Below are 144179 nucleotides of genomic sequence, written 5' to 3'. Positions count from 1 at the left end.
ATTGCATTTCCTAGTGTTGGATCCATTAACATTTTTAAAACAGATCAGATATTAATCCAGCTTTTGTGATGTATTATGTATTTTTACAAAGCAAAATTGTAAGCTGGTGAAAAATTTGAGGGCGAGTTTACAGAAATTGCCTATACAATTAACCAAGATCATGTAATAACCAAATGAAAATGTGTCTAATTTGCAGCACGTCCTCCCTCATTTAAACATTAGACCCACAAACAGCAGAAATGATAAAAATTTTGTCTGAATTTGTAGGCAGAAAATCCATTGTGTAGCAGTAACAAATATCCACATGTAAATTGACATGTGGTGTGGGTTTTATGTCTGCAGCATGTCAATTGCATAGACGTCATACCCACTACCGTATTATTCATCTGTGCGATCTCCATTCATTGCTATGGGACCATGTACACCAGATGTATTTTTTGCGGATCTGTGTAACCTGAAAATTATAGAAAATGCCCTTTTCTTGTCCATATTGCAGGCATGAATAGCCCCTTCTATTGATGAGACTGAGAAAAATACAGAATATACACGGAAGGTATCTGTAAATTGTGGATCCGGTGTGTGAGGACCAAAATGCAGACACTGCCGTGTGCAGGAAGCCTAAGGGCTCATGCACATGAACGTATTTTATTTCCATGTCCGTTCTGTTTTTTTTTGCGGACTGTATGCAGAACCATACATTTCACTGGGTCCCCAAAAAACGGAAGTTACTCCATGTTTATTCCGTTTCCGTATGTCCGTATGTCTGTTCCGCAAAAAAATAAAACATGTCCTATTATTGTCTGCATTATGGACAAAGATAGTACTGTTCTATCAGGGGCCAGCTATTCCATTCCGCAAAATACGGAATGCACACGAATGCCATCTGTATTTTTTGCGGACCCTTTTTTTGTGGACTGCAAGCTACATACAGTTGTGTGCATGAGCCCTAATGCAGATTTTTTTAAGAACAGATTTCACCCTATGCAATGCAAAGGCAAAAATTCGTGGCAAATCCACAACAGGATCTACCTTTAAAACATGCAGATTTTGTCACAGTCTCACTAGATCATTTGTGGTGAAATTTGCAATGGATTTTTTCAGTCCTATGTGGACATACCCAAAAGGAGTAAAAATAAAATATAGGCATTATATAAAGAGTTCGATAACGGTCTAATATACTTTAGGTTTCCATGCCTCCCCATTTGAAAGATATGCTATATGGACAAAAGTATTGAGACACACCTCTTAATCATTAAATTCAGGTGTTTCATTCGGTCCCATTTCCACAGGTGTAAAAAAATCCAGCCCCTGACCATGCAGTCTGCCAAACAAACAAACAGAAAAAAGCATGAGGACGTTGTACATGGGGTAAGAAACTACACGAACATACAGTATCTGTAAAAAACCATAGTAATCCAGGAAACCCCCTGGTAATTTCAGACATTTTGGACAATTGTATGCTTCCAACTTTGTGGAAACAGTTTGGGGAACGTTCTTATTCATTCCACCTTGACTGTGCTCCAATGAAAGGTCCATACATGCATGAATTGTATTTATTATTCATACTTGCCCTTATTTGGAGTACTTTTCTATAAACTGGACCACAAATCAGTAGGATTTTTGTTAATTTGTATTAAAGGAGCATTTCTTGGCAAATTTTGGAAGTTTCTGATGAAACAGGGCTGGGGCTCCACATTTGGGGTTTTACATTTTGGTATGGTTTGCACTAGGCAGGGCTGCAGTATGTGTCCTTTGACATTCAGCTTTGGGAACTCCGTTTACTCTTGCTGAAACTGAAGCAGAACACTTGACACATGTTCTTGGATACTGGCAACTCCCCCCAAAATAGAACTGAGATGCATGTTTGGGAGGGTGAATGTCCCGCAAAACTTATCAACTTTATCAAATGATGATCCCTTCTGATATTACAGCGATGTTGTATGTTTCAAGGTTTGAAATTTGTGATGTTGTTACAAATGAAGTCATTATTTTCATTTCTAATCACAAACATAGGCAATTATGTCCACTTTGGATTACTCATTATTATACCTGGCGAGCCTCATAGTTAAGGAAAACTGCACAAATCAGATAAAATATTATTGTCTTCATAAGTATTGTCCCAAATTTAATTTGGACTTAAATGAGATCCTGCCCTAACCTCAGGCCACTTGTAGTTTATTGGATGCCGGGCAGAATATATTTTATATTTAAATGTTATGAAGTGCTGTCAGGGGTGGATTAAGTGTATCATAGGTTTGGGGCTGCTTACCCATCTTTGGTCCCCATCTTCCATTTGCAGCAACCATTTCCCTTTTCCCATTCAGCCCTATTTCATTTTTTTGTACATATTAACCACTTCAGCCCCGCTAGGTGAAACCCCCTTCATGACCAGAGCACTTTTTACACTTCGGCACTACACTACTTTCACCGTTTATCGCTCGGTCATGCAACTTACCATACAAATGAATTTTACCTCCTTTTCTTCTCACTAATAGAGCTTTTATTTGGTGGTATTTCATTGCTGCTGGCATTTTTACTTTTTTTGTTATTAATCAAAATGTAACGATTTTTTTGCAAAAAAATGACATTTTTCACTTTCAGCTGTAAAATTTTGCAAAAAAAACGACATCCATATATAAATTTTTCGCCAGATTTATTGTTCTACATGTCTTTGATAAAAAAAAAATGTTTGGGCAAAAAAAAAAAATGGTTTGGGTAAAAGTTATAGCATTTACAAACTATGGTACAAAAATGTGAATTTCCGCTTTTTGAAACAGCTCTGACTTTCTGAGCACCTGTCATGATTCCTGAGGTTCTACAATGCACAAACAGTAGAAAACCCCCACAAATGACCCCATTTCGGAAAGTAGACACCCTAAGGTATTCGCTGATGGGCATAGTCAGTTCATAGAACTTTTTATTTTTTGTCACAAGTTAGCGGAAAATGATGATGATTTTATTTTTTTTATTTTTTCTTACAAAGTCTCATATTCCACTAACTTGCGACAAAAAATAAAAAATTCTAGGAACTCGCCATGCCCCTCACGGAATACCTTGGGGTGTCTTCTTTCCAAAATGGGGTCACTTGTGGGGTAGTTATACTGCCCTGGCAATTTAGGGGCCCAAATGTGTGAGAAGAACTTTGCAATCAAAATGTGTAAAAAATGACCGGTGAAATCCAAAAGGTGCACTTTGGAATATGTGCCCCTTTGCCCACCTTGGCAGCAAAAAAGTGTGACACATCTGGTATCGCCGTACTCAGGAGAAGTTGGGGAATGTGTTTTGGGGTGTCATTTTACATATACCCATGCTGGGTGAGAAAAATATCTTGGTCAAATGCCAACTTTGTATAAAAAAATGGGAAAAGTTGTCTTTTGCCAAGATATTTCTCTCATCCAGCATGGGTATATGTAAAATGACACCCCAAAACACATTCCCCAACTTCTCCTGAGTACGGCGATACCAGATGTGTCACACTTTTTTGCTGCCAAGGTGGGCAAAGGGGCACATATTCCAAAGTGCACCTTTTGGCTTTTGCAGGCCATTTTTTACACATTTTGATTGCAAGGTACTTCTCACACATTTGGGCCCCTAAATTGCCAGGGCAGTATAACTACGCCACAAGTGACCCCATTTTGGAAAGAAGACACCCCAAGGTATTCCGTGAGGGGCATGGCGAGTTCCTAGAATTTTTTATTTTTTGTCACAAGTTAGCGGAAAATGATGATTTTTTTTTTCTTTTTTCCTTACAAAGTCTCATATTCCACTAACTTGCGACAAAAAATAAAAAATTCTAGGAACTCGCCATGCCCCTCACGGAATACCTTGGGGTGTCTTCTTTCCAAAATGGGGTCACTTGTGGCGTAGTTATACTGCCCTGGCAATTTAGGGGCCCATATGTGTGAGAAGTACCTTGCAATCAAAATGTGTAAAAAATGACCGGTGAAATCCGAAAGGTGCACTTTGGAATATGTGCCCCTTTGCCCACCTTGGCATCAAAAAAGTGTGACACATCTGGTATCGCCGTACTCAGGAGAAGTTGGGGAATGTGTTTTGGGGTGTCATTTTACATATACCCATGCTGGGTGAGAGAAATATCTTGGCAAAAGACAACTTTTCCAATTTTTTTATACAAAGTTGGCATTTGACCAAGATATTTTTCTCACCCAGCATGGGTATATGTAAAATGACACCCCGAAACACATTCCCCAACTTCTCCTGAGTACGGCGATACCAGATGTGTGACACTTTTTTGCAGCCTAGATGCGCAAAGGGGCCCAAATTCCTTTTAGGAGGGCATTTTTAGACATTTGGATCCCAGACTTCTTCTCACGCTTTAGGGCCCCTAAAAAGCCAGGGCAGTATAAATACCCCACATGTGACCCCACTTTGGAAAGAAGACACCCCAAGGTATCCAATGAGGGGCCTGGCAAGTTCATAGAATTTTTTTTTTTTTTGCATAAGTTAGCGGAAATTGTTTTTTTTTTTTGTTTCTCACAAAGTCTCACTTTCCGCTAACTTAGGACAAAAATTTAAATCTTTCATGGACTCAATATGCCCCTCAGCGAATACCTTGGGGTGTCTTCTTTCCAAAATGGGGTCAGTTGTGGGGTGTTTGTACTGCCCTGGCGTTTGAGGGTCTCCGCAATCATTACATGTATGGCCAGCATTAGGAGTTTCTGCTATTCTCCTTATATTGAGCATACAGGTAATGAGATTTTTTTTTCCGTTCAGCCTCTGGGCTGAAAGAAAAAAATGAACGGCACAGATTTCTTCATTCGCATCGATCAATGTGGATGAAAAAATCTCTGACAAAAAAAAAAAATGGAGGGGAAAGGCATCTTCCAGGACATAGGAGCTCCGCCCTACATCCATACCCACTTAGCTCGTATGCCCTGGCAAACCAGATTTCTCCATTCACATCAATCGATGTGGATGAATAAATCATTGCCGGGATTTTTTTTTTTTATATATATATATATATATATTACACAAAGTGCTTGCCAAAGCATAGGAACGCCGCCTCCTCCTCAGCTCGTATGCCTCGGCAAACGTATCTGTCACTGCAGAGGAGAAAATCCCATCTTGCAGCGCCGCATACACCGACTTGCGTGTAATCTGACAGCAGCGCAATGCTTCTGTCAGAATGCACATCGGTGCTGCAGCTAGTCAATCGGTTGGTCCACCTGGAAGGTAAAAAAAAGAAAAGAAAAAAAAAAAAAAGAAAAAACCAGGCCGCAACGCAATAATTTGATTAACGTTGCAACAGAACATATAAACTTTAACTTTTTTAACTGAACATTAACGTGTTTGCTTACTGGTGTGTGTTTTTTTTTTTTTGTTTTGTTTTTTTTACCTTTATAGAACAAACCTCTCCTTCCCCATGGGTCAATGTGCAAAGCGCAAATCGCCCAAAGATGTGGCGAAGTGCGTTATGCACTTTGTCCCATGTGAAAGGAGACGTTTGCAGCAGCAGTGAGTGAATGGGCCCTAATAGCCCTGTGTGCCTGTCCTGGTGAGATGATCCCTATGCTAATAGTGTACCTGTGAGTGGTACTTCCGGAAACACTCTCCAAAGCATAGGGCAGGGTGGTCCGGACAGTCAGGACAGAAATAGCGGGTGTCACGCCTTATTCCACTCCTGCTACAGACACGACATCTTTTTCGGGGTGACTGTTGGGTTGAGGTACCAGGAACGACATTGGGGAAATGTCGCTCGTGTAGACGGCTAACTACACTGGTGGTTGGGGCCACGGAACCTCCTGGATACAGGAGGTTCTCGATGATCTCTTCCTGAAATTTGAGGAAGGATCCAGTTCTCCCAGCCTTATTGTAGAGAACAAAACTATTGTACAGAGCCAATTGAATTAAATATACAGACACCTTCTTATACCAGCGTCTAGTGCGTCGGGAAACTAAATACGGAGACAACATCTGGTCATTGAAGTCGACCCCTCCCATGTGGAGGTTATAGTCGTGGACTGAGAGGGGCTTTTCAATGACACGGGTTGCTCGCTCAATTTGTATTGTCGTGTCTGCGTGAATGGAGGAGAGCATGTAAACGTCACGCTTGTCTCTCCATTTCACCGCGAGCAGTTCTTCATTACACAGTGCGGCCCTCTGCCCCCTTGCAAGACGGGTGGTAACGAGCAGTTGGGGGAAGCCCGCGCGACTAGTTCGTGCGGTACCACAGGCGCCAATCCGTTCTAGAAACAAATGCCTAAAGAGGGCCACACTTGTGTAAAAATTGTCCACATAAAGATGGTACCCCTTGCCGAATAAGGGTGACACCAAGTCCCAAACTGTCTTCCCACTGCTCCCCAGGTAGTCAGGGCAACCGACCGGCTCCAGGGTCTGATCTTTTCCCTCATAGACCCGAAATTTGTGGGTATAGCCTGTGGCCCTTTCACAGAGCTTATACAATTTGACCCCATACCGGGCGCGCTTGCTTGGGATGTATTGTTTGAAGCCAAGGCGCCCGGTAAAATGTATCAGGGACTCGTCTATGCAGATGTTTTGCTCTGGGGTAAAAATATCTGCAAATTTCTGGTTGAAATGGTCTATGAGGGGCCGAATTTTGTGGAGCCGGTCAAAAGCAGGATGGCCCCTGGGACGGGAGGCGGTGTTGTCACTAAAGTGCAGGAACCGCAGGATGGCCTCAAAACGTGCCCTGGACATGGCAGCAGAGAACATGGGCATGTGATGAATCGGGTTCGTGGACCAATATGACCGCAATTCATGCTTTTTTGTCAGGCCCATGTTGAGGAGGAGGCCCAGAAAAGTTTTAAGTTCGGAAACTTGGACTGGGTTCCACCGGAAAGGCTGGGCATAAAAGCTTCCCGGGTTAGCGGTGATAAATTGTGTGGCATACCTGTTTGTTTCGGCCACAACTATGTCTAAAAGCTCCGCAGTCAAGAACAGCTCAAAAAATCCCAGGGCCGAACCGATCTGAGCCGTCTCAACCCGAACTCCAGACTGGGCAGTGAAAGGGAAAACTACAGGTGCGGCTGAAGTTGGGGACTGCCAATCAGGGTTTGCCAGCACCTCTGGGATTCTAGGGGCTCTACGGGCACGTCTTTGCGGTGGCTGCGACGGGGTCACTACTGCACGTGCCACCGTACCAGCTTCAACTGCCCTTCTGGTGCTCGCTACTTCACCAGGTTGTACGGCAGTGCTGGTACTAGGTCCAGGGAGGGCTGGGCTGCTGGTGTATGCCTCACCACGTAATCCGACAGCACCAGCCCCACTCTGCTGCTCTTGAAGCGGATCCTGCGCAACCTGCGGTCTAGCGACACGGGGCCGGGTACGCCTGGTGGTATCAGGGACCTCAGCCTCCTCGTCCGAACTTTGGGTCAGAGAGCCACTGCTTTCTACAGGTTCGTATTCTGACCCGCTGGATTCATCAGATGAGGGTTCCCACTCCTCATCCGACTGGGTCAGAAGCCTGTAGGCCTCTTCAGAGGAATACCCCCTGTTAGACATGTGGGCAACTAAATTTAGGGGTATTCCCTGAGACTACCCAAGAAAAAAAAAGCAAGCCTGTCTTACAAAGGGGAGGCTAGCGAAGTACCGGAGGCCGCTGCGGTTGATAAAAAATCTCAAAACTGATTTTTTTATCGCCGCAGTGCGTGTAAAGTGAATGTGCAGTGATCAAAAAAAAGTTTTTTTTTTGTCACTGCGGTGGGGCGGGTGTGGGCGAACGCACGTGTTGGGTGGAGGGCGAACTAAAGTGACACTAATACAATTATAGATCTGACCGTGATCAGTTTTGATCACTTCCAGATACTATAAAAGTACAAATGCTGATTAGCGATACGCTAATCAGCGAATAACGGACTGCGGTGCGGTGGGCTGGGCGCTAACTGATCGCTAACTACCTAACCAAGGGACCTAAACTATACCTAAAACCTAACGGTCAATAACAGTGAAAAAAAAAAGTGACAGTTTGCACTGATCACTTTTTTCTTTTCACTTGTGATTGACAGGGGTGATCAAAGGGGTGATCAAAGGGTTAATTGGGGTTCAGGGGGGTGATCAGGGGCTATAGTGTAGTGTTTGGTGTACTCACTGTGAAGCCTGCTCCTCTGCTGGATCCAACCGACGAAAAGAACCAGCAGAGGAGCAGGCAGCCATATATCAGATCATATTTACAAATATGATCTGCTATCTGGCACTTTGATTGGCTTTTTTAAAAATCAGCAACCTGCCAGCCACGATCATTGGCTGGCAGGTTGCTGACGAAATACTTCTCGAAGAAATGCCGGCGCGAACTGCGCACGCGCGGGCGCATACTCGCGTCGTCTCGCGAGATGACGCGTATATGCGTGACTGTGCGCCAGCCTGCCACCTCCGGAACGCACATGTGCGTTAGGCGGTCCGGAGGTGGTTAAAACAACTATAGCACATATATAGTATGACAGTCCCAGCCCCTCACAGTATATAGTGTACAACACTACACAGTATGCAGTATACATTATAACACCTCACGGTATACAGTATATAATATAACACTTCCCAGTATATAGTATAACACCCCATAATATATAGTATAATGCCCCACAGTATACGTATATAATATATAGAGTAAAACAACCCATAGTATTCAGTACCCTGCAGTATGCAGTATACAGTATAACACCCCACAGTATGCAGTATATGATATAACACCCCACAGTGTACAGCATAAAACTCCACAGTATACAGTATACCACCCCACAGTATACAATGTATAGAATAACACTGTATATAGTATACAGTATATAGTTTAACACCTCCATAGTATATGTTATAATACCCAACAGCATACAGTACAGCATAACACCTCACAGTATACAGCACCCCAAAGTATCCAGTATACAGTACAACACTCCACAGTATGCAGGACCCCACAATATGCAGTATATAGTATAATGCGCTCCGTCACCTTTTCCTGACGCAATCTCCACATAAAACTATGGCAAATTTCTCCTGCAGCAACACTCCTCCTGGAGGAGAAAGGACCTGTGATGAGATCATCACCATGTGACCAATAACATATAGATGACAAGGTTCAGATTCATTGCAACGCAGCCTTTACTGAAATATACCTGAATAAATGGGGGTGCACACAGTCTTTTACAATCAGAGGCACAAGTCTTAAACATTTTGTAAGGAAGTACATTTTATAAGTAAGTACTTAGGTAATCATCCAGAACCACCAACTGAAAACTCGAAAACTGCAACCAGTCTTCCTTAAACACTGTTAGTAGAAAGCTAAGGCTACCCTTAGGTTCTTCACTAGAGCCTGCCCAAGGCTAGATGGACTTGGGGCTGCTAGGGACCCAGTTTACATCTGTTGAGTAAAATAGCAAAAAAAACTGCAGCACCTGAATGACCAGTGAGTCAGAAAAGAGTAGTCAGTAGCAGGGTCAAAAACCAGGAGAGACAGAAATAGGCAATTCAGTAAAAAAGGTAGACAAGGGGTTAATCCAGAGACACACAGATTCAGTATTCCAGGAGAATAAATAAAAGCTTAATCAGCAGGGTAATGGTTAAAGGGGTTCTGCAGTTTGTTTAAACTGATGATCTATCCTCTGGATAGATAATAAGCATCTGATCAGCGGGAGTACGACACCCGGGACCCTCGCTTATCAGCTGTTTGAGAAGGCAGCGGCTCTCCAGCAGCGCCTTGGCCTTCTCACTGTTAACCGCAGGCCCAGTGACGTCACGACTAGTATCACTGGCCTGGGCGCGGCTAAGCTCTGTTCACTTGAATGGAGCTTAGCCCCGCTCAGGCCAGTTAATACTAGTTGTGACGTCACTGGGCCTGCGGTAAACAGTGAGAAGGCGGCTGCGCTGCTGGAGCGCCGCGGCCTTCCAAACAGCTGATAGGCGGGGGTCCCGGGTGTGGGACCCCCGCCGATCAGATGCTGATAATCTATTGAGAGGATAGATCATCAGTTTAAACAAACTGCCGAACCCCTTTAATGCAGAAACAGGCCAAAGTCAGTTCATCAGGAGTACAAAGCAGAAGTAGCGAGTAGCACAAGATAGAGGATCCACGCCACAAATGTAATCAGAGGCAATCACAAGCAGAAGGTATAAGAATTAAATAACCCACAAAGTTCTGGGATTAGATGCCAAGCCATGGACCTGATTGGTCCAAAGTCCATATTCACTGATAGGTTGACCAGCTTGGGCTGAATGTGACTAGATACATTTCTGACACATTTCCAAAGCACATTGCTTTTTCAAGTGGTGAAATGAACTTTTATTAAATCACATGAAATGACCAACAATGCAAGATACAGGCCTTCTATCTTAACAGAATGAAACCCAGACAACATGAGACAATGTTTTGGTAATAAGCCTTTTTCAAGTTGTACCTGGTTAAAGTGAATATAAATTTGCACCAAGCCCCCTAGGAGCAGGTGCAGAGGATGGAAGTGGCAGTGGCCCTGATGAGATGTTGCATCACGGTGTACCACCTCAGACCATTGCTCCCTGGGGGATCAGTGGAGAACTTCAGTACAAAGGTGGTTTGCAGAATTAGGCACAGATAGTGCAAAGTATAGCGTGTCACATCCAGCAGTGTTAAATACAAAGTGCAGTTTCTGGCACTAGATGAGGAGGTATGGTGGCTCGATGGATGGCACTTGCATGCACTTGTGGATATAGATGTGCACTGTGATACAGGCTTGATGTCAGTTGGGCCTGGTTGTTGTTCTAGGTGATTGTGTCTGAATTGTAGTCCCACACCTGCAGCAGTGTCTGTAAAGCTGTAATTTCGCTGATCACTCTGCTGTATTGTCACATTAATGCTTTCTGGAAGCAATGTTCTGGTTTCTGAATATTTCTTTGGAGTGATGGTCTCATAGTTGAATTGGCTACAGTTTCTAGGAATAGGGGCTCTGACCGGTGTATCCTCTCATCATTCCACAACTTGAAAAAGGAGTGCACTGGAATTTTCTTGTGGCCTATTAGGTGGCTGAAGAACCCTTATGGACAGCACCTCCAAATTGTATCTGGTGTGTGGCTCCACCTATCCTTGTGACATTTCTTGCACCACCTAGAGGTGGTGATGGTTGCTCTACTTTAAGATTAACTGACTGTAAATATTCCCTAATGCAGGGCTATACTCTTGCCTCTTCAGAAGCCAGCACTGAAATTTAGCTCAGGGTCTCACACAGAACCTTCCAATACTGGACGTGGATAGGTTCCTATCCCCAGCCACTTCTCTGACTGCATGGATATTCTCTCTTCAACCTGCTGCCACAATCGCATGCAGAATCTACTCTACTACTCCACCCGCCTACTGTAAATCCTCGCTTCTGCTCCAGTAATTTTCTCCTTCATGACCCTGTAATGGGTGAGAGAAGCAACCCATGAAAACAAACATTAGTGCCACCTTCTGACCATATGGGACTGGTGGCACCATGTTCAGCTGCTTAAAGAAAGCAGCAATACTATTCTGTGTATCTGCCAGGACATCATCACAGGTGAGATCACCCAGTGTCAGAGCAGAAGAAGAAAATTCCAGTGCAACAGCTCTCTCTCATTATCCTCCCATATGCAGGGGTGGACCGCCAATGAGGCAAGGTGAGGCGATTGCCTTAGGCAGCACCAGCTAGGGGCAAGAGGGGGTCAACAGAAGGGGGAGTATCTGTTTTTGCAGTATAGTATTGAGAAACACAGTGGGCACAATATGTGGCGCTGTATTACCCTGTATGTTTTGTAGCTCTTTATATAATGTTTTCCAAATATGTCGTTAACAGTAGGGCTGGAGGGAAGGGGTTAGGTTACGAAATTTGCATTGGGGTTTTGGGGCACAGTTTCATTTTTTGCCTCAGGTAGCAGAAAGACTGTGTGCACCCCTGCTCATAAGGCTGAGCATGCATATGTAGTGTAGTGAGAGGAGAGAAAACTGCTTCCAGGCACCTCTGGTAGTGCCGTATTTCCTGAAACCAAAATTATCCGACAGTTTATATCCAACATGTCCCATCCTTATCTTCCCTGACATCATCGGTCAAGGGAGAGTCAGAAAACCTCAAACACATTAGATGGATAACCTAACCCACTGAAATCAGTGGGTTTGGCCAACATAAATCAAATGTCATATACTGTGTGTGTGTACTTGGTACTAGGGTTGCCACCTGGCTGGTATTCCACCAGCATAGCCAGTATTAGTATTTTGATCCAGTATTTTATTTTTTACCAGACAATTGACTTACAATTTTCTCTGCACTGTTTGGAAGTCTCTGCTCTGTGTTCATATTAGGAATCAGTGCTATGACCGTGAAGACTTTCGTTCTGGCTCAATTAGTTTAATTGTCTCTGCCAGGACTGGAGCTAACAACCTTTTGCATTGAAGGGAAGGACACTGACCACTGAACTATAGGGCTCACTGCTAGTAAATGGAAATGTTTCTATGGCTAAAAACCTTAGTAGTATTTTCCCCATGTATTATGTATTCAGGTGTATGATGTACTGGAATCTAGAGATATATCTCAATATATGTCAGGATATTGTATGGAAGGTTTTTCTTATATATCGCAGGTCAATTTATATTTTTTTAGCAATTGCAAATAAATAAATAAAATAGTACTAAATAAATGGACAATTTTGTGATTTTTGCAATTTATTGTACATTCCAGTACATTGTACATCTGAATACACAATACATGGGAAAATTACTAGTGAGGTCTTTAGCTATAGAAACTAGAGATGAGCGAATTTTTCAAAAATTCGATTCGCCGGTGCACAGATTTTTTTGGGGAAAATTTAGTTCAATCTGAATAATATATTCTGAACACATTTAGTTAAAAAACGGCTATTTCCTGGCTGCAGAGAGCACTTATAGTGGTGTAGAACACTGTGCCTTGTAGTAACACGCATAGGAAGTCTACTCTGGTAGTGAAATAATACTGTGAGTCCGTATGACATACAGATGACAGGCGTTGCTCTTAGAATCACTGCACACTACACTTATTTGGGCAGTCATGGGGCCAAAACTGATGAAATAATTCAAGTATGAACTCAGCCTTACAGGTCGATGTTAGCACCAAGAAGCGCACTTCTTTTACACCGTCATCAGCTGATTCCACATAGATGTCTACAGAATCTGTTCGATTAAACACTTATACAAGTAGATCCCCCCCGACAGAGTGGAGAGGGTGTCAGCAGTAAGTTTGTGTTGATGTCACTGATTATTTTGCCCTTCATCTAAACCGTCAGAACAATAACCCCCAAAAAACAAATCTTGTCTGTTGAGCATCCGCCTTCACTCGGTCAGCATTTAGTCAGCAATCCATCAGTATTGCTAATGCAAAAAAATACAGGAGTGGATCCAAAACAGAGATGACATGTGAAAGGAATATTTGCTCAAAGAGGGTGTGCTTTGGGGTGTACGAGTGGCTGAAGTGCATGCAGAGTTTCCTGGCCATTTTTATAATGTCATGCAGATGGATGGAAGACGTAAATAACCGCTTGACAACAAGATTGAACACATGTGCCATGCCAGGCACATGGCTCAGCCCTCCTGGACGCAGCGCCGACACCATGTTCTTACCATTGCCGGTCACCATGGTTCCGATTTTGAGTTGTCGCGGAGAAAGCCAGGATTCGATTTCTTGCTTAAGGACACGGAGCAGTTCCTTCCTTGTGTAACTCTTTTCGCCCAGGCAAACCAGGTGCAGATTAATGTGAGAGTGATAAGAGGGGTCACACATGGCTCGCGTACACTACATACCTCCAACTTAATTCTTGGATCTCTACATGAAAATAATGTATTTGGTGTAAATCGCGCGAGGGGCACAGTTGGAGACATTGACTTTTCAAGATATACAGAGCAGCGGATTTTGCTTTGAAATAAAAAAAATTCACCACTGCGTAATTCGGCCGATACAGCAAAAGGAGGTGTACAATCACCCATACATTTTCCGAAAAAAAAGACAGTGTCACATAAAAAATGTCACCACTAAGTAATTCGGTCCATACCGCAGCAGGAGGTGTACAGACAGCCATACATTTTCCCCAAAAAAAGCCTATGTCACATAAAAAATGTCACCGCAAAAAGGGCTTTACCACATATAACTGCACCACTGAACAGCAAATAGGCCCTTATTTTTTTCAACTTTTACACTATACAAGGCTTTTCCACACATAAGTGCAACACTGGATGAGGAATATATTTTTCTTTTGCCTACGGAGTCCTTTTGTTATGGCTTTGCACAGGGAGTAGAATGTCACACACAATTCTGATGGAACTCCTGATCTTAAGAATTGATCTTAAGGACTTGAATTCCAAAGCAGAGGCTCTCCTGTCATGTCTTGTGTGCTGTGGAGATTGAATGCAGACGGAGCAGATAAAAACACATGAATGTTTTCAACTTACTGAAGCTGCTTAATTTAATTGTGAATAGATGGTAAAGGCAAAGTCTGCTGGTGTGTTGTCATCAGCGTCTTCATTATGTTTACTGCAGGACTCACGACGACTTAATTATGTCCATACAGCAAAAGGAGGTCTACAATCACCCCTCAATTTTCCCTAAAAAAGCCTATTTCACCACTACGTAATTCGGTCCATACCGCAAAAAGGGTTTTACCACATATAACTGCACAGCTGAACGGCAAATAGGACCTTATTTTTTTCCACTTTTATACTGCACAAGCCTTTTCAACATATAAGTGCAAAGCTGAATGACGAATATATTTTTGTTTTGCCACTAATACACGGAAGACAGGGCTTTAGAATATATAACTGCACCGCTGAACGGCAATTAGGCCCCTTTTTTTTTTCTACTTTTACACAACACAAAAGGCTTTTTAACAGATAAGTGCAACGAAGAATGGCCATATTTATTTCGCCACTAATACACGGCAAACAGGGCTTTATAGTATATCACTGCACCGCACTAGTGATGAGCGACATAGGCAATATTTATTTTCGTGATATTAATAATAAAATAAAATTAATACATTTGCAAATTCTAGAATTCGTGATCTCATCAATATTTTCGCAAATCGGCACTAATGATGCGCCTATTTTTTGCGCAATACATGCAACTTCACATTTTATCAGGTCTGAGTAGATATTACTGATTGGTGCAAGTATTGTTGTGACATCACAGCACTATGTCTGTAGCATGTATGTATGGACAGCAGAACCTATTACACTGCCTAAGGCCCTGCACTGGAACCTATAAGCTACACTATATCACTGTCTAACCTACACTGACTATCTCCCACTAACTATCTTCATTATATATATGAGCTAACTATCTAATGTAATTGGATAAGGAATAGATGAAAGCACAGAGCACAGCAATGACACTGCTCTCTCTCTCTCTCAGAACTGAAAAAAAAAAAAACTGCAGAAAATGGCTGCTGGGGAGTTTCTTATATAGTAAAGGGGTAGGCAACTTTCCTATTGGTTGCTAGGGATGTTTCTAAGCTCTGAAGATATTGCAGCCTTCTCATTGGCCCACAAACAAGAAGGGAGGTTACAGATGAAAAAAAAATCTCGAAATTACGAATATATAGCACATTCTACATCATTCTACATCTACATCATATTCTACATCTTTGCGAATTCTCGAAGTGCAGATATTCGTGATAAAAATTTGCGATTAGAATATTTTCGATCAACACTACACTGCACAAGTGCAAATATATATATATTTTTCCACCACTAATACACGGCAAAAAGGGCTTCACAACATATAACTGCACCGCACAAGGACAAATAAGACGTACTCTAAAAATATTTCCTTGTAATTAACCCTGTTAATGCCTGTATCAAACAGCACTTGCACCCCAATAACAAGAACGGTTTGCTGTAATTACAGAGCTGTATAATGGCAATTTGGATCCGCAGTCAGTGCAGCAAGGATTGTTCCTATTACCCAGGCTGTAAACTCCCCGACTGAACCCTGTTCTACACAAATGCTGTGAAACGATTCCTCCCTATCCTTTCCTGCACTAATTAAATTGTTTTTTCATCACAATCAAGTCTTTCCTATCACTGTCCCTAGCACCTGCAGACGTCTGTCTACTAAGTACGCTGGTAAATGGCAGAATCTAAGATGGCTGCCGCTATTTATAGGGCTGTGACATCACAGGGCCGGCCTGATTGGCTCCATGGCATTATGGGTGATCCCGCCTTCCCAGAGTTCCTTTCTCCATGTCCTCACACGTGCAGCAGCTATTTTAGGAAAAAATGTGATTCGTTACCATGAAGCTCGAGGAAATTCAGCTTCGGTGCAAATCCAATTTTTTCCTGAAATTCGGATCGAGTTCCATTTTGTCAGCTTCGATTTGCACTTTTTTAGATTCTAGTACTTTACATATGTGAATTACATATTTTTGTTTTTAGCCACAGAAAATCTTTAACTTGCTAGTGTTGAGCTCTTTGGCTCAGTTGTTAGAACATTTGCCTTCAATGCAGAAGGTTGTGGGTTCAGAGACAACTTTAAAATACACAGAGGTGCCACCAACAGGTAAAAAATATTTTTTTTAGATTCCAGTACATTGTATTGTAATGTTGTTAAAATCTCTAAAGCCACATGACATTAGTTCTCTTGACATGTGTAAGGATTTCTCCCAAGATATGCGCATTTTCTTTATTTATTTCTGATAATTTTGTAGATGTAGATATCCCCAACTTACCCTTTTCCACAACTTCGCCTTCGGCAAGCTGGTCATAATTATTTTCTTTGATGCTGTCTCCCTGGGCATTCTTAGAGGTAAGCCTTGTTTTGGTCACTGGGGTTTATTAAATATTTGTAAATCTTGGATGGGCCTCCTTCTGGTCTACCCCCTGAGCAACATTTGGGAGAGGATAGTTCACCAGATATTCTACTACTTTTAGGGGCCATACTCTAGCAACCAGCTTATATATGTATAAAGAAAACAAAAGTTAATGTCCAAGATTTCCCAGATAAATCTGTATTGTATTGTAATGTTACAGCAGTGGCCAGTGGCCCTGGGTTTCTGCATCCCGGTGGCACAGACAGGCTCTTCCTTTCCTGGCAGGCCAAGCTGCTGGGGTTGCTCTGTCCCTCCACTCATGCTAAGGGCTGCTTGCTGACAAGGCCTCACCTCCTCTGCCTGTAGGGCTCATGTGCATGCTCCCTCTTAAAGGTCCAGCACACCTACTTTAATCTGCTGAAGCTTAGGGCTGGCTAACTCAGGTGCTTAAAGAACATTCTGATGTAGAGGTATGTGTTAGCAATAGGTTTATAGCTTGCTAAGTTCCTGCAAAGGCCTGCTGTAGTCTGCCCATTTCCTGGATTAAGACCTTACTCTGTCTGACCTTACCTGTTCCTCACCTCTGTTTTGACCCATCACTGCCTGTCCTGACCTGGACCATTTAGCACATCCTCTGCCTGCCCTGACTTTGACCTGTCTATGGCTAAGATTTGGCCTGACCCCTCAATGCTCTGTACCGGTGTCTCTGACCCATTGGAGACAGAGACTACTCCAGGTGGTAGCAGCCTGGTGGTTCCCTAAAGCAAAGTCCAAGATGCCTGTGCAGGGCTTAAAGGGAGAAAAGCAGTGGACAGTAACCCAAAGTCAAATCTGTTGATCAACACAGTGGTTCCACATCCATTGCCCTAACAACCGTTCTTGTCCTTGGGTTCTGCCTGATACTGCTACTTCAAGTAAATGTGGCTAAGCTGCTATTCCAGACACATGTAGTGCTGTTTCAGGAAAATAATTCGCTCATCCCTAAACACTACTAAACAGACATCAGAAAAGACCTCCCAGATCCATAGTGTATGCAGTAATACTGTGGACTCATTAATGCATTACCTTTTTGGCTGGTAATGGTGGAATTTATAACCAATATGGTTAAATTGGCAGGAATAGGATGTAAAAATGATTTTTATTCCAAAGGAAGCTGTCGTCTATACATGCAGCACCACAACTAATAAAGTTCCTACATGTGTGAAAGATCCGGTTCTTTACTTAGAAATATGTTAAAAAAAGAAAACTCTCTCTTACATTTCAGAGAAGGATTACACTGAACCATCAGAAATGTGTACGAATGTCAACTAAATGACAGTACACTGAGAGGATTGCTGGGAATAATATTGACTAATTCAATAACTTATGACTTTGACATTCTGCCAGGGAAATATTAAAATTAAGCTTTTACGCCACATGAGAGCAGCGGGATAACTCCTCTTTACTGTTTGTTACTGTGTAGCGTTTTTAATATCTTTCAGGCTTCAGATTATTGTGTTGTCACAACCGGACTTTAAAATGTAGTAAACTGAATGTGAACATTAACAACATATTAGTGTAGCTATGCAGATGTTTTTCATAAATTGCTAGAACAGGTAATTACATGTGGAAGTCTGAAAAAGATGATATTGGGAAAAGAATAATCTTCCCAACTTGGCTTAGTCTGCATACAAGTTTATGAAAGTGCTTACAAAATTCCTCAGTCATCCCCCAAAAATGCACCTATTGTAGAAGGGGGTATGCAGCTGCAGCTTCTAGCTAACAGTTTAAGTGGGAAGGCAGCAGGAAGAAGATTCTGTCTGTCTGTCTATCATGCAGCAGGTGTGGACCCACTGTGTCACTGAATTACTCTTCCTTACGGCTACTTCTAAGTGGTCCCTTCGTTTTCATCCTTTCACCCCTTTCTATCTAAACAATCAAATATAGCAGCACTACGGTACAGGGGGGAATAAAAAGGTGCAAATTCTCCAAAGGCTACTGACCGGATGCCTGTGAGTAAGGGTCCATTTACACGACTGTATTTCTGGAACGGGTGCGGACCCATTTATTTCAATAGGGCCCCATAAGATGTGAACTGTCTGCATCCATAGTTCTGTTCCGTGGCCCCGCAAAAAAGATAGAGCATGTCCTATTCTTGTTCGCAGTCACAGACAAGAATAGGCATTTCTATCATAGGGCTGGCCATGTGTGTTCCGCAAAATGCGGAATGCACACGGCCTGTACCCATGTATTGTGGATTCACAATTTGCAGACCACAAAGCACTTACGTTCATGTGAATGGACCCTAATGAATACCATAAAAAAGAACATTGTGGTCACTTTAAGTTCAATAAGTTTTTATTGTCAGAATAAAAGTGTCAATTGCACAAGGTACATTGTGGTCACTTTAATAATTTGTGTGCACATGGGTGAATAAAGTAACCACCGTATTTTTCAGAAGATGGAGTGCTGACTTATTTTTGGAATTCTTTTATCTATCACTATATCTGTGTAATGCAGATATTAATATGCGTACAAACAAATGACAGCACGCAAACAAAAGCCTTAAGCAGAAACTTCAAAACCTTTAAAAATATAAATGTGAAAGGTTCCTATCTGTAAACTGCAGAAATGGTCAGGGCTGTAACAGTACAGTACGCTATGTTCTTTTGTTAATTGTGTAAACACTATTGTGATGCTCATTAGGATAATGAATGTCTTTTATATCTTCGTTGTTTGTACATAGAGTGTTTTACTAAATTAACCATTTCAGTATCCTGTATGCATTTTTAACTAACACATTCCAACATCTCACCATACACGCCTGCCTTTATATTACAGTTTGTCGAATACAAACTCTGATTAGGTGTGAAATCAAGAGGTTATGGTAAAGCATTGAGGCTTCCCGAATGTATAAATAGGTCTGACTCTAGAACCTAGTGAGATTTCACACCCTTTACAGCGGAATTGTATATGGAGGACTGAGCACACTGAAGACACTGAACATCTGTGCTGGGCAGGGCTCTCATATGTCATGGTTTTCCCCGGATAGTCTTGAAATTGCCACTGAAACATATTTCCTGCAGAATTCTTATTATTTTGCAGTCCGGGCTCTTGATGTGCTCAGATTATGAGGATTAGTCTGTGCAAAATGCTTTATTGTAAACTGCATTTGCCACATTAAAAGATAAATTTATAGGCTGGGAAATGTCTCGGAATTGTCGTAGGCCCTGTGTTTGTGGTAGGTTAGAAGTGACGACTACAAGCTGAATTTTCAAAAGTTGAGGCTTATGCCCTAAATATTAAAAACTTAATGGGGTACATCTATTAAAGGGGTTATCATGACAGTAATTTTAAAAATGAAAATCAGATATCATATAGTAAACAGTAGTCTCTTTCTAACAAACTTAGAACCAGCCTAGTGCCTCACATGGATCCAGAGATCTTCCCACTGTTATATTGGCTCTCCAATGTACAAGAGAATCCTCCAGTGGGTCCCAAAGGTCCAGGAGAAAGAAAAATGGAGCTGCCTTTGTAGCCAATAACTTTCCACTACAGTCTATTTCTTTGAATCGAAATCTGTTGGTCCCAAGTAACCCCAGTCCAACACTGGCTCTGTCCATTCATTACTGCAATTTCTCTGCTAGATTTCTTTGCTAGACAGTGTAAACTAAGAAGGTAATGTAATATACGTACACTTCTGATCTTGGCTTGAAAAAAACTGATGGACAACACTGATTAAATAATAAAGTGTGAATGAGGCCGGTCATAATAGTTATCTAACACCACCCACATTGAACTCTGTAGAGCCTTATTACTTATGTCCTGATAATTATAAAGTATATATATTTTTTTTGCAGAACTCTACATAGGTTGTCACCCTATACATCAGTCCATGACCCAGTTGGGCTCTCAATCTAATCTCGTAGAACACCAAAGGGCCAAATATTATTATTATTATTTATTATTAAAGTGCCCTTTATTCCATGGCACTGTACATATGATAAGGGGTGCACATACATAATACAGACAATTGCGCTAGACATGAACAAGACGAGTTACACACTGGTACAGAAGGAGAGAAGACCCTGCCCGTGAGGGATTATAATTTCTCCAATGCATGTTGATATAGGTAGTTGAGCACTTCAATATCTATGTATGAAAATAAATAAGGAAATGCAATTGCAATTTAGTGGAAACTGAAGAAGAAAAAAAAATTGATGACACTGTGTGTTAGCACATGGTAGACCTTTGCACTAGGATTCAAAACCAGGACAAGGAACACCAAGATGTACCAGCATAAAATCCAGTGAGAAATAATATGTCTGGACTTTGCTAAAAATCACACTGAAACTTTCTCTTAAAGTGGATGCCTCAGAAAACATTCAGTACTTACTTTTAGGATTTGCCATCAATGCTATGAATGTTTATTACTAGTAATGAGCAAATTTCTTGAAATGTATTTCTTATTCAATTCGACCAGAATCAAAAGTGCTCCGATTGCTCTGAAAAGTTGTGGATGAAGATCTCCAAGAACTGTATGCAACTAATTTCAAGCTCTTTAACGCCAAGCCAGCTTTAGTAACCTTAAAGTGACAATGACATACATGGCTATGGGTAAGCGCATGGCTGCTGGGGGTAACAAACATAATACATACACACTGTCTAGGGTCATGTGACACTCCATCTTCATCTTTCTTGTCTTCTGATCTGAAAATTGTTGTCCATTTTAAGAAGTTTGACCAGGTCAAATTGCCAAGCATTCCGATTTAGATTTGACCCAAATTTTGGGAGAATTTGGGTTGACTTTAATTAATTTAGAATCTATTCACTCAATTCTGTTTGTGACCTCTGCTAACTAGTACAAGAAAGGGGCAGCGATTCTAAGAAAGTCATATGGCTACTCATTGCTGACAATATAACTCCTGTATGGCCTGAGCTTCTATGCAACTTTCCATTCAAGGAATTTTACTCACTGATTGTATCTTTAAAGTCGCGCCATTCCTACTAAAACATGTATTTATTTTCTTCTGATGCTGTTACGCATTCATCTAGATTTCACAATTAAGAATAAACAAAGGAAGATTGTTCTGTGCACTGTTATTTTTTGTCTTTTCAGGGAAGCAAAGAACAAAAACATCTAATAATGGTAAAAGCCAAAAGTATTTTATTCTTGATTCACCCTTGGTAATGAGTCAGATCTGAATTGGCGGGGAAAGGAACTGCTTTGCCCAAAATCTGAGCGAAAAGTGAGTCATCTCTCTCCAAGCAACAATATATCTTCCAATTTAACTGGCAAAACATTACAATTTATTTTAAAAAAATCTTATATTTATTTCCTGAATAGTTATGAACTTCATAATTTCCCCTGTTTTACTGCACAAAGTTTCTAATATATTCAGTTAATGATGCTATGGGAAAACAAGCAATCCTCAATACTGCCCTGATAATCTTTTTTTTTCTGTGAAAACCTGGCATTCATGACCTGTAGATTTTTGTCTTCATGAGTATATTAAATGTTGCATTTGTACTTCTTTGCAAATTCACATAGAGGCCCTGGTGGGGCATTAATGTGTAGTGCCAAAGCGTGTAAATGCCTTGATGCCCTGAAATGTTCAGTTATGTGGAAATGTTAAATTAAATGTCCCAATATCTGCCCAAACAAATCTATTTCAACGGTCTCTCCTGCTGCAGGAATACATATTATATACTGAAAAATGTTTCATTGTAGCTTCAGCACCATCCTTCTTCCATTCCGCACATGAAGACCGGTGGATATGCTTCATCATTTGTCCATAGCCATTCATACATATTAACCAGTCAGGTTTTTATTTTTAAGAGAGCTACAACCTGATTGGTTGCTATATTCAAAGGCTCCCATTTTTTATATTTTGCTAGAATTGATAATTCTCCCTCATTGTCTGTACTATGGAAACAGTGACGACGATCTAGTAAAGGCAGTTTAAGGAAATTTGATTTCCCTCTGGAAGCTATTTTCTAAATCAATCTCACTTGTATAGGGCAGGTGGCATTTATGCATATGTATTAGGTGAATGTAACTCCTGCTATGGAAGATTATGGCTATGTCTCTTATGCCTCCGGTTTGGATGATGTCCCTAGTCACATTTCAAGGTTTCTTAATGGGTTGGCCATTGACATGGTAGCTATGTGGCACTAGAAAGACAGTGTTCCAAGGGAAAGGTAATTTGCATACTTTTTCCCAGGAAGCATTGTCTATAAAACTCCATAGATCAGCTATATCTCCCCAAGGAAGACCAGTACACCCTAAGAGCTCCCTTATGTGTTTAAACCAATGCATGGCCCTGATATATTATTTTACTGATCAGAAATTATGAAGAAAATTATTTAAGTCTGGCACTAGAGATGACTGAATTTAAAAAAAAAATAGTTTGCCAATTTTTTGGGAAAAATTTGGTTTGATCCGCGTGGCAAATTATGTTAAAAAACTGCTATTTCATGGCTGCAGAGAGCCTTATAGTGCTGTAGAACACTGTGCCTTGCAGTAACACACATAGGGAGTCTGCTTTGGTAGTGAAATAATACTGTGAGTCTGTATGACATGCAGATGACAGGCGTCACACTTAGAATAACTGCAATGTTAGCGCCAAGAAGAAGCGCACTCCTTTTACACATGCTTCAGCTAATACCACATAAATGTCTACAGACCCTGTTCTAATAAATGCTCATACAAATACAGCCCCCCGACAGAGAGAAGAGGGTGTTAGCAGTAAGTTGGTGTGGACGTACCTGATTATTTTGCCCTTCCTCTTATCCGTCAGAACAATAACCTACAGAAAACGGATCCTGTCTGTGGACCATCTACCTTCAATAGGTCAGCAGTTGGTCAGTAATCCATCAGTATTGCTAATGCCCCCAAAAAAGGAGTGGATCCAAAACAGAGATGACATGTGAACAGATTATTTGCAAGTCTTCTGTGTTTTGTACCCACTACTGCTTTTGGCTACAAAATCACAAGCCAATTCTGATAGGACTATACAGGCCTTACACAGACAGGATCCGTTGTGTATCTCATTTTACCTTCCTTCTGACAGATCAAACGAGGGGTCAAATAAATGATGATGTCATCAAAGTCAAAAAGGCTAAATAGTGTCTCAGTCATGAAAGAGGGAGGGTGGGAACAGCATGAGAAGTACACAGAGTGGCCCTATGACAGTGGTGAGGTGAAAACAGCATGAGGAGACCACAGAGTGGCCCAATCACAGAGTCTGTAGGTGGTGGCAACATCAGGAGGCCACAGAGTGGCACAATGACAGAGTGTGTAAGTGGCAGCAGCATCAGGAGGCAACTGTGTGGCAAGGTGACATAGTGTGGAGGTGGCGGCAGCATCAGGAAGCCACAGAGTGGCAATGTGACTTATTGTGGAGGTGGCAACAGCATGAGGAGGCCACAGAGTGGCCCAATCACAGAGTCTGTAGGTGGGGGCAGCATCAGGAGGCAACTATGTGGCAAGGTGACATAATGTGGAGGTGGTGGCAGCATCAGGAGGCCACAGAGTGGCAAGGTGACATAATATGGAGGTATCTACCTCACTGAATGAGTACTACACATCCCGTAAATTTAAAAATATATAATCTTTATTCAACAAATCACAATATAAACATTATTCCACATCTATTACATATAATAATAATGACTAGGCCTTATAGTGGATGTATCCAATGAATACTACACCTATTCTACATAAGATAAACCTCATACAAGGTGAAAATTGTCAATGGTGAATGCCATAATAGGAAATGGGGGCTCAATAATACATTTTAACATTGGGGCGCAATGAGTGACTCTCATAGTGCGGTAACCTAGTATGAAGTTGGAAGCTATCCCCATTCCTAATAGGCAGTCTAAATAACACAATGAAGTAAGGTATGTTCCCAGACAACAGACCAAAGACAAATCAATTTCGTACTAGCAAGGGTCAGGATCGGTGTGTGACAGCAGTATCAGGAGGCCACAGAGTGGCAAGGTGACATAGTGTGGAGGTGGCGGCAGCATCAGGAGGCCACAGAGTAGCACAATGACAGAGTGTGGAGGTGGCGGCAGCATCGGGAGGCCCCAGAGTGGAACAATGACAGAGCGTGGAGGTGGCAGCAGCATCAGGAGGCCAGAGTGGCAAGGTGACAGTGTGGAGGAGGCGGCAGCATCAGGAGGCAACAAAGTTGAAATGTGACATAGTGTGGAGGTGGCATCAGCATCAGGAGGCCACAGAGTGGCAAGGTGACATAGCATGGAGGTGGCGGTAGCATCAGGAGGCCACAGAGTGGCAAGGTGACATAATGTGAAGGTATCAGCAGCATGAGGAGACCACAGAGTGGCAAGGTGACATAGTAGTGAGGTGGAAACAGCATGAGGAGACCACAGAGTGGCACAATGATAGAGTGTGGAGGTAGTGGAAGCATCAGGAGGCCAAAGAGTGGCAAGGCGACATAGTGTGGAGGTGGCGGCAGCATCAGGAGACCACAGAGTGGCAAGGTGACATAGTGTGGAGGTAGTTGGCAATACCAGTACCCACTGAAGATGGTGGGTGAAAGAAAGAGCACTTGACATCAGATGTGTGGCATCAGGCGGGTGGCAGTTTTAGAATAGTAGCTAAGGAAGGTAGCCAGAAGAAACCAGTATCTTTTGTCAAAGTGTTGGTGTGGCACCATGGATGATCTAGTCTGATGCATCAGGAATTGGTGGGTGGAAATCCTGGCTGATCCACGCCTGATTAATCTTGACAAATGTCAGTCTCCCCACATTTTCGGTGGACAGGCGAGTTCTTCTTGGGGTAACTATGGCCCCCGCCGCACTAAACACCTGCTCTGATGCCACACTACTGGCCGGATAGAACAGCTTTTCCAAGGCTAACTCGCCAGTTGTGGCTACAAATCCAGTTTGGCTGCCCAGTAGTCCAGCGGATCTTCAATATCGGCTGGCAGGATGCACTCCAAGTATGCCACCATCTGCTGGTAAGTAGTTTCTTCACTATGTGGGTGAAGAAAGCTGCTCATCAGCGACTGTAGACTCAGGCTACTGCTGATGGAGCTTGTACTGCTCCTGCCACCCCACCCCTCCACAGCAGCCATGGCAGTGGAACGTGAGCGCAGAGGGCCCCCAGGTCAGACCTGCGAGAGGATGGACGATGGTGCAGATAGGCAGTAGTGTTGAGCGTGAATATTTGTATTGCAAATTTTTTAACGAGAATATTGGCACTTCGAGAATTTGCGAATATCTAGAATATAGTGCTATATGTTCGTAATTGCGAATATTCTAGATTTTTTTTCATCAGTACCCATGATCCCTCGCTGTTTCTTGCTTGTGGGCCAATGAGAAGGCTGCAATATCTTTGACTTTAGCAGTAGTGTTGATCGCAAATTTTCGTATCGCAAATTATTTTCACTAATTTTCCGATTGCCGATTTTCGCAAATCAAGAAAATAATGACTAGAAATCACGAATTCTCAAATATGTGACAAAGTTTCGCCCACATATTTGCTAAATATAGTGAATTTGAAAAATTGCCCCTGCCGCTCATTACTGATAGACAGCGGCAAACTGACCTCATAGGATGTAACATATATAGTAACATAATATATAAATCCGAAAAAAAAAATTTGTCCATACAGTTCGGCCTGTTATCCTGCAAGTTGATACAGAGGAAGGCCAAAAAAAAAAAACTGTGAGTTAGAAGGCAATTTTTTCCACTTAAGGGGAAAAAAATTCCTTCCCGAATCAAATCAGGCAATCAGAATCATTCCCTGGATCAACGACCCATCTCTAGTAGCTATTGCCTATAATATTATTACACTCTAGAAATACATCTAGGCCCCTCTTGAACTCTTTTAGTAAAATCACCATCACCACCTCCTCAGGCAGAGAATTCCATAGTCTCACTGCTCTTGCCGTAAATAATCCTCTTCTATGTTTGTGTACAATCCTTCTTTCCTCCAGACGCAGAGGATGGCCCCTTGTCAAAGTCACAGTCCTGGGGATAAATAGATGATGGGAGAGATCTCTGTACTTAGCCCTGATATATTTATACATAGTAATTAGATCTCCCCTCAGTCAACTTTTTTCTAAAGTCAATAACCCTAATATTGATAATCTTTCAGGGTACTATAGTCCCCCTATTCCATTTATTACTTTAATTGCCCTCTTCTGTACCGCCCTCTCCTGTACCCTCTCCAGCACCCTCTCCAGCTCTGCTATGTCTGCCTTGTTCACTAAAGCCCAGAACTGTACACAGTACTCTATGTGTGGTCTGACTAGTGATTTGTAAAGTGGTAGGACTATGTTTTCATCACGGGCATCTATGCCCCTTTTGATGCAACCCATTATCGTATTGGCCTTGGCTGCAGCTGCCTGACACTGGTTTTTACAGCTTAGTTTGCTGTTCACTAAAAATCCTAGGTCCTTTTCCATGTGAGTGTTACCCAGTGTTTTACCATTTAGTATGTATGGGTGACTTGCATTATTCCTTCCCATGTGCATAACCTTACATTTGTCAGTGTTAAAACTCATCTGCTACTTATCTGCCCAAGCCTCCTATCTATCCAGATCACGCTGTAGCAGTATACTATCCTCTTCCGTGATAATTACTTTACATAGTTTAGCGTCATCTGTAAAAATTAATATTTTACTGTGCAAGCCTCCTACAAGATCAATAATAAAGAAATTTAAGAGAATAGGGCCCAATACTGACCCCTGTGGTACTCCACTAGTGACAGTGACCCAATCTGAGTGTGTACCGTTAATAACCACCCTCTGTTTTCTATCACTGAGCCAGTTACTTACCCACATACAGACATTTTCTCCCAGTCCAAGCATTCTCATTTTATATACTAACCTTTTATGCGGTACTGTGTCAAATGCTTTGGAGAAGTCCAGATATACGACATCCATTGATTCGCCACTGTCAAGTCTAGAACTTACCTCCTCACTTATTAAATTAGTTTGACATGATCGAGCCCTCATGAAGCCATGCTGATTAGTGATGAGAGTAATAGGCAATATTAGAATTCGTAATATTTCACAAATTTTTGTCCGAATATTTACCATAAATTCTCAAATTTGTGATCTCATTATTTTTTTGATTGCGAATATCGGCAATGTAATATATTCACGATAAAAATTTGCGATTAGAATATTTGCGATCAACCCTAAGGGGTATTGTCACGGATGATGTTGCAGATAGCTGGAAGTTATGAATAAACATCTGACTGGCTTGATCCCAAACTAGGGAGCATGTAGGTGAGCCCTGTAAATCCCTAAGAGCTCTCCCTGACTGCTAAGGACCTACAAGGGTCTTGAAGGTCGACGACTGTATTCCCCCCGTACCTAGATGGAGTGACACCTGAAAACTCTATAATAGTGAGGGGACACGACCACCAGCTCCCTGCTCTAAATACGGAGGGAGTCAGGGTCACCTAGAATCAAGCCAGCAAGGAAACACAATACAAGAAAAAGACTTATCTGAACAAGCAGCTACTGAAGCCTCCAGCAGACCACTCCAATCCAGGAAGTAGTATAAACTGCAAAGTGATGCAGTATGGGAGGGGATTTAAAGGGATGCAATCAGTGCAACTAGATTACAGCTGAGAGAGGGAAATGAGATGGCAAAACAAAAGAACCTCAAGCAAGAGGTTCTGAAGGACGTCTGTCAGAGCTTCTCAGGACACTCAGAGCCCACCTTCTCAGGATGGGACCTATGGAAGGCCCTGATGAGACGAGTGGCCTTAATGTCCGTCACTGGGACCCACATCCTCTCCTCAGGACCATAACCCTCCCAATGAACGAGGTACTGGAGAGAACCGCGGACAATACGAGAATCCACAATCCTAGAGACCTGAAATTCAAGATTACCATCAACCACAATCGGAGGAGGAGGCAAAGAGGAGGGTACAGTGGGTTGGACATAAGGTTTTAATAGGGACTTATGAAAAACATTATGGCTCTTCCAAGTCTGAGGAAGATCAAGACGGTAGGCAACAGGATTGATGACAGACAAGATTTTGTAAGGCCCAATAAACTTAGGACCCAACTTCCAGGAGGGAACCTTAAATTTGATATTCTTTGTAGACAACCACACCAGATCACCAACATTCAGGTCCGGACCAGGCACACGTCTCTTATCCACCACGCGCTTATATCTCTCACTCATGCTCTTTAGATTATCCTGAATCTTTTGCCAAATAGATGACAAAGACAAGAGAGAATCTCTCCTCATCAGGTAAACCAGAAGCCCCCTCTCCAGAGAATGTCCCAATCTGCGGATGAAACCCATATGCACCAAAAAATGGCGACTTATCAGAGGACTCCTGACGACAGTTATTTAAAGCAAACTTCGCAAGGGAGAGAAAAGAACACCAATCCTCCTGATTCTCCGTCACAAAACAGCGCAGATATGTCTCCAGATTATGATTGACGCGCTCTGTCTGGCCATTCGACTGCGGGTGGAAAGCAGAAGAGAATGACAACCGAACCCCCAAGTGAGAACAGAAGGCCTTCCAGAATCTGGAAACAAACTGTGTGCCCCTATCAGAGACTATGTCTGAAGGAATACCATGCAGTTTGACAATGTGATCAATAAATGCCTGCGCCAGCGTTTTAGCATTGGGCAACCCAGGAAAAGGAATGAAATGCGCCATTCCACCACCAGAATCACAGTCTTCCCCGAGGAACGAGGCAGGTCCGTAATGAAATCCATGGACAGATGTGTCCAAGGACGGGATGGAATGGGTAACGGAAGGAGAGGACCTGATGGCCGTGAATGAGGGACTTTGGCACGAGCGCAGGTCTCGCAGGCTGCCACAAAACCATCAACCGACTTACGAAGAGCCGGCCACCAGAATCTCAGAGCAATGAGATCCACTGTGGCTCTACCCCCCGGGTGCCCAGCAAGGACAGTATCGTGGTGCTCCTTAAAAACCTTGTGTCGTAAAGCGAGAGGCACAAACAACCTCCCAGGAGGACAAAGATCAGGAGCCTCTGCCTGGGATGCCTGAACCTCTGCCTCCAATTCAGGATAAAGAGCAGACACAACCACACCTTCAGCCAAAATGGGACTCGGGTCTTCAAAGTTCCCCCCTCCCGGAAAACAATGTGACAGGGCATCCGCCTTCACATTCTTAACCCCAGGGCGGAACGTGACAACAAAACTAAACCTTGAAAAGAACAAAGACCATCTGGCCTTTCTCGGGTTCAGATGCTTGACTGACTCCAAGTTAGCCAGATTCTTATGGTCGGTAAACACGTAATAGGGTGTCTGGCTCCCTCTAGCCAATGGCGCCATTCCTCAAAAGCTAACTTGATGGCCAACAATTCCCTATCTCCCACATCGTAATTTCTCTCTGCGGAGGAGAGTTTCTTCGAGAAAAAGACACACGGTTGCCATTTGGCAGGAGAGGTCCTCTGAGACAAGACCGCACCCACACCCACCTCAGAAGCGTCCACCTCATCGATGATGGGCAGAGAGATATCAGGTTGTACCAAGATGGGAGTGGAAGCAAAACTCTCCTTGATACTAGAAAAGGCCTTACGTGCCTCTACCGACCAGGAGGAAAAAAAAATCTACCCCCTTTCTAGTCATATCAGTGAGTGGCTTAACAACAGAGGAATAATTAAACTTCCTGTAATAATAGGCAAAACCCAAAAAGCGCATCAGCGCCTTCTGATTCTCAGGAAGCTCCCACTCAAGCACAGCGCGGACCTTCTCGGGGTCCATGCGAAAACCAGAAGCGGAGAGAAGAAACCCCAGAAATTGAATTTCTGGAACTGCAAACACACATTTTTCCAGTTTAGCGTACAATTTATTCTCCCGCAGAATTAGCAAGACCTGACGTAGGTGGTCGTTATGAGTTTTGAAATCAGGAGAAAAAATCAAAATGTCATCTAGATACACTAGTACGAATGTCCCCATTAAATGATAAAAAATGCTGTTCACAAAATGCTGAAAGACGGCTGGAGCATTCATCAAACCAAAAGGCATAACCAAATTCTCAAAATGGCCCTCAGGGGTATTGAAGGCCGTCTTCCAATTGTCTCCTTCTCTGACCCTGATGAGGTTGTATGCCCCTCTTAGATCCAACTTGGAAAAAACTGTAGCCCCAACAATCTGGTTAAACAGGTCCGGGATCAGAGGAAGCGGATAAGGGTCACGAATTGTGATACTGTTCAGCTTCTTAACAAAAAACAGCGGCAACAGGTGACTTTGAGGGTCGTATGTGTCTCTTTTTCAGGCTCTCAGAGATATAAGCACGCATAGCGACCCTTTCAGGTTGGGAGAGATTGTATAAACGAGATTTAGGCAGCTTGGCGCCTGGGATGAGATTAATAGGGCAATCGTACTCCCTGTGAGGGAGCAGCTCCTGAACACCACTCTCAGAAAACACATCCGAAAATTCAGAGAGAAAAGATGGTACAGTCTTAGTAGAAACCTCTGAAACAGATGTCGAGAGACAATTCTCTCTGCAAAAGTCACGCCAACCATTTATTTGCCTCGCTTGCCAATCAATGGTGGGGTTATGTTTAGTGAGCCAGGGTAGCCCCAATACTAGAGGAGTAGGTAACCCGCTTAGGATGAAACACGACACATCCTCAACATGAGCTTCACTCACAATCAAACGGATTTTGTCAACTATGCCTTTTAACGATTTTTGAGAAAGTGTAGCGGAATCAATAACAAAAGCAGGTATGTCCTTTCCCAAAGTGCATACCTGGAAACCATGTGTTATAGCAAATTGATTATCAATGAGATTGACAGCTGCTCCACTATGTACAAAAATCTCACAAACAATGTTCTTGCTCTCTAGCGCCACCCTGGCAGGTAGGACAAAACGGGAACTATAAGCAAAAGGAAAACCTTCAATTTCCGCATCAACCTTGCCAATAGTAACAGATAGAACGTTTTTAGAGGAATTGTTTTCTTTTTGTTTCTTTATTACGCTCAAAAAACTGCCTGAATCTCCTAGAGGGACAAACATTTGCCCAACGATTTATACCTCCACAACAAAAACAAACCCTCCTCTGGGAGCTGAATCCTCTGTTGTCAGAGGCAAGCAAACCCAGCTGCATGGGCTTCTGCTCAGAGAGGATTGAGAGAGACTGAGGCTCCTGCACACTGAATGAGGCCACCAGGTCCCTGCTTTAAATACGGAGGGAGTCAGGGTCACCTAGAATCAAGCCAGCAAGGAAACACAATACAAGAAAAAGACTTATCTGAACAAGCAGCTACTGAAGCCTCTAGCAGACCACTCCAATCCAGGAAGTAGTATAAACCACAAAGTGATGCAGTATGCGAGGGGATTTAAAGGGATGCAATCAGTGCAACTAGATGACAGCTGAGAGAGGGAAATGAGATGACAAAACGTAAGCAAAACAAAAGAACCTCAAGCAAGAGGTTCTGAAGGATGTTTGTCAGAGCTTCTCAGATATCTGGCGGTGACAGGTAGGCAACTTTCCTATTGGTTGCTAGGGATGTTGCTAAGTGCCGATATTCACGATAAATTCGCAATAAAAGCTCAATAAATTAGCGATTAGAATGTTCGCGATCAACACTATTTGCAACTACGAATATATAGCACTATATTCTAAATACTCGTGAATTCTCGAAGTGGCGATATTTGTGATTAAATTCACAATATGAATATTTGCGCTCAGCACTAATGCTGATATGGTGATATTTGTTTATTTTCCTTGACGTACTCCAAGATAGCTCTTAGAAAACCTTCAAACTGTTTATCTATGACAGATGTTAAGCTTACCGGCCTATAGTTTCCGGGCTCTGTTTTTGGACCCTTTTTGAATATTGGCACTACATTTGCTATGCGCCAATCCTGTGGAACACTCCCTGTCAGTATAGAGTCTTTAAATGTCAGAAATAAAGGTCTGTCTATGACATTACTTAATTCTTTTAGGATACGGGGGTGTATGCCATCTGGTCCTGGCGATTTTGTCTATTTTAATCTTTTTAAGACACCCCTGTACTTCTTCCTGGGTCAGACAGGGCACTTTTAATGAGGAATTTACTTTTACATTCTGCATTTCATCTGACAGTTTATTTTCTTCAGTGAATACAGTGGAGAAAAAAAAATATTTAATAGCTTTGCTTTCTCCACATCACTCTCTGCAACTCACCCCTCATTACTCTGTACAGGGCCAACACCTTCAGATTTATACTTTTTACCATTTATATGATTGAAAAACATTTTAGGGTTAGTTTTGCTCTCTTTGGCAATTAATATCTCGGTCTCTAGTTTGGCTACTTTTATTTCTTTTTTACATATTCTATTTTTTTCCCTATGGTTTTTCAGTGCTTCCTCGCTACCGTACTGTTTTATTGATTTAAATGCTTTCTTTTTGTCATTTATTGCTTTCTTTACAATTCTATTTATCCGCATTGTTTTTTTCTTGTTCCTTAATCTTTTATTCTTATAATGTATTTAACTCTTACAATTAGATTTTAGGATGCTTTTAAAAATATCCAATTTTGTGGATGTATTTTTATTTTTGTGGACTTTGTCCCAGTTAGTTAGGCCTATGGCCTCTCTTAGTTGGCTAAATTTAGCTTTTTTGAAATTTGGTATTTTTGTTCCTCCCTGAAGAAACACTCTTTTGAATGACAATTGGAAGGTGATTACTTTATGGTCACTATTTCACAGGTGTCCCCCAACCTGCACATCTGTTGTTCTGTCAGGTCTATTGGTTAATACTAAGTCCAGTATGACCATCCCTCTAGTCGGGTCCTGAACTAGTTGGGAAAGGTAATTGTCTTTGGTTATTGCCAAGAACCTGTTTCCTTTATGAGATATACAAGTTTCAGTTTCCCAGTCTATATCTGGGTAGTTGAAGTCCCCCATAATAACCACCTCATTATGATTTGCTGCCTCGTGTATCTCGTTTACTAGCAGATTTTCTGTGGACTCTGGTATATAGGGTGGTTTATAATAAACTCCTATTAGTAAGTTATTATTGTTTTTGCCTCCATGTATTTCTACCCACAGTGACTCCACATGTTCATGTCCCTCACTTATATCTTCCCGGAGTATGGGCTTTATACAGGACTTTACATAAAGGCAGACCCCTCCCCCTCTACGGTTATGGCGATCCTTTCTAAACAGACTGCAACCCTGTACATTAACCGCCCAGTCATAGCTATCATTCAGCCATGTCTCAGTTATTTCCACTATGTCATATTCCTCCTCACACATCACTAATTCCAGTTCCCCAATTTTATTAGTAAGGCTTCTGACATTAGTACAGGGAGTGCAGAATTATTAGGCAAGTTGTATTTTTGAAGATTAATTTTATTATTGAACAACAACCATGTTCTCAATGAACCCAAAAAACTCATTAATATCAAAGCTGAATATTTTTGGAAGTAGTTTTTAGTTTGTTTTTAGTTTTAGCTATTTTAGGGGGATATCTGTGTGTGCAGGTGACTATTACTGTACATAATTATTAGGCAACTTAACAAAAAAAAAATATATACCCATTTCAATTATTTATTTTTACCAGTGAAACCAATATAACATCTCAACATTTTACAAATATACATTTCTGACATTCAAAAACAAAACAAAAACAAATCAGTGACCAATATAGCCACCTTTCTTTGCAAGGACACTCAAAAGCCTGCCATCCATGGATTCTGTCAGTGTTTTGATCTGTTCACCATCAACATTGCGTGCAGCAGCAACCACAGCCTCCCAGACACTGTTCAGAGAGGTGTACTGTTTTCCCTCTAAATGTAAATCTCACATTTGATGATGGACCACAGGTTCTCAATGGGGTTCAGATCAGGTGAACAAGGAGGCCATGTCATTAGATTTTCTTCTTTTATACCCTTTCTTGCCAGCCACGCTGTGGAGTACTTGGACGCGTGTGATGGAGCATTGTCCTGCATGAAAATCATGTTTTTCTTGAAGGATGCAGACTTCTTCCTGTACCACTGCTTAAAGAAGGTGTCTTCCAGAAACTGGCAGTAGGACTGGGAGTTGAGCTTGACTCCATCCTCAACCCGAAAAGGCCCCACAAGCTCATCTTTGATGATACCAGCCCAAACCAGTACTCCACCTCCACCTTGCTGGCATCTGAGTCGGACTGGAGCTCTCTGCCCTTTACCAATCCAGCCACGGGCCCATCCATCTGCCCCATCAAGACTCACTCTCATTTCATCAGTCCATAAAACCTTAGAAAAATCAGTCTTGAGATATTTCTTGGCCCAGTCTTGACGTTTCAGCTTGTGTGTCTTGTTCAGTGGTGGTCGTCTTTCAGCCTTTCTTACCTTGGCCATGTCTCTGAGTATTGCACACCTTGTGCTTTTGGGCACTCCAGTGATGTTGCAGCTCTGAAATATGGCCAAACTGGTGGCAAGTGGCATCTTGGCAGCTGCACGCTTGACTTTTCTCAGTTCATGGGCAGTTATTTTGCGCCTTGGTTTTTCCACACGCTTCTTGCGACCCTGTTGACTATTTTGAATGAAACGCTTGATTGTTCGATGATCACGCTTCAGAAGCTTTGCAATTTTAAGAGTGCTGCATCCCTCTGCAAGATATCTCACTATTTTTGACTTTTCTGAGCCTGTCAAGTCCTTCTTTTGACCCATTTTGCCAAAGGAAAGGAAGTTGCCTAATAATTATGCACACCTGATATAGGGTGTTGATGTCATTAGACCACACCCCTTCTCATTACAGATATGCACATCACCTAATATGCTTAATTGGTAGTAGGCTTTCGAGCCTATACAGCTTGGAGTAAGACAACATGCATAAAGAGGATGATGTGGTCAAAATACTCATTTGCCTAATAATTCTGCACTCCCTGTATACATGCATTTAAGAAGTTTATGTATATTTTGTACCCTACACTTTTCCTTCTGAGCTGTTCTATTCCCTCCTTCCATTTCTCCCCCAGTCCAATTACCTTGCCCCCGGTCTCTATCTGCACTCTCTTCCCTTCCTATAACATAATTGCCCTCCCCAGTCCCTAGTTCAAATACTCCTCCAACCTACTAGCCATCTTCTCCACCAACACAGCTGCCCCTTCCCCATTGAGGTGCAGCCCATCCCTACTATAGAGCCTGTAGCCAACAGAGAAGTTGGCCCAGTTCTCCAGGAACCCAAACCCTTCCTTCCTACAACAATTCTTGAGCCACTTGTTAACCTCACTAATCTCCCGCTGCCTTTCTTGTGTGGCTTGTGGTAACGGTAGTATTTTGGAAAATACTACCTTTGAGGTCCTTGCCCTGAACTTTTGACCTAAATGCCTAAAATCTCCACCTACCTCTAACTTTATCATTGACCTCAAAGGATGTCTCTATAGTAGTTCAGTTTGTCCTCCTTCTCAGCGTGTGTAAAAAAGGCCTCCATTTTGCACTTGTAATGAGGTTCCAACAAGGTGAAGAGCCAGAAGTCATCCCTCTGCTGAATGGTGATAATTCGGCTGTCACTACTAGAGCATGTGAGCATGCAGCGGGCCATTTGAGCAAGTTACTCCCTGCCTCCATCTCCATAGCATACTGCCATGGTGTCTGGGTCCTCTTACTCATCTTCCTCATGATCCTGTAGCTCTTTTGGCTACTCCTGCTCCTCTTGCTCCTCCTCTCCTGTCACCTGTGTATAAAAAGCACCCATTTCGCTATACATTGCTTGTGCTCCAATGTCATCCTCCTACAGTTCAGCCCCCACCTAGATCTCATGTGGCCATGAGATCTAGGCACCACATCTCCAGTCCCCTGACCAGCTATATTTACCAGCATCTGTTTCAGGACATGAAGCAGTAGAAAAACATTGTTTATCTTGTAGTCCTGGCGACTGACAAAAATTGTGGCATCCTCAAAGGGCCTGAGCAAACAGAAGGTGTCATGCATGAGCTGCCTCTGGCTGACATCAGAGTTACACAGGGGAGTACTCCTGTCCACTTGGATCATCTGGAAATTGTTGATGGCCTTTCTCTGTTCGTACAGTCGGTCTAACATATAGAGGGTGGAATTCCAATGGTTGGAAACGTTGCATATCAGCCTATGTTGGGGGATGCTGTTCTGCCGTTGCACCTCAAGGAGGGTGTGCTTTGTGGTGTAGGAGTGGCTGATGTGCATGCAAAGTTTCCTGGCCATTTTTAGGATGTCTTGTAGATGGGTGGAAGACTTAAGGAACCGCTTGACAACCAGATTGAACACAATGTTCTTCCTGTTGCCGGTCACCATGGTTCCGATTTTCAGTTGTCGCGGATAAAGCCAGGAAGAACACGAAACAGTTCCTCCCTTGTGTGACTCCGTTCGCCCAGGTAAACGAGGTGCGGAACAGCGTGACACTGCTGTGCCCTGCACATGTGGTATGCTGGAGGGGCACTGTGCATTGTCGCTGCAGTGGGGGCTGAGGACATGGTGGAGGATGAGGAGGCAGAGGTGAGCATTGTCGCTGGACCAACAGCGTGGAAACGTGTAGGCGAAAGCGGCGTCACCTGGCCAAGTTGCTGGTGTGGCTGTGCAGGAACCAAATTTACCCAGTGTGCCGTAAAGGACATGTATTGTCCCTGACAGTAGGTACAGCTCCACACGTCGGCGCTGCGGTACACTTTGGCAGACACCGAAAGGCTCAAGGACTGGCCCACCTTCTGTTCTACATGTGTGTGAGGGGCTGGTATTGCCTTTTTGGCAAATAAATGACAGCTTGGGATTCTCCACCTCGGCTTGGCAGAAGCTATCAGTTCTCTGAAAGGTGCAGAGTCCACCACTTGGAAAGGGAGGGACTGCAGCACCAGCAACTTGGACAGGAGCACATTCATCTTCTGTGCTATTGGATGAGTGCACGAAGACTGTTGTCTCTTATCAATCGCTTCGGTAATCGATTGCTCTCTGAATGAGTGATAAGTAGGAGGAGGAGAAGAAGGAGCATCAGGACCAGCAGATGATGGGAAGAACAGACAGCTCCCTTTGGCTGAGGTGGTGGAGCCTTGACTACCAGAAACCAGGTGCGCTCCATTGGGTGATGCAGCAGTTGCCGTGGCAGGCTGGACCACCATATCGGAGCCACGGTTCTCCCAGGCCACTTTATGGCAACGCTTCATACAGTCAAGTGAAAAAATTAGGACACCCTTTGAAAGCATGTGGTTTTTTGTAACATTTTTAATAAAAGGTTATTTCATCTCCGTTTCAACAATACAGAGAGATTAAAGTAATCCAACTAAACAAAGAAAACTGAAGAAAAGTCTTTTCAAGATCTTCTGTAAATGTCATTCTACAAAAATGCCTATTCTAACTGAGGAAAAAGATAGGACACCCTTGCCCCTAATAGCGAGTGTTACCTCCTTTGGCTGAAATAACTGTAGTGAGACGGTTCTTGTAGCCATCTACCAGTCTTCGACATCGGTCTGAGGAAATTTTACCCCACTCCTCAATGCAGAACTTTTTCAGCTGTGAGATGTTTGAGGGGTTTCTTGCACGTACAGCCCTTTTCAAGTCACCCCACAGCATCTCAATGGGATTCAAATCTGGACTTTGACTTGGCCATTCCAGGACTCTCCATTTCTTCTTTTTCAGCCAATCTTTGGTTGATTTACTAGTATGTTTTGGGTCATTGTCATGTTGCATGGTCCAGTTCCGCTTCAGCTTTAATTTTCTAACTGATGGTCTCACATGTTCTTCAAGCACCTTCTGATACACAGTAGAATTCATCGTGGATTCTATGATGGTGAGCTGACCAGGTCCTGCTGCAGCAAAGCAGCCCCAAACCATGACACTTCCACCTCCATGCTTCACAGTTGGTATGAGGTTCTTTTCTTGGAATGCTGTGTTTGGTTTACGCCAAACATGTCCTCTGCTGTTGTGTCCAAATAATTCAATTTTGGACTCATCTGTCCAAAGAACATTATTCCAGAAGTCCTGGTCTTTGTCAACTTTATCTCTGGCAAATGTCAGTCTGGCCTCGATGTTTCTCTTGGAAAGCAAAGGTTTCCTCCTTGCACACCTCCCATGCAAGTTAAACTTGTACAGTCTCTTTCTGATTGTAGAGGCATGTACTTCTACATCAACAGTAGCCAGAGCCTGCTGTAGTTCTCGAGATGACACTTTAGGGTTTTTGGAGACCTCTTTTAGCATCTTGCGGTCTGCTCTTGGGGTGAACTTGCTGGGGCGACCAGTCCTGGGCATGTTGGCAGTTGTTTTGAAAGCCCTCCACTTGTAGACTATCTTCCGGACAGTGGAATGGCTGATTTCAAAATCTTTTGAGATCTTTTTAAATCCCTTCCCAGACTCATAGGCTGCTACAATCTTTTTTCTGAAGTCCTCTGACAGCTCTTTTGCTCTCACCATGGTGCTCACTCTCACTTCAACAGTCAGGAGCACACCAAACTAAATGTCTGAGGTTTAAATAGGGCAAGCCTCATTCAACATGCAGAGTAACGATCTACTAATTATGTGCACCTGGTGTGATATACCTGTGTGAGATCTGAGCCAATTTAAGAGGGAATACATGTGAGGGTGTCCTATCTTTTTCCTCAGTTAGAATAGGCATTTTTGTAGAATGACATTTACAGAAGATCTTGAAAAGACTTTTCTTCAGTTTTCTTTGTTTAGTTGGATTACTTTAATCTCTCTGTATTGTTGAAACGGAGATGAAATAACCTTTTATTAAAAATGTTACAAAAAACCACATGCTTTCAAAGGGTGTCCTAATTTTTTCACATGACTGTATGTTGAAGCACGGTCGTAGTGCCAACATTGGCACCCTGGCCACTCTAGCAGAGGAAGTGGTGGATGTCTCCTCCACATCTTGGCTGGGCAGTAGCTGCTGACTTCATCTAGTAGCTCTTCTTTACTGAAAAGGGTAGCAGAGCCTACAGCATATAATACTTCTCGCGTTGAGGGAACAGAAAAGGAAAGAGGCAGGTTGAGGACAGGTGAGGGCACAGGGCCTGCTCCTGGGCCATGCCAACTAAGGGTTGTGTCTGAGGAACCCACTGACTCTTGGCTGGGGGTGTCTGATGGCACATGAGATGAAGTCAAAGATCTAGTCAACCATTCAAGAACCGCTGGGCTAGTTGTCACAACACGACCGCTAGCTGACACTGGGATCTCAGCCCTCTCGAAGTGATTCTGTTGCCATGGCCCCTTACTCTGCTGCGACCTGTGCCTGCACCAGAAACATTTAGGCCTCTGCCACTCCCCTGTGCAGGGCCTGGCACTTCTCTGCCTGACATACTGTTAGATCAAATAACCAAATCCTAGATCAAATATTTATTATTTTGCCACTAATACACAGCAAACAAGGCTTTTTATCACTGCACCGCTAAACAGCAAATAGACCCTAATTTTTCTAAACTGTTACAGAACACAACAGGCTTTTCCAAAAGATAAGTGCAACACAGAACGACGAATAGATATATTTTTTTTCACCACTAATACACAGTGTAGCGGAGCGTTTGTGCGACATAGGCTTTCTCTGCCGCTATTCCAAGGGTTACTTCAGGATCAGGTTATTAGCACAGGAATCACAGCATCAGTAGTAAATAAAACCATCCACGAATATCCCATCACTCTTCCCAATAACTGGATGACACACAGTATCAGGAACAGGACACTGTTTAATGCCACATACCCTATTTTTATGCCACTCTCCCATGCAAGGGAGACACCTACAGAAAATTATTCATTCTTCAATCACAGACTGGTTACAGCCCACACATCCCCTTCCCTCAGCCTGAGAAGTAAATCAATCAACAGTCCAGTTGAGACATATATTGTTGCCATTGTGTTTCTACCACACAACCAGACGAATGCTCAGCAGCTTACTGATTACTTTTTGTCTTACAAGTAATGACTCATAGGGAATTAAACATAACATTGCAAATTCAATCAAAAGTCCAGTTAAAACATCCATTGTAGCCAAACGCAATCCGCTACACACAGCAAACAGGGCTTTAGAGTATAGCACTGCGCCGCACAAGGGCAATTAGGCAGTCTTTTTTTTTTACACTTTTACAAAACACAATAGGCTTATCAACAGATAAGTGAAATGATGAACGGCGAATATATTCCTCTTTCGGGCAGTAATACACGGCAAACTAGGCTGAAAAATATCTCACTGCACCGCTGAACGGCAATTAGGCCCTAATTATTTTTCTATTTTTACACAAAAGGCGTTTCAACAGGTAAGTGAAACGATGAACGGCGAATACCGTATATTTGCATTTCGCCAATAATACACTGCAAAATGGGCTGTAAAATGCATGTGAAACTCGAAAAATTAGAATATCGTGCAAAGTTAATTTATTTCAGTAATCCACCTTTAAAAAGTGAAACTAACATACCAGATAGACTCATAACATGCAAAGCAGATATTTCAAGCCTTTATTTGTTATAATTTGGATGATTATGGCTTATAGCTTATGAAACCCCAAATTCACAATTTTAAGGTACCCTTTACCCTTTGAGCCTAGAATATTGAACCTTTTCACAAAATTTTAATTTTAAACTGCATTAATGCAATTCTTTTAATTTGCATTACTAAAATAAATGGACTTTTGAACGATATTCTCATTTTTCGAATTTCATCTGTATCTCACTGCACCACTGAATGGCATTTAGGCCCAAATTTTTAAATTTTTTACACAAAAGGCTTTTCAACAGATAAGTGCAACAATGAAAGGGGAATATATTTGAATTTTGCCAGTAATACACGGCAAACTGGGCTGTAAAATATCTCACTGCACCGCTGAATGACAATTAGGACCTAACTTTTTTCTATTTTTACACACAAGGCTTTTCAAAAGGTAAGTGCAACGATGAACGGCGAAAATATTAGTATTTTGCTAGTCATACACGGCAACCTGGGCTGTAAAATATCTCACTGCACCGCTGAATGGCAATTAGGCCCATTTTTTTTTCTAGTTTTAAACAAAAGGCTTTTCATCAGATAAGTGAAACAATGAAAGGGAATATATTTGTATTTTGCCAGTAATACACGGCAAACTGGGCTGTAAAGTATCTCACTGCGCCGCTGAACGGTAATAATGATCGAGCATGCTCGGCCGAACACCTGTTTGGCTCAAGCATCTTGATGCTCGGCACATGGTGGTACTCGGCCGAGTACCGTATGTGCTCGATCGCCATGCTTGAGTTTCCTCCCCGTACATTTCTTGGCTGCTACGCAGCCAATAAACGTGCAGGTAAGTACTGCCTCACTGTAATGCCAGTAGCCATGCTGGCTACTGGCATTACAGTGATTGGCTGGCCGTAAAGTGTCATCGGGTGCTATATAGCACCCGATGACGCATGTTGGGCTTATTCGTATTTAGGGAGAGCTGAGAATTGAAAGGGACAGAGAGTGTAGGGATTGTAATTGAATATTTTTTTTTGTACAAAAACGTTTTAGAGACCCAAAAGTCCTTGTAAAGACTATTGTGTGTGACAGCAGCAATATATGTTTGTAGCGCAACCTGCGCTAAATTGCTCAGTGTTAAGGAGAGCTGTGCATAGGAAGGGAAAGACAGTGTAGGGAGTGTAGGTAATAAGAAGATTTTTATACAAAAAGCTTTTCTGAGACCCAAAAGTCCTTTTAAGGACTATTGTGTGTGACACCAGCAATATACACTCACCTAAAGAATTATTACGAACACCATACGAGTACGGTGTTGGACCCCCTTTTGCCTTCAGAACTGCCTTAATTCTACGTGGCATTGATTCAACAAGGTGCTGATAGCATTCTTTAGAAATGTTGGCCCTTCTAAAGAATGCTATCAGCACCTTGTTGAATCAATGCCACGTAGAAATGTTGGCCCAAGTTTATTGTAGCAGGGGAAGGGGTGGAATAACTGCAAAGAGATATAGGATCTTGATGGAGGAAAAAAGAAAAACAATTACAATGCTTGCCGCAAAGAAATGGGAGAAAGATCTAGATTCCTTTACGGAGGAAAAATGGAGAGATGCCCTCAGAAATTATGCGACAGTTTCGGATAGGGGTTCGCATAAGATCTCACAATTCTTTATAATGCATAGACTACATCGATCTCCATGGATGCTAAAAAGAATGGGGGTGAGAGCAACAGATAAATGTCCAAAATGTTGGGAGGAGAGAGCTGATTTGATACATTGCTTTTGGAGGTGTCCCAAGCTTCACAGATATTGGACAGAAATTACGGAAATTGTGTTTTTGCTCCTGAAGGTCCGATTGCCAAATGATCCAGTAATTTGTATTTTAGGGGCAACTGAACATTTGAAATAAAAATAAAAAAATACGATTGGTTTTGAACAAAGTATTATTTCAGGCTAGACTCCTTATACTTAGGGAATGGATAAAGGTAGATCCACCGACGGTGGGACAGTGGAGGAAAGCAATAGACAATCTAATTAAAGAAGAACGTGGGATGAAGAATTATACCAAAAAGTCACCAAATCTCGACCAGGTCTGGAAAAATTGGTTACTTTCGTTTTTTGTTTTTTTTTCTCTCTCTACGCCCTCCCCCCCCTCCTTCCGGGGGTGGGAGGGAAATGGGAGGGGGGGAGATGGGAGGTGGTTGGGAAAGGGGAGAAAGAAAGAAAAAATGAAAAATGAACAGCAATTATCAATTGTCAATAATTTTTTCATGTATTGTTGGGGTAATGTTTTTTCTACGGATGTATTTATTATACAAAATTGAAATAAAGATATAAAAGATGAAAAAAGGGAAAAAAAAGAAATGTTGGCCCATATTGATAGGATAGCATCTTGCAGTTGATGGAGATTTGAGGGATGCATATCCAGGGCACGAAGCTCCCGTTCCACCACATCCCAAAGATGCCCTATTGGGTTGAGATCTGGTGACTGTGGGGAAATTTTAGTACAGTGAACTCATTGTCATATTCAAGAAACCAATTTGAAATGATTTGAGCTTTGTGACATGGTGCATTATCCTGCTGGAAGTAGCCATTAGAGGATGGGTACATGGTGGTCATGAAGGGATGGACATGGTCAGAAACAATGCTCAGGTAGCCCGTGGCATTTAAACAATGGCCAATTGGCACTAAGGGGCCTAAAGTGTGCGCAGAAAACATCCCCCACACCATTACACCACCACCACCAGCCTGCACATTGGTAACAAGGCATGATGGATACATGTTCTCATTCTGTTTACACCAAATTCGGACTCTACCATTTGAATGTCTCAACAGAAATCGAGACTCAACAGACCAGGCAACATTTTTCCAGTCTTCAACAGTCCAATTTTGGTGAGCTCGTGCAAATTGTAGCCTCTTTTTCCTATTTGTATTGGAGATGAGTGGTACCCGGTTGGGTCTTCTGCTGTTGTAGCCCACCTTTCTTTCCCATTCTGACATTCAATTTGGAGTTCAGGAGATTGTCTTGACCAGGACCACAACCCTACATGCATTGAAGCAAATGCCATGTGATTGGTTAATTAGATAATCGCATTAATGAGAAATAGAACAGGTGTTCCTAATAATTCTTTAGGTGAGTGTATATACCGCTAAATACCGTGTAATAGGCCTCTGCAGACAGTTACATTATTTGCGCCACATCTCCTGTGTAAAGTGTGCGCATCCCTAAAATATCATTGACATCGAGTGTACTTTTTTCGTAGACGGTGTCCGCTGCGGACAGTTAAATAAGCTGCGCGCTTGGTAGGCCGGCTCAGATGTGTTTTGATCAAAATATATTGGCTAAGTGTCTCAGATATAAATCAGAGTGAGGACTTTGTCCATATATAATGCTTGCATCTACTTTACTAAGTGCATTATTATCTTATTTCTGTGATTTTCTACAATAATATGGCCAGTGACATCCGCAGATTTGTATATCATACCGTGCACGATCTTTTGATCTTAGTTTTTTCTGAGATTTTTATCCAAAAAGTTTTTCTGAGACCCAAAAGTCCTTTTAAGGACTATTGTGTGTGACACCAGCAATATATATACCGCTAAATACCGTGTAATAGGCCTCTGCGGATAGTTAAATTATTTGCGCCACATCTCCTGTGCAAAGTGTGCGCATCCCTAAAATATCAGTGACATCCAGTGTACTTTTTTCGTAGACGTGTCCGATGCAGACAGTGATATTAGCTGCGCCACACCTCCTGTGTAAAGTGTGCTAATCCCTAAAATATCTGTGACATCCAGTGTACTTTTTCAATAGACGGTGTCCGCTGCGGACAGTGAGGTTAGCTGCGCCATTGGTCATGTCAAACTAATTTAATCAGTTTCTATGAGGGGGTAAGTTCTAGACTGACTTGACAGTGGTGAATCAACGGATGTCGTATATCTGGACTTCTCCAAAGCATTTGACACTGTACCGCATAAAAGGTTAGTATATAAAATGAGAATGCTCGGACTGGGAGAAAACGTCTGTAAGTGGGTAAGTAACTGGCTCAATGATAGAAAACAGAGGGTGGTTATAAATGGTACACACTCAGATTGGGTCGCTGTCACTAGCGGAGTACCTCAGGGGTCAGTATTGGGCCCTATTCTCTTCAATATATTTATTAATGATCTTGTAGAAGGCTTGAATAGTAAAGTATACATTTTTGCAGATGACACTAAACTGTGTAAAGTAATTAACACTGAAGAGGACAGTATACTGCTACAGAGGGATCTGGATAGATTGGAGGCTTGGATACAGAAGTGGCAGATGAGGTTTAACACTGACAAATGTAAGGTTATGCACATGGGAAGGAATAATGCAAATCACTGTTACTTACTAAATGGTAAAACACTTGGTAACACTGACATGGAAAGGACCTAGGAATTTTAATAAACAGCAAACTAAGCATGGAAAAACAGTGTCAGACAGCTGCTGCCAAGGCCAATAAGATAATGGGTTGCATCAAAAGGGGCATAGATGCCCATGATGAGAACATAGTTCTACCACTTTACAAATCACTACTCAGACCACACATGGAGTGCTGTGTACCTTTCTGGGCTCCTATGAACAAGGCAGACATAGCAGAGCTGGAGAGGGTTCAGAGGAGGGCAACTAAAGTAATAACTGGAATGGGACAACTACAGTACCCTAAAAGATTATCAACATTATGGTTATTCACTTTAGAAAAAAAGACGACTGAGGGGAGCTCTTATTACTATATACATACAGTATATATATATATATATATATATATATATATATAAGACAGTACAGAGATCTCTCCCATCATCTATTTATCCCCAGGACTGTGACGAGGGGACATCCTCTGCGTCTGGAGGAAAGAAGGTTTGTTTACAAACATAGAGGAGGATTCTTTACGGTAAGAGCAGTGAGACTATGGAACTCTCTGCCTGAGGAGGTGGTGATGGTGAGTACAAAGAAATAATTCAAGGGGGGCCTAGATGTATTTCTGGAGTGTAATAATATTACAGGCTATAGCTACTAGAGAGGGGTAATTGATCCAGAGAGTTATCTGATTGCCTGATTGGAGTCGGGAAGGAATTTTTCCCCCCTTAAGTTCTTTTTTTTGCCTTCCTCTGGATCAACTTGCAGGATGACAGGCCGAACTGGATGGACAAATGTCTTTTTTCGGCCTTATATACTATGTTACTATGTTACTATGCTACATCTCCAGTGTAAAGTGTGAGCATCCAAAAAATATCGGTGACATCCAGTTTACTTTTTCAGTAGATTGTGTCCGCTGCAGACAGTGAGATTAGCTGGGCCACATCTCCTCTGTAAAGTGTACGCAACCCTGAAATATCAGTGACATCCAGTGACGTCTGCTTCTGACAGTGACCTTAACTTGGCCACATCTGCAGTGTAACGTGTGCACTAGTGTTGAGTGAGCATGCTCCGCCGAACTGCTGCTTGGCTCGAGCATCACAATGCTCAGCACATGGCGGTACTCGGCCAATAAACGTGCAGGTAAGTACTGCCCTCACTGTAATGCCAGTAGCCATGTTGGCTACTGGCATTACAGTAATTTGCTGGCCGGAATGCGTCATCGGGTGCTATATAGCACCCAATGACGCATGTTCGGCTCATTTGTAGTCAGGGAGAGCTGCGTTTAGGAAGGGTCAGATGGTGTAGGGTGGAAAGCCGAGCGAGGACAGCAGTACTGAGGGGGAGGGATCTGCAGCACCGCAGCAGGCTTGAAGAGGCAGTGGGGTGGCAAAAGGGAGGAGGCAGGCTACACCAAACAAGCCTGCAACTGTTTCATGGAGCACCCCCTTCTGTAAATCTCTCTTGCCAAGGGGTAGGTGTTCCGCAGTATGGCTCTTTTTTGAGGAAAGTGCGGATGACAAAAGAATGGTAGTTTGAAACCTGTGCCACACCAAAATGAGCCGGGGTGTAAACACTAGCGACCTCACCACCAGCATGATCCGCCACATGGCATCCAAGCACCGTAATAAGTGGGACGAACACCTGGGTCCACAATGTGTGTCTATGGGTCACACCACTGCCTCCTCTTTCTCTTTGTGTTACGCGCTGGCCAATCACCTGTCGAGGGCGCAGACGAGGATGCCTCCCACCCTGCACCTGGACCTTTGAAGGCACCATCAGCAACCACATCCACTTCCCTGTCCCAGCGCAGCATCCAAATGTCATTACCCCAGGCACAAGGGTACAATCTTACACTGGTAGACACGCTGCTGGTGGCATTCCCACCTGACAGCGGGGGCACAGTAGAAGCACAAGGCGAAGGCAGAGGAGGAGGAAGAGGTCGCTAACGCAGATGGGGCACCACCAGCACCTCAGAAGGCAGGAATTGCTAGGCTGAAATGTGGAAAAGCTTTGTCAGCACGCCACAACAACCTGCACCACAAGCTGATATGGAACGTCTTAGCTGGAGGCAGCATTTTAGCAACATGGTGGAGCAGTATCTGTGCACACACCTACACGTACTGAATGATGGGTCTGCCCCTTCAACTTCTGGGTCTCCAAATTTAGCACATGGCCTGGGCTTGCCCTTTACGCCTTGGAGGTGCTGGCCTGCCCTGCAGCCAGTGTGTTGTCTGAACGTGTGTTTAGCACGGCAGGGGGCGTTATCACAGACAAGCGCAGCCGCCTGTCCACAGCCAATGTGGACAAGCTCACGTTCATAAAAATGAACCAGGCATGGATCCCACAGGACTTGTCCATATCTTATGCAGAATAGCCATTGTTATACTACAGCGCAATTGCTCATTGTTGTATTTTTGATATTTCTTTTGGGGTGTACCCTAATTGAAATTTTTTTTTTACCAAAAACTAGTGTTGGCTACATCGTCCTCCTCCACCACCGCTTTCACCTACACCGCTACGTGCACCGCCTCCTCAACCTCCTACTCCATATGGACCTCTACCTCATACATTATTTTTTGTTAATTTTTACGTATTTTATTTTATTTTAAGTCATTTCATTCATTTGTCTGATACATTGTTGGGTTACATATCCAAAATTTTTGGCTGTGATATACCACTGCTCTACCTAATGGACAGGTTAATAAATTTCACAAATTTGTCTGTTACATTGTCGGGTAAAATTTACCAATTTTGGGCTGTGATATACCCCTGCTCTATCTAGTGGACAAGGAAATACATTTTACTAATTCGTCTGTTACATTCTTGGGTGACATTTTACCAATTTTGCCGTATACAAACCCCAGCTCTGCATAGGTGACAGGGATCTAACATTTGTAAAATCGCCTGTTCAATTGGTGGGTGACATGATCCCAGTTTTGCTGTGAATAAACCCCTGCTCTGCATAGTTGACAGGGACCGAAATTTTTTAAAATCATCTGTTCCATTGGTGGGTGACATTAAACCATTTTTGGTGATGAAAAACCCCTGCTCTGCATAGGTGACAAGGAATTAAATTTAAAAAATTTGTCTTTAATTGACTTTAACAACTTATCCCACATTTCAGCTCCATCCCATTGCAGCCATTGACTTCCCTTGGATGTGGTATCTCTTTCTCACGCTCCCTCTCCGGTGTGGAACCCTGATTCACCGTTAACCATGATTAACATGGTAGGTGCAGAAAAGAACATTGAAAGTTGATAGAGAAGATATCCAAATGGATCAGGCAGAAGTTATCTATAGTCAACAAAGCGGCAGCAGGGCCTCTCCTGTCTAACGTTTCCAAATCCAGGATACCCAAGTGACAGTCCCTATAATTTTTTATTAATCATTCCAATAACAGTGCATCTTAAGAGTCCTGTATTGTTTTTTATCGTCACTACCTTCACGAGTCGGGAGTGGGTAATTGCCACACGCCCCCTCCTTAACTTGGAAGCTTCGGCTTCAATAATTTGTCCCACATTTCTGCTCGATCACATTTAATTTCATACATTAACCTCCCTTGCATGTGGTATCCCTTTCTCAGACTCCCTCTCCGGCGTGGAACCCTGATTCGCCGCTAACCGTGATCAACATGGTAGGCACAGAAAAGAACATTGAAAGTTGATAGAGCATATATCTAATTGGATCGTGGACATCACGGGGACGTGCGACATGGTGGAGCAGTATGTGTGCACACGCCTACACGTACTGACTGATGGGTCTGCCCGCTTCAACTTCTGGGTCTCCAAATTGGGCACATGGCCTGAGCTTGCCCTTTATGCCTTAGAGGTGCTGGCCTGCCCTGCAGCCAGTGTATTGTCTGGACATTTGTTTAGCATGGCTGGAGGGGGTTATCACAGGTTATATTTCCCAATGTTTTGGGGTGTACCCTAATTTAAACAATAAAAAATAAAACAAAAAAGCAGTATAGGCTAACTACTCCTACTCCACTGCCACTTTCATCTACACCGCCACATCCACCGCTTCCTCAACCTCCTACTCCATATGGACCTCGTCCTCCAAGATCAAGATTATTATTTTTTATTTTCACGTATTTTATGTTATTTTTAGTGATTTCCATATCCACATTTGTTTGCAGAGCACTTGCCATGCTCTTAACCACATTTTGCTGCCATTTGCAGTCCTCTCGCCCTTTCCATAACTTTTTTAGAGCCATTTTAGTGCTCCAAAGTTCGGGTCCCCATTGACTTCAATGGGGTTTGGGTTCGGGGGCAAGTTCGGGTCCCGAACTCAAACTTTTTTGTAAAGTTCGGCCAAACCTGTTGAACCCGAACATCCAAGTGTACGCTCAACTCTACTAGTCACCTGTTATGGAACTGCAGTGTTAAAACTGGACAAAATTGCATGTTTCTGTGTCACTACCACTGTTTGCTGTCAGTGAATGGACTTTTACAGTGAACCTAAAATGGCCACCGGAGGCCTTCTTGATTAATTTACTGTGCCATCTTTGTGTAAGCACCCTGTTAGCGGCGGGAAAACTAAATTACGTCCCCTCAAGAGCGGGAAAATCTACTATGCCATCCCTTCTGCAAATCAATTCATGTGCCTCCCACCGTTTTTGTATTGTGCCAAAGATTCCGGCGCATCCCCTATGCAAAGAGAACCCAATGGGATGGTCGCTCACCAGAGGAGCGTGACATACGTACGCACGCTGAACACGTTAGATGATGCTAAGTGTTCCAAATAGAAAGACGTGCAAGAGACCAGCAGCATGGCCGAGAAAGACACCGGAAGAGTACTGGAGGCAGCGCAAGCACCTGAGGCAAGCACAGGCCTTATGCTGGAGGCCGAGCTCAGAAAAATGGAGACAGAGACCCTCACCACTCCCGTCGTGGTTGTGGGTCCGACTTCTAACACAACATATGAGGAGCACGAGCTACAGGCCCGCATCTGGAATATGTGAGAATCGTATTGGAGAGAGAGAGGAGTAGACCCCCCATGCGAACCACCCAATTATACCACAGGTCAGTCGCCTGCAATGGCGTCCGAGGAGTATACTCCCATCATTGCTGAAAGATCCAATCTAAATCAGTCTGTACCCGAGTTTATATGGCCAAACTTGCCCCATACAAAGCTCTGGGCCAGTTTATCAGCAGAAATCAAAGCTGCATGTATTCCTAGGACCCATGAGTGTAAAAAGTATAACAAGGGGATTACAAGGAAGTTATTGGAGGCCCCTGTAGAAGAGTTCCCGGTTCCAATTAGAAAACTGGGCCAAATTCTCTCATTCTGTAAATTGAGAGGCTTTGGATTTCTCAGAGATCTGGAATATGGCCGTGATTATTATGTGAACCACCGGTCAGTCAAGAGAAAATACTTGCCCAGCCATTTGCACAGTTTGTATGTGAATGAGGCCCCTCTGCTACCTGCATCACGCAGCCCAAGCCAGAAGACGAATCCAGCTGGGAGCCTGTAGAAGACTCAGAACTAGAGGAAGATGAGGAGCTAGTTCCTGCTGCCCCCAAGCGGCCCGATGCAAAATATGTGCCACCAGTTCTTACTAGCCAGAACCAGTATGCTACTGGGTTCACGGGCACTAATATCTTATGGCAGCCCGCCACTGCAACTTGAAACCCTGAAGCTCACCCCATAGCGAGACAGTGACACTCCAAGATCCAAGATCAAAATCTGAGTCAGCATTCACAGAAACAGCCATGCGGGAGTGTACTTGAATGATGTAGCAGGTTATGTTGCCACATCCTGCTTACCCTCAGGAAACAGTGCCATTTTCATCTCAAGCTATTGAGGTCATCCCTGTCACTACCTTGAGGCCAACAGCTACAGTCGCACCAGCTGCTGCAGAAAAAGAGTCATTGCCTGTTAAAAAAAAACCTGTGGTTGGGCCAGAGCCCAGACTGCAGAAATCGGAGGAAAATCCTTCCATCTTTGACGAGGTGAGGAAGCATTTACACCTCCCCATTGTACCCACCAAACGCCTGACTGAAGGTGTTGGGGATAGGTCATTCCTTGACTCCTGGGAATCTTGAAGCCCATTGCCCAGCGATGTACCCATGTACCCAGCTCTCCAGACCCCTACTAAGTAGGCTGGTTGGCCATTATTAAAATGGAGCAAGAGACACTGTTGCTAAAGGGACTCTAATTTTTGCTGTTGTGGTGGCAGTTTCTGCAAGCCACTGTGGAGCCCTTTTCCCTTCTAAAGACTGTACCAAGGACTTAATCATTCTGCAATTTCCTAGTTGCACTTTTTTGTTGTGTGCCATTTTATCCTCTTTTTACCCCTTCTCAGGTTAGCTGAAACTATAAAAATAAACAATTTATGCAACATTCAAGAAAAAGTACCAAGAAATACATTTTTCTGTGCTTTATTCTATGCAATGCACACCCTCTTATAAATCAAAAACGTTTGCACTTTAACCCTCTGGATTACAAATTATTTATACCCCAACAACTCAGGGATGGACTTTGTCTCAGGACTATGTCATGGACTGCATTTCCCCAAATGTGAGATCACCGCACATTTTGTCCCCAAGTAAAGAAGAAGAACAACGCCCATTATTACTTTTTGCTATCTTATGCAATAATATGCAATATTTAATGTGAAATATGCAAAATGTGTATGTGATAAATTGCCTAGAACGTGTTGTTGTGCATAACTCTTTAATATAGAAGGTTATCTAAGTGTCATGATAGTACATTGCAATATTTATATCCATATGTGTATTTTGTGGCGTGTACTTGGTGAATTTCAGTTGACGGCGTAGAGATCCACAGCTTCAGTCACTGACGACTTACCTTTTAGCAGGGGGGTATGCAGCTTCCCACATATGTGTGTAAATGGGACACTTCAAACTTCTTACTATATATATATAATATATATATACAGTACAGACCAAAGGTTTGGACACACCTTCTCATTCAAAGAGTTTTCTTTATTTTCATGACTATAAAAATTGTAGATTCACACTGAAGGCATCAAAACTATAAATTAACACATGTGGAATTATATACATAACAAAAAAGTGTGAAACAACTGAAAATATGTCATATTCTAGGTTCTTCAAAGTAGCCACCTTCTGCTTTGATTACTGCTTTGCACACTCTTGGCATTCTCTTGATGAGCTTCAAGAGGTAGTCACCTGAAATGGTCTTCCAACAGTCTTGAAGGAGTTCCCAGAGATGCTTAGCACTTGTTGGCCCTTTTGCCTTCACTCTGCGGTCCAGCTCACCCCAAACCATCTCGATTGGATTCAGGTCCAGTGACTGTGGAGGCCAGGTCATCTGGTGCAGCACCCCATCACTCTCCTTCATGGTCAAATAGCCGGTGGTTGGAACCAAAGATCTCAAATTTGGACTCATCAGAGCAAAGCACAGATTTCCACTGGTCTAATGTCCATTCCTTGTGTTCTTTAGCCCAAACAAGTCTCTTCTACTTGTTGCCTGTCCTTAGCAGTGGTTTCCTAGCAGATATTCTACCATGAAGGCTTGATTCACACTTGATTCACACAGTTTCCTCTTAACAGTTGTTCTAGAGATATGTCTGCTGCTAGAACTCTGTGTGGCATTGACCTGGTCTCTAATCTGAGCTGCTGTTAACCTGTGATTTCTGAGGCTGGTGACTCGGATGAACTTATGCTCCGCAGCAGAGGTGACTCTTGGTCTTCCTTTCCTGGGGCGGTCCACATGTGAGCCAGTTTCTTTGTAGTGCTTGATGTTTTTTGTGACTGCACTTGGGGACACTTTCAAAGTTTTCCCAATTTTTCGGACTGACTGGCCTTCATTTCTTAAAGTAATGATGGACACTCATTTTTCTTTACTTAGCTGCTTTTATTGCCATAATACAAATTCTAACAGTCTATTCAGTAGGACTATCAGCTGTGTATCCACCTGACATCTCCACAACGCAAATGATGGTCCCAACCCTATTTATAAGGCAAGAAATCCCACTTATTAAACCTGACAGGGCACACCTGTGAAGTGAAAACCATTTCAGGTGACTACCTCTTGAAGCTCATCAAGAGAATGCCAAGAGTGTGCAAAGCAGTAATCAAAGCAAAAGGTGGCTACTTTGAAGAACCTAGAATATGACATATTTTCAGTTGTTTCACACTTTTTTGTTATGTATATAATTCCACATGCGTTAATTCATAGTTTTGATGCCTTCAGTGTGAATCTACAATTTTCATAGTCATGAAAATAAAGAAAACTATTTGAATGAGAAGGTGTGTCCAAACTTTTGGTCTGTACTGTATATATATATATATATATATATATATACACACATGTGTTTATTTGCATTGTATGATATTCTTTATTATCAGACTGGCAACGTCATTTTCACCCACTTGCCCCTAGGCGGAGCTGGCACCACATAATACATATAGCTTGGGTGTGTCTAGACAGGAAGTTAGTTGGTTGGAGTCAGAGTTAGTTGAAGTTGGAGTGTGAGAGGAGAAGCAAGTTAATGGAGCAGAGAAACAGGCATTGTCCAACATGTATTTATACTCCTTGGTCATGGCCAGGCTAAGGGAGTATACCTAACATTGATCTACAGCACCAAAGCACAAGACAGTAAGTCTATGTCTGGATATCGGAGAGACTAGCGAGGATAACAGCTAAACTTAGCTCATGGACACAAGTTCCTGAGAGCAACTTTCCGAGTGCCAGGACACAAATGGAAAGTTAGTGCGTAGAATTGTCCCTATCCATTACACAAGCCTTCCGGGTAATAGTGGAAAAATCTAAACCTTTTCAGAAGAATATCAGGCAAATTATGTGGTAGAGGTGTTTGCCTGCCCCGAGGGGACGCCCTTTTTGGATAACTCACAAATATCATATTCAGAACCAGAGTTCTAGAGTTGGAACTTAAAGTAAATCTTCAGTTTGCCTGTAAAGTATCAGCATTAGAAGAATCCCTCTATTGACAACTGCCACTACCTGATAATAGGATTACCAGTGAACTTATTATTATTTGTGCTATACAAAATGTTTCCCATTGATGAACTGTACAAACTGTCCAGAGACTATTGATTTGCAGTAAATGTTCAACTGGTTTATAACAAATGACTCCTCATTCTTACTACTACTCTAAACATTTGCACCTTATTGTGCTGGCGTCAAGAACCAGGGGCCCAGCCGCAAAAGCAGCTAACACCTGGCTGGTGTTCCCTGCAACCAAAAGTGCCCCGGTAGATTTCGTGCTGTCTTCCCATCCACTGTGCGCCAGCCCAGGGAGGCATCTGCTAACCGTGAGTACATGAACTATTGCATCCATCGGCCCACCGTGAGCCTCACGTGTTTTCCCCTGTGGTTTGATAGCATTACATACACAGCACTACATGTGTGGTCTGACTAGTGATTTGTAAAGTGGTAGGACTATGTTCTCATCACGGGCATCTATGCTCCTTTTGATGCAACCCATTATCTTATTAGCTTTGGGAGCAGCTGCCTGACACTGGTTTTTGCAGCTTAGTTTGCTGTTTACTAAAATTCCTAGGTCCTTTTCTATGTCAGTGTTACCCAGTGTTTTACCATTTAGTATGTACGGGTGACTTGCATTATTCCTTCCCATGTGCATAACCTTACATTTGTCAGTGATAAACGTCATCTGCCACTTATCTGCCCAAGCCTCCAATCTATCCAGATCCCTCTGGAGCAGTACACTGTCCTCTCCGTGTCAATTACTTTACATAGTTTAGTGTCAACTGAATATTTTTTTATTTTACTGTGGAAGCCTTCTACAAGATCATTAATACACATATTGAAGAGAATAGGGCCCAATACTGACCCCTGAGGTACTCCACTAGTGACAGTGACCCAATCTGAGTGTGTACCGTTAATAACCACCCTCTGTTTTCTATCTTTGAGCCAATTACTTACCCACATACAGACATTTTCTCCCAGTCCAAGCATTCTCATTTTATATACTAACCTTTTATGCGGTGCAGTGTCAAATGCTTTGGAGAAGTCCAGATATACGACATCCATTGATTCGGTGCTGATCAGGCTTCCTGACAGCTTCTGAGCCAATCAGGACAAGCTCTTCCCCTTCAAAGTGTCATGTGATCATTTATCTTAATTCTTCCTCCTGTTTCTTCTGCCAATTGTCACAGTAAAATGGCACCGGGTGCGTTTTTGCATGATTCATCCAACAATTCAAAACTTGATTGGCAGACAAATTAAAGGGATATTCCCATCTTAGACAATGGGGGCATATTGCTAGGATATGCCCCCATTGTCTGATAGGTGCTGGTCCCACTGCTGGGACCCCACCTACAACAAGAACAAAGCAGGGAGTGCTGTGACAATGAGGGCATTTCCTAGTAATATGCCCCCATTGTCTGAGATGGGAAAACCCCTTTAATGTGAAATGTATAACAAATCTGATTAATTTATAATAGATTAGCTAATGTTTAATTCAGTCCATTATGTTCCCTTTATTTAAACTCATTTCCTACATTGGCCCTCATTTACTAATACTGTGTAAAATTAAGATAAGGTAAACTTAGCAAGTATTGCATTAAAGGGGCATTCAGGTTATAGAAAGTAATCCCCTATCCACAGGATAGGGACTAGCTATCACACCAGTGAGGGTCCTACCACTGGGACCCCCACTGATCATAAGAACAGGGCACTATTCATTTCTATCAGAGCACCAGACTATAGCGGTAGGAACGCCACTGATCTTATAGTTAGCCCCTATCCTGTGTATTTGTTGTAAAAAAAAAGGGTTCAAACCAAGCAGACACTACAAAAAAGGCCAAAATGGCACTCGAAGGGAATCTGTCACCTATGTTGAGCATATAAAACTGTTAACATAGCAATGTTCAATAAAGTACCTTAATTCCAGCAAGGGTCTTCTTGCTTTTATTCAACTTTTCATTTAGATCAAAAAGCTATTTTTCTGATATGCTAATTAAGCCTCAAGGTGCCCAGAGGGGCGTTATTACTCTCCTCAAGTGCCCAGTAATGCCCCCTGCAGTGCCCAGCCCGTCTTTCTTTCAAGCCCAGCTCGTCTCCTAAGAAATAAAATTACTCCCACATCCTTGCCGAACGGCGCCTCCCCTCCACTACGTCATGTAATTTATTCATCCCAGCATCCTTGCATCCTCCTTTTTTGGCCTCCAAAATCTCGCGCAGCCGCAGTATCGCTGACTGCCTGCTCCTATAAGATACTACGGCTCCTGAGGCAACAGCGCTCTGATTACGTCACTGGGCTTGACACATGCCCAGTGACACTATTGAGGCTGTTGCCCTCTGGAGCAGGAGTATCGTACAGGTGTAGGCAGTCAGCGATACTGCGGCTGCGCAAGATTTCTGAGATTTTTTTTTTATACTTGATTTATTTTTACTTTAATTTTGGGGAAAGGGGGTGAATAGAATTTTTATTTTTTTTTACATTCTTCAAGACTTTTTTTTTTTACATTTTTTTTATTTTTGTTTTGCCCCGAAGTAAACAGCAACTTGCAATCATCAGATTTCAACTTATACAGAATAATAAAAATTGCTCCATTATTCTGTATAGAAATCACTATATCACTGTTTAGTGCTGTCATCTAGTTGCCCGAACTGAGATATACTAATAATGAGCCTGGAAGCCTAGTACAGGCTCGGGTTCATTATTGGAACAGGGCACTTTCCCCGATCTCTGTCTGGGGAAACCGAACCTGAACAGGAAGCGGGCACTTCCAATTTTTAACACTCTCGGATGCCATGGTCACATTTGACCACAGCATCACAGGGGGTTAAATTTATGCGGTCTGCATTACCACCAATTGTGAACTTTAGCTTTGGGTTCCTACTGTATGAAACAGCAGGCACCTGGCAGCTATGACGCTTGCTTGGCTCAGGAGCAAGCGCCATCATTAAAGACCTGACATGTGTCGTACATGTATGGCGGAAGTTAGGAGAGGGTCAAAGAAAATCTGTCACCCTGATTTTGGACTATTATCTACAGTAATACATATGCAGAACTGCAGAAAAGGACTCCAGATCCCTACTTTTTATTTTTCTGCTGCCTCAGGTTACCCTGCGGTCAACACAAAGCTGCAATGAAATACACAGTCTGTTCTGACATAAAGAAGAGGACTCATGTGCGCCTGCACAGCAGTCCTGGCAATGTATTTTAACATTTCAATGCAGCTCAGTGTTCTGACAGCAGAGGAACAGGGGGCAGTAGGAAAATAGAAAATATTAATCTGGACTCCGTATCGGCAGTACTACTCAAGTCAAAATCAGGGTGACCGGTTCCCTTTAACCAATCACTAGCTGAGGCAGGCGACCTGCCTGTTTCCCTTTAAAACAGAATCTCTATTTTGACTCTTTGTAAAATGTCACAAAAAATGCTGTTATGTTACCATCTAACACAAACAAGTAAATGAAATAATATCATCTCAACTAATGACTCATAAAACCACCAGAGGCTAAAAATGATGTCAAGCAGTAAGATGAACAAAATGATTTGACTCAGTTGTAGCTAAAGTATGTAAGCATTTACCGAAAGAAATCTGTCAGGAGAGGTAAAATGTCTGATAACTGAATTACAGGATCGCGCTTGAGTCCGCGCGATAGACGGGATCGCGCTGCTACTGAGGCCAACGGCGCATGCGCCGCCTGTACAAGCGCGGTCCCGGCGACTGAGCCGGGTGTCAATTAGACTGCATAGAGGCGGGGTTAGGGCAGGGGAGTTACAGCCTGGAGTGAGAGAAGGGCTACCCCCTTGACTTCTATCGTGACTTGTGGAGCTTCTATCGTGACTTGTGGAGCTGGACTTGACTTCTATCGTGACTTGTGGAGCTTCTATCGTGACTTGTGGAGCTGGAGAAGAGTACTTTATAAGGCGATTTTTTTTCATGCAAATACATGGCAGAAAAGCGGGACAAGACTGTATGATAACACAATGAGGATGATCTATAAGGTACTTTTGATAGTTTATTAAGTGAAATGCAGAGGGCTTCCGTAGACTTGTATGGAGAGAATCATACGCATGCATGCTTGACCTTCTCCACATTCATTCTCCATATTGATACTGTATGTCACTGACTTGCCACATTTTGTAACCTGTATATACTGTATTTTAGGCCACACATGAGTAAATAGACCTATATAATTAGAGTAAGATATTCTTAGACCATTTTAGGCTATGTTTTTACTTGGATAAATTAATGTGCATTGTCAGCAGGTATATACATATAAAGTAGATGAGAGTTCACATAGCAAACCACACATTATTCATATGTGCTGTGCTCGGCAAATCTTTATGTTCTGCCTGCCACAAATGCTATATTTATGTACTATTTATTAATAGCAAATATTATCTAATTTGCCATCTGCTAAGGTAAATATAAGTTCAAAATTATCCATGCTGCTGCAACGTAAAATTTAAGTCTGTTGATCTGGGTTGTAAAACAGAAGTGAATTTACAGTCAACTTCATGAATTGGATCTCTGAGGCTTGCTCACACTTCCTTAGCACGCCATTAAGTTTGACTCCCCCTTTTCTCCCACTCTCATGGCACATACTTGCTTTGTCATTTTGGTTTTCTGTGTTGCTTTTTCTATGCACATTTCTACTGTAGATACAGTACTTGTGTAACTTCAATGATATGTCTCATGATTGCTCCATTTATTTGTTATTGCATTCACATCTGCCTCTTGTCGGCTTGCCTCCACTCAGGAGAATGCGTGAAAAGATTGCCAATAGATGCTTGGAGAATATAATGTTACTCACATAATCTTCTCAGACCTCAGGCTTCCACTTTTTGTATTGCTGCATAAGGTGATTTAAAGAGCACTTACCACTGCAGTATTTTTCTAAGGAACCAGCAACATAAATAGTTTAGATCTTTTTTCTTACCTGGTAGAGATCATCGTTTTCCTCTTCGCTCCTGTTAGTTGTGGACACCACTAGGGATGTATCTGGGTCCTCTTCTGATCAATAGGATTGTAGAGTAGCTATGTAACTCTGTAGAAAGATCCTAAGGTAGCCAACAGCTGTGAAAGACAACCTCTCACCAGTTTTATTTATGGTGTCCTAACTAAGGGCAAAATAAACTAGTCACAGATCTCCTTAGCAAAATGCTGGGTCACTTTCTTTAATTGATCCAGCTGTTTAGCTAAAATTAAACAGCTCCAGCTCATGCCAATGAGTTCTGAATATTCATGAGCTCCTGATTTTCTTGCCCCCCTGCTGCTAATTTAATTGCTAAAAAAACGTGAATCAGTGGCAGAGGGCAGAGAAAGCAGAAACTCATAAATATCAGGACTCGTTGGCATGCACTGGAGCTGTTAGAACCTAGCAGCATAAAACCACTGACAGATTCTCTTTAATATGTTTACAAGTATGTGTATGAGAAAAATCAAGGATATACTGTAATAATTTATCATGCATATTTGCCAATTTAGAGAATCTTGCTAATTTCACTGTTTTTGATGAGTACTTAGGCTATTTTCACACTGCCGTTTCTGGGTCCGCCTGTGAGATCCGTTTCAAGGCTCTCACAAGCGACCCAAAACGGATCAGTTCAGCCCCAATGCATTCTGAATGGATAAGGATCTGTTCAGAATGCATCAGTTTGCCTCCGTTCAGCCTCCATTCTGCTCTGGAGGCGGACACCAAAACGCTGCTTGCAGCGTTTTGATGTCCGTCTGACGAAACTGAGCCAAACGGATCCGTCCTGACTTACAATGTAAGTCAATGGGGATGGATCAGTTTTTACTGACACAATATGGTATAATTGAAAACGGATCCGCCTCCCATTGACTAACAATGTAAGTCAAAACTGATCTGTTTGCATTATCATGAACAAAAAAAGAAAATAAAAAAAAAATTTTTTTTTTTGTTCATGGTAATGCAAACGGATCCGTTCTGAACGGATACAAGTGTTTGCATTATAGGTGCGGATCCCTCTGTGCAGATACCAGACAGATCCACACCTAAACGCAGGTGTGAAAGTAGCCTTAAAGGGGTTTTCCTGTAATTAAGATTTTTTATCAAGTATCCATAGCCTGGCCTCTGAAACACAAGTTTCATACTTGCCTGCTCCATGCCTCTCCAGTTTATTTATTTATTTATTTTTTGTCTGATTGATCTTAGGGGGTCTGATCTGAGATCTGAGGAAGAATGGGGGTATGATGGAGGTCTGATCTGAAAGCTGAGAAGGAATAGAGGTCTGATCGGCTCTGATCTAAGATATAAAAATGAATAGAGGTCCGATTGAAGTCTGATACAGAGGTCTGATGAAGCTATGGGGTCTGATGGGATTATGATCTAGGGTCTGATGGAGTTTGGGGGTCTAATGGGAGTCCGATCTGAGGTCTAAAAGGGAATGGGGTTCTAATACAGAGGTTTTATGGAGCTTGGGGGTATGATGGGGATCTGATACACAGGTCTGATGGAGCTTGGGGGTCTGATGTGGGTCTGATCTGAGGTGTGATGGAACTTGGGGAGCTGATGGGGGTCTGTTCTAAGGCCTGCTGAATTTTTTTTTCTTATTTTCTTTCTCTATATCCTAGGTATAGCTTATGGTCCGATGCTATACCTAGGATATAGAGAAAGAAAATGAGAAAAATTCAGCAGGCCTTAGAACAAACAGTGTATATATATATATATATATATATATATATATATACACAAAAAGAAATATGGGCCATGGAATACAAATTAAGTTGCCAGGATGTTAATGCTTGTTAGCTCTGGATGTTCTTACTCCACAACCTTAGGGTGTATCCTTGAACAATCATTTATTTAAAACTTTTATATGAGTTCTGGATATTTTTGGAGAATTGCCACATATTATGTAAAACTGATTTTGTTGGCAACATATGAAAATACATTCTACCACCATATTCCTTTAGCCTTGTCCTAAATCCTCGTAATATGTGATTAGAAGTGAACTGAAAAAATAACCTAGCAGTTTTACCTACATCAAATACACAATTACATTCCACGGATACCTTGAGCTAAAATCTTAAGTTGTTTCAATTATTTTTTATCTGACTAAAATACTAAAATAGCTCTGTAAATCTAAACATTACTTACAGTTGAACTTATTCCAGTCCTGTCCAATAATTTTTTTTATTTCTTCCATACATTAAAGGTCATGTAAAGGTTTTGGTGTAGGGGCTTTCATCATTTCTGTGCTTTTCCAAACATAAAAGGACAGAAATATGTCTTTGTGAAGTGCACTCTTAGGCCTCATGCACATGACCGTTGTTTCATTCTGTGTCCGTTGTTCCGTTTTTCGTGATTTTCTGCGGACCCATTGACTTTCAATGGGTCCGTTGAAAAAAATATAACCTGTCCTATTTTTTTCACGGAAAACGGTTTGCGGACCCATTCAAGTCAATGGGTCCGTGAAAAAACGCGGAGGCACGCAAGATTGTCATCCGCGTCCGTTTTTTCCTATCATTTGCATGGCAAACTTGACTTAGACTTTTTTTTACTTTCCTTCATGTCTGGTGATCATCCAAAAATAAAGGAAGACACACGGAACAACCGGAACCCCATTTTGCAGAACGGAACACAACAACGGTCGTGTGCATGAGGCCTAAAAGAGTGACTGCAAGCCCTTTGGGTCATTCTCATTAGAAAAAATCGATTCAAGGATTGCTGTATTTCCGTTGTATTGTAGTGTATTTCCAATGCTGGACATATTATTGAGTAACACTTTGAGGTCTCATCTTTAAAGAATTGCCTAAAAAATGACATCAAATTCCCTATTGGTATGTTACAAGTAGCCCTGCGTAATACAATGGGGCAAAAAAGTATTTAGCCAGCCACCAATTGTGCAAGATCTTGTGCAAGATGAGAGAGGCCTATAATTTTCATCATAGGTATACATTAACTATGGGAAACATAATAAGAAAAAAAAATCTAGAAAATCATTGTCTAATTTTTAAAGAATTTATTTGCAAATTATGGTGGAAAATAAGTATTTGGTCAATAACAAACGTTCATCGCAATTCTTTGTTATATACCCTTTGTTGGCAATGACAGAGGTCAAATGTTTTCTGTAAGTCTTCACAAGGTTTTCACACACTGTTGCTTTGCTGGTATTTTGGCCCATTCCTCCATGCAGATCTCCTCTAGAGCAGTGATGTTTTGGGGCTGTCACTGGGCAACACAGACTTTTAACTCCCTCCAAAAGTTTTCTATGGGGTTGAGATCTGGAGATTAGCTAGGCCACTTCAGGACCTTGAAATGCTTCCTATGATGTCACTCCTTTGCTACCCGGGCGGTGTGTTTGGGATCATTGTCATGCTAAAAGACCCAGCCACGTTTCATCGTCAATGCCCTTGTTGATGGAAAGAGGTTTTCACTCAAAATCTCATGATACATGGCCCCATTCATTCTTTCCTTTACACGGATCAGTCATCCTGGTCACTTTGCAGAAAAACAGCCCCAAAGCATGATGTTTCCACCCCCATGCTTCACAGTAGGTGTGGTGTTCTTTGGATGCAACTCAGCATTCTTTCTCCTCCAAACATGACGAGTTGAGTTTTTACCAAAAAGTTCTACTTTGGTTTCATCTGACCATATGACATTCTCCCAATCCTCTTCTGGATCATCCAAATGCTCGCTAGGAAACTTCAGATGGGCCCGGACATGTGCTGGCTTAGGCAGGGGGACACGTTTGGCACTGCAGGTTTGAGTCCCCGGCTGCGTAATGTGTTACTGATGGTAGCCTTTGTTACTTTGGTCCCAGCTCTCTGCAGGTCATTCATTAGGTTCTCCTGTGTGGTTCTGGGATTTTTGCTCACCGTTCTTGGAGCCCCAGATCGAGGGAGATTATCAGTGGTCTTGTATGTCTTCCGTTTTCTAATAATTCCTCCCACAGTTGATTTATTTACACAAAGCTGCTTGCCTATTGCTGATTCAGTCTTTCCAGCTGGTGCAGGTCTACAATTTTGACTTGGCCATAGTAGAGTTTGGAGTGTGACTGTTTGAGTTTGTGGACAGGTGTCTTTTATACTGATAACAAGTTTAAACAGGTGCCATTAATACAGGTAACGAGTGGAGGACAGAGGGGCCTCTTAAAGAAGAAGTTACAGGTTTGTGAGAGCCAGAAATCTTGGTAGGTGACCAAAAACTTATTTTACCAAGGAATTTACCAATTAATTCATTCAAAATCCTACAATGTGATTTCCTGTATTCTTTCCCCTATTATGTCTCTCATAGTTGAAGTGTACCTATGATGAAAATTACAGGTCTCGCTCATCTTTTTAAGAGGGAGAACTTGCACAATTGGTGGCTAACTAAATACTTTTTTGCCTCACTGTATATACCCTCAGTGTTGTGCGGTATGTTAAGATGTGAGGTTGTAGACTATTGATAAGGTTGTAGACTATTGAACTATTGTTGGAAGGGTCTCATTGGCTAAAGTATCTGCTCTTCAGTGTCCTGGACCTCCTTTCTATATATCATTGCTCTATCTCCTCCCTATAAAAAGTCTCTTTTGTTTATGTGGTATAAGAATATGTAGGATTAAATGATTGATTCCTGGATTAAAACCTACTGCCCATGGCCTCTTATAATACCACTGAATTCTCCACATGGCTACCAGAGGAAACTATGACTGATGCTCCACAATTAAATGCAGTTGTCCATATGAATCAAATGTGAGACTCTTTATTTTGCCAATGTTTTCCCTGAATATCGCTATTCAGGTGTTTTGTCTAATATTCTTTACTATGACTGTGCTGGACCTGATAACTGAATATCAGTTTTTGCCCGAGGTTTTAGGCTACTTTCATATCTGCGACACTACAATATGATCAGTTTAAAGATCACAGCGATCGAACTTCAGTTGAAATGCTTTTTATTTATGCATTAATCAATATAGACATGTGGCAATTTCGTGTGTAAACATTTTTGGCATATGGACCTTCGTCAGACACTGCAAGTGTGATAGAATAAATTGCATCAAAAATTACAGAGAATGGACATACATGATATCATTAATACATGACTGAGTCTAAATGAAAATTAAAGAGTTGCAAATTAAACAATAATAAATTAAAAAATGGCCATCACTTCTGGAGTGAGTATTAATCATCTGGTCCACAATCAATTCCAATTACATTTCCATTACAATTCATGTTCATAATTTTATGGGATGCAAGAAAATAGAACATATTACAGCACATGATTCAAAGGAATAATTTAACATATGTCTCCAAGGGAATATTAAGCATAATATGGTGTCTGTCCCATCCATTCTCAGGATGTGGTAGCCGTCTGTTTTGTACATGTATGCTAGAAACATTATTAAGGAATCCTACATCTACCCCACATCGGTTTCTGCCTGGAACTATAGGAAATAGACACTTCATATTGGGATCATTGCTATCACTAATAGGGCTGAGATAATCTACTGATCTTAATACCAGCGTCTAAGTACCAATTCAAATTCAATATTCAATGTATCTAGGTCATGATCCCCATTGTAGGACTGTCCATTGAATTTTTGGACACATTGGTCATAAAGCAACCCTCAGGCAGACTAACAACTGATCTGTACCGTAAACCAACTGACAAAAACAACTTACTGCATTTTAGTAGCTTTCACCCTCCAGCAACAAAGAAATCCCTGCCTAATTCCCAGTTCAAAAGGGTAGTGAACATAGTTGAGGACACACCAACCTGCAACAAGAGAATAGAAGAGATGAAACAGCGATTTAGGGAGAGGGGATACCCAACACACATTCTAGAGACTCCACAAAAGAGGCGGAGACAATGCGATACATCCAAACGCATTCCGTTTGTGCACACCTTTCACCCGAGTTCAGTGAAGGCACTTAACATGATTCGTAGGCACTGGCCCCTTCTGAAGAAAGCATACCCCAAAATAGAGGAGTTCAGTAACCCTATATTACCATGTAATCGAAGACCTAAGAACATACGAGACACCTTGGTAAGAGCAGATATAGGCCCAGGCATACACCCCCCACAACAAAAATTCCTACAGACCCGGAAGAGAGGCACTTTTCTATGCCTACATTGCTTTCAGTGCTCTAATATTCAAAAGGGTTCAACCATATTCCATCCCCATACAGGGAAAGCAATAGATGTGAGGGGTTTCTTTACCTGCGATACGGATTTTGTTGTCTACATCATAAAATGCCCATGTGGCTTGGCATATGTAGGGGAAACCTCCCAGAAAGTACGAGATAGGATTTGTCAACATAAATCCACTATCCGACGTCAAAATCTACTCTTACTAGTCCCGTTACACTTCTATGAGGCAAGACACACCATAGCCCAACTAAGGTTCCAAGTGATAGAACAGGTGCTGCCACCCAGGAGGGGAGGCAATAGGATCAAGACACTGAAAAATAGGGAGGCGTATTGGATCCATACATTACAAACCCTGACCCCAAAGGGCATGAATAGGGATTACGAGGTACAGAGTTTACTCTAAATACACAATGATGAATAGAGAGGACCATTTCCTCTTTTTCTTCCCCTTCTTTCCTTTTTTACCCCCACCCCGTCTGTAGAATGTTTGGCTTTACATCAAAATTAACCTGACATGTATTTTCTCTCCAAATTTCCTATAGGCCCTCTGATCTCCAGACTACGTGCCACATATCAGTATCCTTTTTTCAGCCCTTAGGTATATAGTCTTTCACTATTTCTATATAGAAAACCTTCCCCATCTTTTCTTGCTTTATTCTCCTTTCTTCCTCTTTCTTATTACATGAATTCTGCTTCCTTTCTCTTCTTTGCCTTATCTCCCACTGATTATTTTTCACACTCCTCTTATCTCATTTGGTTTACCTCTCCCTGTTTCACAAATATCTTAATTTCTTATTTCCCATAGAGGTTATTATACTGCTATATTCTTAAAAGTAGTTCTAGTAGTTCTCACACTTGACTGTAACTCCAGCTTCCAGCTGTCACTTGTGACACTCCTGCTAGGTTGCGATCCACGGGCGGCTCACTTCCGGCCGTTGGAACGCACTTCCGGTCCCAATGGAACGCATTTCCGGTTTGATGCGTTCCACCGGCCGATTCACTTCCGGCGGGTGGAACGCATCGTGTTTGGAGCATGGAGCAAGCATGCAGGCTGCCATTTAGGCAGCTATCTACATTCAATTACCACACCAGATATAAATAAGGCATGGTATGCGGACCATAGGCACACCATTTACCTCTTAGTGCTATATGCACCATCTCACCAGGTGTACACACCTCTTTCTATTCAGGCTACCGACTGCGGCATACAGGGAGTGCAGAATTATTAGGCAAATGAGTATTTTGACCACATCATCCTCTTTATGCATGTTGTCTTACTCCAAGCTGTATAGGCTCGAAAGCCTACTACCAATTAAGCATATTAGGTGATGTGCATCTCTGTAATGAGAATGGGTGTGGTCTAATGACATCAACACCCTATATCAGGTGTGCATAATTATTAGGCAACTTCCTTTCCTTTGGCAAAATGGGTCAAAAGAAGGACTTGACAGGCTCTGAAAAGTCAAAAATAGTGAGATATCTTGCAGAGGGAAGCAGCACTCTTAAAATTGCAAAGCTTCTGAAGCGTGATCATCGAACAATCAAGCGTTTCATTCAAAATAGTCAACAGGGTCGCAAGAAGCGTGTGGAAAAACCAAGGCGCAAAATAACTGCCCATGAACTGAGAAAAGTCAAGCGTGCAGCTGCCAAGATGCCACTTGCCAACAGTTTGGCCATATTTCAGAGCTGCAACATCACTGGAGTGCCCAAAAGCACAAGGTGTGCAATACTCAGAGACATGGCCAAGGTAAGAGAGGCTGAAAGATGACCACCACTGAACAAGATACACAAGCTGAAACGTCAAGACTGGGCCAAGAAATATCTCAAGACTGATTTTTCTAAGGTTTTATGGACTGATGAAATGAGAGTGAGTCTTGATGGGCCAGATGGATGGGCCCGTGGCTGGATTGGTAAAGGGCAGAGAGCTCCAGTCCGACTCAGATGCCAGCAAGGTGGAGGTGGAGTACTGGTTTGGGCTGGTATCATCAAAGATGAGCTTGTGGGGCCTTTTCGTCCTACTGCCAGTTTCTGGAAGACACCTTCTTCAAGCAGTGGTACAGGAAGAAGTCTGCATCCTTCAAGAAAAACATGATTTTCATGCAGGACAATGCTCCATCACACGCGTCCAAGTACTCCACAGCGTGGCTGGCAAGAAAGGGTATAAAAGAAGAAAATCTAATGACATGGCCTCCTTGTTCACCTGATCTGAACCCCATTGAGAACCTGTGGTCCATCATCAAATGTGAGATTTACAAGGAGGGAAAACAGTACACCTCTCTGAACAGTGTCTGGGAGGCTGTGGTTGCTGCTGCACGCAATGTTGATGGTGAACAGATCAAAACACTGACAGAATCCATGGATGGCAGGCTTTTGAGTGTCCTTGCAAAGAAAGGTGGCTATATTGGTCACTGATTTGTTTTTGTTTTGTTTTTGAATGTCAGAAATGTATATTTGTGAATGTTGAGATGTTATATTGGTTTCACTGGTAAAAATAAATAATTGAAATGGGTATATATTTGTTTTTTGTTAAGTTGCCTAATAATTATGCACAGTAATAGTCACCTGCACACACAGATATCCCCCTAAAATAGCTAAAACTAAAAACAAACTAAAAACTACTTCCAAAAATATTCAGCTTTGATATTAATGAGTTTTTTTGGGTTCAATGAAAACATGGTTGTTGTTCAATAATAAAATTAATCCTCAAAAATACAACTTGCCTAATAATTCTGCACTCCCTGTAGGTAAGTCCTACAATGGGGATCATGACCTAGATACATTGAATATTGAATTTGAATTGGTACTTAGAAGCTGGTATTAAGATCAGTAGATTATCTCAGCCCTATTAGTGACGGCAATGATCCCAATATGAAGTGTCTATTTCCTATAGTTCCAGGCAGAAACCGATGTGGGGTAGATGTAGGATTCCTTAATAATGTTTCTAGCATACATGTACAAAACGGACGGCTACCACATCCTGAGAATGGACGGGACAGACACCATATTATGCTTAATATTCCCTTGGAGACATATGTTATATTATTCCTTTGAATCATGTGCTGTAATATGTTCTATTAACTTGCATCCCATACATTATAAACATGAATTGTAATGGAAATGTAATTGGAATTGATTGTGGACCAGATGATTAATACTCACTCCAGAAGTGATGGCCATTTTTTAATTTATTATTGTTTAATTTGCAACTCTTTAATTTTCATTTAGACTCAGTCATGTATTAATGATATCATGTATGTCCGTTCTCTGTAATTTTTGATGCAATTTATTCTATCACACTTGCAGTGTCTGACGAAGGCCCATGTGCCGAAAACGTTTACACACGAAATTGCCACATGTCTATATTGATTGATGCATAAATAAAAAGCATTTCAACTGAAGTTCGATCGCTGTGATCTTTAAACTAATTGTATACTGGGGTGGGAACCCTTTACACAGCAAGAACAACACGGAGTGCAACAAAGCTCCTATAAACTACAATATGATCGCCAGTTCTGGGAGAGAATGCCAGGAATCAGCTGGACACAAACGCAAGATGCAGCAGTTTGTATTTGGTCGATTCCGATACATGCCGCAGATGTGAAAGTAGCCTTGCTTTCATACATGAGTACTATTTACTGGTAATGACTATTAATGGGTGTATAACATGATTGACTCCATGTCTACTGCATATAATGAGCCAGTCCATAAACCTAATAAACATAATCAATAGCCTCTCCTCAGTGAGGTGTTTCTAGACTGATGGTTGTTTCTCCCTGGCCAAAAATTAGTAAAAATCAGATAGGAGAACTCTCACCAAACCCATTAAAGAATGCTAACAGCCTTAGGGTGGTAGCATACTAAGGAAGGAATTTATCATTCCCCCATGCCTTTATTTGGCATTAATAAGTCACAAAACCGCATTTTTGCAAACAAAAATCAGAAAGGGGTGGGGTGTAGGCGGGACATCCATAATTTCTTATGCCAGAAACTGGCCTTAATAATGAATGGAATTTACAGCAAGTTGTCATAGATTTCAGACTGGCAGGTCTGTACCTCGTCATCATGCCTTCTCCAGCATCGCAGCTGCTATAAAAAATGCAGAACTTTTATATTGGTGTTATTTTTTTGTTAAAAAAATAAATGCCATGGCCAGATGTTACATGTTGGCCTATAGGAAATGATAAAACTGTGTTTGTAATGCCATTTTCTAGACATTTCATTTAAATTAGGCTGAGCTGCACCTAGACCATATGACTGATGTACATGTGGCCTGGGGTAAGCAACAAAAAGGCTTTCTCAAACAGCTAATTAACAGGAGTGTCCAAGTTTTGGACCCCCACTGATAATCCCTTTAAAGAGTCTCTGTCAGCATGACTAATCATATTAAATCAGACCTGGTGTGGACATACACTCACCTAAAGAATTATTAGGAACACCATACTAATATGGTGTTGGACCCCCTTTTGCCTTCAGAACTGCCTTAATTCTACGTGACATTGATTCAACAAGGTGCTGATCGCATTCTTTTGAAATGATGGCCTATATTGATAGGATAGCATCTTGCAGTTGATGGAGATTTGAGGGATGCACATCCAGGGCACGAAGCTCCCATTCCACCACATCCCAAAGATGCTCTATTGAGTTGAGATCTGGTGACTGTGGGGGCCATTTTAGTACAGTGAACTCATTGTCATGTTAAAGAAACCAATTTGAAATGATTTGAGCTTTGTGACATGGTGCATTATCCTGCTGGAAGTAGCCATCAGAGGATGGGTACATGGTGGTCATGAAGGGATGACATGGTCAGAAACAATGCTCAGGTAGCCCGTGGCATTTAAACGATGGCCAATTGGCACTAAGGGGCCTAAAGTGTGCCCAGAAAACATCCCACACCATTACACCACCACCACCAGCCTGCACTGTGGTAACAAGGCATGATGGATACATGTTCTCATTCTGTTTACGCCAAATTCGGACTCTACCATTTGAATGTCTCAACAGAAATCGAGACTCATCAGACCAGGCAACATTTTTCCAGTCTTCAACAGTCCAATTTTGGTGAGATTGTGCAAATTGTAGCCTCTTTTTTCCTACTTGTAGTAGAGATGAGTGGTACCCGGTGGGGTCTTCTGCTGTTGTATCCCACCTTTCTTTCCCATTCTGACATTCAGTTTGGAGTTCAGGAGATTGTCTTGACCAGGACCACAACCCTACATGCATTGAAGCAACAGCCATGTGATTGGTTGACTAGATAATCGCATTAATAAGAAATAGAACAGGTGTTCCTAATAATTCTTTAGGTGAGTATATATTCACTGTTATACTTATATAAATGAGGTACTTGGAGTACCATAAGGCTGGCTATAGTGCTAGCACAACATCTCTGTGCTCTCTGTACTTCGCTCTCCCTTTTAAGTGACAAGGGCTAGACATCTTGTTAGACATCTTGTACAGTCCTATGTTCTTGTGGCAGCACTGAGGTTCGGAGACTCAATGCTTTTCCATTGAATCAGACGTCTCTTTCTGAGTTTGGGAAGTACCAGAAGATCCACTGTGCAAGTGCCAAGTCGGCTCACTGACTTGGCACCTGCACAGTGGATCTGATGAGCGCTGCTTTTAGAACTCAACAGATCCATTTTGTAAGCATCGAATCAATGAGCCTCGGCACTGTCATGAGAACACAGGGCAGGATGAGAAGTCTAGCTCTGTCACCCAAAGGGTAAGAAGAAGTGCAGAGAGCATAAGGATGTTGTGCTAGCACTATGGCCAGCCCCCTGGTGCTCCAAGTACCTAATTTACATAAGTATAAAAATGAATATATGTTTGCACATTAACCCTAGAGAGGAAAAAAAATAGATCATTTTACTCTGCATTATAAACCCTAACAGGCAACATGCTTGCTTTAATAGGGTTAATCATGCTGACAGAGGCTCTTTAAAATGAACATGGGGAAACATATAAAATGTATTTATACATTTCAGCTTGCAATGCATGAAAAAAAAAGAAAAAAAAATTGAAATAAGTTTTACAGCCGCAATATGTTCTATTTAAGTGAAAACAGGCCAATGTGTGGTTTTAATTTCAAAATTAGATTCAGGAAGAATCAATTATTATTTTATTATTATAAGCAGCCTGCTGTCCAAATACAATTTTTAAAGTATGAAACTTGCTATTAATAACATTCTTAAGATCTTCTAGCCACATTAAAAAGCAACATTTTGCCCTGTTTTGTGTTTGTTTTCCTTGTAAATGCATTGTATATGTTCACTCATGTATAATTACTGTTATCATTCATTTTAGCAAACAATTACATAAATTCAAGGTTTTTAGAAATTATCTAACGTTTCAGTTTCACAGTTTCTAATTACAATATTTTACCTCGACTGTTGGGACATATGGGTCCTAAGGCTAAGTTTTTGCCTGACAATTCTCTATTAATTATATATATTTTTTACATTTTTTTTGAGAATTTCCTTTGACTAAGATCCAAAAAGTACAAAATCTCTCAAGTAAGTATGTGACCAAGCTCCATCTATTTGTGGCAGCCATTACTGCAAAATCATGTGGCCATTGACCAAATACTGTATGCATAGGTTTTTAAAGTTTTACTATTTTTGTACAATAAAAACACTTTTGCTCAGATTTACTAATGTATGTGGGCTAGAAATGTGACTAAACAAGTGGCGCAAAATGGTGCAGTTTGGTTTTTACACTTTTTCAGACATGCAAGAAAGAGGAGGGTTTATCAGAAACTGGACAAACTGGACGGAACTTCATATGTAAAGGGATGGGGCTTAAGATGTGCCATTTTGCAGTACAATTTTGGCTCAATTCTGATCTAAACATTTGAATACAAAAAATCTCAAAGTAAGATTGCGTTCAGGATGCGTTCAGTGAAACTCGCACCATTTTGCAAGCAAGTTCAGTCAGTTTTGTCCTCATGCACACGACCGTTGTGTGTTTTGCGGTCCGCAAATTGCGGTTCCACAAAACACGGATGGCGTTGGCGTCCGCGCGAGTTCCGCAAGAATAGGACAGGTTATATATTTTTTGCTGACCAAGGAGCGGAGCAACGAATGCGGACAGCACATGGAGTGCTGTCCGCATCTTTTGCGGCCCCATTGAAGTGAATGGGTCCGCATCCAAGCCGCAGAAACTGAGGCTCGGATGCAGACCAAAACAACGGTCGTGTGCTTGAGGCCTTTGTATGCGATTGCGTTAAGTTGTTCAGTTTTTTTCCGGGTGGGTGCAATGCGTTTTTCACGTGCGTGATAAAAAACTGAAGGTTTACAAAAAACATCTCTTAGCAACCATCAAACACACTGCATCCGCACTTGCTCGTGGATGCAATGTTTTTTTACTGAAGCCCCATTCACTTCTATGGGGCCTGCGTCGCGTGAAAAACTATTGAATATAGAACATGCTGCGATTTTCACGCAACGCACAAGTGATGCGTGAAAAACTTTGCTCATGTGCACTGCCCCATTGAAATGAAGGGGTCAGAATTAAGTGCAGGTGCAATGCGTTCACGTCATGCATTGCACCCGCGCGGAATATTCGCTCGTGTGATTCATTATACTGCCGCCAATTGCTGATGATTCGTTCATTGTAAAAAAAATAATTAAATGTGACATTTTTAAATATACATTTGATTATCTGCCTATTTCTCTCGATTTGCGACATTTTAACGCCAATATCACTAAAATGCGACTTTTTAAAACCGAAACGCACCATTTCAGCTATCGCTGCCAGACTGCACTTCTGACTTTTGAAACATACTTGCGACTTTTAAAGCATATTTGCGACATTTCCAGTGGTAAATTGCGGCTTTTGTCTCAGACTAGGGATGTTTTTGTTGAAAGTCACTCTACTGACAGAACCCTGCTGTTTAGCTCATTTATATTACATAAAAATAATTGCATCTTACCCATCACTTGTTCCCTTTTTGACAAAAATTTTGCATCTTTATGCCATAAATGTGACTTTTTAAACAAAAAACACCACCACAAGAAGGCCTCCTGTGCGCCCCGTGGCCGTTCAAAATGCAGGCCGTAATGCACGAACACCGACCGTGGGGCAGCTGCAGCGGATTGCAGACCCATTCACTTTAATGGGTCAGCGATCTGGCCGTTCCACAAAAAGATAAGACATTGCGGAACATAGGTATGGGACGAAACCCCACGGAAGCACTCCTTAGTGCTTCCATAGGGTTCCGTTTCGTGCTTCCGTTCCCGCACTATTCCGCATCTCTGGATTTGCGGACCCATTGAAGTGAATGTGTCCGCATCTGTGATGCGGAATGCACATGGAACGGTGCCCATGTATTGCGGATCTGCAAATGCCGCCCGCATTACGGCAAAGGGACACCTAAGGTCGTGTGCAGGAGGCCTAAGGTGGCTTAATTATCTGCAACAATTTGAGCTATTTCTGCCGATAAGAGGATGATAAATGAGGTGTAATATGCGCCAATTTGATATCCCTGCCCACTTTGACAATTATAACTAATTTCTGGCGTGATGCATTCTTTATGGTGACAATTCTGGAAAAAACACTTGATATATTTGGCACAAATCCAAACGCCATTCTTTTTGGTGCATTTTACACCATAATTCTGGCGCAACATGCTTAGTAAATGTCCCCCATTGTATGCAATAACGAGCTGTGGAGTTCCACCATTAGAAAAGTGAGAGTGTAAGTGTACCACAGGTAAAGATCATAGTATGGAATAAATTCAAGGCCTTTAATCTTGAGATCTGGATTAATATGAATTTATATAAAACACAGCAAAGTGGGTTCTGGTAAACCTTGTAAAAATTCTCTAAATTAATAATACTCTTTAAACTATAGGGTTGATTCATTAAAATGAAAAAAAGAAATGTATATTGGCATTCCACAATGTGCTAAAAACAGAGTGAATGAAGTCTATACACTATGCACCCAATTTAAATACCATATATCATAAAGTATTTATTTGTAGAGTAAGAGAAGTTCATGGTGCAGATGTGAAGTAGGCTCAATTATTTTGGAATAGGTATTACACTGTATATACTAAAATATAACAATCATCTTAAATATAAACTGAAATAGCTTGCCAGGTATACAGGAAAAATATATGACTAAACTAAAGAACAGTTCTTAGAAAAGAGTCTCTTAAGTTAACTTCAATGTAAAATAACTTTTGAGAGTTAATTTTGGGCAAGTTTCTTGACCAGGTGCATTCAGGTAAGGGTACAGTATGGTGTGGGCCTTTGGAAGTCCTGCCTTTCCTTGGTATAAATATTACCTTTTATTGGGGAGTGGTGCTACATTGTATCATTGTTCCGGGTGAACATACCTAGCTACAGGTGTGGGTATGACCTCCACCCACCCCTAAAACAGTATGCCCCTTCCATAGCTTGTCTGCACAGCATTGCTTGCGGTTACCTACCGTGCAGGGCAATACAAGAAAGCTCCATTTAAGTGAAATGGGCCGTGCTGCACTTCCCTGGTGGTCCAGGGGTACTGTCTGCAGAGAAAATTACTGAAGAAGCCACAGTGCTTAACAGCCATTAAATTCTGAGGTTCAGATTAGAAATTGATGGCATATGAACTCAGCAAGCCTGACCCACCGGTATACCGCAAAGTCTATGATAGAACAGTAATCTGTCATCTCTGTGACTGTTTATTGTTCATATGACCCTTACAATCTACATAATTCTTAAGTCAAACATATGTTTGACATCCTCTGCCCCATACATTGCAGGAATATTGATGTCATTTTCACCAGGGATAATAAAGAAGCGGTTTAGTATTGTGGCATTAAATTGCACAGCTAATTTCACTTTGGTAGAAGCTAGAAGATGCACCACTTCTAAACAACCGCAATGTCTAGCATTCACCACAGATGATACAAGATTATTTGGAAAACTAGAAAACAACCCACTATAAAATATAGTGCTATATATTAGTTTTTTTAGAATATTCATCATTATTTCCATCTAAACACATGATTCCAGCCTGCTTCTTGCTTGTGGGCCAATGAGCCATTGGCCCACAAGCAACTTAAGCAGGGAGGAATCATGACTTCAGATGGAAAAAATATAGTGCTATATGTTCGTTTTTTTAGAATATTCGTAATTTTTTTCCATCTGAAGTGAACACATGATTCCTACATGCTTCTTGCTTGTGGGCCAATGACGCTGGTGCACCCTTTGAAGTTATCGCACGTGCCTTCTCCAACTTCCAACTTAGGCTCCAGCCTGGAGCACCTGCCCAACCCCTACTATCCCTGCAGAACGGTCTGCCTCTTTCTCTGCCTGTGATTTTCTAAATTACACTCTGCTAAGTCTGTCGAGAAGAGCAGTATTTATGGAAGAAAGTATATCGTAGCCCTCAATCAGTGTTTGGTGGAAAAGGGTATATAGCAATAGCACTCCTCAATCAGTATTTTGTGGAAGAAGGTATATGGCACCCCTCAATCAGTATTTGGCAGAAACAGGTATATAGCACCCCTCAATCAGTATTTGGCGGAAACAGGTATATAGCACCCCTCAATCAGTATTTTGTGGAAGCAGGTGTATCGCAGCCCTCTATCAGTATTTGGAGGAAAAAGGTATATAGCAATAGCACCCCTCAACCAGTATTTAGTGGAAGAAAATATATGGCATGCCTCAATCAGTATTTGGCGGAAACAGGTATATGGCACCCCTCAATCAGTTTTTTGTGGAAGCAGGTGTATTGCAGCCCTCAATCAGTATTTGGTGGAAGAAGGTATATAGCAATAGCCCCCCTCAATCAGTATTTTCTGGAAGAAGGTATATGGCACCCTTCAATCAGTATTTGGTGGAAACAGGTATATAGCATCCCTCAAATCAGTATTTGGCGGAAACAGGTATATGGCACCCCTCAATCAGTTTTTTGTGGAAGCAGGTGTATTGCAGCCCTCAATCAGTATTTGGTGGAAGAAGGTATATAGCAATAGCACCCCTCAACCAGTATTTAGTGAAAGAAAATATATGGCATGCCTCAATCAGTATTTGGCGGAAACAGGTATATGGCACCCCTCAATCACTATTTTGTGGAAGCAGGTGTATCGCAGCCCTCAATCAGTATTTGGTGGAAGAAGGTATATAGCAATTGCACCCCTCAATTTTGTGGAAGTAGGTATATGGTACCCCTCAATTAGTATTTGGTGGAAATAGGTATATAGCACCCCTCAATCAGTTTTTGGCGGAAACAGGTATATGGCACCCCTCAATCAGTATTTTGTGGAAGCAGGTGTATCTCAGCCCTCAATCAGTATTTGGTGGAAGAAGGTATATAGCACCCCTCAATAAGTATTTTGTGGAAACAGGTGTATTGCAGCCCTCAATCAGTATTTGGTGGAATAAGGTATATAGCAATAGCACCCCTCAATCAGTATTTTGTGGAAGAAGGTATATAGCATCCCTAAATCAGTATTTGGTGGAAACTAGTATATAGCACCCCTCAATCAGTATTTGGCGGAAACAGATATTTAGCACCCCTCAATCAGGATTTTGTGGAAAAAGATATATTGTAGCCCTCAAGCAGTTTTTTTGGAGGCAACAGGTATATCACACCCATTGCAATTAGTTACTCCAATAGCGTTTGTCCCTCTATCTAGTTGCCGTTTTGGCAGCAGAACCGCACACAACTGCTGCACAATACAAATACACTAAAATATGATTTCTATGTTAGAAAGCATATTATAAGTATATCACACCCTCTATGTCACACCTATCGATAGCACACCTATTCTAGTCCTTAAAAGGACTTTTGTGGCATTATTAGCTAATGTTTGGTGTCCCTAACTGTACTTGCTCCAAAATGAAACCTTTCCCTACACTGGCAAAACACATAATGTAAAATGGCTGCCATATCGGGTTCTGTTATAGGGTAAGGGGTGTGTCCATGTGCTGAAATGTCTCAATTGGCTGTCCTGTCCCACCTGATGGATGTGTCGTGGGTCAAAGTTTGGTGCTATACAAAAAAATATGGCACGTGTGAATATCACCATAGGTAATGCCTATTTCTGTTTTATTCATAGACAAAATATTTGATTATAAATAAACCAGCAATATTTATTAGCTTTTGAAACCTAAAACATTATTAGCAATATGATAAGGATATAGACTCTTATTATGGGTTTTATGTGGAGGGAAAAATATCTGAAGAAAAAAACCTGGATGTCTCTCCCAGGATTCAACCTTGAATCTCTGCATGCAACACTAAGCCCTGAACATCAAGCTATAGCATTACCACATAGAGGCATATGTTTTTTGATGGTTGCAAGCTAACACATATTACTGGTGCCTATAATCATATATTGTGCTTGTTAAAAAAGTATATATATATATATATATATATATATATATATATACACAGTAGAGACCAAAAGTTTGGACACACCTTCTCATTCAAAGAGTTTTCTTTATTTCCATGACTATGAAAATTGTAGATTCACACTGAAGGCATCAAAACCATTAATTAACACATGTGAAATTATATAAATAACAAAAAAGTGTGAAACAACTGAAAATATGTCATATTCTAGGTTCTTCAAAGTAGCCACCTTTTGCTTTGATTACTGCTTTGCACACTCTTGGCATTCTCTTAACCCCTTAAGGACCGGGCTCATTTTCACCTTAAGGACCAGGCCATTTTTTGCAAATCTGACCAGTGTCACTTTAAGTGGTGATAACTTTAAAACGCTTTGACTTATCCAGGCCATTCTGAGATTGTTTTTTCGTCACATATTGTACTTCATGATACTAGTAAAAAAAAGTCAAAAAAATTAATTTTTTTGCATAATAAAATACCTAATTTACCAAAAATTTGGAAAAATTAGCAAATTTCAAAGTTTCAGTTTCTCTACTTCTGTAATACATAGTAATACCCCAAAAAATTGTGATGACTTAACATTCCCCATATGTCTACTTCATGTTTGAATTATTTTGGGAATGATATTTTATTTTTTGGGGATGTTACAAGGCTTAGAAGTTTAGAAGCAAATCTTGAAATTTTTCAGAAATTTACAAAAACCCAATTTTTAGGGACCACTACAGCTCTGAAGTCACTTTGCGAGGCTTACATAATAGAAACCGCCCAAAAATGACCCCATTCTATAAACTACACCCCTCAAGGTATTCAAAACTGATTTTACAAACTCCGTTAACCCTTTAGGTGTTGCACAAGAGTTATTGGCAAATGGGGATGAAATTTGAGAATTTCATTTTTTTGCCTAATTTTCCATTTTAACCCATTTTTTCCACTAACAAAGCAAGGGTTAACAGCCAAACAAGACTGTATCTTTATTGCCCTGACTCTGCTGTTTACAGAAACACCCCATATGTGGCCATAAACTACTGTACGGCCACACAGCGGGGCGTAGAGTGAAAGGTGCGCCGTATGGTTTTTGGAAGCCAGATTTTGCTGGACAGTTTTTTTGACACCATGTCCCATTTGAAGCCCCCTGATGCACCCCTAGAGTAGAAACTCCATAAAAGTGACCCCATCTAAGAAACTACACCCCTCAAGGTATTCAAAACTGATTTTACAAACTCCGTTAACCCTTTAGGTGTTGCACAAGAGTTATTGGCAAATGGGGATGAAATTTGAGAATTTCATTTTTTTGCCTAATTTTCCATTTTAACCCATTTTTTCCACTAACAAAGCAAGGGTTAACAGCCAAACAAGACTGTATCTTTATTGCCCTGACTCTACTGTTTACAGAAACACCCCATATGTGGCCATAAACTACTGTACGGCCACACAGCGGGGCGTAGAGTGAAAGGTGCGCCGTATGGTTTTTGGAAGCCAGATTTTGCTGGACAGTTTTTTTGACACCATGTCCCATTTGAAGCCCCCTGATGCACCCCTAGAGTAGAAACTCCATAAAAGTGACCCCATCTAAGAAACTACACCCCTCAAGGTATTCAAAACTGATTTTACAAACTTTGTTAACCCTTTAGGTGTTGCACAAGATTCAATGGAAAATAGAGATATAATTTCAAAATTTCACTTTTTTGGCAGATTTTCCATTTTAATATTTTTTTTCCAGTAACAAAGCAAGGGTTAACAGCCAAACAAAACTCATTATTTATGGCCCTGATTCTGTAGTTTACAGAAACACCCCATATGTGGTCGTAAACTACTGTACGGGCACACGGCAGGGCGCAGAAGGAAAGGAATGCCATACGGTTTTTGGAAGGCAGATTTTGCTGGACTGGTTTTTTGACACCATGTCCCATTTGGAGCCCCCCTGATGCCCCCCTAGAGTAGAAACTCCATAAAAGTGACCCCATCTAAGAAACTACACCCCTCAAGGTATTCAAAACTGATTTTACAAACTTTGTTAACCCTTTAGGTGTTGCACAAGATTCAATGGAAAATAGAGATACAATTTCAAAATTTCACTTTTTTGGCAGATTTTCCATTTTAATATTTTTTTTCCTGTAACAAAGCAAGGGTTAACAGCCAAACAAAACTCATTATTTATGGCCCTGATTCTGTAGTTTACAGAAACACCCCATATGTGGTCCTAAACTACTGTACGGGCACACGGCAGGGTGCAGAAGAAAAGGAATGCCATACGGTTTTTGGAAGGCAGATTTTGCTGGACTGGTTTTTTGACACCATGTCCCATTTGAAGCCCCCCTGATGCACCCCTAGAGTAGAAACTCCAAAAAAAGTGACCCCATTTTAGAAAGTACGGAATAGGGTGGCAGTATTGTTGGTACTAGTTTAGGGTACATATGATTTTTGGTTGCTCTATATTACACTTTTTGTGCGGCAAGGTAACAAGAAATAGCTTTTTTGGCATGTTTTTTTTTTTTGTTATTTACAACATTCATCTGACAGGTTAGATCACGTGGTAATTTTATAGAGCAGGTTGTCACGGACGCGGCGATACCTAATATGTATACAATTTTTTTTATTTATGTAAGTTTTATACAATAACTTCATTTTGAAAACCAAAAAATTGTTTAGTGTCTCCATAGTCTAAGAGCCATAGTTTTTTCAGTTTTTGGGTGATTATCTTGAGTAGGGTCTAATTTTTTGCGGGGTGAGATGACAGTTTGATTGGCACTATTTTGGGGTGCATATGACTTTTTGATCGCTTGCTATTACACTTTTTGTGACGTAAGATGGCAAAAAATTGCTTTTTTTACACAGTTTTTTTTTTTTTTTTTTTACGGTGGTCACCTGAGGGGTTAGGTCATGTGATATTTATATAGAGCCGGTCGATACGGACGCGGCGATACCTAATATGTATATTTTATTTTTATTTATGTACATTTTACACAATGATTTTATTTTTGAAACCAAAAAAAATCATGTTTTAGTGTTTCCATAGTCTAAGAGCCATAGTTTTTTCAGTTTTTGGGCGATTATCTTGAGTAGGGTCTCATTTTTTGCGGGATGAGATGACGGTTTGATTGGTACTATTTTGGCGTACATGCGACTTTTTTGATCACTTTTATTACCTTTTTTGGGAAGTAAGGTGGGCAAAATTTCAATTTTCTCATAGTTTTTATTTTTTTATTTTTATGGCGTTCACTGTGCGGGGAAAGTAACATGACCATTTTATAGATCAGGTCGTTACGGACGCGGCGATACCTAATATGTGTAGTGTATTTTATTTTTTTAATTTTTATTCAGTGATAAATGTTTTTTTTTTTTATCTTAACTTTTTTCACTTTTTATTTGATTTTTTTGACCCAGACCCACTTGGTTCTTGAAGATCCAGTGGGTCTGATGTCTGTAAAATACAGAACAGAACCTATATAGGTTTCTGCACTGTATTTTACTTACACTGAACAGGTCTATGCTTTCAGCACAGATCTGTTCAGCACCATGGACAGCAGGACGCCTGATCAGGTGTCCTGTTGCCATGGGAACCTTCCCCGTCTGCTCAGTTATGGTCAGAACTTCGCAGACGGGGAAGGGTAAGGACGGGGTTCTGGGGGGGCTGTCTGGGGGCTCTCTCCTTCTCCCATCGGGGGGCTGCAAAGGCACAGCAGCCCCCCGATCGGAGAGGGAGGGAGCTCCCTCTTACTGTTAACCTTTTCCATACAGCGGTCCGTACGGACCGCTGTATGGAAAGGGTTAAACGGCTGACATCGCATCAACGATGTCAGCCGTTTATACCAGGGTGCCAGCAATGTGCTGGCACCCTGGTATACCCACTGTACACCAACGATTATGCAATGGGAGGCGGGCGGGGGATCGCGATCCCGCCTGCCGCACCGCCCGCCTCCCGCAACGCCCCCACTGCATGCGACACCCCCCCTGCACCACCCGCCGCCATCAAATCGTGCAGGGGTGCAGGGAGGGGTTAACAATATTGATTTCGGGCACTCTGAAGTTTCTGATCCCCGCGGTCAGGGACCGCGGGGATCAGAAACGGCAAAAAGCGCAGCAAACCGCAGGTCTGAATTGACCTGCGGTTTTCTGCGATCGCCGATACGGGGGGGTCAAATGACCCCCCCCTGCGTTGTTACGGGATGCCGGCTGAATGATTTCAGCCGAAATCCCGTTCCGATTAACCCCAGCGGCGCCGGAATTAAGATTTTAAGTTAGGACGTACCGGTACGCCCTTGGTCCTTAAGGACTCGGGAAATAGGGCGTACCGGTACGCCCTATGTCCTTAAGGGGTTAATGAGCTTCAAGAGCTAGTCACCTGAAATGGTTTTCACTTCACAGGTGTGCCCTGTCAGGTTTAATAAGTGGGATTTCTTGCCTTATAAATTGCGTTGGGACAATCAGTTGCGTTGTGGAGAAGTCAGGTGGATACACAGCTGATAGTCCTACTGAATAGACTGTTAGAATTTGTATTATGGCAAGAAAAAAGCAGCTAAGTAAAGAAAAACGAGTGGCCATCATTACTTTAAGAAATGAAGGTCAGTCAGTCCGAAAAATTGGGAAAACTTTGAAAGTGTCCCCAAGTGCAGTCACAAAAACCATCAAGCGCTACAAAGAAACTGGCTCACATGCAGACCACCCCAGGAAAGGAAGACCAAGAGTCACCTCTGCTGCGGAGAATAAGTTCATCCGAGTCACCAGCCTCAGAAATCGCAGGTTAACAGCAGCTCAGATTAGAGACCAGGTCAATGCCACACAGAGTTCTAGCAGCAGACACATCTCTAGAACAACTGTTAAGAGGAGACTGTGTGAATCAGGCCTTCATGGTAGAATATCTGCTAGGAAACCACTGCTAAGGACAGGCAACAAGCAAAAGAGACTTGTTTGGGCTAAAGAACACAAGGAATGGACATTAGACCAGTGGAAATCTGTGCTTTGGACTGATGAGTCCAAATTTGAGATCTTTGGTTCCAACCACCGTGTCTTTGTGTGACGCAGAAAAGGTGAACGGATGGACTCTACATGCCTGGTTCCCACTGTGAAGTATGGAGGAGAAGGTGTGATGGCGTGGGGGTGCTTTGCTGGTGACACTGTTGGGGATTTATTCAAAATTGAAGGCATACTGAACCAGCATGGCTACCACAGCATCTTGCAGTGGCATGCTATTCCATCCGGTTTGCTTTTAGTTGGACCATCATTTATTTTTCAACATGACAATGACCCCAAACACACCTCCAGGCTGTGTAAGGGCCATTTGACCATGAAGGAGAGTGATGGGGTGCTGCGCCAGATGACCTGGCCTCCACAGTCACCGGACCTGAACCCAATCGAGATGGTTTGGGGTGAGCTGGACCGCAGAGTGAAGGCAAAAGGGCCAACAAGTGCTAAGCATCTCTGGGAACTCCTTCAAGACTGTTGGAAGACCATTTCAGGTGACTACCTCTTGAAGCTCATCAAAAGAATGCCAAGAGTGTGCAAAGCAGTAATCAAAGCAAAGGGTGGCTACTTTGAAGAACCTAGAATATGACATATTTTCAGTTGTTTCACACTTTTTTGTTATGTATATAATTCCACATGTGTTAATTCATAGTTTTGATGCCTTCGGTGTGAATCTACAATTTTCATAGTCATGAAAATAAAGAAAACTCTTTGAATGAGAAGGTGTGTCCAAACTTTTGGTCTGTACTGTATATATATACAGTATATATATTAGCTTTCTGGGCAGATCTCAATGTGGTGAAGCTATAGTACATACTGTATATGATATTTACATGCCAGCACACAGCTCTAGGACACAGCTTTGCCCTCAGCCTGATGCCTAGCCCTGTCAATCATAGGTTGGAAGGAGTGTGCAGAGAACATGGGGGTGTTACAAAGCAATGGTCAAAGGATTCAGCCCGCCTCCTGGTGCTCAAACTTCTCATTTGAATATGAATAAAATGCAGATTTCTCTACAGCTGTTTAACATGCAGTCTAAATAAAAGTATTGTTTTAATCAGTATGTCTGGTTTAATAGGGTTGATCCTGGTGACAGGTCCAGCCAAAAAAGTATACATAGGCCAATATATTTACTTGTTTGTTTGCATCCACATTGACATCATTATTACAGGCATGATTGCCTTTCTTAATGTGGAGCAAATTAATAGCAATTAACAACAACAGTAAATGGATCCCATATACTTCTGACTTTGAAAGGAAATAAAATGTGTTTGGATTTATTTTAGATTGTGTACAATTACAAATCATATAATTTCTTAGCCAATATAATTACCGATTTTCTCAACCATTTCCCTCCAGTTAGAATTCGACTGGATAACACTAGACCTCATCCGAGCTACAGGTTGATGATATGTCAATATCATGGTACAGTCTGTAGATTCCCAAACTATTGTTCTGATTTGCTGCTAAACCATTTGCTTTCTTTTTTGCCCAGCCTGCTGTACCTGATGAAAAAAATCATACTTGTTTGCTCCATGCCTCTCTGTTCCAGCACCCTGGCTCCATTCTGTGGCTTTCTGGTCCCCATCTTGCAAATTTCTGGATAGACAGGGTCACATGAGTCGCTACAGCCAATGACTGGCCTCAATGGTGACAGGTCCCAAAGTGGCATGTCATTCACCAGTGACAGTGCCTCATGACTGAAAGTATGATGGAAACAGCCTTGGAGTCACCAAACCTGAACATAGCTGCAGGGAGCAGGTAAGTATAGATTTTTTTGACAGGTCCAGCCCCCTTTTATTTTTTGTACATGAATATGAATTGAGAAGTTTAATCATAGTTATTATAGATGAGCAAATTGATGCTGACAAAATGGATTGGATCCGAATTTCAGGAATTACTCGATTCACAATGAATCCGAATTTCCTCACGCTTCATGGTAATGAATACATTTTTTTCCTAAAATGGCTGCTGCACATGTTAGGACATGGAGCAAGGAACTCTGGGAACGAGGGATCACCCACAATGCCATGCATGCAGCCAATTAGCAGCCAGCCTGCCCTGTGATGTCACAGCCCTATAAATTGCCTCAGCCATTTTCTAGTGTACTTAGTGCAGGGAGAGATGTCAGCAGGCGCTAGGGACAGTGCTAGGAAAGACTTGAAAACTTATTTTGCTCAGTAGAAGTTCAGGGAAAGAGCGTTATAAGTGTAGGAAAAGGATAGGGAGGAATTATTACACAGTATTGAAGCAGAAAAGGGTTCAATAGAATGTACAGCCTGGCTAATAGGAACAATCCTAATACCTCTTGCTGCACTGACTGCGGATCCAAATTGCCATTATACTGCTGCTCATTTCAGGTTTCCAATAGATGATACCGCTGTAATTCCAGCAAACTGTTCTTGTTATTGGGGTCTTATTAGCCCTTGTGTGGTGCAGTTATATGTATGTTCTAAAACCATTTTTTGTTGTCAATTAGTGGGAGGGGGGAGGGGATTATTTGCCATTGTGTGGTGACATGAGAAAATTACAGCCCTTTCTGGCGTGTATTAGTGGCAAAAAAAATAATTATTTCACGGCCGCAGTTATATGTTCTAAAGCCTTTTTTTGGCTTGTATTAGTGGGGAAAAATAAAAAGGGCTTATTAGCCGTTGTATAATGAACTGAGAAAATAACAGCCTTTTTTGGAGTGTATTAGTGGCAAAAAAATAATGGCTTATTAGCCGTTGTGTGGTGAAGTGGGGGAAATGACAGCTCTTTTTGACGTGTATTAGTGGCAAAAAAAAGTATTATTTCTCATGCACGGCCGCAGTTGTATGTTCTAAAGCATTTTTTTGGCGTGTATTGGTAAGGGGAAAAAATAAAGGGGCTTATTACAAACCGGATTCCCAAAAAGTTGGGACACTAAACAAATTGTGAATAAAAACTGAATGCAATGATGTGGAGATGGCAAATGTCAATATTTTATTTGTAATAGAACGTAGATGACAGATCAAACGTTTAATCCGAGTAAATGTATCATTTTAAAGGAAAAATACGTTGATTCAAATTTTCACAACAAATCCCCAAAAAGTTGGGACAAGTAGCAATAAGAGGCTGGAAAAAGTAAATTTGAGCATAACGAAGAGCTGGAAGACCAATTAACAATAATTAGGTCAATTGGCAACATGATTCGGTATAAAAAGAGCTTCTCAGAGTGGCAGTGTCTCTAAGAAGCCAAGATGGGTAGAGGATCACCAATTCCCACAATGTTGCACAGAAAGATAGTGGAGCAATATCAGAAAGGTGTTACCCAGCGAAAAATTGCAAAGACTTTGCATCTATCATCATCAACTGTGCATAACATCATCCGAAGATTCAGAGAATCTGGAACAATCTCTGTGCGTAAGGGTCAAGGCCGTAAAACCATACTGGATGCCTGTGATCTCCGGGCCCTTAAACGACACTGCACCACAAACAGGAATGCTACTGTAAAGGAAATCACAGAATGGGCTCAGGAATACTTCCAGAAACCATTGTCAGTGAACACAATCCACCGTGCCATCCGCCGTTGCCAGCTGAAACTCTACAGTGCAAAGAAGAAGCCATTCCTAAGGAAGATCCACAAGCTCAGGCGTTTTCACTGGGCCAGGGATCATTTAAAATAGAGTGTGGCAAAATGGAAGACTGTTCTGTGGTCAGACGAGTCACGATTCGAAGTTCTTTTTGGAAATCTGGGACGCCATGTCATCCGGACCAAACAGGACAAGGACAACCCAAGTTGTTATCAACGCTCAGTTCAGAAGCCTGCATCTCTGATGGTATGGGGTTGCATGAGTGCGTGTGGCACTGAGCGTTGCATTTTTCAACAAGATAATGCCAGACCACATTCTGCATCAATCACAACATCATGGCAGTGTAGGAGAAGGATCCGGGTACTGAAATGGCCAGTCTGCAGTCCAGATCTTTCACCTATAGAGAACATTTGGTGCATCATAAAGAGGAAGGTGCAACAAAGAAGGCCCAAGACGATTGAACAGTTAGAGGCCTGTATTAGACAAGAATGGGAGAGCATTCCTATTTCTAAACTTGAGAAACTGGTCTCCTCGTTCCCCAGACGTCTGTTGAGTGTTGTAAGAAGAAGGGGAGATGCCACACAGTGGTGAAAATGGCCTTGTCCCAACTTTTTGGGGATTTGTTGACACCATGAAATTTTGATTCAACATATTTTTCCCTTAAAATGGTACAATTTCTCAGTTTAAACTTTTGTTCCGTGATTTATGTTCTATTCTGAATAAAATATTAGAAGTTGGCACCTCCACATCATTGCATTCAGTTTTTATTCACGATTTGCATAGTGTCCCAACTTTTTGGAATCCGGTTTGTAGTTGTTGCGTGGTGAGGCGGGAAAATTACAGCCCTTTTTGGCATGTATTAGTGGCAAAAAAGTATTATTTGCCATTCATGGCCGCAGTTGCATGTTCTAAAGCCTTTTTTTGGCGTGTATTAGTGGGGGAAAAATAAGAGGCTTATTAGCCGTTGTGTGGTGAAGTGAGAAAATTACAGCCCTTTTTGACATGTATTAATTTCCTTTTTATTTACTTATTTGATCTAACAGTATGTCAGACAGAGATGCGAAAGGCCCTGCACAGGGGAGAGGTACAGGCCTAAATGTTTCTGGCGCAGGCTCAGGTCACAGCAGAGTAAAGAGGTGTGGCAGCAGTGGTTGACTCGATCTTCGACTTTGTCGCAAGTGACATCAGACACCCCCAGCCAAGAGTCAGTGGGTTCGTCAGACACAACCCTTAGATGGCATGGCCCAGGAGCAGGCCCTGTGACCTCACCTGTCCTCAAACTGCCTCTGTCCTTTTCTGTTCCCTCTACCAGAGAAGTACTATAGCTCAGCTCCTTTACAGCGAGGACGAGCTACTAGAGGACAGTCAGCAGATACTGCCCAGCAAAGATCCGGAGGAGACATACACCGCTTCCTCTGGTAGGCAGGCAAGTAGCGATGAGGAGAGTGGCGAGGGAGCTGGTGTTGCGAGCGGTTAGGCTCCTGGCTCAGAAACCGTTGAGGAGGACATCAGTGACGTGCAGACAGTACTTGATGATGATGTAGCTGATCACAATTGGGAGCCAGGTGACAAAGGGGCTTCATCATTATCGGGAGAAGAGAGTGGCAGCTTGCATGTGAGGCAGCGGTGGAGCCAGCAAGTCTGTAGCATACCTGGGAGTCAGCAGGGTGGCAGCAGTGGGAGGTCGGGAGCCAGACATGCCTGGGGTAGACCACCTGCTTTGCAGGAGCCTACCAGCCCAGAAAGTAGTGGTGCAGGAGTTTATGAAGGCAGTGTGGCAGTTTTTGTTAAGCCACCGGGAGTGGTGAACATGAGCATTTGTCAAATCTGTGGGCAGAAGGTGAAGCATTGCCAGGGTGCCAATGGCAACATATGCAGCTTCACTATAAAGTGGCACGGGAGAACTGTGGCTCCAATGTGGTGGCCCAGCCTGCTACAGCAAATGCTGCTTCAGCCACTGGCACACACCTGATTTCAGGCAGTCAAGGCTCCACCACCTCAGCTGAAGGAAGCTGTCTCTCCTTCCCATCATCTGCTGGTCCTGATGCTCCTGCTCCACCTGCTCCTCATCCTAGTCAGTCATTCTATCACCAATCGATCACAGAAGCGATTGCCAAGAGACAAAAGTATGTCTGCACTTATCCAATGGTACAGAAGCTGAATGTGCTCCTGGCCAAGTTGCTGGCACTGCAGTCCCTCCCTTTCCATGTGGTGGACTCTGCACATTTCAGAGAACTGAAGGCTTGTGCCGAGCCGAGGTGGAGAGTCCCAAGCCATCATTTCTTTGCCAAAAAGGCAATACCAGCCCTGCACAAATATGGAGAACAGAAGGTGGGCCAGTCCTTGAAACTGTAGGACCATTGGGTAAATGTGGTTCCTGCCCAGCCAAACCAGCAACTTAGCGAGGTGACGCCGCTTCCGCCTCCAAGTTCTCATGCCATTGGTCCTGCAGCAATGTCCACCTCTGCCTCCTCATCCCCCAACTTGTCCTCAGCCTCCACTGCAGGGAGAATTCACCAGCATAACACATGTGCAGGGCACGGCGGTGTCACACTGTTCTGCATCTAGTTTGCCTGGGCGAAAGGAGTCACACAGGGGAGGAACTGCTCCACGTCCTTCATCAAGTAATCGAATCCTGGCTTTCTCCGCGACAACTCAAAATCGGAACCATGGTGACCAACAATGGGAAGAATATGGTGTAGGCGCTGTGTCAAGGAGGGCTGAGCCATGTGCCCTGCATGGTGCATGTGTTCAATCTGGTTGTCAAGCATTTCCTGAAGTCTTCCACCCATTTGGAAGACATTCTAAAAATGACCAGGAAAATTTGCATGCACTTCAGCCTCTCGTACATCGTCAAGCACACCCTCCTTGAGCTACAGTGGCAGAACGGCATCCCCCAACATAGGGTGATATGCTGCGTTTCCACCCGTTGGAATTCCACCCTCCATATGTTGGACCTACTGTATGAACAGAGAAAGGCCAATAACGATTTCTTGATGATACAGGCGGACAGAGGTACTCCTCTGTGTAACTTCGATCTTAGCAAGTGGCAACTCATGCGTGACACCTGCCATTTGCTTGTGCCTTTTGAGGAGCCCTCTTTATTTGTCAGACGCCAGGACTACAGGATGAACAACAACATTCCACTATTCATATCCTGGAAAAGATGCTGCTAAATATGGCTGGTCAGGGGACTGGAGATGTGGTGCCTACATCTCAGCCACATGAGCCCTATGGTGACTGAAGTGGAGGAGGACGACATTGGAGCACAATGTATAGCAAAATGGGTGTTTTTTACACAGGTGACAGGAGAGGAGGAGCAGGAGCAGCTGGAGGAGCAAGAGAGAGAGAGATGAGGAAAATGATGCAGATGACCCAGACACACCGCGGCAGTATGCAGTGGAGATAAAGGCAGGGAGTCACTCCGAGTCACTTGTGCAAATGGCCCGATGCATGCTCACTTGCTTGTGTAGTGACAGACGAATTGTCAGCATTCGGCAGACGGATGACTACTGACTACTGGCTCTCCACCATGTTAGACCAACGCTACCAGTCCAAAATGGGGGCCTTTTTGACACCCAGTGAGAGGGAGGGCAAACTGAACTACTTTTGGAGCATCCTATGTAGTCAGTTGGCTGCTGCCTATCTGTGCCATTGTCCATCCTCTCATAGGTCTGACCAGGCGGGCCCTCTGCACTCACGTTCCACTCCCATAGCTGCTAGGGAAGGGTCGGGTGGAAGGAGCAGTACCAGCTGCATCAGCAGCAGCCTGAGTCTAGAGTCTCTGATGAGGAGCTTTCTTCACCCGCATAGTGAGGAAACTACTCACCAGCAGCTAGACATAGATCAGAACCTGAACCAGCAGGTGGTGGCATACTTGGAGCGCACCCTGCCAGGCATCATTGAAGATCTGCTGGACTACTGAGCAGCCAAACTGGATTTGTGGCCGCAACTGGCCAAGTTTGCCCTGGAAAAGCTGTCCTGCCCGGCCAGTAGTGTGGCATCAGAGTGGGTGTTTAGTATGGCAGGGGGCATAGTTACCCCAAGGAGAACTTGCCTGTCCACCCAAAATGTGGAGAGACTGACCTTTGTCAAGATGAAGCAGGCATGGATAAGCCAGGATTTCCACCCACCAATGCATGATACATCAAATTAGATCATCCATGCTGCCTCACCCAAACCTTGACTGGTTTCTTCTGGCTACCTGCCTCAGCTAATATTCTGATGCTTCCACCCTCCTGATGGCACACATCTGATGCCAAGTGCTCCTTCTTACACCCACCATCGTCAGCGGGAACTGTTAGCGCCACCCACCTCCCCACTCTGTCACCGGGTCACTCTGTGGTCTCCTGATGCTGCTGCCACCTCCACACTATGTCACCTTGCCACTCTGTGGTCTCCTGATACTGCTGCCACCTGCACACTGTCACCTTTTCACTTTGTGGTCTCCTGATGCTGCTGCCATCTCTACACTATGTCACCTTGCCACTCTGTGGTCTCTTGATGCTGCAGCTACCTCAACACTATGTCACCTTTCCACTCTGTGGCTTCCTGATGCTGCTGCCACCTCCTCACTATGTCATTGTGCCACTCTGTGGTCTTCTGATGTTGTTGCTACCTCCACACTATGTCACCTTGCCACTCTGTGGTCTCATGATGCTGCTTCCACCTCCACACTATGTCACCTTGCCACTCTGTGGTCTCCTGATGCTTCTGCTACCTCAACACTATGTCACCTTTCCACTCTGTGGCCTCCTCATGCTTCTGCCACCTCCTCACTCTGTTATTGTGCCACTCTGTGGTCTCCTGATGCTGCTACTACCTCCACACTATGTCAAATTGCCACTCTGTGGTCTTATGATGCTGCTGCCATCTCCACACTATGTGATTGGGCCACTCTGTGGACTTCTCATGCTATTTCCATCCTCCCCACTTCATGACTGGGCCACTTTTTTGCCTTTTTAGCCTGGTTGACATAATCATTTATTTTATCCTTCTTGTGATCTGTCAGAAGGAAGGAAAAATGAGACATACAACAGATCCTGTCTGTGTAGCAGCTATAAGGCCTGTATGGTCCAATAAGAATTGGCTTATGATTTTGTAGCCAAAAGCAGGAGTGGGTACAAAACACAGAAGACATGCAAATATTCCATTCATGTGTCATCTCTGTTTTGGATTCCCTCCTTTTTTGGGGGGGCATTAGCAATACTGATGGATTACTGAACAAATGCTGACCGAGTAAATGGGGAAGGTCAACAGACAGGATGTGTTTTTTGGGGGTTATTGTTCTGACGGATCAGAGGAAGGGCAAAATAATCAGTGACGTCAACACAAACTTACTGCAGACACCCTCTCCACTCTGGGAGGCTCTAAATGTATAAGCGTTTAATAGAACAGGTTCTGTAGACATCTATGTGGAATCAGCTGACGACGGTGTAAAATAAATTAGCTCTTTTACGGTATAGTAGGATCTTGGGCCTCTGCATGGTTCTTCATACCTGATGCTAACATCGACCTGTAAGCTTGAGTTCACACTTGAGTTATTTGGTCAGTTTTGGCCCCGTAACTGCCCAAAGAAGTGAAGTATGCAGTGATTCTAAGAGCGACGCCTGTTATCTGTGTGTCATACTGAATCACAGTATAGTTTCAAAACCACAGCAGACTCACTATGTGTGCGATAAGTAGAGGGAATAATGCTAGCGGCGCTCACCCGGATGTTGCAAGTAGTACCTTTATTCCTATGAAATCGAATACAAAGTTCAGCAGGCTGGGGCGGACAGGAGCGTGTGTATGCTGAGTGATCAACAGGCGACGGCCGTTTCGTGCACCTTGCGCTTCCTCTGGCCTCTGACCTCATCACGCTACCTGTGCGCTCCCTTATAACAGGTCTCAAGTTGCCTAGGCAACCTCCGACGCTGAGGCATATCAGTAATCAGCTTCCTGAACAGTGACTGAACCATGTACGCGGTATCGGATATAAAATCATCCCTGACATCTACTACATTTACATGCAAAGGCTAATCTACATGTGTGTCTCCTTCATAAATATACACTTAAATCATTGCGGTCGTTTAACCCTAACGGTCCCATCGCACTTGTGCGAATGATCCAATCTGCCTCCCTCTGCATAAGGAGGCGATCTCTGTCCCCCCTGCAGGTGGTGCAGATACATGCTCCAGGGCCACAAACTTTAAGCATTTTACATTGCTATCATGCAATCTCACCACGTGTTCAATCAATCTTGGGCATCCTTTTCCTGATCTAACAGAATTTATGTGCTCCCTGAACCTCTCATACATAGGGCGAATAGTCTTCCCTATGTAGAAAGATCCACAGGAGCACAAGACCAGGTAAACTACATACTTAGTTTTGCATGTGGTGAACTGCATGAGCCTGTGTTCAATGCCCGCAAAGAAGACATATTTGCCTTGTATAACCTGTTTACAAAATGAGCAATCGCCACATCTGTGGCTCCCTACTGGGGTACATTCAGTGAGCCAATTTTTTAATATTTTTTTTTTATTTACCTTTAATCCTTATTTCCCCCCTCCCCCCATCCCACCCTTCCCAAACCTATATCCCCCCACCCTATGTATCCTACTCTTTCTATTATACAATTAGAGTTCATCAAGTTTTCCCATCTTTTATTGTTGGTACCTCGGGGCGCATCCATCTTCTTGCTATCAATAAACGAGCTATAAAACATGATTTGTATAACATTATTTCATTCTCCTTTAATAGCTCATGGGAAGTTTCATCCAAAATACATACAGAAGGCGTCCATTGGATTTTAAAATTAAAAATATCCCCGATTAATTCAATCAGACTGCACCAAAATGGTTGAATCTTTGGGCACCTCCACCACATATTAATAATGTCCGCTTTATCATTCATACATCTAGAACATAGTTTGGGCGTTTTAGCTGAAACTTTCTTGAGCCATTTTGGTGTTATATATAAACGGTGTAATATCATAAACTGAGTTACCCTATGAGAGGGGTTCCTCAGATAAGGTTTAAAACACCAAAATTGTCCCCACTGATCGTCTGTTATTATCCCTATATCATTCTCCCATTTTGATTTACTATTACAAATAAATCCCTCACTTCTAGTTTCTCGTATCTTTAAGCTTGACACCAATTTGTGCTTTCCTTTCCAAGCTACTATATAATGAATCACCTCATGTGGTTTTATCACTATATCTTCCTTTTTTATAACCTTTTTGACAATATCCACCAGCTGAATATATCTAAAATAACTTTGTCTATCTTCCCTTACATTCATTAATAATGTGTCCCTATCCTTCAGTGTTTCATTTTGAAAATATTGTGAAATATGCCATAGATCCTTATCAGTCCAATATTTGGCCTCTTTCAAGAAGGTAACATTACCTAACAACCTATTATACCATAATGGTGTGATTTTAATCTGCCCCTCTAAATTCAGTGACTTTTTAACTTTACTCCATACCCTCACCAATAATTTTACCAATGGGATCTTATATAGGTGCATACTTTCCAGTTGTCCTGATTCAAGTAATGTGAATGCCTAAGTATTTGAAACTGTCCTGGGGACTAAGAATCTTTAATTTTGCCTCTGAAATCACATTCTTGTCATTCAGAGGAAGGAGAGTCGATTTATCCCAGTTAATTAGTATACCTGATTGTCTACCAAACTCCTCCACCAGCAACATGACACGTTGCAGATCCTTATTTGTATCATCCAGGAAGAACAGCAGATCATCTGCATATAGAGAGATTTTGTCCTCACTCCCCCTTAGTCCAAAGCCCCGCAAATCCACGTCCTGCCTAACCTTTATAGCCAGGATTTCTATTGTCTGGGCAAAAACCAAGGGGGAGAGAGGACAACCCTGTCTCACCCCTCGTTCTATACAGAAGCTATCAGATAATATACCATTAACTGATATTCTGGTTTTGGAATCTGTATATATAATCTTCATCCAGCCTAGGCCAATACCACATTTTGTCATAGCTTCCCATACAAAGTCCCAGTTCACAGAGTCAAATGCTTTATGCGCATCTAATGATAGAATAGAGCATAATTCTTTATTATTCTCTGTAAACTGGATATTTTGACCCTATAAAGACCCTCAGCAAGCTCATTGTTGTGGACCTATCCGGAATAAATCCGTTTTGGTCCTCATGGATCAGATGTACTATGACCTTCCTCAACCTTTTCGCCAAAATCCTATCCAGAATTTTACAATCATTATTCATGAGTGAAATTGGGCGGTACGATATGGGATCCAATCGTTCCTTATCTTTTTTTGGGATTAAAATAATCGTCGCGTCTCCCATAGACTCTGGGAGACATCCTATAGCTTTTGAGTGTTCAAATACTTCCATAAGTCTTTTTGCCCAGAATTCTTTATCTCTTTTATATAGTTCATTTGGAATACCGTCCGGGCCTGGTGTTTTACCAGATGGTGCTTCATTTATTGCTACTAATATCTCCTTTACGGATATAGGCCGGTCTAATGCTATCTGTTGATCATCATTGAGTTTTGGGGTTCCTATTTCTCGCACATATTTTATCATCTCTTCTCCATGTAGCTGGGTTTTTACTGAGTACAGTTCTTTATAAAAGGTCTTAAATATATCCCGTATTTTTTCCTGATCATTATATAGTAGGCCATCTTTTCCTCTAATTGCGGCGATATTCTCAACCGCCTCCATGTTCTTGATTATCTTGGATAGAACTTTACCCTCACTATTAGTCTTTCCTTTAGTTCTTGAGCTTGCTTTTTGTAACCTGCTTCCGTGCTATTTATGCATCTGAGCTGTATAAACTTGCCGTATGGTACTGCTTGTTTTACGCTACGTGGATGATAGCTATCATAGTGCAGCAGGGAATTAGTAGCCGTAGGCTTGCGGTAACCCATGGTGACTATTGTGCCATTCTCTATAGTAACCATGACATCAAGGAATTATAAAGTTCCACCTCCGAAATTCAAGATGAACTTCATGTTCATGTCATTATGGCTATTGAGAAAATGCACAAAATCCTCACAAGACTGCCTCGGGCCCTGCCACACCATGAAAATATCATCCACGTAGCGCAAAAATAATTTTATATACTGCAGGTATGGGTTAGAGGTAGAGCAGACATAACAGTCCTCAAACACTGACAAAAACAAATTAGCAAAGGTGCAAGACACCGGTGTGCCCATGGCCGTACCATGGATCTGCCTGTACCAGCGTCCCCCAAAAGTAAACATGTTATTGCTGAGTACAAAATTAAGTGCCTCCTGGACAAACATGCAATAGGTATCACTCTTGTTAGTTTTGCTGAGAACTTTGATGACAGCCTGCACACCCTCCCCGTGTGGGATACGGGTGTACAGGCTTTCCACATCAAGTGACACTAAATTAAAATCGTCCTGCCACTGGAAGTGATTCAATGCCTCCAGAAAGGAGTTAGTGTCCTGTAAATATGTAGGGGCGTGTGACAAGAGTGGTCTAAGCAGCCAATCCAGGAATTTAGATAGAGTCACTAACCCTATCCCAGCCACAATGGGGCGTCCTGGTGGATGGGTCAGTGACTTGTGAATCTTAGGTAGAAAGTAGCAAGTAGGTCTCTTGGGGGATGGTGGCACAAGCTGATCCATGATACGCGCCGTAAAAAAATCCAAATCAATATATCGCGTCAGTAGCTCGCGGAGTTGTACTAAGATGGTGGGGATAGGATCCCTGTCCAGTTTTTGGTTATACCGAAGTGTCTCCTAATTGCTTGTATGCCTCCTGCATATAATACTCCTTAGTAAGGAGTACAATATGGCCCCCCTTGTCCGCTGGTTTCACTATGACATCCTCTCTATTTGAAAGCCATTTAATGGCTAACCATTCTTCTTTGGTAATGTTATTTTCTACCTTGGGATATACCAAGGCTTTTACATCTCATAATGTTTGTTTATGTAAGACGTCAATGCTACTCCCAGCAGGCAAGGGGGGACAATATGTGGACTTAATGCCCCCCTCAAAGCGACCTGCTCCTAGAGTGGGGGCCGGGGGATCACCCAGTTCTATGTCAGTAAAAGACTCTAAACAGGCAATTTCCCTTTCACTGTAGGGTTCCTCAATATTGAAACCCAAAAGATTGGTATGGGCTGGGATTTCTCCCTCCCTCTTGGAGCCCAAAGTAAAAGGGGAATTACCATACATTTTATGTAACTGTAGTTTACGAATAGCCTTAAAAAGGTCAATTTCAAAAGTAACAGGGTTAAATTTCTCAACCAGACTGAAACTGAGTCCTTTGTTGAGAGCAGTAATACATGGGGGAGGAAGTTCAAGAGTGGTCAGATTAATTGCAAGATCCTCTCTAGGTGTAGTGGTGAGTGAGTGTGATGCTGCATCGCACAGTGTTCTTCACCACTACATAGGCTCTCTGCAGCCAGGAAATAGCTGTTTGTTAACACAATTTGCCACAAATTAATTTGGATCAAATCTTTTCGAAAAATTCGGCAAACTGACCAAATCAAATTTTTGAGAAATTTACTCATCTCTTACAGGTATATTTGTTACCCCAATTTTTCGCATTTTTTCAAGATAATCTTGAAAGTCTATTTTACTTTAGATGTGTTCTTTATTTTCCCCACATTTTATTCTAGAAGCAGAACGCTAGTCATTGCAGTGTGTATGTTACTAGGCGTTACACAAGCTATGTCTAAATTCTCACCGAAACCCAGAGAGTGCAATCGAATCTGTTCTATTTTTCTGACAGTTTGTAGAATATTTATAGAATATTTAACTTACTCCCAGAGTACAAAGCAGAGCAGTTCACGGGGACAGTCATAAAACATACAGCTGTTTTAATTTACACTAAAGTGTTGGACATGAGTTTACTGCTCCGCACAATGGCAGGATTTCTCCACTCTGTAACAAGTACCCAGCAGTTTTTGGTTGCTTGCTTCATTTTATCCAGCCTCTCCTTGGGTGTACCTGGCAAGGAATACTACATTACCACAAGTGTATTAGGCAGTCTAAAAATGAAAGGGTCATCTGACTTTTTATAAAAAAGTCTTTATAATCCCCAAAGTACACAGTGAAGAATTTGATGTCCTCTGCAGCCTTTGTTTTATTACACACTATGCTTGTTCTGTTGCATTGTTCATAGGCATGCATTCCATCTTTTTAAGTATATAATATTAAGCTTTGTGAGTTTGTGCAGGTGCCTTTTTTTGGCGGTGGACTGAGATTTTGATGTGTGGACGAAGTGAAAGGGGAAGGTCTCTGTCTGTTATTTAATGAGTGGTCACTGTTTTATATACAGCAACGGGCTTTGTAAGTACTTTCTGTAAGTACAGCTCACAGGACCATATCAGTATACAAGCAACTTTATTAAATACTCCCAGAAACGTATGCAATCCAATAAAAAAAAAAATGTGAATGCAAGTATCACATAAAGTTGCCATCTTAAACTACAATCTTTTATAATTTCAAGATAAGTGAACCCCTTGTACTTCAACCAGTGCTGTTTTTTAATTACATATTTTTTTCCCCAAAAACTGTTACAAAGCTTCTACAGTTAATATGTGTTGGTAAGGACTCGTTCACATGACCATTGCCCCTCCTTTGCCGTATTGCGGCCTGCATTTGTGGATGCGGACCCATTCACTTCTAAGGGTCCGCAAATCCGGAGATGCGGAATGGTGCGAAACGGAATCATGGAACGGAACACTACGGAAGGACTACGGAGTGCTTCCGTGGGGTTCTGTTCCGTACTTCCGTTCGGCTTAAAGATAGAACTTGCTCTAATTTTTTGCGGAACGGATGAATGCACCCCCATTCAAGTTGAATGGATCTGGATTCATCCCGTTGGCCATATGGAGGTTGCCCGTGCATTGGGGACCGCAAATTGCGGTCCCCAATGCACGGAACAGCCCACGTACGGCTGTGTAAATGAGCCCTAACTGTATTTTCCAGCATCACCAGCAGTGTATATTAGAGATGAGCAAATCAAAGTTGATGAAGTGAAATAATATCCAAATTTCAGGAATAATTAGATTTGCACCGAATCCAAATTTTGTCATGCTTCGTGGTAACTAGGGATGAGCGAACTCGAACTGTATAGTTCGGGTTCGTACCGAATTTTGGGGTGTCCGTGACACGGACCCGAACCCGGACATTTTCGTAAAAGTCCGGGTTCGGGTTCGGTGTTCGTCGCTTTCTTCGCGCTTTTGTGACGCTTTCTTGGTGCTTTTTGAAAGGCTGCAAAGCAGCCAATCAACAAGCGTCATACTACTTGCCCCAAGAGGCCATCACAGCCATGCCTACTATTGGCATGGCTGTGATTGGCCAGAGCACCATGTGACCCAGCCTCTATTTAAGCTGGAGTCACATAGCGCCGCCCGTCACTCTGCTCTGATTAGCGTAGGGAGAGGTTGCGGCTGCGACAGTAGGGCGAGATTAGGCAGATTAACTCCTCCAAAGGACTTGATTAACTGATCGATCTGCAGCTGTGGATCATTGAGCTGCTGATCCTCAATTGCTCACTGTTTTTAGGCTGCCCAGACCGTTTGTCAGTCACATTTTTCTGGGGTGATCGGCGGCCATTTTGTGTCTTGTGGTGCGCCAGCACAAGCTGCGACCAAGTGCATTTAACCCTCAATGGTGTGGTTGTTTTTTGGCTAAAGCCTACATCAGGGTGAAGCTGTCACACCAAGTGCATTTAACCAGCAATAGTCTGTTCATTTTTTGGCCATATACAAAATCAGGGGCAAGCTGCGCCTGTCACCAAGTGCATTTAACCCTCAATGGTGTGGTTGTTTTTTGGCTAAAGCCTACATCAGGGTGAAGCTGTCACACCAAGTGCATTTAACCAGCAATAGTCTGTTCATTTTTTGGCCATATACTAAATCAGGGGCAAGCTGCGCCTGTCACCAAGTGCATTTAACCCTCAATGGTGTGGTTGTTTTTTGGCTAAAGCCTACATCAGGGTGAAGCTGTCACACCAAGTGCATTTAACCAGCAATAGTCTGTTTATTTTTTGGCCATATCCCAGTCTAATTCTGTCACTAAATCCATACCGGTCACCCAGCGCCTAAATACTAGGCCTCAAATTTATATCCAGCTAAATCTGTCCCTAGTGCTGTAGCTGGGCGAGTTATTTAGTGTCCGTTCAAGCACATTTCTTGTTCTGGGTTGAAATACAATTCCCAATTTAGCAATTTCATAATTTAGTGGTTTCTGCTATATCAGAGCTATTTGAAATCTATCCCTAAAAGGGTATATAATATTCAAGGTGCACATTGGGTCATTCAGAATAACTTCACACACACCCGCTACTGTGTATTTCCAAGTCTAATTCTGTCACTAAACCCATACCTGTCACGCAGCGCCTAAATACTAGGCCTCAAATTTATATCCAGCTAAATCTGTCCCTAGTGCTGTAGCTGGGCGAGTTATTTAGTGTCCGTTCAAGCACATTTCTTGTTCTGGGTTGAAATACAATTCCCAATTTAGCAATTTCATAATTTAGTGGTTTCTGCTATATCAGAGCTATTTGAAATCTATCCCTAAAAGGGTATATAATATTCAAGGTGCACATTGGGTCATTCAGAATAACTTCACACACACCCGCTACTGTGTATTTCCAAGTCTAATTCTGTCACTAAACCCATACCTGTCACGCAGCGCCTAAATACTAGGCCTCAAATTTATATCCAGCTAAATCTGTCCCTAGTGCTGTAGCTGGGCGAGTTATTTAGTGTCCGTTCAAGCACATTTCTTGTTCTGGGTTGAAATACAATTCCCAATTTAGCAATTTCATAATTTAGTGGTTTCTGCTATATCAGAGCTATTTGAAATCTATCCCTAAAAGGGTATATAATATTCAAGGTGCACATTGGGTCATTCAGAATAACTTCACACACACCCGCTACTGTGTATTTCCAAGTCTAATTCTGGCACTAAACCCATACCTGTCACCCAGCGCCTAAATACTAGGCCTCAAATTTATATCCCGCTAAATCTGTCCTTAGTGCTGTAGCTGGGCGAGTTATTTAGTGTCCGTTCAAGCACATTTCTTGTTCTGGGTTGAAATACAATTCCCAATTTAGCAATTTCATAATTTAGTGGTTTCTGCTATATCAGAGCTATTTGAAATCTATCCCTAAAAGGGTATATAATATTCAAGGTGCACATTGGGTCATTCAGAATAACTTCACACACACCCGCTACTGTGTATTTCCAAGTCTAATTCTGGCACTAAACCCATACCTGTCACCCAGCGCCTAAATACTAGGCCTCAAATTTATATCCCGCTAAATCTGTCCTTAGTGCTGTAGCTGGGCGAGTTATTTAGTGTCCGTTCAAGCACATTTCTTGTTCTGGGTTGAAATACAATTCCCAATTTAGCAATTTCATAATTTAGTGGTTTCTGCTATATCAGAGCTATTTGAAATCTATCCCTAAAAGGGTATATAATATTCAAGGTGCACATTGGGTCATTCAGAATAACTTCACACACACCCGCTACTGTGTATTTCCAAGTCTAATTCTGGCACTAAACCCATACCTGTCACCCAGCGCCTAAATACTAGGCCTCAAATTTATATCCCGCTAAATCTGTCCTTAGTGCTGTAGCTGGGCGAGTTATTTAGTGTCCGTTCAAGCACATTTCTTGTTCTGGGTTGAAATACAATTCCCAATTTAGCAATTTCATAATTTAGTGGTTTCTGCTATATCAGAGCTATTTGAAATCTATCCCTAAAAGGGTATATAATATTCAAGGTGCACATTGGGTCATTCAGAATAACTTCACACACACCCGCTACTGTGTATTTCCAAGTCTAATTCTGGCACTAAACCCATACCTGTCACCCAGCGCCTAAATACTAGGCCTCAAATTTATATCCCGCTAAATCTGTCCTTAGTGCTGTAGCTGGGCGAGTTATTTAGTGTCCGTTCAAGCACATTTCTTGTTCTGGGTTGAAATACAATTCCCAATTTAGCAATTTCATAATTTAGTGGTTTCTGCTATATCAGAGCTATTTGAAATCTATCCCTAAAAGGGTATATAATATTCAAGGTGCACATTGGGTCATTCAGAATAACTTCACACACACCCGCTACTGTGTATTTCCAAGTCTAATTCTGGCACTAAACCCATACCTGTCACCCAGCGCCTAAATACTAGGCCTCAAATTTATATCCCGCTAAATCTGTCCTTAGTGCTGTAGCTGGGCGAGTTATTTAGTGTCCGTTCAAGCACATTTCTTGTTCTGGGTTGAAATACAATTCCCAATTTAGCAATTTCATAATTTAGTGGTTTCTGCTATATCAGAGCTATTTGAAATCTATCCCTAAAAGGGTATATAATATTCAAGGTGCACATTGGGTCATTCAGAATAACTTCACACACACCCGCTACTGTGTATTTCCAAGTCTAATTCTGGCACTAAACCCATACCTGTCACCCAGCGCCTAAATACTAGGCCTCAAATTTATATCCCGCTAAATCTGTCCTTAGTGCTGTAGCTGGGCGAGTTATTTAGTGTCCGTTCAAGCACATTTCTTGTTCTGGGTTGAAATACAATTCCCAATTTAGCAATTTCATAATTTAGTGGTTTCTGCTATATCAGAGCTATTTGAAATCTATCCCTAAAAGGGTATATAATATTCAAGGTGCACATTGGGTCATTCAGAATAACTTCACACACACCCGCTACTGTGTATTTCCAAGTCTAATTCTGGCACTACACCCATACCTGTCACCCAGCGCCTAAATACTAGGCCTCAAATTTATATCCCGCTAAATCTGTCCTTAGTGCTGTAGCTGGGCGAGTTATTTAGTGTCCGTTCAAGCACATTTCTTGTTCTGGGTTGAAATACAATTCCCAATTTAGCAATTTCATAATTTAGTGGTTTCTGCTATATCAGAGCTATTTGAAATCTATCCCTAAAAGGGTATATAATATTCAAGGTGCACATTGGGTCATTCAGAATAACTTCACACACACCCGCTACTGTGTATTTCCAAGTCTAATTCTGGCACTAAACCCATACCTGTCACCCAGCGCCTAAATACTAGGCCTCAAATTTATATCCCGCTAAATCTGTCCTTAGTGCTGTAGCTGGGCGAGTTATTTAGTGTCCGTTCAAGCACATTTCTTGTTCTGGGTTGAAATACAATTCCCAATTTAGCAATTTCATAATTTAGTGGTTTCTGCTATATCAGAGCTATTTGAAATCTATCCCTAAAAGGGTATATAATATTCAAGGTGCACATTGGGTCATTCAGAATAACTTCACACACACCCGCTACTGTGTATTTCCAAGTCTAATTCTGGCACTAAACCCATACCTGTCACCCAGCGCCTAAATACTAGGCCTCAAATTTATATCCCGCTAAATCTGTCCTTAGTGCTGTAGCTGGGCGAGTTATTTAGTGTCCGTTCAAGCACATTTCTTGTTCTGGGTTGAAATACAATTCCCAATTTAGCAATTTCATAATTTAGTGGTTTCTGCTATATCAGAGCTATTTGAAATCTATCCCTAAAAGGGTATATAATATTCAAGGTGCACATTGGGTCATTCAGAATAACTTCACACACACCCGCTACTGTGTATTTCCATGTCTAATTCTGGCACTAAACCCATACCTGTCACCCAGCGCCTAAATACTAGGCCTCAAATTTATATCCCGCTAAATCTGTCCTTAGTGCTGTAGCTGGGCGAGTTATTTAGTGTCCGTTCAAGCACATTTCTTGTTCTGGGTTGAAATACAATTCCCAATTTAGCAATTTCATAATTTAGTGGTTTCTGCTATATCAGAGCTATTTGAAATCTATCCCTAAAAGGGTATATAATATTCAAGGTGCACATTGGGTCATTCAGAATAACTTCACACACACCCGCTACTGTGTATTTCCAAGTCTAATTCTGGCACTAAACCCATACCTGTCACCCAGCGCCTAAATACTAGGCCTCAAATTTATATCCCGCTAAATCTGTCCTTAGTGCTGTAGCTGGGCGAGTTATTTAGTGTCCGTTCAAGCACATTTCTTGTTCTGGGTTGAAATACAATTCCCAATTTAGCAATTTCATAATTTAGTGGTTTCTGCTATATCAGAGCTATTTGAAATCTATCCCTAAAAGGGTATATAATATTCAAGGTGCACATTGGGTCATTCAGAATAACTTCACACACACCCGCTACTGTGTATTTCCAAGTCTAATTCTGTCACTAAATCCATACCGGTCACCCAGCGCCTAAATACTAGGCCTCAAATTTATATCCCGCTGAATTTGAATACAATACATTGGGCCAAATAATATATTTGTTGTTGTGGTGAACCATAACAATGAGAAAAACATCTAGTAAGGGACGCGGACGTGGACATGGTCGTGGTGGTGTTAGTGGACCCTCTGGTGCTGGGAGAGGACGTGGCCGTTCTGCCACATCCACACGTCCTAGTGTACCAACTACCTCAGGTCCCAGTAGCCGCCAGAATTTACAGCGATATATGGTGGGGCCCAATGCCGTTCTAAGGATGGTAAGGCCTGAGCAGGTACAGGCATTAGTCAATTGGGTGGCCGACAGTGGATCCAGCACGTTCACATTATCTCCCACCCAGTCTTCTGCAGAAAGCGCACAGATGGCGCCTGAAAACCAACCCCATCAGTCTGTCACATCACCCCCATGCATACCAGGGAAACTGTCTCAGCCTCAAGTTATGCAGCAGTCTCTTATGCTGTTTGAAGACTCCGCTGGCAGGGTTTCCCAAGGGCATCCACCTAGCCCTTCCCCAGCGGTGAAAGACATAGAATGCACTGACGCACAACCACTTATGTTTCCTGATGATGAGGACATGGGAATACCACCTCAGCATGTCTCTGATGATGACGAAACACAGGTGCCAACTGCTGCGTCTTTCTGCAGTGTGCAGACTGAACAGGAGGTCAGGGATCAAGACTGGGTGGAAGACGATGCAGGGGACGATGAGGTCCTAGACCCCACATGGAATGAAGGTCGTGCCACTGACTTTCACAGTTCGGAGGAAGAGGCAGTGGTGAGACCGAGCCAACAGCGTAGCAAAAGAGGGAGCAGTGGGCAAAAGCAGAACACCCGCCGCCAAGAGACTCCGCCTGCTACTGACCGCCGCCATCTGGGACCGAGCACCCCAAAGGCAGCTTCAAGGAGTTCCCTGGCATGGCACTTCTTCAAACAATGTGCTGACGACAAGACCCGAGTGGTTTGCACGCTGTGCCATCAGAGCCTGAAGCGAGGCATTAACGTTCTGAACCTGAGCACAACCTGCATGACCAGGCACCTGCATGCAAAGCATGAACTGCAGTGGAGTAAACACCTTAAAACCAAGGAAGTCACTCAGGCTCCCCCTGCTACCTCTTCTGCTGCTGCCGCCTCGGCCTATTCTGCTGCTGCCGCCTCGGCCTCTTCCTCCGCCTCTGGAGGAACGTTGGCACCTGCCGCCCAGCAAACAGGGGATGTACCACCAACACCACCACCACCACCTCCGTCACCAAGCGTCTCAACCATGTCACACGCCAGCGTTCAGCTCTCCATCTCACAAACATTTGATAGAAAGCGTAAATTCCCACCTAGCCACCCTCGATCCCTGGCCCTGAATGCCAGCATTTCTAAACTACTGGCCTATGAAATGCTGTCATTTAGGCTGGTGGACACAGACAGCTTCAAACAGCTCATGTCGCTTGCTGTCCCACAGTATGTTGTTCCCAGCCGGCACTACTTCTCCAAGAGAGCCGTGCCTTCCCTGCACAACCAAGTATCCGATAAAATCAAGTGTGCACTGCGCAACGCCATCTGTGGCAAGGTCCACCTAACCACAGATACGTGGACCAGTAAGCACGGCCAGGGACGCTATATCTCCCTAACTGCACACTGGGTAAATGTAGTGGCAGCTGGGCCCCAGGCGGAGAGCTGTTTGGCGCACGTCCTTCCGCCGCCAAGGATCGCAGGGCAACATTCTTTGCCTCCTGTTGCCACCTCCTCCTTCTCGGCTTCCTCCTCCTCTTCTTCCACCTGCTCATCCAGTCAGCCACACACCTTCACCACCAACTTCAGCACAGCCCGGGGTAAACGTCAGCAGGCCATTCTGAAACTCATATGTTTGGGGGACAGGCCCCACACCGCACAGGAGTTGTGGCGGGGTATAGAACAACAGACCGACGAGTGGTTGCTGCCGGTGAGCCTCAAGCCCGGCCTGGTGGTGTGTGATAATGGGCGAAATCTCGTTGCAGCTCTGGGACTAGCCAATTTGACGCACATCCCTTGCTTGGCGCATGTGCTGAATTTGGTGGTGCAGAAGTTCATTCACAACTACCCCGACATGTCAGAGCTGCTGCATAAAGTGCGGGCCGTCTGTTCGCGCTTCCGGCGTTCACATCCTGCTGCTGCTCGCCTGTCTGCGCTACAGCGTAACTTCGGCCTTCCCGCTCACCGCCTCATATGCGACGTGCCCACCAGGTGGAACTCCACCTTGCACATGCTGGACAGACTGTGCGAGCAGCAGCAGGCCATAGTGGAGTTTCAGCTGCAGCACGCACGGGTCAGTCGCACTACAGAACAGCACCACTTCACCACCAATGACTGGGCCTCCATGCGAGACCTGTGTGCCCTGTTGCGCTGTTTCGAGTACTCCACCAACATGGCCAGTGGCGATGACACCGTTATCAGCGTTACAATACCACTTCTATGTCTCCTTGAGAAAACACTTAGGGCGATGATGGAAGAGGAGGTGGCCCAGGAGGAGGAGGAGGAGGAGGAGGAAGAGGGGTCATTTTTAGCACTTTCAGGCCAGTCTCTTCGAAGTGACTCAGAGGGAGGTTTTTGGCAACAGCAGAGGCCAGGTACAAATGTGGCCAGCCAGGGCCCACTACTGGAGGACGAGGAGGACGAGGATGAGGAGGAGGTGGAGGAGGATGAGGATGAAGCATGGTCACAGCGGGGTGGCACCCAACGCAGCTCGGGTCCATCACTGGTGCGTGGCTGGGGGGAAAGGCAGGACGATGACGATACGCCTCCCACAGAGGACAGCTTGTCCTTATCCCTGGGCAGCCTGGCACACATGAGCGACTACATGCTGCAGTGCCTGCGCAACGACAGCAGAGTTGCCCACATTTTAACCTGTGCGGACTACTGGGTTGCCACCCTGCTGGATCCACGCTACAAAGACAATGTGCCCACCTTACTTCCTGCACTGGAGCGTGATAGGAAGATGCGCGAGTACAAGCGCACGTTGGTAGACGCGCTACTGAGAGCATTCCCAAATGTCACAGGGGAACAAGTGGAAGCCCAAGGCCAAGGCAGAGGAGGAGCAAGAGGTCGCCAAGGCAGCTGTGTCACGGCCAGCTCCTCTGAGGGCAGGGTTAGCATGGCAGAGATGTGGAAAACTTTTGTCAACACGCCACAGCTAACTGCACCACCACCTGATACGCAACGTGTTAGCAGGAGGCAACATTTCACTAACATGGTGGAACAGTACGTGTGCACACCCCTCCACGTACTGACTGATGGTTCGGCCCCATTCAACTTCTGGGTCTCTAAATTGTCCACGTGGCCAGAGCTAGCCTTTTATGCCTTGGAGGTGCTGGCCTGCCCGGCAGCCAGCGTTTTGTCTGAACGTGTATTCAGCACGGCAGGGGGCGTCATTACAGACAAACGCAGCCGCCTGTCTACAGCCAATGTGGACAAGCTGACGTTCATAAAAATGAACCAGGCATGGATCCCACAGGACCTGTCCGTCCCTTGTCCAGATTAGACATTAACTACCTCCCCATAACCATATATTATTGGACTCCAGGGCACTTCCTCATTCAATCCTATTTTTATTTTCATTTTACCATTATATTGCGATGCTACCCAAAGTTGAATGAACCTCTCCTCTGCCTGTGTGCTAGGCCTAAATATATGCCAATGGACTGTTGCAGTGGTGGCTGACATGAAGCCTGATTCTCTGCTATGACATGCAGACTAATTCTCTGTTGACATGAAGCCAGATTGTCTGTTACGGGACCTCCCTCCTCTGCCTGGGTGCTGGGCCTAAATTTATGACAATGGACTGTTGCAGTGGTGGCTGACGTGAAGCCTCATTCTCTGCTATGACATGCAGACTGATTCTCTGCTGACATGAAGCCAGATTGTCTGTTACGGGACCTCTCTCCTCTGCCTGTGTGCTAGGCCTAAATATATGCCAATGGACTGTTGCAGTGGTGGCTGACGTGAAGCCTGATTCTCTGCTATGACATGCAGACTGATTCTCTGCTGACATGAAGCCAGATCCTCTGTTACGGGACCTCTCTCCTCTGCCTGTGTGTGTGCTGGGCCTAAATATATGCCAATGGACTGTTGCAGTGGTGGCTGACGTGAAGCCTCATTCTCTGCTATGACATGCAGACTAATTCTCTGCTGACATGAAGACAGATTCTCTGTTACGGGACCTCCCTCCTCTGCCTGGGTGCTGGGCCTAAATATATGCCAATGGACTGTTGCAGTGGTGGGTGACGTGAAGCCTGATTCTCTGCTATGACATGCAGACTAATTCTCTGCTGACATGAAGCCAGATTGTCTGTTACGGGACCTCTCTCCTCTGCCTGTGTGTGTGCTGGGCCTAAATATATGCCAATGGACTGTTGCAGTGGTGGCTGACGTGAAGCCTCATTCTCTGCTATGACATGCAGACTAATTCTCTGCTGACATGAAGACAGATTCTCTGTTACGGGACCTCTCTCCTCTGCCTGTGTGTGTGCTGGGCCTAAATATATGCCAATGGACTGTTGCAGTGGTGGCTGACGTGAAGCCTCATTCTCTGCTATGACATGCAGACTAATTCTCTGCTGACATGAAGACAGATTCTCTGTTACGGGACCTCCCTCCTCTGCCTGGGTGCTGGGCCTAAATATATGCCAATGGACTGTTGCAGTGGTGGGTGACGTGAAGCCTGATTCTCTGCTATGACATGCAGACTAATTCTCTGCTGACATGAAGACAGATTCTCTGTTACGGGACCTCTCTCCTCTGCCTGTGTGTGTGCTGGGCCTAAATATATGCCAATGGACTGTTGCAGTGGTGGCTGACGTGAAGCCTCATTCTCTGCTATGACATGCAGACTAATTCTCTGCTGACATGAAGACAGATTCTCTGTTACGGGACCTCCCTCCTCTGCCTGGGTGCTGGGCCTAAATATATGCCAATGGACTGTTGCAGTGGTGGCTGACGTGAAGCCTCATTCTCTGCTATGACATGCAGACTGATTCTCTGCTGACATGAAGCCAGATCGTCTGTTACGGGACCTCTCTGCTCTGCCTGTGTGCTAGGCCTAAATATATGCCAATGGACTGTTGCAGTGGTGGGTGACGTGAAGCCTCATTCTCTGCTATGACATGCAGACTGATTCTCTGCTGTCATGAAGCCAGATTGTCTGTTACGGGACCTCTCTGCTCTGCCTGTGTGCTAGGCCTAAATATATGCCAATGGACTGTTGCAGTGGTGGGTGACGTGAAGCCTCATTCTCTGCTATGACATGCAGACTGATTCTCTGCTGTCATGAAGCCAGATTGTCTGTTACGGGACCTCTCTGCTCTGCCTGTGTGCTAGGCCTAAATATATGCCAATGGACTGTTGCAGTGGTGGGTGACGTGAAGCCTCATTCTCTGCTATGACATGCAGACTGATTCTCTGCTGACATGAAGCCAGATTGTCTGTTACGGGACCTCTCTCCTCTGCCTGTGTGCTAGGCCTAAATATATGCCAATGGACTGTTGCAGTGGTGGCTGACGTGAAGCCTCATTCTCTGCTATGACATGCAGACTAATTCTCTGCTGACATGAAGCCAGATTGTCTGTTACGGGACCTCTCTCCTCTGCCTGGGTGCTGGGCCTAAATTTATGACAATGGACTGTTGCAGTGGTGGCTGACGTGAAGCCTGATTCTCTGCTATGACATGCAGACTGATTCTCTGCTGACATGAAGCCAGATCCTCTGTTACGGGACCTCTCTCCTCTGCCTGTGTGTGTGCTGGGCCTAAATATATGCCAATGGACTGTTGCAGTGGTGGCTGACGTGAAGCCTCATTCTCTGCTATGACATGCAGACTGATTCTCTGCTGACATGAAGCCAGATTCTCTGTTACGGGACCTCTCTCCTCTGCCTGTGTGTGTGCTGGGCCTAAATATATGCCAATGGACTGTTGCAGTGGTGGCTGACGTGAAGCCTCATTCTCTGCTATGACATGCAGACTAATTCTCTGCTGACATGAAGACAGATTCTCTGTTACGGGACCTCCCTCCTCTGCCTGGGTGCTGGGCCTAAATATATGCCAATGGACTGTTGCAGTGGTGGCTGACGTGAAGCCTCATTCTCTGCTATGACATGCAGACTAATTCTCTGCTGACATGAAGACAGATTCTCTGTTACGGGACCTCTCTCCTCTGCCTGGGTGCCGGGGCCTAAATATCTGAGAATGGACTGTTCCAGTGGTGGGTGACGGGAAGCCAGATTCTCTGCTATGGAACCTCTCTCCAATTGATTTTGGTTAATTTTTATTTATTTAATTTTTAATTTAATTCATTTCCCTATCCACATTTGTTTGCAGGGGATTTACCTACATGTTGCTGCCTTTTGCAGCCCTCTAGCTCTTTCCTGGGCTGTTTTACAGCCTTTTTAGTGCCGAAAAGTTCGGGTCCCCATTGACTTCAATGGGGTTCGGGTTCGGGACGAAGTTCGGATCGGGTTCGGATCCCGAACCCGAACATTTCCGGGATGTTCGGCCGAACTTCTCGAACCCGAACATCCAGGTGTTCGCTCAACTCTAGTGGTAACGAATCACATTTTTTCCTAAAATGGCTGCTTCACTTGTTAGGACATGGAGCAAGGAACTCTGGGAATGAGGGATCACCCACAATGCCATGCATGCAGCCAATCAGCAGCCAGCCTGTCCTGTGATGCCACAGTCCTATAAATGGACTCAGCCATCTTGGATTCAGCCATTTTCCAGTGAACATAGCGCAGGGAGAGATGTCAGCAGGCGCTAGGGACCGTGGTAGAAAAGAGTTTCAAACAATTATTTTGCTGTATAGAAGTTCAGGGAAAGGATATGGAGGAATCATTCCACAGTATTGAAGCAGTACAGGATTCAGTAGGGGAGTTTACAGCCTGGGTAATAGGAACAATCAGTGGCGTAGCTATAGGGGTCGCAGCGGTCGCAATTGCGACCGGGCCCCTAAGTCAGGGGGGCCCACGGGGCCCCCTCAGCCAGGAGAACGCGGCCCGCAGCTGATATCAGTTTTAACTGCGTGAAACCAGATTCACATGGGGCGGAGGCGGGGCAGAGGCGAGGCCCTGCGTGACGTGCTCTGTGCAGGGCAGGCTAAGTAGGAGGAGGGAGGGGGAGCGGCTTCAGTTGAGGTCAGAAGACGAAAGAGGAAGCTGTGTGCAGCCGCCGGTACTGACTGACTCCGCCTCCTCTCCTGGCTGACTCCGCCTCCTCTCCTGGCTGAGAGCTCCCCTCCTCAGCTCCTCCTATCCTGAGCCTGCGACTGCCTGCCAGACTGTCTGCTGTGCTGAGGTGAGCGTGGCTGGCTGGACCATCCGACCGGACCAGGGTCCTGGTGGTCCGGTCCAGACCAGTTAAAGTGTATGTCTGTGAACTGTGATTGTCCCTGAGTGAGTGAGTCTGGTCCGGGGGCCCTAACCCGCCTGGTGGGAGCGCCTGTGATAACTAAGCCCAGCAGCCCCAGACCAGTCAATACCCGCTCCTTTAGGAAAAAACAAATCAGTACTCTCATCAAATGTGACTGCAGGCAGCACAGCAGCAGGCCAGAAGCGATCGATCAGCCAGGATTAATGTGCACAGCCTGGGTGGGAGGCCCCCCCTTACCCTGGCCTTAGGCAAGTGACAAACTGCCCCCCCCCCCTCAATCAGAGGCAAGTGACAAACTCAGCTCTGCTACATCTACAATGAGCAACTACAACAAATGTAATGCCAAACTGCAGTTCCTCTATGTGATTGTGATGCCTTGGATAGCTTCCACTGGACCCACAGGCTGTGGGTCCAGTGGAAGCTATCCAAGGCATCACATAGAGGAACTGCAGTTTGGCATTACATTTGTTGTAGTTGCTCATTGTAGATGTAGCAGAGCTGAGTTTGTCACTTGCATAAGAATGAGGGGGGCAGTTTGTCACTTGCCTAAGGGAGGCCTCCCACTGTGCACATTAATCCTGGATGATCGATCGCTGCTGCTCTCACATCTGATGAGAGATTTCCTAAGGGGGTATTGACTGGTATTAGGGACGGGCTGGTGGATGAGGGCAGCCACTCAGTCCTGCCTATGGATCACACAGTGTGCACTTAGTTATGCCCAGGCCCCATGCCAGGGGGTCCCTGATGTATTAACTGACCAATAACATGGAGATCCCAGTGCCAGCTGCCTTGCTGGTGGACGATTGGCATATACTTCTGCTGTGGGTCACAGCAGAAGTATATGCCAATCGTCCACCAGCAAGGCAGCTGGCACTGGGATCTCCATGTTATTGGTCAGTTAATACATCAGGGATGTATTAACTGGCGGCGTGATAAACTGGGTGTGGAGCACAATCCTGTTAGTTTAGCTTGAACATGGTGGGTGTGCAGGGGTCTGGTGGTGTTAGGAAACGGTATTGAGGGTAGGGGGGCCCCAAATTGAACTCTTGCACCAGGGCCCATGAGCCTATAGCTACGCCCCTGGGAACAATCCTATCACACCTTGCTGCACTGACTACAAATCAAAATTGTCATTATACTGCTCTGTAATTCAAGCAAATCGTTCTTGTTATTAGGGTTATTAGCCGTTGTGTGGTGAAGTGAGAAAATGATGGCCTTTTCTGGTGTGTATTAGTGGCTAAAAATATATATCGATAGCTGTTCAGCGGTGCAGTTACAGTGAGGAACAGGAAGTATTTAAACACCCTGTGATTTTGCAAGTTCTCCCACTTAGAAATCATGGAGGGGTCTGAAATTTACAATGTAGGTGCATTCCCACTCTGAGAGACAGAAATTTTTTTTTTTCATATTGTATGATTTTTAAAGAATTTATTTGTCTTGCACTGCTGAACATTAATATTTGAACAACTGAGAAAATCAGTGTTAATATTTGGTACAGAGGCCTTTGTTTGCAAATACAGAGGTCAAACGTTTCCTGTAGTTCTTGACCAGGTTTGCACACACTGCAACAGGGATTTTGGCCCACTCCTCCACACAGATCTCCTCTAGATCTGTCAGGTTTCGGGGCTGTTGCTGAGCAACACAGAGTTTCAGCTCCCTCCAAATATGTTCTATTGGATTTAGGTCTGGAGACTGGTTAGGCCACTCCAGAACCTTGATACGCTTCTTACGGAACCACTCCTTGGTTATCCTGGCTGTGTGCTTTGGGTCGTTGTCATGTTAAAAGACCCAGCCACGACCCATCTTCAATGCTCTGACTGAGGGAAGGAGGTTGTTTCTCAAAATTTCACAATAAATGGCCCCATTCATCCTGTCCTTAATACAGTGCAGTCGTCTTGTCCCCTTTGCAGAAAATCACCCCCAAAGCATTATATTACCATCCCCATGCTTCACAGTAGGGATGATGGTCTTTGGATGCAACTCATCTTTCTTTTTCCTCCAAACAAGACGAGTGAAGTTTAGACCAAAAAGTTCTACTTTGGTCTCATCTAACCACATGACTTTCTCCCATGCCTCCTCTGGATCATCCAGATAGTCATTGGCAAACTTCAGATGGGCCTGGACATGTGCTGACTTGAGCAGGGGAACCTTCCGTGCAATGCATGATTTGAAACCATGATGGCGTAGTGTTCTACCAACAGTGACCTTTGAAATTGTGGTCCCAGCTCTCTTCATGTCATTGACCAGCTCCTCCCTTGTAGTTCTGGGCTGATTTCTCACCTTTCTTATCATCAGTGATACTCCACAAGGTGAGGTCTTGCATGGAACCCCAGTCCGAGCCAGACTGACAGTTGTCTTTAGCTTCTTACATTCTTCAACTATTGCTCCAACAGTTGATCTATTTTCACCAAGCTGCTTGGCAATTGCCCCATAGCCCTTTCCAGCCTTGTGGAGATCCACAATTTTGTCTCTGGTGTCTTTTGACAGCTCTTTGGTCTTTCCCATGGTAGTAGTTGGCATCTGACTGACTGTGGGGAGGACAGGTATCTTTAAAGAGCCCAGACAAGTAGAGGTGGACTTTTTAAAGGCACAGTAACAGGTTTTTGAGAGCCAGAATTCTTGCTGTTTCTCAGGTGTTCAAATACTTATGTTCAGCAGTGTAAGACAAATACATTCTTTAAAAATTATACAATGTAATTTCCTGATTTCCTGGCAAAAAAAATATATTATTTGCCATTCAGCGGTACAGTAATATGTTCTAAAGCCTTTTTTGGATTGTATTAGTGCTAAAAAAAAATATATTTGCCATTCAGCGGCGCAGTTATATGTTCTAAAGCCCTTTTTGGCGTGTACTAGTGGAAAACAAAGTGGCTTATTAGCCGTTGTGTGGTAAAGTGAGAAAATTACAGCCCTTTTTTCTGGCGTGTATAAGTGGCAAAAAAATATATATATTTGCCGTTCAGCGGTGCAGTTATATGTTCTAAAGCCATTTTTGGCTTCATCAGTGGCACAATGAAAAGTATTTGCCGTTGTGTAGTGAAGTGAGAAAATTGCAGCCATTTTTGGCGTGTATTAGTGGCAAAATAATATATATTTGCCGTTCAGCTGTGCAGTTATATGCTCTAAAGCCCTTTTTGGCAGGTATTAGTGGCAAAAAAATATATATTATTTGACGTTCAGTGGTGCAGTTATATGTTCTAAAGCCTTTTGTGGCATCTATAAGTGGAAAAAAATAAGGGCCTATTTGCCGTTCAGCGGTGCCGTAACAGTGCCTTACAGAAGTATTCACTCCCTTGACTCTTTTCGTATTTTGGTACACTGAGGAAGGGGTGAGAACAGACCCCGAAACGCGTTTGGTGCCGAGATCCCCCTGAATGGATAGTGCTGACTTATGCTGAAGCACCGTAAAGACCCCAAATTTACCCCGACTAATACAGGACCCGACGCGCATTGCAAATAAGATTCTAGCTGGAATACAACACGTGCACCCATTCCAAAAGGTGATCCAGCGCGCAAAGAGGTGAGCCTGTACACTCAACAAGTGCCGGCTCTAATACATACGGAGCGGCACACAAGAGTGATAAAGGGGAAAAGGGACTAGTGCGGGAAAGGCCCGAACCGGACCAACCAGCATATCAACCCAAGTGGAATTGTCTGAAGAGCCCATCCAGCGCAGCGAAACAGTGAGTACTAGCGGGACGCCGCACATTCCAACCACTGTAACTAAGAACTGTGCTGGTCCTGTGACTCCACTGAATAAGTTACTCCACTAGCAGGGCAAAATCTGTGGTGGTTCGCTCCTCTGGAATTTATAAATATTAATGGAGACGTAAATTAACAGGAGGACTGTATTGCCGAACCCTTAGGATAATTATCGGGACTCAGAACATCATATTTTATTTCATTTTTACAGTTTTTTATTCCATTTTTTAAAGAATAATACTGCAGATATTTCATCCGGATTTTTAGGATATTATGTGATACCAATGTGTGTGTATTGTTACTGTTCTTAGAATTTAGATACATTGTATTACTTGGTTGATATTAATAAACTGTGTGGCTACATATATTGGGAGAGTGCCCAGTATTTATTTTACCACTAACCAAACACTGCCATGAAGACCAAGAAACTCTCCAAACAATGTTGAGAAGTACAAGTCAGGGTTAGGTTATAAAAAAATATCCAAATCTTTGATGATCCCCAGGAACACCATCAAATCTATCATAACCAAATGGAAAGAACATGGCACAACAGCAAACCTGCCAAGAGATGGCAGCCCACCAAAACTCACGGAATGGGAAAGGAGGGCATTAATCAGAGAGGCAGCACAGAGACCTAAGGTAACCCTGGAGGAGATGCACAGTTCCACAGCAGAGACTTTAGTATCTGTACATAGGACGACAATAAGCTGTAAGCTCCATAGAGTTGGGCTTTATGGCAGAGTGGCCAGAAGAAAGCCATTACTTTCAGCTAAAAGCAAAAAGCCACGTTGTGAGTTTGCAAAAAAGGCATGTGGGAGACTTCCAAAATGTAAGGAGGAAGGTGCTCTGATGAGGCTAAAATGTAACTTTCGGCCATCCAAAAAAAACGCTAGGTCTGGCGCAAACACATCACATCACCCAAAGAACACCATCTCCACAGTGAAACATGGTGATGGCAGCATCATGCTGTGGGGATGTTTTTCAGCAGCCAGAACCTGGAAAATGGTCAGAGTTGAGGGAAACATGGATGGTGCTAAATACAGGGATATTCTTAAGCAAAACCTGCACCACTCTGTGCGTGATTTGAGGCTAGGACGGAGGTTCACCTTCCAGCAGAACAATGACCCCAAACACACTGCTAAAGCAACACTTGAGTGGTTTAAGGGGAAACATGTAAATGTGTTTGAATGGCCTAGTCATAGCCCAAATCTCAATCCAATAGAAAATCTGTGGTCAGGCTTAAAGATTGCTGTTCACAAGCGCAAACATCCAACTTGAAGGAGCTGGAGCAGTTTTGTAAGGAGGAATGGACAAAAATCCCAGTAGTAAGATGTGGCAAGCTCATAGAGACTTATCCAAAGTGACTTGGAGCTGTGATTGCTGCATGTAGCCATGTTCTGTAAATTAAATGATGCAAATCCTTAAACAACCCATGTTAATTACAGATTGTGAGGCATCAAAATACGAAAAAAAGTCAAGGGGAGGGGTATGCTTTTGAAAGGCACTGTATATGTTCTAAAGTCCTTTTTGCGTGTATTAGTGGCACAAAAATATTTAATATTTGCCATTTATCTGTGCAGTTATATGTTCTAAAACACTTTTTTTGCATGTATTAGTGGCACAAAAAAAAGTATTTGCCAATGTGTGGTAAAGTGAGAAAATTACAGCTCTTTTTGGCATGTATTAGTGACAAAAAATATCCATATTTGCTGCTCAGCTGTGCAGTTATATGTTCTAAAGCCTTTTGTGGCATTTATAAGTGGAAAAAATAAGGGTCTATTTGCCGTTCAGCAGTGCAGTTATATGTTCTAAAGCCCTTTTTGGTGTGTATTAGTGGAAAACAAAGGGGATTATAAGCCATTGTGTGGTGAAGTGAGAAAATTAAAGAATTTTTAATTTCTTTTTTTTTTATTTATTTCATCTAACAGGCCATGCACAGGGGAGTGGCAGAGGCCTAAATGTTTCTGGCGCAGGCACAGGTCGCATCAGAACAAGGGGGCGGGTCAACAGGAGTCGCAGCGAGAGGCCTGAGCTCCCGGTGTCATCTAGCGGTCGTGACTTGACCAGCAACCAAGCCGTTCTTGAATGGTTGATTCGGTCATCCACTTTGCCCCAAGTGACATCAGACACCCCCAGCCAAGAGTCGGTGGGTTTGTCAGACACAACCCTTAGTTGGCATGGCCCAGGAGCAGGCCCTGCACCCTCACCTGTCCTCAACCTGCCTCTGTCCTTTACTGTTCCCTCAGCCAGAGAAGTACTATATGCTGTTGGCTCAGCTCAGCTATACAGTGATTACGAGCTACTAGAGGACAATCAGCAGCTACTGCCCAGCCAAGATCCGGAGGAGACATCCACCTCTTTCTCAGGTAGGCGGGCAATTAGTGATGAGGAGAGTGGCGTGGGAGCTGGTGTTGCGAGTGGTCAGGCTCCTGGCTCAGAAACTGTTGAGGAGGACATCAGTGACATGCAGACAGTACTCGATGATGATGTAGCCAATCACAATTGGAAGCCAGGTGATGAAGGGGCTTCATCATGATTGGGAGAAAAGGGTGGCAGCATGCGTGTGAGGCAGCAGTGGAGCCAGCAAGTCAGTAGCGTGGCCGGGAGTCAGTAGGGTAGCAGCAGTGGGAGGATGGGAGCCAAACGTGCCTGGGGTTGACCACCCACTTTGCAGGAGCTTACCTGTCCAGTAAGTAGTGGTGCAGGGGTTCATGGATGCAGCGGCGCTAGCAGTCAGTCAGTGTGGAGTGTTGGGGTTAAAATCAACTTATCTGCATTGTGGCAGTTTTTTGTTAAGCCGCCAGAGGAGGTGAACATGGCAATTTGCAGAATCTGTGGGCAGAAGGTGAAGCGTGGCCATCGGGTCGTCTGCACTCACGTTACTCTGCCATGGCTGCTGTGGCTGGATGGGGGGTAGGAGCAGTTCCAGCTCCATCAGCAGCAACTTGAGTCTAGAGTTGCTGATGAGCAGCTTTCTTTACCTACCTAGTGAAGAAACTACTCACCAGCAGCAGCTACACCTGGAGCAGGTCCTGAACCAGCATTGGGTGGCATATTTGGACAGCAATCTGCCACTCCACATTAAAGATCAGCCAAACTGGATTTGTGGTCACAACTGGCAGAGTTAGCCCTGGAAAAGCTGTCCTGCCAGGCCAGAAGTGTGGTATCAGAGTGGGTGTTTAGTGGGGCGGGGGCCATAGTTACCCCAAGAAGAACTCACCTGTCCACTTAAAATGTGGAGAGACTGACCTTTCTCAAGATGAATCAGGTGTGGATCAGCTAGGAGTTTCACCCACCAATGAACAATTTGAGAAAAAAAAAAGGAAATGGATCGCACATCCACTGCAAATGCTATGATCTCATCCCTGCATATCTGCAGGAGACAGCACTAAATAGCGCATGTGTACCACCTCCATGCTACATGCTAGCCAGAAAAACAGCACAGTGGCCCCCGTGCAGCCCCGCACCATGTGAACAGTTGTCTAAGCTCACCTGCTCTGAAGCTCTCAGGAACTCCAACTGAGAGCATGATAGGCTAATTTAACCCTTACTACAGAATACTGGGCTAATTAAAATCACCTGACTAGTGGAAGGAGTGCTGACCCAGGGACAGAAACTCTATGTAATGAACAATTTGAGAAAAAAAAGGAAATGGATCGCACATCCACTGCAAATGCTATGATCTCATCCCTGCATATTTGCAGGAGACAGCACTAAATAGCGCATGTGTACCACCTCCATGCTACACACTAAATAAGGCATTAGTGTACATTTTCTAAGGGTTCTAACCTAAAATTGGTGCGGCGCTGCACGGCGACCACCAGCGCTGTGGCGCCATCCTGACCGTGCCAGACCTAGCTCTGGGCCCCACCAACCAGCCAGAAAAACAGCACAGTACATTTTGATCAAAAGGCAATAAGCCCACTTACCACGCCAAGGTTGCCTCTTTGAGTGGCCTCCTCCTGATGCTGCTGCTTCCACCTCCACACTGTCATTGTGTTACCCTGTGGTTTCCTTTGGATGCTACTTCTGCCTCCACACTCTGTTATTATGCCACTCTGTGGCTTCCTGATGCTGCTGCCACCTCCACACTGTCATTGTGCCACGCTGTGGCCTCCTCCTGATGCTGCTGCCACTACCTCCACATTCTGTCATTGTGCCACTCTGTAGTGTCCAGTTGATGCTGCTGCCACCTTACACTGTCATTGTACCACTCTGTGGCCTCCTCCTAATGCTGCTGCCACCTCCAGACTCTGTGATAGGGCCACTCTGTGGACTTCTAATGCTGTTTCCACCCTCCCCACTTCATGACTGGGCTACTATTTAGCCTTTCTGCCTGGCTGACATCATAATTTTTTTTTACCCTTCTTCTGATCTGTCAGAAGGAAGGAAGAATGAGACACACAATGGATCCTGTCTATGTAACAGCTGTAAGGCCTGCATGACATGGTCCCTATTTTGCATCAGAATTGGCTTATGACTTGGTAGCCAAAAGCAAGACTGGGTCAAAAACACAGAAGACATGCAAATATTCCATTCACATGTCATCTGTTTTGGATCCACTCCTGTTTTTTTTTTTTGGGCTTTAGCAATACGGATGGATTACTGACCAAATGTGAAGGCGGATGCTCCACAGACAGGATCCGTTTTGTGGGGGTTATTGTTCTGACGGATCAGAGGAAGGGCAAAATAATTTGTGACGTCAACACAAACTTGCTGCTGAAACCCTCTCCACTCTGTCGGGGGGAAGGGGGGGCTCTACTTGTATAAGTGGAATCAGCTGCCGACGGTGTAAAAGTAGTGCGCTTCTTCTTGACGATAACATTGACCTGTAAGGCTGAGTTCACACTTGAGTTATTTGGTCAGTTTTGGCCCTGTAACTGCCCAAATAAGTGAAGTATGCAGTGAGTCTAAGAGTGACGCCTGTCATCTACATGTCATACTGACTCACAGTATTATTTCACTATTCATGTTACTGCAAGGCACAGTGTTCTACACCACTATAAAGGCTCTCTGCAGCCAGGAAAAGCCGTTTTTAACACTATTCACCGAGAATAAATTCGGATCTAACCAAATTTTTTCAAAAAATTTGGCGAAGCAGCCGAATCAATTTTTTTTATAAATTTGCTCATTTCTAGTGTATATATTTCGCTGCAGATGTTACGCAAGTGCCCATTTTTCCCAAAAACTTGTTGCTAAGGGCTCTTTCACACTTGCGTTCTTTTCTTCCGGCATAGAGTTCCGTCGTCGGGGCTCTATGCCGGAAGAATCCTGATCAGGATTCTGCAGCAGAGCGTTTAATGCGCATGCGCCGGCCCGTACATCCCGATCTAGCCGGCGGAAGTAAACTACCAAAATATCGGGATGTACGGGCCGGCGCATGCGCATTAAACGCTCTGCTGCCTCTGCCCTAGTGGGTAATGGAGTGCGCAGGCACAGGCGCCGGATTTGTCATTAACTGGAGGATGGTATCTGACGAACCGAGGGCGGGCCAGAGGGGTGAAAGGGGAGGGGTTTGATTTGAACAGCGCCGTGGAGCCTGGGCACCGGCCGCATAAACGCCGCCCCTGGGCACCTTCAGAACCTGATTAGCATATGGATTAAAAGCGTTTTTAAGAGAGAATAGGCGACGGACAGCAATATGAAAGGTAAGATTATAATATGGGGAATGTAATGGTTATCATGATGTTTGTGTTGTGTAATGGTCATTTTAGGTGAAAGACTCCCTTTAAAGGATATTGATGCAAACTGAAAAACCCCTTTAAGTGTTTTTTCTACATGGGCCAGCTGACAGGCAGTTATTGGGAATGAACAGTTCATTTTGATTAATTGCCTGATGGCTTATCAGAGGGTTGAACTTCATTTACATGTAGCAATCATCTTCTCTGTATGGAAATGGTCGATCACTACTGCAGTTGTTAGTCCTCATTAACCCCTTAAGGACACAGCCCTATTTCACCTTAAGGACCAGGCCATTTTTTGCAAATCTGACCACTGTCACTTTAAGTGCTGATAACTTTAAAACGCTTTGACTTACCCAGGCCGTTCTGAGATTGTTTTTTCGTCGCATATTGTACTTCATAACACTGCTAAAATTGGGTCAAAAAAGTTAATTTTTTTGCATAAAAAAATACCATATTTACCAAAAATTTTGAAAAATTTGCAAATTTCAAAGTTTCAGTTTCTCTACTTCTGTAATACATAGTAATACCCCCAAAAATTGTGATGACTTTACATTCCCCATATGTCTACTTCATGTTTGTAGCATTTTGGGAATGATATTTTATTTTTTGGGGATGTTACAAGGCTTAGAAGTTTAGAAGCAAATTTTGAAATTTTCAGAAATCTGCAAAATCCCGCTTTTTATGGACCAGTTCAGGTTTGAAGTCACTTTGTGAGGCTTACATAATATAAACCACCCAAAAATGACCCCATTCTAGAAACTACACCCCTCAAGGTATTCAAAACTGTTTTTACAAACTTTGTTAACCCTTTAGGTCTTCCACAACACTTCATAGCAAATGGACATACATTTTTAGAATTTAGATTTTTTGGAAAATTTTCCAATATAATCAATTTTTTCCAGGAAAAAAACAAGGGTTAACTGCCAAACAAAACTCAAAATGGGTTGCCCTGATTCTGTAGTTTGCAGAAACACCCCATATGTGGTCGTAAACTACTGTTTGGCCAAACGGGAGCACGTAGAAAGAGGGGAACGCCATATGGGTTTTGGAAGGCAGATTTTGCAGGACTGGTTTTGTTTATACCATGTCCCATTTGAAGCCCCCTGTTGCACCCCTAGAATAGAAATTTCAAAAAAGTGACTCCATCTTAGAAAGTACACCCCTCAAGGTATTCAAAACTGGGTTTACAAACTTTGTTAACCCTTTAGGTGTTCCACAAGAGTTATTGGCAGATGGAGAAACAATTTAGAAATTTCTATTTTTTGGAAAATTTTCCAATATAATCAATTTTTTCCAGGAGTAAAACAAGGGTTAACTGCCAAACAAAACTCAAAATGGGTTGCCCTGATTCTGTAGTTTGCAAAAACACCCCATATGTGGTCGTAAACTACTGTTTGGCCGAACGGGAGGACATAGAAGGAGGGGAACACCATATGGGTTTTGGAAGGCAGATTTGGCAGGACTGGTTTTGTTTATACCATGTCCCATTTGAAGCCCCCTGTTGTACCCCATGAATAAAAATTTCAAAAAAGTGACTCCATCTAAGAAAGTACACCCCTCAAGGTATTCAAAACTGGGTTTACAAACTTTGTTAACCCTTTAGGTGTTCCACAAGAGTTAATGGCAGATGGAGAAACAATTTAGAAATTTCTATTTTTTAGAAAATTTTCCATTTTAACCCTTACTTTATTACAGAAAAAAATGGGTTAACAGCCAAACAAAACTCAAAATGGGTTGCCCTGATTCTGTAGTTTGCAGAAACACCCCAAATGTGGTCGTAAACTACTATTTGGCTAAACGGCAGGACATAGAAGAAGGGGAACGCCATACGGTTTTTGGAAGGCAGATTTTGCTGGACTGGTTTATTTACACCATGTACCCTTTCAAGCCCCTGATGCACCCCTAGAGTAGAAACTCCATAAAAGTGACCCCATCTAGGAAACTATGGGATAAGGTGGTTGTTGTTTTGGTACTATTTTAGGGGTAAATATGATTTTTGGTTGCTCTATATTACACTTTTTTGAGGCAAGGTAACAAAAAAAAAAAAATTCTAACATTTTTCTACATTTGCTATTTAGTTTTGTGGAACACCTAAAGGGTTAACAAAGTTTATAAAGTAACTTTTGAATACCTTGAGGGGTGTAGTTTCTTAGATGGGGTCACTTTTTTGGAGTTTCTAGTCTAGGCTACATCAGGGGGGGCTTCTAATGGGACATGGTGTCAAAAAAAAAAACTGTCCATCAAAATCTGCCTTCCAGAAACCATATGGAGTTCCCTTCGTTCTATGCCCTGCCGTGCGGCTATATAGCCATTTACGACCACATATGGGGTGTTTCTGCAAACTACAGAATCAGGGCCATAAATATTGAGTTTTTTTTGGCTGTTAACCCTTGCTTTATTACTGGAAAAAAAGGATTCAAATGGAAATTTTGCCCAAAAATGGGTGTTTTGGCACCGTTTTTATTTTATATTTTTAACACCGTTCATCCGAGGGGTTTGGTCAAATGTTATTTTTATAGCGACGACTTTTACGCACGCGACGATGCCCAATATGTATGGCTCTCAGACTTTGGAGACACTAAGCAGGCATCCTAAAACTGCGGCCCTCCAGATGTTGTAAAACTACAATTCCCACCATGCCCTGCTGATGGCTGTAGGTTGTCTGGGCATGCTGGGAGTTATAGTTTTACAACATCTGGAGGGCCGCAGTTTGAGGATGCCTGCACTAAAACTAATATTTTTTGGGGGAAAAAAAATTGTTTCTGTGTCTCCAAAGTCTGAGAGACATAGTGTTTTATGTTCTCTAGGGGACTGTTGGAGATTATAAAAATTTAGTACTCCATGGAAGTGTGATACTCCCTGAAGCAATCGATAACGCAGAGGCCCGGATGATCGGGGCAAGTGTCACACTGAGTAGTGGTGTCCTTCCGTATCCCCCTCTTGTGACACACTCTGCATCTTTTTTGGGTTCGTCCCTTCTTTCCAGTATGGGGGACCACACCTGGAAAGTGTTGGCCAGGGACGATCCGGGCGCCTCCAGTTCCCGAGGTACTCCGGCCTGCTCTTTCCCGGTCCGAAAAGATCAGGTCTTTGAGGACTGCCTCATAGAATTGGAGGAATGTCCCTGTGCTGCCAGCGCTTCGGGATAGTACAAAAGAGTTGTACATGGCAACCTGCACCATGTAGACCGCAACTTTTTTGTACCATGCCCGGGTTTTGCGCATGGCATTATATGGCTTGAGGACTTGATCAGAGAGATCAACTCCTCCCATATACCGATTGTAGTCGACGATACAATCGGGCTTGAGGACCGTTGCCGTGGTACCTCACACAGAGACTGGGGTGGTGCTGTTACCGTGGATTGTGGACAGCATAAGGACATCCCTCTTGTCCTTATACCTGACCAGCAACAGGCTTCCACTGGTAAGGGCACGGGTCTCACCCCTGGGGATAGGTACCTGGAGGGGGTGGGCAGGGAGGCCGCGTTGATTTTTCCGCACGGTCCCACAAGCGAACGTGGATCTGGCGGCAAGGGACCTGAACAAGGGAATGCTGGTATAAAAGTTGTCCACATACAAGTGGTAACCCTTATCCATCAGTGGGTACATAAGGTCCCACACGAGTTTCCCGGTAACACCCAGAGTGGGGGGACATTCTGGTGGTTGAATCCGGGAATCTCGCCCCTCGTACACACGAAATTTGTAAGTGTACCCTGAGGTACTCTCACAAATTTTGTATAGCTTCACGCCATACCTCGCCCGCTTTGTGGGAATGTATTGGCGGAAACTGAGTCTCCCCTTGAACGCAACGAGAGACTCATCAACCGCGACCTCCCTTCCAGGTACGTAGGCCTGCTGAAATGTGGCCCCAAAGTGATCGATGACCGGCCGTATCTTGTACAGCCGGTCATAGGCAGGATCACTTCGGGGGGGACATGCTGCATTATCGGAATAATGCAGACATTTCCGGATGGCCTCAAACCGGGAGCGTGTCATGGCCGTACTGTACAGTGGGGTCTGGTATAGGACGTCCCCACTCCAGTACAGCCTGACACTGGGTTTTTGCACTAGACCCATATGCAGCACGAGGCCCCAAAATGTCCTCATCTCGGCTGCACTGACCGGCGTCCAGCCACCGGGTCTAGCCAAAAATGAGCCCGGGTTTTGAGCGACGAACTGTTGGGCGTACAGATTCGTCTGCTCCACCATCAGATTCACCAGTGGGTTACTGAAAAAAAAACTAAAAAAGTCTATTTCAGTAAACCCCACTGTGGGAATCTGGATTCCAGGATTGCCAGCGAAATCCGGAATCTCAGGCTCAAAGTCCACTGGGGGACACCAGCTAAGTTCATCGGCAGGGGGGGTCTGGGGTCTGGTAGCTGAAACAAAAAAGTTTGGAATAAATGTGCTTTTTTTTTTTTTTCTAACTTTTCCCTTCTATCCCTGCCTAAAGGTGCCTCTCCCTCACTGACCCTAACCTACCTGGGTGGCGATGGGTGCAGGAGGGTGATGGATGCCGATTAGGGGGACACAGGAGCTGGTGCTGGACGATGCTGCACGGTCAGGGTGCTGGACAGGAAGAGGAGGGGAGAGAGGAGCGCAGGAAGTTTGAATCTCGCGCCTCTCTCCCCTGCACCAATCAGCACCCTGGACAGCGGCGTTCAGCACCAGGGCCAGCTCCGCCTCTGCAAATCCTTGGACTGCGATTGGTGGTGTAAAATTACGCCACCGATCGCAGTCTTTTTCCGGTTCATCGGGTCACAGGACACCCGAATGGACCGGAAACGCAGAAAACCGCAGGTCTGAATTGACCTGCGGTTTTCTGCGATCGTCGATGCGGGGGGGTCAAATGACCCCCCCCTGCATTGTTACAGGATGCCGGCTGAATGATTTCAGCCGGCATCCCGTTCCGATTAACCCCCGCGGCGCCGGCATCGCTATTTAAAGCCATGACGTACCGGTACGTCATGTGTCCTTAAGGACTCGGGAAACATGCCGTACCGGTACGTCATGTGTCCTTAAGGGGTTAAGCAGATTCCTGTTTACCCATTGGGAAGTGCTGCCAGCAAACAGTGATTTTATGCCACAGGAAAGATGTGAACCGATCGACCAATGAAACAGCATCTTGGGGTTTGATATTGTACAAGCTCCATGCACATAGCCTTGATTCTCTGATATAAATGAAAACATATTACTAACAAATTACTATATTATCATTAGTGATGAGTGAAGCGAGCTTCAGATGCTACATCTGAAGTCGCTTCGTTCAAAACTTCGGATTTATACTGTACGGAGATTTGTCTCTGTACAGTATTAACCTGCATGGGCTCCGATGAGCGAAGTTAGTTATTCGTGAAGTCGCGCTATACTTTGGTGAATAACTTCGGTAATTAATTTTTAAAGTGGAAAACCATTTTAAAACTTGAAACCAAACTCGGCTTCAGTTCCGAGGTAACAGTAAGAACCGAAGCCGAGTCAAAGTCTTGCACTACTTTGCGAATAACTAACTCTGGCTCATCGTAGCCCATACACAATAATACTGTACAGAGAGGGATCGCCGTGCAGTATAAATCCGAAGTTTTGAACAAAGCAACTTCAGATGTAGCATCCGAAGTTCGCTTCACTCATCACTAGTTTTCATCATTAAATTAATTTATCTAAAACCATTCTAAAACCATTCTGCTACTCCTATGTCTACTGTGCCTACTCATGATGAGCCCTTTCAAGGTGGTATTGTATGACTATACAGGTCCTTCTAAAAAAATTAGCATATTGTGATAAAGTTCATTATTTTATGTAATGTACTGATAAACATTAGACTTTCATATATTTTAGATTCATTACACACCAACTGAAGTAGTTCAAGCCTTTTATTGTTTTAATATTGATGATTTTGGCATACAGCTAAAGAAAACCCAAAATTCCTATCTCAAAAAATTAGCATATCATTAAAAGGTTCTCTAAACTAGCTATTAACCTAATCATCTGAATCAACTAATTAACTCTAAACACCTGCAAAAGATTCCTGAGGCTTTTAAAAACTCCCAGCCTGGTTCATTACTCAAAACCGCAATCATGGGTAAGACTGCCGACCTGACTGCTGTCCAGAAGGCCATCATTGACACCCTCAAGCAAGAGGGTAAGACACAGAAAGAAATTTCTGAACGAATAGGCTGTTCCCAGAGTGCTGTATCAAGGCACCTCAGTGGGAAGTCTGTGGGAAGGAAAAAGTGTGGCAGAAAACGCTGCACAACGAGAAGAGGTGACCGGACCCTGAGGAAAATTGTGGAGAAGGACCGATTCCAGACCTTGGGGGACCTGCGGAAGCAGTGGACTGAGTCTGGAGTAGAAACATCTAGAGCCACCGTGTACAGACGTGTGCAGGAAATGGGCTACAGGTGCCGCATTTCCCAGGTCAAGCCACTTTTGAACCAGAAACAGCGGCAGAAGCGCCTGACCTGGGCTACAGAGAAGCAGCACTGGACTGTTGCTCAGTGGTCCAAAGTGCTTTTTTCGGATGAAAGCAAATTTTGCATGTCATTCGGAAATCAAGGTGCCAGAGTCTGGAGGAAGACTGGGGAGAGGGAAATGCCAAAATGCCTGAAGTCCAGTGTCAAGTACCCACAGTCAGTGATGGTCTGGGGTGCCATGTCAGCTGCTGGTGTTGGTCCACTGTGTTTTATCAAGGGAAGGGTCAATGCAGCTAGCTATCAGGAGATTTTGGAGCACTTCATGCTTCCATCTGCTGAAAAGCTTTATGGAGATGAAGATTTCATTTTTCAGCACGACCTGGCACCTGCTCACAGTGCCAAAACCACTGGTAAATGGTTTACTGACCATGGTATTACTGTGCTCAATTGGCCTGCCAACTCTCCTGACCTGAACCCCATAGAGAATCTGTGGGATATTGGGAAGAGAAAGTTGAGAGACGCAAGACCCAACACTCTGGATGATCTTAAGGCCGCTATCGAAGCATCCTGGGCCTCCATAACACCTCAGCAGTGCCACAGGCTGATTGCCTCCATGCCACGCCGCATTGAAGCAGTCATTTCTGCAAAAGGATTCCCGACCAAGTATTGAGTGCATAACTGAACATAATTATTTGAAGGTTGACTTTTTTTGTATTAAAAACACTTTTCTTTTATTGGTCGGATGAAATATGCTAATTTTTTTAGAAATTTGGGTTTTCATGAGCTGTATGCCAAAATCATCAATATTAAAACAATAAAAGGCTTGAACTACTTCAGTTGTGTGTAATGAATCTAATATATATGAAAGTCTAATGTTTATCAGTACATTACAGAAAATAATGAACTTTATCACAATATGCAAATTTTTTTAGAAGGACCTGTATAGGTAATGTTATCCAGCTCACCTGGTCGGCGTGTAATATCCCGTGTGCACGGAGTCAAGCCAGCAAGTTCCTGGGCGTAGACAAAGTGAAATAGAAAAAATAATTCCTGCACCTATTTTTCTTCCCATAAAATCTTCCTCTTTATTCAATCACATCATATGCGGGACAGTATCACAAACAAGCTGTTTACGCGTTTCGGAGACCTTTTCCTTAGTCGTAACGTATTGTATTGTATGACACATTTTAATATATTTTACTAATATATCTGTTCTCCAACAATGTTCATGGATGATAGACCTACATGGTCTTCTAAATCCTCTCCAGTCCATAGACATCCACTGTGCAGCTGAATTTGACTATGTTAACGCCCCTATTAATAGGTTAAATCTACAGGATGAGCAGACCCGTTTCTCTCTCTCTGCTTGGTGTAATATTTGCTTTTAGCATTCTTTTGGTGAACACAGCTTAATGCTTTTTTCATTTGTTATTTTATGCGAGTCCTCAGAGTACTACGATATAATGCTAATCGAGACAGCAGAACAGGAACATCCTGTGCAAATGTGAACGTCCATTTGCTTAAAGGGATTTTCCAGTTTGAATCAACATTCTTTAAAATAATAATTTAAGGCTACTTTCACACAGACGGATCCGCTCATATAATGCAGGCGCTGGATCCGTTCAGAACGGATCCGTCTGCATTATATTGTAAAAAAAATTCTAAGTGTCAAAGTAGCCTCAGACGGATCCGTCCAGACTTTACATTGAAAGTCAATGGGGGACGGATCCGTTTGAAAATTGAGCCATAGTGTGTCATCTTCAAAGGGATCCGTCCCCATTGACTTACATTGTAAGTCTAGACGGATCCGTTTGCCTCTGCACGGCCAGGCGGACACCCGAACGTTCGGGTGTCCGCCTGCTGAGCGGAGCGGAGGCTGAACACCGCCATACTGATGCATTGTGAGCGGATCCACATCCACTCAGAATGCATTAGGGCTGAACGGAAGCGTTCGGGGCCGCTTGTGAGAGCCTTTGAACGGAACTCACAAGCGGAGCCCCGAACGCTAGTGTGAAAGTAGCCTAAGCTGTAATTTTGTAATGTATTTCTTTTACCTTTATTTTCCCTATCTTCTGTTCTGGGCTGTGGTCACATGACCATGTCTATGCCGCTTTTTCTTATTTCCTATAATGTTATGTCCATGGGTGTGTTATGGCAGTAACAGGGGCAGTGATAGGGGAGTGTCTATGTACCTAGCCGGGTGCGAAGGGGCGGTGCTGGAGCAGATGCAGAGAAAGGAGAAGTGCATCATGGGTTTGGTTGGATACAGCAACAGGAAGTGCTACATTCAGAATGGAAACAAGAAGGAATTTTTTTTCTCCTAAATTGAAGAAAATTGGCTTCCAGTTCATGTTTTTTTTGTCTTCCTCTGGATCAACTTGCAGGATAACAGGCTGAACTGGATGGATGTACAGTTTGTATTTTATATATATTGCGGTCCACAAATTGCGGAACGGAACGGACGGCCCATTATGGAAATGCCTATTCTTGTTCGGGATTGTGGACAAGAATAGGACATGCTCTATATTTTTGGCGATACCGCATAACAGAATAACAGATGCGGAACAACAGATGCTGTCTGAATCTTTTGCGGCCCCATTGAAATGAATGGGTCCGCACCAGTTCTGCAAATTTGCTGGTCGTCTGAATGAGCCCCTTCTGAGTTACACTTGGAACATGTTGGAATTTTTTACCCACAGATTCTGAAGTCTATGAGAAAACCTCCATACATCTGTATACACAATTTTAGGCACATGGACGCATATACTGTTGGCATCGTATTATGGATCCATACAGCACAGATCCGTAATACAGGTATATACAGAAGGCCGCCAGGGTTAGGACAGTGAACTATATATTTGAAAGCCTTTAAAATACTTTAGTGTTGGGGATGTAATTTAACAATGTGATAAAAAAAATAGAAGATATTGTATAGAATATTTTTCTACCTCTGTTGTTGCTGGAGACACTGCAAGGTTGCCATTTTGTTTTAAAAAATCAATTGCTACATTACCTCCTCACACAATCTGTGCAATGTATACAATACATTATGGAGTATAGTGTGTATTGTGTATTGAGTATAGTGTGCTGTGTGGACCAGTTAAGTGCTCCCCTATGCAGTCTATAAGAAAATCTTTATCTTTACACATCTTCTGTACACCGCAGTATATTACATAACACATGTAACCTGAAGATGTGCACTGTAACATATGTTGTATACAGCCATCCACATTGGCATACACTTGAATAGCACAGCTGTACTTACTATGTTAGCTTGGAGATCACAAAAAAACTAACAGCCAAGGAATTTAGATATACTTTTACATCCATGTAAGTACAAATTTACTTTTTCCTAAGCCTCCTATCCGATGTCATCTTAAAATAATTTGCTGATTTGGCAGTTAGACCTTCCCAAGAGAATGAAATGAATAAAAACCCCATAGTTTGAATACTATAGAATAAAAATAGGATTTTTTGCATTCCCTGTGCAGTCTGTAATAACAGGTGTAACATCTGAAAAGTACACAACCAGTATCATAATGCAAGGAGAAACTGGATGTAATGGTGTCCATAAAACATCAGAAACATCTAGTGCTGAATTTAACTCCAAGTTATATCTTCAACGTTCCGTTATAAAGGGTTATTCAACCAGTACAGAAGCTTTGGTTTTCCCTCCCACCCCAAAGTCCCTATATATGGGATTTTGACACATGCTCGCTGAGGCCACCAATCAAGCAATTCTCTGCAGGATGTCATCCAACACAACAGTCTTAAGCCTGTATTACACTGCCCAATTTTTTGGCAGATAATCGCTTTGCATGAACGCTCATTAGTGATCATCTGGCAGTGTAATACTGCCATTGATTTCCTGATGAACGAGCAAACACTGGATCTTCAGGCAATCCAAATCTTTTGACGTGTTAAAAAATTATCGTTTTCAGGCGGAAGATTGTGGTGTCTAATAAGGATATGTCTCCGGCAAATCGCTATACAGCATGAGTACGAGCAATGACATAGTGATCGCTCCTCTCCATGCTGTGGAGGAGATCGCTGCTTGAAATAAACGCTTCCCTCCTGACAATCGTCTGCCACATCGGGCTGTGTAAATACAGCTAGTGATGAGTGAAGCAAGCTTCGGATGATACATCCGAAGTTGCTTTGCTCAAAACTTCAGATTAACCCTGTACGGAGATCTGCCTCCATACGGCATTAAAATGTGTGGCCTCCGGTGAGGCAAAGTTAGTTATTTGCAAAGTAACATAAGGCTTCATTGAATAACTTTGATACTTGATTTTTAAAGTGGAAAATCACTTTAAAACTTTGAACAGAACTTTGACTGGTACCTCAGAACCAAAGCAGAGTTTGTTCCAAGTTTTAAAGTGGTTTTACACGTTAAAAATCAAGTACCAAAGTTATTCAACAAAGTGTTGCGTGACTTCGCAAATAACTAACTTCACCTCACCGGAGGACGTACCGGATGAATCTCTGTATAGAACTAATCCAAAGTTTTGAGCGAAGAGACTTTGGATGTAGCATCTGAAGCTCACATCGCTCATCACTAAATGCAATCTTAAGACAGAAGTGTCTACCCAATAGTTCAACGTAGTGTCAAAAAATCATTTAAAGTAGCTTGAGACACAAGTGTTTTGGGGGGTTTTTTGGAGTAAAAAATAATCTGGTGATGAAGTATGCAATAATGATGTCCTAGATGTCTGACACAAGGAAAGCTTGGGCTCTGTTAATAAAAGGCTGAACTTCTATAGTGGAGGCAGTTTCTTTATAGTACATTTGAACTAATTATGCATTTCTGTTAGTTGTTCTTTCTCCCCACTACAATAGGCTGCAAAAAGTTTCAATATGTACAGTATCTATAACACACAATGAAGGAATACGATGATGAAGAAATTAGCTTGGTTTATGCAACTTTGGTGTCTATTTGAATAATAGCATTGAAGCATATTTTTGGGTGCAAATATGCTTACTCGAATCTTTAGAACTGTGATGCACAACTGGCAGCCTGGGATGGGTCTCATGTACTTGATTTGCGCCTCCAGGGGAAGGTAAATTCTTATGACATGAACATTCCTACACACTGTAGAACCTTGTAGAACAGAAGATCCATGATATGTGAATCTCAACACAGGTTCTATTCTAGTCCATATCTATGGATCAGAATTGCCCTTTCTATTAATGTGAGTGAGGAGAATACAGAATGCACACAGAAGCTATCATATTTTGCTGAACAGTTTTTTGAGGCTGGACACAGCTGTGTGCACAAGGCTTTACCCTAATATGCAGGCGCTGTGATGTGCTCTCCTTCAAAAATGTTGATGTCTGTTTGGATCTATGTTATAAGCATGTATTTATGTACACCAAATTTAGAAAATGTGGCAATCTGATTGATAAGTTTGATGCATCTTTAAATATGTCCACAGTTGTTACTCAAACTTTGCACCTCTGGAGTGGTGAAGTGACATTTGTGCAACTTTTTAATCTCCTAAATCTGGCCTACACTACTCAATAACAAAACTAACCAAGTCAGCACAAAAAAATTGCAGGGCTTGAGAAAGTCCCCCCTGTGTGTGTGCATCCCCTTGAGCAAACCCTGGCTGTGGCGATGTGGGGCTGTCAAAATCTGCATTTTAAACCCCCACAAAATGTCAAGTTGACCACAAATGCTTTAGAATAAGGCTAATTTCATACTAGTATTATCACCATCCAGCAGGCTGTTTTGGCCCGCCTGCTAAGCTCACCAAATCGGATGTAGCAGATACAGCCTTTACCCGCCGGAACCCATTGATTATAATCTTGGCACTTGGAATCTTGGCACAAATGCCATAAGCAGGCCGGATCCCTGTCAGGTAACTAAGGGGCCTAGCAGTGGTTGGTAGTAGGATGGGTAACTAAGCCAGTTCTACTTTACACCAGTTTGATAAATGACCCCCTTTTTCTTAAAGTAAACTATTCTGACAGCATTTGGGTTAATTACAAACATCAACAATATTGTTCTCCTCATTCATCGGAATCAAAGCCTCCGCTGATTGGACCGATAACTGGCAATTTTTTTTTTTTTTTAAACCTTTTCCAAGGATAAGAAAACACGACAAGAGATATTTCTTTGGTTTATTGTCAAAATCAACAAAATTGGCAACTGCATTCAGGAATTTCCTGTGCGTTTCCCAAATGATTATCATTGTTATTATTTGAAGCAAAGTTATATTGCAAGATGAATATTTTTAGGGGCCAATTAAATTAAAGGAAAAGCTTTCGATGGGTCCGTCTTCTGTAATGCATCTGTAAGTTTGTGGCTGTTAGCTGTGGCATGTCTTTTCTCAAGCAATATATTTTAGAAGAACCAAACATTCCCCAGTCTCAGTTTATGTCAATACATTTACGTCGCCTGACTCCCCCTGGGAATAGAAAAATTGCTGCAAGCTTTACAATTACGTTTTTGTTGTAGCTAATATTTTGCTGATAACGGGACATATAAAGCAGCTTATTGCTCTATTGATTGGTAAGTGCCAAGAAAAACAAAGGCCACGACATAGAACTTGAAGAAGTGCAAAATGTTTATGAATTCTAATCTCCAGCACATGAATAAATACATCTGACAAACTGCAGAGTACCTTACAAGGGCCTTCCCTGACCTCCGTAATTGAAGTTCAATTGCATGTGCAGTGTTTAGAGAGCCAAAGCTCGTCCTGCCAGTGTTTAGCGCTCGGTTCCTCCATTAAGCTCTGATTTATAAAGCCAAACAGCAGATAATAGGAGGTAATTGTTTTATTAATCACTGCCACGTGCATTTGGAATATAAATTTATAGACTTTTACGTCCGTCTTTTACTTGCCGAATTTCCTCATGCTTCGTAGTAACAAATCGATTTTACCTGAAATGGGGCAAAAATAAAATCATACTCACCTCACCCTTTTGAATGTGAAAAGCCAACTGCTGCCCTCTTCATTGAAGATCCTGAGCAAAATCTTGTGCATGGTGACTTATGAAATCACCACGATGGCCGACGTGATCAAGATGGCTTCACAGTCAAATGGATGAGGTAAGTATGATTTTATTTTATTTATTTTTTATTGTAGACCTTAATATTAATGTCAGATGCCGCAATCAGCAATAAATGCAGCATCCGAAGGGTACAATGACGGGGAGCTGCGCAATCGCCGTTCCCTGTCATTGCACCTACTACTTACAAAGAAGTGCGGTTCACGACAAATTAATTCGTCATGAGGCAATACATTTTTTCGTTAAATTCGGAGCAGCAGCCAAATCGAATTTTCAAGAACTTCACTCAACACTAAATATATCCCATACTTATTTAATTTTATATAGATTTGTTACGTAAAAGTGGCTGAGCATAGGTGCAGGCTAAATGATTTACCCACAATGGGTTATTGACTTTTTTTGTTTTTATAATACTAGATTCACACATGCAGTTTTTGTTGCAATTGGTGATGTATTTTTTTTAGCCAAACCAGAAGTGGATTCAGTAGAAAAACATGCCATAAGTCCTTCTTTTACACATTTCCTTATTGGATCCACTCCAGACTTGTACATGATTTATTCTTTCCAAGTTTTCCAAAGGACCAAGGGAGATTTGTTACATGTAGAGGAAATTCGATTTAGATATCAATATAGGAAAGTGGTCTTTACATTTAGAGTTGTTAATCTATGAAATGCCCTACCCATCAGGTAATAATGACAGATATTAGAGGTTGTCCAAGATTTTAATATTGATGGCCTATCTTCAGGATAGGCCATCAATATCAGACCAGCGGTTGTGCAACTCCTGGCACCCTATTAATCATCTGTGTTCTGGGGAGCACTCTGGCCTCTTCCAAGGCCTGTGACTAGTGATGAAGGTTCAGAAAAATTGAAAACCATTTTAAAACAGGAATCCTAAGTCAGCTTTGGTACCGACTGGTACCTCTGTATTGAAGGAAATTTCGGAACCAAGTTTTAAAATTGTTTTCAAGTTGAAATATCAAATCCAGAAGTTATTCACCAATGAGACTATGGCACTCACTAGAGCAGCGTAGCCTCCTCAAACTGCTGATTTGTGAGGGCGGTAGGTAGAGATGAGCGAAGTTTTGAAAAATTTGATTTGGCAGCTTTGCTGAAGTTCTCCAAGAAATTTGATTTGCTACAAATTAATTTGTCATAATTCGCTATAAATCAGGTATCCTCAGGCTGAGCTGAGTGCGGGTTGCATCCATGCTGTTGTGAAGAACCGCTTGGCTAAATAGCCCACAACTGCCTTTCAGTTAATAATGAAGACCACACTGTATAGTCGTTCTTCACTGTTTATGGCTGTGCAGAACGTTTAATGCACCTTTAAACAGGGGGTATTGCTGGTATAAGGTTTGGCTGGTTAGGTGGGGGCACAATATGCAAATTATTGTAATATCCTTTAGGTTATTTGACCGTAAACACAGAATATTAATCAGCTCTGGCATACCTTCTTCTCCAACCCCAGCGCTCTTCTGCCCTGTAGGTCGGGTGCTCTTTTTCTACCATCTGCTTTTCTTCCTTTTCCACATCATCTAATATCGATGAGACTATGTCATCAGGAACATCCAGCTCCTGCTCTCTCTGCATCTTGCTGACTTTTCTAGGAAGTAAAACAAGCAAAAAGATGAGGATGGTTATCATTAGAGATGAACAAATTTGTCAAAAATTCGATTCGCCGGTTTGACCAAATAACTCAAGTACGAATTTAGCCTTACAGGTCGATGTTAGCGCCAAGAAGAAGTGCACTCCTTTTACTCCCTTTGTTAGCGTCAGATATAAAGAACCGTGCAGAGGCCCAAGATCCTACTATAGCGTGAAAGAGCGCACTTCTTTTACACTGTCGTCAGCTGATTCCACATAGATATCTACAGAACCTGTTCTATTAAACACTTATACAAGTAGAGCCCCCCGACAGAGTGGAAAGGGCGTCACCAGTAAGTTTGTGTTGGTGTCACTGATTATTTTGATGGGGCGGGGGACAGGAGACACATCATGAGGGAGAGGGTTAATTAGGTATGAAAAGGGGGGTAGGTTTTATTAGGGGAAAAGAATATAATAATGTTTTGTTTATAGTGAATTGGTATTGTTTGAATTTCTAATAAAATGTTAAACGAAAAAAAAAAAAAAAAGATTAGTAGCATATCACACCCTGAGAGTGAAAGCAGCAGGATTCCTCAGCAGTGCAGAGTATTTCAGGAGAGGAGTGTGCAGATCTTGTTGAAGATTGTGGACTAAGAGTTTCAAGGTGGAAAGAGCAGGGCCCCCAGAAGCACCGAGTATTTCAGGAGTGTTCTGGTTGTGTTGGAAAATACAGACAGGATTAATGGTTCTCAAAATGCTTAGAATTAGAGATGGCCTTGCGGTTTGCCCGTCGCTTGTTTTGTGGCGAACTTTGCTCATTCGCAATTCGCCGAACATTCAAACATGTGGCGATGTCCTGGAGAGCGATATTCTTTTGCACTGCGCTGAACTTTGACCCATGACACATCCGTCAGGTGGGACAGGACAGCCAATTGAGACATTTAAGCACATGGACACACCCCCAACCCTATAACAGAACCCGATCTGGCAGCCATTTTACATTACGTGTTTTGCCAGTGTAGGGAGAGAAAACACCAAAAATAGCTGCCAGAGTCTCAAAATCATATACGCAAAATTCTTTCTTATAATACAATGTTAAAATATACATAAAACACAATAGTTAATGGTGGTGAAGAAAGTCAAGGATAAGATGCCCTGACGGGTCACGTGGATCAATTATAAAGGTAGGCTGAGGAAGAGGCAGGCCGTTCCACAGGGGTGGTAGGGGTCGGGCAGGTGCACCAGGCCGGAGCCTAAGTTGAGAGTTGGAGAAGGTGCGTGTGATTCACTCAGCCTTCAGCTTCTGCACCCTCCTCAACTTCTGTATCTGCACCCTCCTCACTCTCTGCTGTGTGCACCCCCAAAGACACCACCACTACCACTACCATAGCCCCTCCATTCAAGTCAGAGGAATTATTTTCCCATCCATTCCCAGACCTTACCGATGCGCAACAACTCTTGGCATCGGATGAGGAAGAGGAGGAGGAGGTAGCAGCGGCCTCCACCCAGCGTTCTGACAATAGTTCCCATATCAGCCAAAGGAGGGTGGTCCCCGCTGTTGCTGCCTACTCCGAGATCTCTAATGTCAGTGGTGGTGAAGGTGATAATAATGACGTGTCGATGGACATCACGTGGGTGCCCACAAGAGACGAAGAGGAGGGAAGTTCAGAGGGAGAGACAGGGCAGATAGGGAGGAGAAGGAGGAGAAGCAGGGAGAACTCGCAGTGCACAGGAGGCAAAAAGCAGACTGCAAATGTATCTGACGCTTCCAGGACACCAGCACATGGCTCCGCAGTGTGGGCTTTTTTAACTTAATAATAGTGTTGCCATCTGCAGCCTTTGCTGTCAACGCGTAAGTCGTGGTAAGCCGAACACTCTCCTAGGGATGACCGCCTTAAGAATGCACCTGGCCTCCCATCACAGAGCCCTCAGACTGAGCTCCACATCCTACCTCTTCTCCTTCTCCTCTCTCCTCCCATTCTCCACCTTCCACCGTGCCATTGTCGCGCAAGCCTGGCACAAGGCAGGCTTTTGTTGACCAAATGTTTGAGCGTAAAAAAATGATGATGCCGGATAATCCTCTTGCCCAACGGCTAACCGCTGGCTTGTCGGAACTGCTAGTCTGCCAACTACTGCCATATAAATTGGTGGACTCGGAGGCCTCTAGAAAATTTGTGGCCTTTGGCACACCACAATGGAAGGTCCCGAAAGTAAATATTTCTCCCAGGATGGCATCCCTTAAATATATGGCCATGTTCAGCGGCAAGTTAATATATCTCTGGCACACAGTGTCGGTGCCAAGATACATCTGACCACAGACACGTGGTCTAGAAAACATGGGCAGGGAAGGTGCATAACTTTTACTGCCCACTGGGTGAACCTTCTGGTGGCCATCAAGCATGTAACCCGTGGCACCCGTGTGGATTTGGTGCTACCACCACGGATTGCTTGCAGGCCTGCCTCTTCTTGTCTTCCTCCTACTCCATCCTCCGTTCACTCCTCTGCTGACTCCTCCTTTTCCACTGCTACCGCCTCTTCCGCTACACCACCCAAGCTCCCCAGAACCTATTTGACGTGCAAGGTGAGATGTTGCCATACTGTGCTGCGGCTGTTGTTCCTGGAAGCCAAGAGCCACACTGGTCCTGCACTGCTTTCAGCTCTGTGGTCATGGGCCGATCAGTGGATAACCCTGCTCAATTTGACAGTTGGTAAAGCGGTGTGCGACAATGGTGCCAATCTGCTGAGCGTGATGAAACAGGGCAAAATGACACACATGCCATGCATGGCACACGTTCTGAACTTAGTCGTGCAATGATTAGTTGCCAAATACCTAGGGGTCAAGAACGTCTTGTGGCAGGCCAGGAAAATCTCTGGCCATTTTAGAAGATCTTACACGGCCATGGTTCGCCTTGCTGAAGTTCAGTAGTGACTCCACTTGCCCGTCAGGCGTCTAATTTGTGATTGCCCGATGAGCTGGAACTCCACCTTCTATATGCTTGATAGGCTGCTCCAACAGAAACGTGCTGTTAACGACTACCTGTACGAACTCTGCGGCAGGACAGGTACTGGGAGCTTGGTTTTCTTTTTCACAGTGCCAGTGGCTGCTCATGAGCGACGCATGCAGACTTCTGCTCCCATTTGATGAGATCACCAAACTGGTCAGTCACAGCCAGGGCACCTTCAGTAAAATTGTACCTTACGTTCATTGCGTCATGTCATTGATCAAGTCGTCGAGGAGCAGGAGCTAGAAGATGAGGAAGTCGCAATGTTGAATTAATTCCCAGGGGGGGCTACTCCATCTGAGACAAGTCAGCAGGGGTCAGAAGAGAAGTCAAAGGAGCATGGTGCCTGGGGGGGAGGAGAAAAAGGAGCAAGAAGAACTTTTCTGGGATCCCTGGTGTTGTCCGTGGCTGGGGGGAGGAGACCAAGGATGACATTCTCCTGGGTGATGAGCAGGAGTCCGGGCGCTCCACCGCTTCCAATTTAGTGCAAATGGGGGCTTTCATGCTCCAGTGTTTGAAGAGGGACCACCGTATAAAAAGCATAAAGGTCAAGGACCTGTACTGGGTTGCAACGTACTTAGACCCCCGGTACAAACACAAAATGGTGGACATGTTACCAGCATCACAGAGGGCTGTCAGAATGCAGCATTTCTAGGCCTTGCTGTGAGAGATGCTGCATTCTGATGTTGCGGGCACTGGCAGAGGAATTTCCACTCACAGCGAAACAGGTGTGGGTACCAATCTTACCGTGCCTGAAAAAATAGGGTGGTTTGAAGATGTGTTGATCACTTCGGATAGGAGATCATTCTTGCAGCCAACCCATTGACAGCCATCTTCTAGATCCAGCCTCAGGGAATGTCTAGACTGACAAGTGTCCGACTACATGGGGTTAACGGTAAATGTAGACGCTCTGAGAAGCGAGAAACCCCTTGACTACTGGGTGTGCAGGCTTGACCTGTGGCCATAGCTGGCACAATTTGCCATGGAACTCTTGGCTTGCCCCTTGTTGAGTGTCCTGTCCGAAAGGACGTTCAGCGCAGCAGGGGGGATCATGACCGATAAGCACACTTGCCTAGCTCACGACAGTGGGAACTACATGGATGGCATGGATCTCAGAGGAATTCAACACCTGTGATGACCACGTGTAATTGAGTTTTCTCATGCCAGCCCACACATATCCCCCACAACCCCGAACAAAGAATGGTCCTTGCCTTATGCATATAATGCGCCATAAAAGGTCTTTTATGTCAGGTGAATGCCTAATTTTTGGACCTGTACTGGCCGACAGTTGCATATTTATCCTGTGACCGCCTAATGTACCTCCAGCCACAGAATCTAATGTTATTTGCTGTCAGGTGAATGCCTATTGCCTAATTTTGTGTGCCTGTACTGGCCGACAGTTACATATTTATCCTGTGACCGCCTAATGCACCTCTAGCCACAGAATCAAAAGTTCTTTGCTGTCAGGTGAATGCCTATTTCCAAATTTTTGGGGCCTATACTGGCCGACAGTTACATATTTATCTTGTGACCGCCTAATGTACCTCCAGCCACAGAATCTAATGTTATTTGCTGTTAGGTGAATGCCTATTGCCAAATTTTTGGGGCCTCTACTGGCCGACAGATACATATTTATCCTATGACCTCCTAATGCACCTCCAGTCACAGAATCCAAAGTTCTTTGCTGTCAGGTAAATGCCTATTGCCTAATTTTTGGGGCCTATACTGGCCGACAGTTACATATTTATCTTGTGACCGCCTAATGTACCTCCAGCCACAGAATCTAATGTTATTTGCTGTCAGGTGAATGCCTATTACCTAATTTTTTGGGCCTGTACTGGCCGACAGTTACATATTTATCCTGTGACTGCCTAATGCACTTCCAACCACAGAATCAACTCTTGTTGAGTGTCCTGTCCGAAAGGACGTTCAGCGCAGCAGGGGGGATCATGACCGATAAGCACACTCGCCTAGCTCACGACAGTGGGAACTACATGGATGGCATGGATCTCAGAGGAATTCAACACCTGTGATGACCACGTGTAATTGAGTTTTCTCATGCCAGCCCACACATATCCCCCACAACCCAGAACAAAGAATGGTCCTTGCCTTATGCATATAATGCGCCATAAAAGGTCTTTTATGTCAGGTGAATGCCTAATTTTTGGACCTGTACTGGCCGACAGTTGCATATTTATCCTGTGACCGCCTAATGTACCTCCAGCCACAGAATCTAATGTTCTTTGCTGTCAGGTGAATGCCTATTGCCTAATTTTTGGGGTCTGTTCTGGCCGACAGTGAATTTTTTTTTATCTCTAGTCACATAATCACACCCCTGTCTCACTCCTCTGCCTCTCATTATGGTGGCGTATGAACCGCATTCACCATAGGAACTTTTAATATCACAGGGTCATGTGACTGTGCTCCCCACCCTGTACTGTGCCCCCTTTACCCTGCATTGTGCCCTCTTACAACATCCTGTGCAGTGCCCCTAGTCATTCCCTGTACTGTGTCCTCATATACCCTTTTATCCGGTCACGGTATGGCGGTGTTATCCGGTCATTGTACAGAGGTGTTATCCGGTCAATGTATGGCGGTGGTATCCAATAACTGGATGGCCATAACTGTATCCCTTTCCCTGCCCATGCCATCCTTTTTTAGACCTGCCATGAGTGGGAAAAATATGCAGATTACAATGCTAAGGACCTTTGCGCCACAATCTGTGTCAGAAATACACCTAACATAGATGTATTTCTATATAAGAAATGACTACTTAATTGTATTATTTTTCGTTGGAAGGGCTAATATCTTTATATCATATAGATTCTAGTATATTATACTGTGATATAAATATAAAATAATCAGCAGGCACTTCACCATCTGTATTTCACACATGTATAACACATTTATTAGTATTTAAAATGTTTTTTTTAAAAAGATAGACAATATATTAAAATAAAATAAAATAAAAGGTAGATGACAATATATATATATTATACACACAATATAGAATGTTAGTAACTATAGATAAATGTTGTAGAGTCAATTTATAATACAATAAAAAAATTACTTGAATAATCGGATAAAAAATTTTGATGTTAAAAAATTCGGATGTTAAATAGCAGGTAAAATGTCTTTAGTATATTTCTTCTGTAGTTTCCAAATATTATACGAATATATAAAGTATTTCTTGTATTTATTGGTATAGATAGTCCAACATATTCCAAATATTGAATCAGTTTGCAAAAATGTTCGTACTATATTATATTATAGTTGCTTTATATTCAATCAATGATTTTCTCCATATATTTCCTTAAGTTGTACCAAAAAGAGATCTGATATTCGCAATAGAATAGTGCAATTATAATTCGTCAATGGGTGGTTTTCGAATAATTTAGTGTAGGTAATCTTGTTATAAAATTCGATTATGCTTGCTGTGTAGGCGTCCCTCTCACAGTTAAGTTGACTCACCCAAGTCTGAAGCACTTGTGTCTGCGATATATTGGTTTCATTCAGATGTCAATGGCTCTTGGTATCAAATGGAAGAAAGTTGAAGTTGTTGGAGATCTTGTATAGTCCTTACTTTTTCGATTCCTTAATCCTTAATCCTGCAGGATGGTTTGGTCTATAGTTTGGTCCCTTTAATCCGCCGGATTAAAGGGACCAAACTATAGACCAAACCATCCTGCAGGATTAAGGATTAAGGAATCGAAAAAGTAAGGACTATACAAGATCTCCAACAACTTCAACTTTCTTCCATTTGATACCAAGAGCCATTGACATCTGAATGAAACCAATATATCGCAGACACAAGTGCTTCAGACTTGGGTGAGTCAACTTAACTGTGAGAGGGACGCCTACACAGCAAGCATAATCGAATTTTATAACAAGATTACCTACACTAAATTATTCGAAAACCACCCATTGACGAATTATAATTGCACTATTCTATTGCGAATATCAGATCTCTTTTTGGTACAACTTAAGGAAATATATGGAGAAAATCATTGATTGAATATAAAGCAACTATAATATAATATAGTACGAACATTTTTGCAAACTGATTCAATATTTGGAATATGTTGGACTATCTATACCAATAAATACAAGAAATACTTTATATATTCGTATAATATTTGGAAACTACAGAAGAAATATACTAAAGACATTTTACCTGCTATTTAACATCCGAATTTTTTAACATCCAAATTTTTTATCCGATTATTCAAGTAATTTTTTTATTGTATTATAAATTGACTCTACAACATTTATCTATAGTTACTAACATTTTATATTGTGTGTATAATATATATATATTGTCATCTACCTTTTATTTTATTTTAATATATTGTCTATCTTTTTTAAAAAACATTTTAAATACTAATAAATGTGTTATACATGTGTGAAATACAGATGGTGAAGTGCCTGCTGATTATTTTATATTTATATACCTGTTAAGAGATTGGGTGAATCACTTGCAGCAGAGCACCATTACCGTGGTGTCAAATAGAGAGAGCCACTATAATTTATAATTTCATTATATTATACTGTGCCCTGTATTTCCCAGTAGAAAATGATCCTTGGGAAACACAGTCCTCATCCCTGACCACCAGGACCAGGTAGCACTCTGTCAGTACATGGCGGCCTCCCCTCTCCGCTATGCTGCTCTGCTGTGTACTGGTGCTTATTCTGACACTAGGGATGGGTTCACATCCTATTTTTGCCATCCATTTAATGCATACCAAAAATGTATGGGTTAACAGATGCCTCAGACTGATGCCGTACAGTGGCGTCCGTTCACCATGCAGTTCTATGGTAGAATTTTTTTTTACATTAACGTATGCATTTTTTTAAATGGACTCTGCAGGATACAAAAATGTGGAGTGCTGCACATCTGTATACATTAAACCGATATGAAATACAAATGTTCTAGGCTGTAGCAGGGCACATTTTTGAGAGTTTCCCTTTAAGACGCATAAAAATGGCCCCTGATTAAAATAAATAATTTTTGTGGGAATTTTTGCCAATGATCCCCCTCTGTTATATCACTGTCCATGTTGTGGGACTATTTGTGTACTTCTAGTAAGTGTTTGCTGGCTGAAAATATGACCTGAAGGTTTTTTAGGTTTGCCCGCCATTAAAGTGAATGGGGCCCGCCGCAAACTCGCGGTTCACGCAAATTTAAGGCAAAAGGGCGTTTGCGAATCGTTCTGGCCGATGTTCATCCATCACTACTTAGAATCAACGTTGGAAAAAATAAATATGGCATCAGAGGTGTGTGAGGGTGCCATCACGATAGGACGGGTACGCCATCCAGGACACATTGTATATGTGGGCAAAATACAGAATATAACCAGGAAACAGATTTAAGAATGTGGACAATTCGATCTGATAATTGGTGGCAGTCCTTGTAATGACTTATCTGTGGTCAACCCGCATCGGAAATGCCTTTATGGGGTCAGAGGACAACTGTTTTTTGACTTTCCACGATTACTAGTTATTCGACAACGTGGTTGTGATGGAGAAAGTATTCCAAAAAACTATTTCTCTCTCCTGGAGATAAATCCTGTCAAGATTGATGCCAGGGCGGTATCAGCTGCTAATCGAGCCATATTTTTCTGGGGGAACCTGCCTGGCATGAACAGGCCTCTAGTAGCTACAGACAATTAGAAGACAAAGCTTCAAGAATTCTTGGACCCCGGAAGGGTCGCAAAGTTCATCAAGATTCAAACCATAACTACCAGCCCCTGGTCTCTTCGTCAGGTAAAACATTACACGTTCCCAGTCATCATGGATGGGAAAGAGGACATCCTGTGGTGCACGGAGATATA

The sequence above is a fragment of the Bufo gargarizans genome, chromosome 5, assembly GCF_014858855.1.
Source record: "Bufo gargarizans isolate SCDJY-AF-19 chromosome 5, ASM1485885v1, whole genome shotgun sequence".
NCBI lineage: Eukaryota > Metazoa > Chordata > Amphibia > Anura > Bufonidae > Bufo > Bufo gargarizans.
This window is presented reverse-complemented; position numbering follows the sequence as displayed.